The sequence below is a fragment of the Mesocricetus auratus genome, unplaced genomic scaffold (genome assembly GCF_017639785.1).
Source record: "Mesocricetus auratus isolate SY011 unplaced genomic scaffold, BCM_Maur_2.0 Super-Scaffold_100014, whole genome shotgun sequence".
In the NCBI taxonomy this organism is placed as follows: domain Eukaryota; kingdom Metazoa; phylum Chordata; class Mammalia; order Rodentia; family Cricetidae; genus Mesocricetus; species Mesocricetus auratus.
Window position 1 is genome coordinate 12,505,864 of NW_024429197.1, and position 117,246 is coordinate 12,623,109.

General features: G+C 42.8%; 1 protein-coding gene and 3 non-coding genes across 28 annotated transcripts; all 4 read right to left on the reverse strand.

Annotated features, from left to right (window-relative positions):
- Nucleotides 1–8,885: 8,885 nt before the first annotated feature.
- Nucleotides 8,886–116,434, reverse strand: Pum1 (pumilio RNA binding family member 1). 25 transcript variants are annotated; one of them, XM_040756497.1, is made up of 22 exons: nt 116,303–116,434; nt 110,889–111,262; nt 91,133–91,201; nt 73,432–73,537; nt 72,412–72,590; nt 63,275–63,441; nt 60,999–61,269; nt 48,663–48,756; nt 45,803–45,919; nt 42,425–42,573; nt 38,862–39,000; nt 38,071–38,214; nt 36,793–37,089; nt 35,517–35,753; nt 28,746–29,013; nt 27,365–27,494; nt 25,398–25,532; nt 22,279–22,416; nt 19,010–19,135; nt 18,151–18,272; nt 15,712–15,904; nt 8,886–10,677 (listed from the first exon to the last, which is right to left on the reverse strand). In XM_040756497.1, the coding sequence occupies exons 2-22, from the start codon at nt 111,249–111,251 to the stop codon at nt 10,546–10,548; spliced, it is 3,576 nt and encodes a 1,191-aa protein (XP_040612431.1). In that variant the 5' UTR covers nt 111,252–111,262; nt 116,303–116,434; the 3' UTR covers nt 8,886–10,545. The 25 variants fall into 25 exon arrangements, with proteins under 25 accessions (XP_040612431.1, XP_040612439.1, XP_040612438.1 ...); XM_040756505.1 differs by having other exon boundaries at nt 25,404–25,532; nt 36,796–37,089; nt 45,803–45,904; nt 73,432–73,540; XM_040756504.1 differs by having other exon boundaries at nt 36,796–37,089; nt 45,803–45,904; nt 73,432–73,540.
- On the reverse strand, nt 14,409–14,491 carry LOC121144178. The gene has a single exon (XR_005881501.1). It is a non-coding gene; the product is annotated as a small nucleolar RNA SNORD103/SNORD85 (small nucleolar RNA).
- On the reverse strand, nt 24,601–24,683 carry LOC121144179. Its single transcript, XR_005881502.1, has one exon. It is a non-coding gene; the product is annotated as a small nucleolar RNA SNORD103/SNORD85 (small nucleolar RNA).
- Nucleotides 38,686–38,758, reverse strand: LOC121144180. Its single transcript, XR_005881503.1, has one exon. It is a non-coding gene; the product is annotated as a small nucleolar RNA SNORD103/SNORD85 (small nucleolar RNA).
- Nucleotides 116,435–117,246: the final 812 nt, after the last annotated feature.

Here is a 117,246-nt window from a genome sequence, read left to right on the forward strand (position 1 = left end):
GCCGGAGAACCTGTTCCTCCAGACAGCACCCGGGGTTCCTCTGCCTCCCGCAGGGTGGTGTCAGAGGACAGTCCGACCCCAATCTAGGGCCCCCCCCCCGGCCCTCCTGAGCGTCTCTTTTGCCTGTCTCTGTCTGAGAGACACTAACTACAGCCTTGGCACCCCGAGTCCATGGAGCAGAGACTTGGGTCAACTACAGTCAGTCGTGGGGAGCCACGCATCCGGCTCCACTGAAGTCACCGGCGTTTCCCATTCACAGGGAATCAGTTGCACTAAGGACCTCTGGAGAATTAGCAAGGGTAGCCATTGGTTAGGTGGCACATGAACCGACTAGGACCCCCTTGAGATCATGCAGTCAGCATTATCCCTTTGATGGACATGGGTTCTTGTCTTGCATGGGTCCTTGGAAAGAAATCCTGAGCATGAAGCTCAGCACCATATAAGGCAGAGCGTGTGATGGGTTCCCCAGAAGGAGTGAGAAGCTGCGGCGTCACAGGTATGCAAGTCCTGCCTGGCTGCCCTCAGCAGACATCCTGAGTGGAGGGAAGGGGCTGTTCACTCCGTGGTTTACAGATCCTTAGGAAACAGCCAAGCCTGGGTAGTGAATGCCAGTAACCCCAGCACTCAGCACTTAGGCTGAGGCAGAGGAATCTCAAGTTCAAGGCCAGCTAGGCTACATACCAAGTCCCTGTTTTACAAAATTAAAAGGGAAGCGGAAGCTGGAGAGATGGGTCAGCAGTTAAGAGGGCACATTACTCAAGGATATAAATTCAGTTCCCAGCACCCACATGGGGCAGGTCACAACTGCTTGTAACTCTAGCTTCAAGGGATCCAAAACCTTTAGCCTCCAAGGACACCTGCACTCATGCTCACACACACACGATTAATAAAAATAAATCTTTTAAAAATAATAATAAAAAAATACCCCAGAGGTGGTGACGCACACCTTTAATCCCAGCACTCAGGAGGCAGAGACAGGTGGATCTCTGTGAGTTCAAGGCCAGCCAGGTCTACAGAGTGAGTTCCAGGACAGCTGTTATACAGAGAAACACTGCCTTGAAAAAATAATAATAATAATAAATATTGACACAATTTTTAGAAGATGGGGTTCTATGTAGCCCAGGCTGACTTTGAACTTGCTATGTAGCTAAGGATGACCTTGAATATCTGATCCTCCTTCCTCTGTCACATCCTATTAATGCGGTGTTAAGGATCAAAATCAGGGCTTTGTACAGAGGGAACATGTACTCCATCAACTGAGCTACATCCCCAGCCTCTCAAAAACATTCTTTTCAATCAATCCCATTTCTAAGTATTTTGGCATTTGGAGGCATGACACCCTGGAGAGTAGGACAGGAAAAGATTGGCATGCCGAGGAATCAGGAGCTGGGAGCTGAGGGACTCGCTCCCGGTTAAGCAAGTGCTTGGGTTCAAATCTTGGTTCACCTCTCTGAGTCTGTTTACAGTATTCCATGGAAGTGATGATTGTATGGGGCTCACTTATTCAATCAGCAAACAGAATTTAACACCTACAGTGTGTCGGGTCAGGGGACAGGCTGGGAAGGTTTCATGTGCTCTTCTCTTTCCTGTACTGGGAATTCAGCCAATGTGGTTGGGACACAGATATGGGCATGACACCACTATCCAGAGTGACTGAGCAGACCAAGGGGACAAGGGGACAGACTGGTTCTGAGATGCTCCCAAAGGGCCAGCAGGGATCTAGGAGACCCAAGGAGTGTCAACTGGGTGCAGAGAAGACTTTGGGACAGCTGAATCTGACTGATGGACAAAGGACTGAGCTGCCCACGCTGGGAGACAAGCAAGGCTCAAAGAGTTGCTCATAGGAGCCTTCCAGGTTGCCAGGGAGCACGGCCCAGCCTTGCCCTTTTTAGTCCACGTAACCCCTTCCCCGAGAACCTAGTAGAAAACCTTGTGGGGAATCTTTGGCTAAGCGCGCCACCTGCTGTTTGTCAAAGGCATCCTCACGGACAGAGAGGAGATGGGTGCCCTCCCGAATGGGAGTCTCCCTGGGAATCAGCTGCCCCCTAGACTGTGCACTTCCTGACTCCCAGGAGTAAGCAGTTGTGACCACACCCACCCTGCCTTCACCAGCCCTTCTGCCTTTCCTGAAACTAGGAAAAGCCAGACCCTCAATGGACAACAACTGCAGGGATCCGCCCAAACTACCTGCACCCCACACTTCTCTATCATGTGATGTCATCACCCCCGTATCTCAGAGCTAAAGAAGAACTGGTCACCTGGGAAGAAGGAGCCTCAACTGGGAAAATGCCTCCATCGGCTTAGCCCACAGGCACGTGTGGGGGCATTTCCTTGATTAATGACTGATGTGGAAGATTCCTATCCACTGTGAGTGACATGAGCCCTGGGCAGGGGGTCCTGGAGTGTGCAAGAAAGCAGGCTGGGGCTGGCAAGCGTCCTTTCTCCATGGCCTCTGCTTGAGTTCCTGCCTTGACTTCCTGTCCTGACTTCCCTCAGTAGTTGAGTGTGACTTAAGAGTTGTAAGATGAAATAAACCCTTTCCTCCCCAAGTTGCTTTTGGCCATGTTTTATTGCAGCAACAAAAAGCAAACCAGGACAGCAGTTCAGTCTGCCACCCAAGCTGACCAGTGAGAGCCAAGACCTTGGCCTCTGCCCTCAACTCCAGACTCTGTTGGGAAGTGTTTGATGAGTGAATTAAAGAGTCACTGAGGGAGTCATACTCTAAACCAAGGACATGCTCAGACACAGCCTAGCACCCAGATGACCCTATCTCTCCAGCCCTTCCCCACCCCCTGAAACTGTCTCCTAGGTAGGGGAGCCCCCAAAAAGGGTTGGAAGAGATTTCATCATAATCCCACTCAGTTCAAGGTTGCACCCCAGACTTGACTCAGGAACTGTTATCTCTCCACACGCCTTCCCCAGAGGTTAGCAAAGCAGATGGAGTCCTCAAAACTCAACAGTCCTTCGGAGTGGGGAAAGTTGAGATTGGAGGACATCTCACTGCCAAGCCCTGGCAAGGCACCTGCGCTCTGACTCCTCCCACAGACCTGGTGCTGTGAGAGCCAAGTGACTGCCCAGTACTGAGTGCCTTGTACTGAGTGCCTTGTACTGAGTGCCTTGCCTGCTGGCTCCGAGGGCCCCCACTCTTGAGTAGGAGAATCTGGGGCCACCACCGCCCAGCGACCCAACTCTTAAAGAAAAAAAAAGCCTATATTGTTTGATTATGTGCATGTGGGGAGAGTGCTTGAGTGCAGGTGCCCTCAAAATCCAGAAAAAGACTTCAGAGCCCTGGAGGTAGAGGTACAGGTAGACATGAGCCACCAAATGCAACTGCCGGGAACATAGGGTTCTCTGAAAACACAGCAAGTTCGCTTCACTGCTTAACCATCTCTCTAGCCTTAAATAAAAAGTCAGGCAGTGGTGGCGCTTGCACCTTTAATCCCAGTACTTGGAGGCAGCAGCTGACAGATCTCTAAGATCCAGGCCAGCCTGGACTACAGAGCAAGTTTTACAACAGCCAGGGCTACACAGAGAAAAACTGTCTCAAAAAATCAATAACTAGCCAGGCAGTGGTGGCACACGTCTTTAATCCCAGCACTCGGGAGGCAGAGGCAGGCAGATCTCTGTGAGTTCAAGGCCAGCCTGGTCTACAAGAGCGAGTTCCAGGAAAGCCTCCAAAGCCACAGAGAAACCTTGTCTCAAAAAACCAAAACAAAACAAAACAAAACCAATAACTAAAAAAAATTTTTTTTGAATTTTTGAGACGGGGTTTTCTCTGTATTGTCTTGGAAGCTGTCCTGGAACTCGCTTTGTAGACCAGGCTGACCTCGAACTCACATAGATCCACCTGCCTCTGCCTCCCGAGTGCTGGGATTAAAGGCGTGTGCCACCAACGCCCGGCCTAAAAAAAATTTTTTTTAAATTGAGATGGTGTCACTATGTAACCCAAGCTGACCTGGAATTCTTTAAGTAGATAGCCCAGGCTAGCCTTGAGCTAACAGAGATCTGCCTGCCTCTGCCTCTGAATGCTGGAATTAAAGGTGTACATCACTGTCGTATGACCTGACTTGTAACCTCTGTGCTGGTCACTTGGGGACTGGGGGGTGGGGGCTCACAGGCTTCTGTTTCATTTTCAGCCCCTCCCTTCTCCCACTCAAACTTCCCTTTTTTGCCCCAAGAGTTAGGATGGAGGCCAGAGTCAAGAATTGTTTTTTGGGAAAGGCTTGGTGACCCAAGGTTGGGAAGTCAGTGACCTTCCAAATACAGGAACTGAAACAGGGTCCTGGCAGGATTACACCAGACATGGAGGAACCAGATTCAACGTTGCAGAACTCTGGGTCATTCTTTGATGTGGAAATCCATCATGGTCAGCAGCTGACAGTCACGGAACCCAGCCATCCATCATGGCACATGGGAAGGGGAGGAGTTGGGGAGGTCAGTCTGGATGGACTAAGTGGCCTTTGTGTCGGGGATGGCTGTGGATGGGCCAGTAGAGGCCTCAAGACCCCAGCAGGTGCCATGGCAGCACTGAGTGGGTCAGAACTGCCAGAACAGCCTGGGCCTGCTGGAAGGCAGAGGAAACTTCAGGGCCTGCGGCAGGGAGAGAAGGGGATAGGGTGGGCCTAGCTCTGAGGAGCCTGAGCTGCCCATACTGTTTCTACAGTAATTTGCCTCTGAACAGATCCTTGGGCCCAGCCTGGTGTCAGGATGAGATGAGGCTACCCCTGAAGAAATCTAGGAAGGCTTCCTAGTAGTGACATCTGGGGGGGGTCTAGGGCAGACAAGTGATCTGAAGTCGCCTGGAGCTTCGTCCAGGTGTGAAGAGGCATGAAGCATCTATTCTGGGAGTTTCATCACCACAGCTGAGACTCCTAGACCGCGTATTTTGTTATTTTTTGTTGAGAGATGCAAAGAAGTGTATGTTTGCCCCAGATAGACTCATCGGACTGCAGAAGCAGCTCCATCAGAGCCTGGCCTGAGGTGACTCACAGCAGCACGGGTGACTCAAAAGCAGCTGTCTTCAAAAGTCCTCAATACATATGCCTCACAGAAGCTGCATCCTCCCTGCTCCCTCTGTGTCTAGAGGCAGCTACCCTACTGAGGAGGGCTACCCTACTCCAGGGAGTCGTCCCCATTTTAAATGAACTCTGACAGGGACAGGTCCATCTCCTAAGGGTGTCCTATGGCCATCGCAAGTCTGCCATGTCCAAACTGAAGAAAGCAGCCTGTCTTGCCATTTCACGCTGAGGAAGAAAGGAAGTGGGGTGACAGGTGCGATGCCAGTCTACGGCTGAGCTGGGAACTGGGGGGCTCACTCCTCACCTGGGCTCTTGCCCACACCTCGACAGCTACTGATTTTGAAACTCTTAGGTCACGGTCACCTCTGCTCAAGACCCAAGATGCTGGCTGAGGTCAGGGGAATAAGGCTGTGGGGAACCTAGTCCTAGGCTCACCTAGGCTCACACCTGTTCTTCTTCCTGTGCTGGGGTCCCAAGGACTGGGGAAAGGGAGAAGGGGGACAGGAAAGAGGAGGGCAGGGGTTGAGACTAAGGGAGAGGAAAAAAGGCAGGAAATGAGGGGAACCCAAAGAAGACAGAAGCTCCACAGGGGTCATAGAGCAAATCCAAACAATTGGATCAGAGCCATGTGTATGAGCTTAGACTTCCACCCCAGGCAGTGAAGGTCTGGACATGCACACTGGAGACTCCTAAGAGGAGAAGAAAAAACAAACTTCACTCCACTTCTTGGTCCTTAAAGTCAGACCTGGAATCCTAGAGCCCTGGGGACTCTATAGTGCTAGCTTTAGGCAGCAGCGCCCTCATGTGGTCAAAGCTGGTAACTACCAGAAGTCACAGGTTCTTGTGACTTGATAGGTGAATTTTTCTGCAACTTTTTTTTTAACCCATTTCATGTGTATGGGTCTTTTGTCTGCATGTCTGTCTGTGCACTACGTGCACATAGGGCCCAAAGAGGCCAAAAGAGGGCACCATATTCCCTAGGTCTGGAGGTACAGATGGTTCTGAGGTACCTACCATCTGAGTGCTGGGAATTAAACCCAGGTCTTCTGCAAGAAAAGCAAGAGTTCAACTTCTGAGCCACCTCTTCAATTTTGTGTGTCTTTGTTTGTACACAAGGGTTCCATGGAGTCCAGAAGGCTTCAGATCCCTCTGAGCAGGAGTTACAGGCAGATAGGAGCTTCCTCGCTTAGATACTCAGGACTAAACTCAGGTCCTCTGGAAGAGCACTATGCACCTCTCCAGCCCTTGTAACTCATTTTCTGCTTGATTGCATTTTAGGTAATTCCTTCTTACATTTTATTTGTGCGTGTTAATGTACATACGTGTGGGGGCATGCTTGTTCCACAGTATACATGTATGTCTGAGGTTCTCTTCCTCCCACCATGTAGGTCCTGGGGATCAGAGCCATCGGGGTTGGGGGCAAGCACCTTTACTCACACTTAGCCATTTCACTGGCATTTTGCAACTCGAAAAGGTAGCGATTGCCAGGCCACACAGACAATAGCAGAGCAAGATGCAATAAACAAGAGCACTGGGTCAGGGTCAGAAGACCCAGATAAACCCTGGCTTGTCTAACAAGGCACACGGAGCCTGAATTTCATCTCAGCTTTCCTGCACAAGGGCTTGGAACATCTATACTCCCTTCCTCCTGGTTGTCACAGGGATGAGGGGTGGACACAGCCTGCAGTCCAGCTGCTCTCACGCAGTGGACTCAGAGTGTCACATCAAAACATGGAACCTCAACTCAAGCTTTCAAATCCGAAGGAATGGACAAGCCAAACTACCTTGGTGATACACTGGATAGACAGACTTAAGTTTTTGTTGGTTAAGAAAGGTCTAAGGCGGGGGTGGGGGTGGAAGTGTTGCTCAGTGGCTAAAGAGCTTGCCACCACACATGTGTGAGGATGAATTCGAATCCTCTGAGTCCATGGAAAGCCAGTAGTAATTCTGCATCCCGCCGTGTAATGGGGATCAGAGACACGAGAAGCTCCTGAGGCTTGTGGGTTAGCTAGCCTATATAGCAATAAAGTAGAACCTGCCTCGGACAAGACTGGTAAGGATGGACAAGCAAAAGCTGTTTGGATTTCCACGCCTATGCCGTGGATCACGCATCACCTCCGGGCCACCCCAATCACAAAGAGGGCCCCAGCAATCACTCTGGCCTTCAGCTCCTGGACCTCTTACCTCCATGTGTCAAGTGCTGGGACTACAAATGTGCACCAGCTCAGTGGTTTTGTTTTTCTGTTTCTGAGATAATCTTGTTACTGTAGCCCAAGCTCAAACTCTCAGCCTCTTAGAGTTGAGATAATAAGCTTGAGAGCCCATAAAATAGTTCATGCTCTCTGCATAGCCACCCAGTGAATGGGGTGGAAAGGAGAGGCTCTGCATAATCTGTGTTCATAGGTTATTACAATGAAGTCTCCTGCTGTAAATAAGGGAAATGCAGATGTTGCCTGTTACGGAACACACTGGGCACTATTCAGTTACAGAATCTCCATCTACACGCTTATCAGTATTCAGATAGTTTCTCCTTTGGCAGAGAATTCGGTCTCAGGGGCATTAAACACACTTCATCCCCACTCTAGAGACTCCTCAAACATGCAAGGTTTGACATTAGGGAACATTCCAATGTTAACAGGATTCCATACACGCACTTTCACTGAGATGCTTAGGAGCCCAAACCAAGCACGGGAAGACAATGCCAGCCTTGAGCTGCCCTGCAACACAGGCCCCAGGGACTGCCCATCTCACCCAGAAGGGGTTCACAGACCCTCAGCACATTACCTGCGCTGGGAAACCGTGGTAGCAACAGGCAAGGCTAGGCTAGGCTAGGTGTGACCTAACTCCAGTTGTTCAAGCAGAATCAGACCTTCAACTGGAAACATTCCTTGCTTTCTGGTCTTAATTTGTGGCCCTGAGGGCTTGCTGGTCCCTACATGCTGGAGGGGAGCAGGTGAAATTCCAGAGGTGGTAAGGCCTTCCTGGCTAAACCAACCTTTGTCAATTTTTGCTAAAGGTGCCTTCTGAAGAACAAACAGCTAGCTGGGTAGAGGTGGGTGGGCACCCTGAGGATAGGCACTACTTCTGTGAACCCAAAGACATCAATTTGAGGGTAATCCAGGCTCAGAAAAGAGTTTCCAAGGCCCAGACTGCAGAGGCTCCTTCACTATGGTCAGCAGGACAGTCGGCCATGGACACAGGCTTGCAGAAAGGGGCACAGGGGATACCAGGGGATTTCCAAGCAAGCTAGTAACTGATGGCAGTTTTCTTCCCTTCTCTCCCTCTCAGTTTTTGGAGACAGGGTTTCCTTGTGTAGCCCTGGCTGTCCCGGAACTAGACCAGGCTAACCTCTACCCCAGAGATCTGCCTGTCTCTGCTGGGATTAAAGCCACCAGGCCTGTTTGGCAGTTTCCTCTTACTTGGAACAGTTCCTTCAGGAGAGGGGGAGGTCATGAGATTCAGGAGCAAAAGGACACATCCAGGAAAGGCCACACTAAAGATCAAGAAGGCACCCCCCTGGCTTCGCTTTGTGGAGGGGGAGCTGTTTTGGCTCGTTTGTGCTCTGGTGAGTATTCCCTCACCTACACTCTTGATAGTGCCCCCCGCCCCCGGTTAAAAAAAAAAATCCACTGGTTCATCAAGTTGGATTCTGGTGCAATCATTCCTTTGTCTGTTAGGGGTCCCTTTCTGGGGTGAACAGTCTGCACTGGCAGACTGAACTCAATTTCTCAGGTCAAGTTAATCAGCTTAATACTCCAACTCTACTCCACCCTTCCTGTCCACCCCAGGGGCAGCAGAGAAGCCCATCTGGTGGTGTGGGCTGAGCAGGTTGAGCAGGTGTGGGCAGTGAGAGTGATACACAGAAAATTCAGATTCCAAAGTTCTGTATTTTTTTCAAAATAAAGATCACACATTGTTTAGAGACAATCTACACAAGAGTTACAAAAAATAGTTGCCCAGGCATAAGCATACACAGGTTTGTTAATTATACACATATGGTTACAAGTGTGCTTGCAAAAAAGTTCATTGGAAATATACACAAGGCTCTGGAAATGTACACCGTGTAGTGTTACAGTCTATATTCAAACAAGGATTGACAGTATGTTACATTCACTTACAAGTAGACAAAATGCAAAATACAGCTCATCTGTACAAAACGGAGGGCGAATCACTTTACAAGGGGAGGCGCTGAGCAGGGGAAGGGGCAGGCGAAACTTCTGCACGTCCTTTTTTGACTGTCACAAAATAAGCAAAACATTACTTTTTTAGGATTAAAAAAAAAGAACACTAATGTGAACTGAATGGTGTGAAATAACATTTAGAAAGGCTCTCACTACCATCTTGACTAGCTGACAAATAAACCAAGCTACTTTTTTTTTCTTTTTAAACATTAACTAGGCTGTATAAAGAACATTTATTCTTTCAAAAGGAAAAAAATTTACTTCTGGTTGAAATTACAATTTACAATATACAACACTATCTGCTACTACCATAAAAGGTGGATATACACCGAGTGCACGGGCTGGCTGATTCTCTTTTCTTACCAAAAACGTGTTCATGTTGATTCAAACTTCTCCACATTTACATTACAGGTATACAAATGTACAATTGTACAATCAAAAGTATGTCCGACTACTAGGGTACAATATAGATACAGATTAGACATCAGAACAGGAAAATACTACAAATCCGCATATATGCAAAGTCTACACAAGTATACACTATGTATCTATAGAAGCAAGACCAGGAGCAGAGCTGGGTTTTCTCTCATGCTAGATAATCAGATTCTGCTTCTCAGTGTTCACAGAAAGCAAGCCCACAGGCAGCACATGGCCCTGCCCACTGGCCTTGGGCCTCTGCCCCTGGATCTGCAGCCACCACCTCAGCATGAGGTCATCTCCAAAAGAAGTGTCATGAACTCCGTGTCACAGGCTGATGCTTTAGCAACTCTGAAAGGTTCCCATTTCACATATGTATATATGTATATGTATATATATATATATATGTATATATTTTATAAACAGTGTTAAATGCCAGTTTGGGGTCATTTAACTAAAATTCAAATTTCTCAGTTTGTTTTTTTGTTTTTTGTTTTTTTTTTAATAAAATGAGGATGTGGGGAAAAGATATTTGCAAAACTTGCCACAAGGCAAATGAGTTAAAAACCTTTTTTTGTCTTTTTTTCTAAAACTTTTTTTGTTAAACCAACCACCCTGAAAGTGTCCACATGTGGAATATAGATACAACAAAGAACAAAGCATGTGGCCTCCCATGTACACTGATTACCTATGTACAAGTTCCTATACACCAGTAAACAGCAGGGCAATTAGTCAATTAACAAAAATAATTAGTACATGTGTAATAAAATGAAATTTACAAAGGCCTTTCCACAAATGATCTGATTCCTTTTAAGGAGAGAGTAATCCCGGACCAACCATTGCCCACTCTGACTCTACGCTGGGCATTCTGGTTGTTGGTTGGATCTGCCAGGGTCAGTGAGGTCAGCGGGACAGGGATGGTGCACTGCTCAGATGATACCATTAGGGGGACCACAGATGGGCCCCAAGTCCACGCCATTCTTCATGTAGTACTTCTCCAGCTTGGCCAGGATGTGCTTTCCATAGGTGTACTTTCGCAGAGTCGCGATGTGTGGCCGGATCTGGAGAGGACAGTGTGTGTTACACTGGCCAGAGAGGCCTGTGACATCACCAATACCTTCCCAGATATAGACTGTATCTGGTGCACATATTTCATCCCACAAAGATATCTTTGTCCTCTTATTGCTAGCAAGCCAGGAGCTCTTGCCCTAAGCATTGATACGACACAGGGAAGTCACCCAGGGCAGGGAAGCACATGCCAGCCTGCTGCACAGCACCTGCCCACAGGCACACAGATCACGGGCTGTCCTGGTAGTTGGGACTTCCTTTGGGGAACCATTCACTTGAATTCAGCACCTGATCCCTGCCTCTCCAGGACTAACTGTGCTGGCTAGTTTTTATGTTAGGGTTACAGAAGTTAGAGTCACTCTATTTTGGAAGAGGGAACCTCAACTGAGAAAACACCCCCACATGACTGCCTGTGGGCAAATCTGTGGTGCATGCGGAAGGGCCCACCTCATTGTGAGCACAAGCTGAGCAAATTACCAGGAGCAAGTCAACAAGCAGCACTCTTCTAGGGCCTCTGAATCAGGCCCTGCCTCCAGGTTCCTGCCCTGACTTCCCTGAATGACGGACTCTTCAGATCAAACAAATCCTTTCCTCTGTGTGTGGCTTTGGTTATAGTGTTCTACCACAGCAATAGAAACCCTAAGATAGACAGAAATTGGTGCCAGAGCAGAGGCAATGCTGTGTGCGCAGCTCAGCGGGTTTCTGCAGGAGCGTGGAAGAGAATGCCGAGCAGTGCAGGCCACGAAGGCCTGGCTGTGAAGCTTCAGAGGAAAGCACAGATTAGCAGGAACATTCAAGTGATATTGAGTTAACCACTAAAGTGAAACCTATGCTTTGTTGGTTCATTGCTACTTGGCTAGCTGGGAGGAGACCAGCATCAATGAAGCCAAATCTTCCCAGAACATTTCCTCAGGGTCAGCTGTACTCCAGAAAAGGCCAAGGGGGCATACCACATGCTGCAGCTAACTTTGGTAATGTGTAACACAGACTGAGTGGCAGTGGAAGGCCCAAGACTGAAGGAGTCATGAGAGAAGGTAAGGCTTGGCACCAATGTGGTACAGTCAAACTCCATGAAGAGTACTCAGGGAAGGTTATTGGTGAGGGTGGAGCCCAACACAGACTCCAGCATTTTGGAAACACCAGTACCATGGGATGACTGCCCAGGACAGCAGCAGCTGTGGAGTGGAGCCCGCCTGAGCCTAGGAGACAACCTGTAGGGGCTGTGGATGACCATCCAAGCCCTCTGGAGGAGCCCAAAGGATCCTGGGTGAGTCCCACAAGTCTGACACTGAGTTTTATACTACTGGACTGTGGTTTTGCTTTAATTAGAATGACCATGTCTTAGTTCTTCCCTCTTGAAATAAGGAAGTATTTAACTTATGCTGATTTACAGGAATCCAAGGTTGAGAGAATCTGGATTTTTTTAAATTAAACTTTTAAAATATTTGTAAAGAAAGACTGCATGGTTTTTAAAAGTTGAGATTTTTTTTTATGTTGTGAGGTTAGTATTAATATGAGATCCTGGGGATGAACAAGGCAGGAAAAGCTACGCTTTACAAGTACTGTGATTTTGTGTCAAAGTAACAAGGGGTCAATTGTACTAGCTACTTTTTATGTCAATTTGATAAAGCTAGAGTTATTTTAGAAGAGGGAACCTCCATTGAGAAAATATCCCCACCTGACTGGCCTGTGAGCAAGAATGTGGTGCATTTTGTTGACTGATGACTGATAAGGGAGGGCCCAACCCACTGTGGTTGGTACCGCCCCTGGGCATGTGGTCCTGGATGCTCAAAGCAATCAGGCTAAGCAAGTCAAGCCAGCAAGCAGCGCTCATTGCCCCTGTAGTTCCTGCCCTGAATTCCTTCAATAATAGAGTAGACCAAGAGTTTTTAAAGATGAAACAAACTCTTTCCTTCCCAAGTTACTTTTGGTAATTGTGTTTTATCACAAAAATAGAAATCCTAAAATACCAACAAATGAATAGATAAAATTAATAAATAAACAAGGGGAGGAAGATTGGCACTGTGCCAGTATAGCTGAGGGAAATGAAAGATACAGAGTAGCTTTGTAGTTTAGCCAAAGAAAAACCAGGGATAGGAAAAGCACAGGTGTTTCATCCAGATATTAACTCTTCCAACATCTTGTGACACATCTCTAGCACCCTTAATCCACCAACCTGAGTGCTGGTCATGCCTGTAAACAATCTCTTGAGCCACATTTCCTGGACCTGTTCCTGTGCACCCAGGTGAGAGAGGACCTTGCTTAAAGGTCAAAGGCCAGGCTACATAATTGGCAGTGCTGACTCTCTTCTGCTTGGCTATTATCTTATCACACAAGGAATAGAAGATGGGGGAGGACACTTTAATTGCGTTCCCACCCAAAACCCATACTGAACATAAACCTCAAGGAGCAAGCACCATGCCAGAGCAAGGAAGGGTCAAACAGCTCTAGAAACTACTATGAACCCACACAGAACACAGGCTAGGAAAGAAGACGCCTCTATCCTGGCATCTTCAGTGGCAGGTAAACAAAGTATTCTGGGTTCTAAGTAACAATATGCATACCTTCCCAAGGATCCAGGAGTACTGTAGCCCCAAGATGTTGTAAGGACCACGTCCTCAACAAGGGCTTCTCTTACTAGGCTCCCAGGCTTGAACACCCTTGCTTTGGATAAACACACGCACAAACCTTTTTTTTTTTTTTTTTTTTTTGAGACAGGGTTTCTCTGTATTGTTTTGGAGCCTGTCCTGGAACTTGCTTGGTAGAACAGGCTGGTCTCGAACTCACAGAGATCTGCCTGCTTCTGCCTCCCAAGTGCTGGGATTAAAGGTGTGCACTACCAATGTCAGGCTTGGCTTTCACAGTTCTTAACCTACACACTTTCCTCTCTTCTCCACTGTCCAGTCTTGCTGCACTCCATTTTTGACTTGGATTGGTGAAATGTTAATCTCTGTTCTTCTCCCACTTGCCCCAGTGGGGAATGAGGAGTCCCTGGCACTCCCTCTCCTTTTGATTCTATCTTCCTCTGACCACTTCTCTTCAATCTGAAACATGCTAGCAGTTATTGGCTCAGTTGTGCACATGGCTTCCCCTTCCTCCAAGTTACAGTGGTGGCACACCGGCAGAACAATCATTTAAAGCACAGTCCTGAACCTGAATGATTGCCACCAAGCCTGACAACTGGAGTTCCAACCGAAGTTCCATTCTATTAACCCGCATGGTGTAGAAGGAAAACACTGACTCACAAGTAGGCTGTCCTTTGACTTTCACATGCGTGCTGAAGCACACATAAAGTAAGAATGATCACAGTCTCCTCTCAGGTCCCCAAGTCTTCATTACTGTGCCCTCTTCTTGGAAAGACTTGCTCAAATGTTGCTCCTTTAAGGGATCCTATTTGTACCCACACACTTTTCACTCCATCACTCAGTTCTCTTGCCCTTCTTGGCTTTCCTGTGCCTGTCTGTGTGCCCACTTCCTCAGTGAATACCAGGACAACTCTGTTAAGAGGAGCAGCTTACAGCCACAGGCTTAGCATTTGCTTAATCAACAATTGTGCTTCCAGATCCTACATACACCAGCCCCACCTAACTCATAGCACCTTCACACACTAACAAGCTGTGAGATACAGCCTCAAGTGCCCTGGGCTCCACCAGCCTTCAACTGCCACCATCTGTACCACTGGATGGTAGTGGAATGGATTTGAGTCAGAGCTGGTGGGATTCTGCCTGGCTCAGAACGAGTCCATAACAAAGATTCTCATTATCGAACTTGGTCCTCAGTGAGGGCAAGTGGGTCATCACTGCCAGACAACAGCAATCCCTCCACAGAGAAGGCCAAGGGAACTCAGAGCACAGAGGCTGAGGGGTACAGGCCAGAGGCCTTGGCACCACCTGCCACAAACAGCTGTGGTGTGCTTCCCTACCTTTGGGCCTCTTGGGTGACTCGCCTATCATCCCATTTGCGGCAGCTATGTGTGCAGGCCTCTGTTCCCTTTTTCCTGTCTAACCCCCAGCCTTGATTCTGCATGGGTGGGGTGAGGGGATCCTCCACAGGCAGCACTGTTTTCCACTGCTCTGTCTACCACACCGTGGGCCAGTGGCAAGGACCAGGCCTTTTTGGGGAAGTATGGTAAGATCAGTGAACACAAGGAACGAGAAAAAAGGACAAAGGAAGCAGACTGGACTGATAAGCTGACCTCAGAGACCAGGGAGGGAATTTACTTCACAAAAATGTGTTCTCACAGCCAAGTGTAGCATACACCTGCGATTTCAGTACTTAAGAAGTCAAGGCAGGAGGATCATGGTTTTAAGGCCAACCTGGACTACACAATGAAGCTCTGTCAACAAACCAACCCTTCCCCCCCAAACAAATAAACAAACAGGGGTTGGGGACATGGCTTGGTGGCTGAATACTGGCTTAACATGCACCAGGCCTCGGCTCAACAGCCAAACAATATGTAAAACCAAGAAATATGCTTCTTGCCGGGCAGTGGTGGTGCACGCCTTTAATCCCAGCACTCGGGAGGCAGAGGCAGGCAAATCTCTGTGAGTTCGAGGCCGGGCTGGACCGACAGCCTCCAAAACAATACAGAAAAACCCTGTCTCGTTAAAAAAAAAAAAAAGAAAGAAAGAAAGAAAGAAATATGCTTCTTAATATGCTTACCAACAGATCCTTTAAGTGGGTAAAGGGCACTTGCCATGAAATCTGACCATATCATCATGATCTAGATATGCACCACAGCACACTAACATGCTAAACAATGTGTTAAAAACACTGCAGGCATGTAATGCACAGGGACACCCATACCCATAAAAGAAAAAGTTTCAAACAAGAATCAGGACCCTCATACTATGAGTTGAAGAGGAGTGGCAAACATGGAGAGAAAATAGTAACCCTACACAATAAGAGGGAAAACAGAACAAGCCTGGTACAGCAACACAAAGAAGCCCAACGTCTGCCATTCTCTGTATCTGAACACGTTCCATCTGGCCCTCGACTCACTCTGGGCCGGTACCCAATCTACTTACCTTGTGCATAACGATCTTTCGCTGACCTGGCTCAGCCACATCGATCATCTTCTGGACCACATAGTTGGCATACTGATCCTTCATCATGGTGTATAAGGCACTATGGGGACCATCATTCATGGTGCATACCTCATCAATGAGCACAGCACGCTCTGTACGTGAGGCATGAGTGACACACTTCTCCACAACATTGCTGTCATGAAAAAAATTAGGAAGAACCATCAGAAAAAGTCCCCTCTTAGGCTGTGCATGTCAGAATAGACAATGAGGGGAGAGACAGTACACATGAAGAACTCATTTGTCCAGAGTCTGGCTCTGTAAGATTCTTGTTTTGGTCTTAAACACTGGGGTGTCCAATAGTGAGTCACCCAAGCCCCGGTAATCCAAGAAAGAGGCCCCAACCTGCAGACAGATGCACACACAAGGCTCACAGAGTTTTCTAACGCTCAACTAGCTTACAATCACTATTTCAACCCATATTGAGACTATGATGATGCTATCCTTGCACTTGCGAGCTCAGGGGCGGCAACCAGGCTCTTTTTGTCACAACAGCTGTGATACAGACACTGGGACATAGTGGCAGTTCTGGGCTCAGTGAAGGAACCGCAGCACTTTCAGCTGGTCAGAAGCACAGAAGGCCCTGCGTTCTGCCAGTACTTGTGAACACTTCACACACCCCTTCTTGGAAAGGAGTAAAAGGCATAGCTAACACTGGCTGCCAGACTGATTGATGGCTAGTCACCACACAGAATTCCTCACACTGCCTGCCTGCCTTTATTAGAGGACATGTATCCTCACTTCAGTTTCCTGGGTTGTGTGAATCAACAACAGTGTGCTAAGCCAGGCTGATCTCTCTCTGTCAATTCTAGGACAGTCAAGGCCACACAAACAAACAGTATCCCCAAAACAAACACAAACAAAAAAGAATGTGCTGTGTGCAGTGCTGGCACCAATCAAGACCCAGCAGCAGTCAGTACATGGGAGCTGGTGAAAGCTGAGGCTTTGCCAAGGGCTCAAAGAGGAAAGAGAGTTCTAGGTTTCAAATCCTCAAGGAAAGAGAAAGACTAAAAAGAGCCCGCACTTACTTACAGACCATAAGCAATAGGCACAATCCCATGTGGGCACACTGCCTGCCTGTTAGCTTCTCTAGACTAAGTTACACATAAGTGCTTTGAGTTTAGGCCGCAGTACTCAGAGCTTATGAATTAATGGGCCAACTACAAGGAAAGGTGGATAAAGGTGCTTGCCACCACCAACCTGAGTTCATTCTCTGGAACCCACAAGATAGGAAAGAATCTAATCTACCCTACCAAGTTGTCATCCAAACTCCACATGGGCACCATAGAATATATATACTCAAGCAGAATTCTAAAACATAATTTTAAAAAAGGATTTCACGAATTAAAGTGAGTATTAATGAACATCAATTTAAACACTGATAAACAGGAGTCATGTCTTCTGTCTAGCAAATCACACAAAAAATGCAAAGGAAGAAACTCCTGGAAAACCCATCAGTACTGTATTCTATGAGCAGTGAGAAAGAATGAATCTGCTCAGAAGGGCACCTTGCTAAGACATGGAGGCCTGGACAGATCTGGTAAACTGTCCTTTTCAGGCCAAAGAGGAAGATGAGGAGAGAACATCTCACAATGCTCACCCAAGATAGGAAACATACAAGGGAACAAAGTACATCATTTTTGAAAGTCCCCAGATTTCAGTGGCTACTCCAAAGAAGTGAAGCCTTCAAGGAATGTCTTTGAAGCTATGCTTGGTATACTACTTGAATTTTTAAAGCAGGCAGTACTTAAAAAAAAAAAAAAAGGGGGTGGGGGTGGGGGGAGAAGGAATGACCATTAAAGAGAAAGGGCAAGAGAGATAGATAGCTTTATACTTAACTGTAATTGAGGCTAAAACTGACAAACTGGCTTTGATACCCAGAACCTGTAAGATGGAAAAAGAGAACCAACTCCCACAAACTGTCTTCTAACTTCCACCTGTGCACCTCGGTCCAGTGCACATGAGCACAGACACATGCAAACAAACAAATAATAAATAAATAAGCAAATGCAAAAACTTAGGGAAAAGGTGTTGTGAAATAATCTTTTTTGTACACTGTGAAGATGTGTCGTTCGTATTGGATAACAAAAAGCTGAATAGCCAATAGCTAAGCAGGATTTCCAGATACAGAGGACGCTGGGAAGAAGGAAGGAAGGAAGGAAGGAAGAAGCCAGGATGCAGAACAAGGTATGGGCATTACAAAGTAAAGGTAACTGAACTACATAAAAGAACATAGAAATGGATTGATTTAAGTTCTAAGAGCTAGTTAGAAACAAGCTAAGTTCTAAGCCAACCTTCCATAATTAGTTATTTAGGAGCTGAATGGTGGGATAGAGATCAGTCTGACAACTAAAAAGATTCCTCGATTCCCACAGCACGCACCTTGCAAATTTGTGTTGACTCAATACAAGTACATTGCCTCGGATCTCTGCTACAATTTTGCTTTTATCTTCAGGACGACCGTGCTCCAGTACATGTTGTATTACATAATTTCCATACTGATCCTATTTGAGAAGCAACAAAACAAAGAAAATATACATTAAAAAAAAAAAAAACAGTTCTGTGAGTTACTAGATCCTCCATACAGTTAAATATCTATCACTCTTGTAGCGCCAGGGTGACTTATGGAGATGTGAAGGAACCTGCAACAATTTTTTAAATGAACAGGTGGTAATAATTCTTCCCTCTCATTACAAAACAAACAATGTTACTATACTACAGACTATTTTTCTTTATGCATTTATATGCCTACTTCCTAGATAAATGCTTCACAGATTACTACACACAAAAAAAGTAAGCCTAAAATTATTTCAGAATGGGAGAGGGAAAGTTTGGGAAATAATTTTTTCTATTAGAATAGAAGCTGCAAAAAGAAAAGGTTTGCTTATATCTTGCTATAGATTTGCATCCAGCAAACCAGTCAGGATTCATTATTTTATCAGTAGTAGAAGCAAATCCCAAAAGAAGAATCAACCAGTACACTTGGTTTGTATGCCAATGGAGCAGAGACCTGGAGGTACACAGTGATTGCAGAACCCAACTCACAGGCCAGGGCTTCAAATCATTGCCCATATTCATGAAATATAAATTGGGCTATGATGAATACAAGCTCCAAAGATCTGAAGGGCACTGATGACATGGTTAATACTTTCTTCTAATAAAACACTTTCTACGCCCAGAGGGGTTGGGGTGGGGTTGAGGGGGATAATATATGCAGCTCCTTTTCTGGTAACCATAGTACCTGCACAAGCTGTTCCGTATGCTGGTGAAGCTCCTCGAGGATAGGCAGAGTCTGGTCAGGAAGACAGTGCTCTAGGATCCTCTGAATCACCCTGCATCCATAAGGGTGCGTAGACAAAGCAAACACCTGGAGCAGAAAGACCCAAGACAGTCGCTTCAGTACTATTACTTCACTACCTCACCTCTGTTTCACAGCTAAGTTTGACCCACTATGTATTAATTATCCAATTTCCTGGGTTGTTTTAGGAATTCATAGATGTATGTATTAGCTGAAATGAACTTTTCCAAGAAGACTAAATATTTAATGAAACAGAAAATGAGTCAAGGTACTAAAAAGTACACTTAGTCAAGAAGCAAGAGTGTCACCAGGCAGTAGTGGCACATACCTGCTATGGGATAACCCCTCTGCATGCTGTGAATACATTTTATTACCATTGGTTAATAAAGAAGCTGCTTTGGCCAATATTAAGTCAGCCAGATAGGGAACTCAGAGATCTAGGGAGAAGGATGGAGTCAGGGGCAGATGCCATCGAACCGCCAGAGCAACAAGATATACTACAGAACAGGCAATACAACGAGACACAGCTGTGTGGTGGTGCACACCTTTAATTCCAGCACTTGGGAGGCAGAGGCAGGCAGACCTCTGTAAGTTCAAGACCAGCCAGATCTGCAAGAGCTAGTTCCAAGACCGGCTCCAAAACTACACAGAGAGGCCCTGTCTCGAAAAACCACAAGAGGAAAACACATGGCAAACACAAATTAATTTAAGTTATAAGAGCTGGTTAGTAATTAGACTGAGCAAAGGCCAACAGTTGTAATTAATATTAAGCTTCTGAGTGACTATTTTGGGACGGAGGAGGGCAACCCATTTATGCACACCATTAAACACAGCACTCAGGAGGCAGAGGTAAGCAGACCAGTTCAAGGCCAGCCTGGTCTACAGAACAATTTCTAGGATAGCCAGGGCTACACAGAGAAACCAAATCAGGATCAATAATGTCAACCAAGTGCCTTTCCAAAACATAGGATGAAAAACATAGAGGAAGAGGAATTGGACATGGTGGCTAGTATCTTTAACCTTAGCACTCTAGAGGCAGAGACAGGGGTCTGCTTCAGGGCAGCCAGAGGTATAGATAGAGTTGAGACCCTGCCTCCAAGCAAACAGCAAAACAAAACAAAAGGAAGGCTACATACAGATGGAGTTCATTAGTGAAATGCTCCCCTGACCCAGTATGGACAAAGGCGGAAAACACCCAGCATAGAGAGGCACAATACAAAGAAGCCCACAACACAAAGAGTGTAAAATAAATCTGGACGCTTTCATACAAACACAGCTACAGACAGGCTGTCTGGGGCACTGTTAGGTTTAGAGTAATAAAAAACTGCATGGGCTTTCAATTGTCCTGTTTTGATTTGATTTTTGTGGTATGGGAATTGAACCAGGGATTCTTTCCAATGCTGGCAATTAATTATACCACCACTGAGTTGTACCCTCACTGCACATACTCAATCTTGATTCTGGTCTTTCTTAGCTGAAAGGAAGTGCCTCAGATCTCCAGTCAAAATACTACTGTGGGAACAGTAGTGAATGTCTTTAGAACTAGCACTCAGAAAATCAAGACAGGAGGATCATGAAGTTCAAGGCCAGCTTGGTCTACATAGTTGAGAGCCCGCCTCAAAACATCAAGGAAAAAAGAAATATAAAATGCTAAGAGCAGTAACATAACTCATATGTGGTGAGTTCCTGCACCCCTTCTATGTCAATTTGTGGACCAAGTACCTGCCTTCTCATTTGCTGCATGGCCATACAGTTGCACCTGCTATCTGAGGTAAGCTATAGAAAGATGCTGCTGCCTGCAGAATGTCTACCCAGCAAGACACTCTTAAACCTAGACTTTGGTCCACAGACATCTGCAATGTTTATTTGTTTTTATTCTTAATTTTTAAATTTTATATGCACTGGTATTTTGCCTGTGAGGGTATTGGATTTCCTGTAACTGAAGTTACAGACAGTTATGAGTTGCCATGTGGGTGCTGGGATTGAACCCAGCTTAATGCTGACTCACCTCTCCAGCCCTTTCATTTTTTAAATTTTTACTTCAGTGTGAATATTGCTGTTTAAAACATGCTAAGTGGGTCTTTCACCAGATACATTTACCAGTTAGACCAAAGTACTGGATCAAAGTATTACAAATTCTGAAATCTAAGAAGATATTGATTAATTTACACTGCAGTGCATGGTGGGGGTCTCTTTCTAAGCCTCATTTTGTACTTTCTAAGTAATGAAGTACTTTTTTCTATCAACTAGTAATCTGTGCTTCTGTAAATTGTTAAATCACCTTTGGTTCATTTTTCCCCACCCACCACATACTGCTTCCTTTGATTGCAGGAGTTCTTTATCTCATCTAGCTGCCAATGCTTTGACAGTTTTAATGGTTGGCATCCAACCCCTGGACTGGAGATGGAGCCCAACAATAGAGTGCTTGGTTAGCAGCTGCAACTCATGGGTTCCCCACTATCCCCTCAAAAAGCAGGACAATCATTTTCTCCTTTGATTTAATTTTGTTGTATATTCTGATTAACCTAATGTCTTTTTAAGAATTCATTATGTGCATGTGCTCACCAAAGATAGAAAGAGAACTCTGATCTCCTGGAACTAGGTACAAAAAGTGAGAGTTGTAATGAGGGTGCTGGGAACTGAATCCAGGTCCCCTGCAAAAGCAACAAGTGCTCTTAGCTACTGAGCCATCTCTCCAACTGCAAACACCTCAGTGAATGAATGTGTCTCCCTCTGCTCCATTAGCCCTGAGACTCCCGATAACCCCTGGGTTCTGTCTGAGTCTCCTTAAGCATGTGGTAAGTGAACAATCCTCATTCTGAAAAATGAAACTCTAAACCATGCTTTCATTTAAGATTGGCACAGCACTTCTTTGAGAAATATTTCCCCCCACCCACCCAGAAAGAGTTCAGATTCATATGCCCAAAGAGGAGCTTTGTTTTACCACTCTGTCCTACTAACTTTAGCAAGGTGCAAAGAGATAGACAGATGGACGATATATACAAACAGGAATAATAACTAGCCATGGAAAAATAACCCTCTGAATATTAAATTTATCTTAGCAGGTCTGCTGCCAGCTATGTAATCCCATGACAGACTCCCAGAGAGTGAAGGAAGAGACCTGGTAACATGGCCAGGTTGACACCACAGAAAACAACACTTCTGAGTGCAGTCTAAGATACATACTGATGACATGAGCCCAAGTCACTTACCTGCCCCTTGAAGGCATCAATGATAAATTGCAAAGACTGGGGCTGTACACATTCAATGCACTTCTGAACCACATGGTTGCCATTCTGGTCTTTCACACACTTCAGGACATGGCCATCTAGCTCCCGCACCATTTCATTCTATTGGAGACAAAGAAAAAAAGGCAACACCAGAATCATAGCCAGCAAATACCCAGACAATCCCCACTCCCTGTCAAGCAGCAAAGCTCGGCAGAGATCCATAACAATTAGGGCAAAATAGTCAACTATAGCTGTGCATCAACATAGCAAGCAAGTGAAAGCGGGTGTGACCTAAAAAGTCAGCAAATTTGGAAAAGACTTGTTGAGGCCGAAAACAGTGACACCAGCCAGATATAGAAGAACACACCTGTAATTCCAGGTCAGCCTATGCTACCATAGAGAAACCTATTTTAAAAACATGACAAGGGAGAGGGAACCAGGAGGATCAAGAATTCAAGGCAAGTCTTATCTACAGAAATAAGTTCAAGGCTGAAAAACTACCACAGTCATCTTCAAATGGGGGAGGGGGGAGGAGAGAAAACACCTACATGAAGTACACAGGATAGAAAAGTTCATACAATTCATTACACTCATACTGACAACCATGTAAGCCTCTGTTAAAAATATATGTAAGTGGGGTTGATCTAGAATTTACCCAGGTGAGAAAGAGAGCTGAGCCCTCTGAACAGACCACGTTAGGCAGAAAAGGGGCAGACAAATTACAAAGTTTGTTCAAAAAGACATAGACTGGGAAGCCTTAAACCCAAGCAATGGGCTGCAATGATGCAGTCTGCATTTGCTGGGAAACCACCTGTCGATTGCATGTTAGGCCCTGTAATTCTACACCTTGAGAAGCTGAGACAGGAGGATTGCCTCAAATTTGAAGCCAGACTGAGATATTCACCAAGTTGGGCCTGCAAGGGAAAACAGAGCCAGTGGTGGTATTACATTCCTAGGGAGCCTAAGAAGTTCAAGGATAACCTAGACATGGCAAGAACATGTCTCAAATGGCTCCTTCCTTTAGTAGCATCAAGGGACATGGGGACAGAAAGAAAGCAACAGAATACAAATTTCAGAAAAGACACTGTGACTTCCAGTGTCTAGTGTCCAAATAGCAAATACAGAAAATAGGCACACAGAGAGTACAAGCACTCTATGCTAGAGTGTGAGCTGCCATCAGCTGAGATTTTTGGCTGGGGACTTTCCCCGAGACACCCTGCCTCAGGACACCTAAAGTGAAATGCTGAGCCTGGACGGGCAGGCTCCCCAGTTCCCCTACTTAATCCACCTGAGCTTTAACTTCTCTATGCTCCTCTGTATTTCTGCTAAATGCCACAGCCATTTTTAACTAGGTACCATTTATGATCCCTGAGGTGACGACTCTAGAGTAACTGAAATATCACCCAACAGAACACATTTGTGATCACAAAAGAACATTCACTAACCCAACGGCAGAGAAGAGCCACTTGCCTAGGAGACATACAGAAATGATAAAATTCATCTCCTAAAATAATAAATGTGATTCTACAACAAAGTATACAGTCCACAACAGAATAATAGTCCAAACTAAGAGAGGCACCACAGAGGAACAAGCCAATGAATCCAGCTGCTCAGTACACCAACTTGGGCACAAGATTTCCAAGGTCACTGGCAGGGCACTCACCCAACCTGAAAAAAGTCCTGGTCTCAACCCCAATATTGCCACAAAAGTGGAAGAGGAAGAGGTGGGGAGAAGAACAGAGAGAGACAGAAGAACAATAGTCCTGGAAAAAAAAAAAAAAAAAAACGTGAAAACCTGGCAAAACAACTTGCCAGTGAGGTAGGGGGGAGGAGGAGAGAAATATATAAAAGGGCCAGACCTGCTACTTTCTTTAAGTAAGTAGTCATTGTGATCAAAGAAAAAGTAGCTTCCATGTGAGGAAAAAAGCCACAAAAACTCTGAGGTCATTAAAATTCATAATGACCCAGTGAAAACTAGCCTTAGGTCTTCCTGTAATTACAAATAGCATCTTTCTTGGAGGGGGGAGGGTGGGATCTTACTATCTAGCCTTCTATGACTGGCTTTAAACTTAGGGTGAGCCTCTGGCATCTGTCGCCCAAAGTGTTGGGATTCCACTGTGTACCTCCACATATGGCTAGATGGCAAAGATCTGTCTCCAATCACAGCCACCTTCACAGCATTTTCAAGTGCCTAGCTGTGAGATGCAGCCTCAAGTGCCCTGGGCTCCACCAGCCTTCAACTGCCACCATCTGTACCACTGGATGGTAGTGGAATGGATTTGAGTCAGAGCTGGTGGGATTCTGCCTGGCTCAGAACGAGTCCATAACAAAGATTCTCATTATCGAACTTGGTCCTCAGTGAGGGCAAGTGGGTCATCACTGCCAGACAACAGCAATCCCTCCACAGAGAAGGCCAAGGGAACTCAGAGCACAGAGGCTGAGGGGTACAGGCCAGAGGCCTTGGCACCACCTGCCACAAACAGCTGTGGTGTGCTTCCCTACCTTTGGGCCTCTTGGGTGACTCGCCTATCATCCCATTTGCGGCAGCTATGTGTGCAGGCCTCTGTTCCCTTTTTCCTGTCTAACCCCCAGCCTTGATTCTGCATGGGTGGGGTGAGGGGATCCTCCACAGGCAGCACTGTTTTCCACTGCTCTGTCTACCACACCGTGGGCCAGTGGCAAGGACCAGGTCTCAGTATCTCCATGCTGCCAAGCACTGACACACAGCAGGCATGAGCATGTGATCAGTGAAGAGGGAGAGTCAAGGAGATGGCAAGTGGGCTGAATCAAAATTCAGGTTTGTTGGAATGTTTGGTGCCACTTGAAGAGAATTTTAAGCAGCATTTTATGTGTCTACAACCTCCCTGTAAGTGCAGCTACCAGGCTAATGCACTAGTCAAAGAGATGAGGCTGGAAACAGTTTCACATAAAACACCTGATCCACCAGATACTTGCAAACAGACTGGGCAATTCCTGCTTGCTCTGCAAATGGGAAGTCATGAGAGCCCCATAAGGTAACTAAGAACCTCCACACTGACATTACCCGGCTCAATGCATGCACCACAGAGAAACACCAAGAGAAAAGTGAAAGGGAAACTTACAATTACCTGCTGGTCTGAGGGAATAAATTCCAAAGCTTTCTGGATAACTCGGCAGCCATACATCTGCAGTGCCAGTGACAGGACATGGCCTCGAATCCTCTCAGCCAAAGCCAGCTTCTGTTCATGGCTGCCAAACTAGACATAATGTGCGAGACACCATTACTTAAATAAAGGAGACAAACAGCAAACAAAAGTTTTCCTTAACCCATGTTGTGTTCAGCCTCGACTTCTTGCTGCCCCACTGCCTAGGACCAACCATGTCTTTTAAGGAGTCACTATTTCCTACGGCTACCATTTCTTGGTTTGTGACCTGAGGAACTTTCTTTAATGCTCAGCAATGTCTTGGCCACCTTGCAAGAAATATTTAATGTCCTAAGGAATTATGGTATTAACAATAATTTCTAAACGGAGGAAGCCATATCCTGTTATTCCAAAGCCAGCAAAACAGAGATGGAATTGTCTTCAAGGTTCAACATGCCTATGATCAGGTGATGTCTTACGTTGTATTAAGGCAGCCCACGTATAAGGGGAAGGTTACGGGCAGGTAGGCCCTTTCACCCAAGTGACTCTGTCAAGTGCAAGCCAAGTTCACACAACATTCTGATGATTTAGTGTTTTTCAAGTACTATCGCAATTAACTGGAAGCCATTGAAAGGAGAAGCTGAGCGAAGTCCAAGAGGTTACACTATAGAGTGTTCTCCCAAGGGCTGTTTTCCATCCTTGGGGTATTGTTCTCGTTTGAATAAAACCATAATGGGACTGTCCACATCTACATGGTTCCACCCATTGGCCTATGGATGTTCTTTGGCTTGCTCCAAATCACAGGACTACACTTCACATTTGTTCTGACATCACAAGCTGCCTATTCGACAGCACTATTAATGTTAGAGACAAATCAGCAGTGCAGAGATAGTAAAGAATCAGAGGCACACCCCACTGATTTCTTAGAGCTGCTGGATAACTGAGTGTTGGTGAGGAAAGTGGGCAGGTAAGGTCTGAGAAAGCCACTCTTAAACCTGCATACAAATAATAGGCCATAAGAAATTTGTGGACTTGCTTGTTAGTAGATAAGCTCAGAGTCCCAGCAACTGTCCCCATCCCTGATCCCTTCTCTCAATGTTTTTGTGTCACATAACAGCTTGAAGCTGCTGACAATGATAAACAATGGCAACAATATTACTATTAACAACATAAAAATAAAGAGTAAAAATAAATTTTAACTAGACGAAGCAGACATTATCCATTACTAATGTACTTCCAAAGAAATCTGGAGTCCATGACTCAAGTTAATGGGCAAAAGAAGGAAGCAAGGCCAAAGGAAGTCCCCATACACACAACTCCAGGTCACAACGGAAGCAATGATGCTGGTATACAGAGCGAAGTCCTTAGGTATCTTTCATTGTTTTTCACTCTCACAATGTCTTATTGCAATCTGTGAGCATCTAAAGAACTGTGCTGGAGACTACAGAGGTAGGGCTCACAGGTAAGAGCAAGTATTACTCTTCCAGAGGACCTGAGTTTGATTCCCAGCACCCACCATGCAGCTCACAACTGGCTGACACCAGTTTCAAAGAATACAATGTCTGAGGCCTCCTCAGACAACCCTCCTCCCCCATATATAAACATGATTTTTTTAAAATCCATGTTTTTTTTTTAAGGCTGGGCATGGTGGTACGTGCCTTTAATCCCAGCATGTAGATCCCAGCATGTAGAAGACAGAAGCAGAGGCAGGTGGATCTCTGTGAATTCAAGCCCAGTTTGGTCTACATACTATGTTGGGTCTCACATGAAGATTGTTGTCAACCCATAGTTTAGGAGCACATGTGTGTGGGCATTAACACTGATAAGGAACTGGAGAATTACTGAAAATCCTCAAGAAGACACTATCAATTCATTTTAAAGGCTGAAATGGGCAACTGTGCTCTGAAGATTCTCAAAGACAAAGGGCAGAAAGAACAAAGACATACTTCAAAGAACTTCTGAATGACGTAATTTCCAAACACATCCACCATAAGTTGGTACGCAGCCTGGAGGATTTCATTGAAGACAAGCTGGCGCTCAGCTGCTGTGGCACGCTCTAGTTTCAGCTGAATGAATCTGAAGAACAGAGTGAAGGGGCAATCAAACCACACACGGAGATGATTTGCAAAGGTGTGAAGGGTGTCACTTGACAGATCAAGTCCTACAACATGTGGCCCATGTGCCCTAAAAATGCCGGGGATTTTGTTTAGATAGGGCCTCACTATATAGCCTTGTCAGACCTAAAACCTACTGTGTAGACGAAACTGGCCGTGGAACCAGAGATCCTCCTACCTCTGCCACCCTAATGCTGGGCTGCTGAGCTATTTAAGTCAACCTAAAGATCCCTGAGGGAAGATCTCTGAATTTCCCTAACACGGTTGGTCCAGCTCTGAAGAATGTATTTTGTTCCAGTGTGCTGTACTACAGGGTGGCCTATATACAAAAGCACCAGCTCTGCTTGACTTGGATCTTTAGAGAACAGCCCCTCATTGGGAACTTAAAGCTCACGGTTCTTACTCTATTCTATAACTCACATCCATAAAAGGAGGCATTCTTTAGTATTTAAAATAGTGCTAGTTGTTTGACTCATTTAGGTGACTCCATAGGAAAACTTGCTCTCTCTGCACCTGGCCTCCATTCGTCAGGTGGGAAGGCTGGCAGAAGCTACAGAGGAGGAAAATCACAACAGATGAGGGAAGAAGGATGAGTGATAACATCTCACCTTGCTGGGGCCCTAAGCCCAATATGTCCCTCTGGGGGCACTTCTAGAGCTTTCCCCCTTTACAACAATGATAGGCCTGTCCTGCTCCTAAGAATGAGGGATCCACACTGCCATGTGACAGTGTGTCCTCCAGAACAGATCTTTCAGTGCTGACCACTGTAGGGCATGCACAGGGCTTCCTGGGAAGATTGTTTCTTCAAGTGTAGAGATGGGTGCAACTTTTGGTGGTGGTGTATATAAAACAGGGTCTTAGTGTAAAACAAGATGGCTTGAATTTGTGGCACTCCTCTTGCCTCTGCCTCTTAGGTACTGGAATTATTGGTATGTACCACCATGCCCAGGGGCAAACAATAGTATTTTAAGAAATTCTTGTGAACTAGAAACAGACTATTCACTCATAAATCAATGTAAAAAGTTTGCTGAAAGTCCATAGTCCCGACTGCTAAAAGATCTTTTCAAACATTTGATCATCTGATGACCCCATGCCCATATCCCTCTGAAATAAAGCACTTGGAGGCACAGCAGAGGTCCTATTATTTTTCTGGTGTGGAATCTATCTGAGGCATGGAACTTCAGTTATGCTGGGGCCAAAGCCAGGTCCTTACCTAGACCCATGCTGGTCTTGGGAAAATTCCATTATATGCCCAGCAATCTCCCGTAGTTGTAAATTAGGGTACCGGTTATTTCGAAAATCTTCCAAAAGTCTGCTCCTGCCAGAGGGCATAACATCAGACATTCCATATCTCAAGCGAGAGGAAGAAAACAGGGTGCTGCTGGGGCTGAAGAGGCTGGAGGCACTGCTTGCGCTGCGGTACTTGGCTTCGGCACCAGGAGCAGCGGAGATGTATCTTCCACTGCCATTTGTCAGTCCTCCTGTTGGTTACAGAATAGAAAAACTTGAGTGCATGCTTAGGGAGCCTCGTTTCAGAGGAAAATGCACCCCTCCTGCCCCCCTCACAAGCCTGCATCACCTCACTTCTTCCATGCCACTGTGTTACGAGCAGACCACGCTACTACTACTGTGACTTTCACAAGGCCCACTCACCAATCTGGAAGGAAACATTTGCACAAAGATTGAGAAAGAAATATTTATTTGGGGTTTTTGTTTGTTTGGTGGTTGTTTTAGCCACTGATAGCAGACTGATAGCAAAATTGGTGCTATAGTGCTGGAGAGACAGCTCAGAGATGGAGCACTTGCTAGCATGTATGAGGCCCTGGATTCAATCCCCAGCACTACCTAAAAAGGAGAAAATGAAACCGAGTAAAAAGAATGGAGCAATACTTAATTAATAAAATTGGGGCATAGCAATTGCAGTAAGGACTCAGAAAATATAAAGCACATTGAGGCCTCTGAGCTTGTATACTCAGAGCAGCACAGGGATTAACTGACTCCATTTCAAAATAACCTCAACTCCCAGCTGAAGTCCACCCTTTATAATCAGCACAAACAGGGGTGGGATACAGCTCAGGGTAGGGCACTTGCTTTCACGGTACTGCAATGAGAGAATTTATGTACAGCAAACTCTTGGAAAGCTTTCTTGAAGGAATAATTTGAAACCTAAGCAGAATTTGAAAATCTCCCATCTAAGACAGATGGGTAGTTTCCAAGGTCCTCATCAATAAGCAGCTGTTAATAATGTCCATGGAACAAAGTCTAACGTGCTGCAGCAATAAACAGCCTTCATGGTACTTCATATAAATTTGAGACCCTAAACAAGTAAGACAGAGTTATGACCAAAATTTTGACTTAACAAAGAGTAAAGCACTATTAGAGCATGGGTCAGTGGCAGAGTCTAGTTTAGCATAGGTATACCACTGGGCTCCACCTGACATCATACACACAAGCAGCAAAGTAGCATAGTAAGTACACAGGGACCAATCCATATGGTTCACATGGTTTTTCGAAGATCCGGTTTCTCTGTGTAAATCCAATTGTCCTCAGATTCAGGCAGCCACCTGCCTCTGCTTCCCAAGTGCTGGGATTAAAGGTATAGGCCACCACGCCCAGCTTGGTTCATATGATTCCCCACCCCTACCCCCGACAGCGTTTCTCTGTGTAACTAACTGCCTTGGCTATCCTGGAACTCACTTTATAGATCAGGCTGGCCTGGAACCCCAGCAGTAATATGTTGTTAACTTTTATTGCATTACAAAGAATGATATCTTTTGTTCCCTGGCATTCAAAAGGTTGCCATCAGGGCCTTGGACATGCTAGTCAAAAGCTCTACCACTGAAGTGCATCCCAGCACTGGGGTGTTTTCCTCCAATCATTGTAAATAAATCAACCCAAAATGGCTAAGTAATGAGAAGCACATTATCAACCACTGACCAGTATGCTATGACATGCAATGGCAACTACAGAAAGAGAGCTAACTCGGATCTCTCCACAAATCCCAGGACCCAGCTTCAAAAGTCTAAGGCTCAGCATTGACTGGTGCATGCCTTTAATCCCAGCACGCGGGAGGCAGAGGCAGGCGGATCTCTGTGAGTTCGAGGCCAGCCTGGTCTACAAGAGCTAGTTCCAGGACAGCCTCCAAAGCCACAGAGAAACCCTGTCTCGAAAAACCAAAAAAGTCTAGGTCTCAGTCAAAGTGATGAAACCTAAAACAACAACAGCTGCTGCTGCTGCACAAAGTTACACAGTAGAAAACAGTTTCTGAGTGTCTGTCTATACTTAGTTCTCCCATAGATGCTTCCCATGGTTCCTAATGGCGTTTACCCAAAAACGTAATACACATAGTTCTAATGGTAAGAGTGGAAAGCAAGACCCTTAGCCCTGCAGTCACAGCTCTCACAGCTGTATATGGATTGTTTTTAGGCTCAGTTACATCAATTTTCCTCATTCTTCAGGAAGTTGCATTTTCATCACATTCCATAATACTTCTGATCGCAAATGGATTTACTTAAAAATAAAAAATAGTCTAAAGATGCTCTCTATTCCAGTCAGAAACCATTCTTTCTTCTGACTGGTGAGAAGAGGACAAAGAAATGGTCACAAGGTTGGTGGGGCAGCAGGTACTGCAGATGTGTTGGTCACAATAAGCACGCCTAAGAAGGAACAGTACAAACACACACAACTTTCAAGTAATGTCAGATTCTGTGTCATCAGGTCACTGACCAAGGCAGAAGGTATACTAAAAGGAAGCCAGATCCTTGCCAACAGAGTCAAATAATGGAACAAATAATCCTCAACACTGCCCTACCTCTCAATTTCCAGTTACATACACTAAAAAATGCAGTACTGTTGAAGCTAGCATTAGATAGACTTTGTTAATGATGTGGCCAAAATTATGCTAATACTTAATTCAAACAGCTGGAGGAAATGATAGCTAATATGCTCCTAAATTACATATTTATATTCAAATTTTGATGTACTAGCTCTTTTATTAATGAGAAAAGAAGTATATACAAATCTCTGAAGGAGAAAAACTTTCTTGGTTAATTTGCAGACATTCTGCGTGTGCCAAGTATTTTCTCCATGCATTAAAGTAATACAAAACCCAACACGAGCACCCTCAAGTTCTCTGGTCTTTTTCTGATTTTCAGTATTCTCAATATTTATTGACCAAATTATTGCTCTTGGACTAGGAATGAAAACAAAAACAAACAAGCAAGCAAACAAACAAACAAACCCAAACATGTCCAGTTCCTAGCAGTCAGTCTACCTGCAGGTACCCCACTACCACCACCTGTGACATACATACCCCCACACCTTAAGTGCCCCTCTGTAGTGAAGACTGAAGCTTAGGCACTCATGCTACGCAAGAACTTGATCACCAGGCTACATCCAACATTAACTCAAAATGAGCACAATAACTTTAAGAGTTAAAAAAAATAAAACTTGGGATAAAGCACTTGCTACTCTCCCTAAGGACTGTTTGGTTCTCAGCATTCATGTCAGGTGGCTCACAATGCCAGCTCCATGGATCCAATGACTCTGGACTCACACACACGCGCACACACACAATTTCAAAACATAAAAACGAATCCTTTTTTTGTGGTTTTTGGAGACAAGGTTTCCCTGTATAACCCTGGCTGTCCTGAAATTCGCCCTGCAGACCAGGCTGGCCTTGAACTCACAGAGAAACACCTGTGTCTCCTTCCTCTCCCTCTCTCCCTCCCTCCCTCCCTCCCTCTCTCTCTCTCTCTCTCTCTCACCCCTCTCTCCCCCTCCCTCCCTCCCTCCCAAATTTTTAGAACATGGGAAGACCTTGAGTTAGGAAAAATGTTTCCTAGATAGCCAAAAGTTCAATGAAGTAACTATTATCAAAATTAAAACCTGACACACTTTAAAGACAACATTTCTAAAATAGGAAAAACAAAATACCGGGAACACAAAGACTTCTTGTAATTCCAGTAAGTCAAAGTTTTAAACGAGATAAACACATGAAGAGAGATTTCAACGATAACTCAAGATTAATAAGCACATAAAAAATGCTCTAAAGTAAGGGCATATAAAACCAGCACTTGGGCAGGCAGATCTCTGTGAGTTTGAGACCAGCCTTGTAGACAAAGCCAGTTCCAGGACAGGATCCAAAGCCAGACACAGAAACCCTATCTCGAAAAACCTAAAACACAAACAAACAAAACCAGCACTTGGGAGACTAAAGCAGGAAGATTACAAGTTTGGGCGGAGCTTGAGCTATAGGTAAAACTTTGTCTCAACCTCCTCCCAAAAATGCCCTAAAATCACAAGTCATCAGGGAAATGGAAAATAAAAACAACAATAAAATACTAAAAAGGCTGTATCAATCAGACAAAAAATGTTAATAAGGAAATTGACTTTGGAATCCTGGTATACTTCTGGTGAGAAGGGAACCCATTACACCAGCCTATAGAGCAGATGAACAATTTCTCAAAATAAAGTTGAATACAACCTAGCACCTGAGAGGCAGAGGCAGAGGCAGAGGTAGGCAGATCTGTGAGTTCCAGGCAGCCAGGGCAACATATAAGATGCTATCCCAACAAAAAGAAAAGGCTGATACACAATCTACTCCAAGGGAAACAGCACAGCTACAGAAATGCCTACATTAAAATATTCACAGCTGTATTATGTGTAACAGCCAAAGCAAGAAAAACGCCCACGAAATGTGAGTTGTAGGACAAAAGTTCCAAAAAAAACAGAAAATGGTTCAATAAGAAGGATCTACTGGCATATAATGTAACAATGACCAATCTAAATAAGAAATGAAAATAAAAATTAATTCATCATTGTTAATTTAACATCAGGATCAAGTGCAAATAGGAATGACAGACAGGATACATCTGGCTGCCACCATTTTTCTTTTTCTAAACGAGTTCAATTAGAAGACAACTAGATTGGAGAGATGGCTCGGCTGACAAGGAAGAGCACGGGCTACTCTGCTGGCTCCAGGATGGATTCCCAGTATACACACAACAGCTCACAACAGCCTCTACCTCCAGTTTCAGGGGATCTGACCTTCCCTTCCGGTCTCTTTGAACATCAGGGAAATACTAGGAGCACAAACATACATATACCCAAACACATTTTTTTAAAAATCTAAAAACCAAAATAATGACAAAACAAACCAACAATAATACCCAAACAACTCAACAAAACTTTATAGACTTAGTTATAACGCGCTGGCTCAAAAGACATTGGGCATATAACATAACAAGGATATATATTAAAAATAAAACTCTGGGCCAGGCATTGGTGGCGCACGCCTTTAATCCCAGCACTCAGGAGGCAGAGGCAGGCGGATCTCTGTGAGTTCGAGGCCAGCCTGGTCTACAGAGCGAGTTCCAGGACAGCCTCCAAAATAGTACAGAGAAACCCTGTCTCGAAAAACCAAAAACACTCTGCCAGGCAGTGGTGGCCCACACCTTTAATCCCAGCACTCGGGAGGCAGAAGCAGGAGGATCTCTGTGAGTTCGAGGCCAGGCTGGACCGACACCCTCCAAAACAATCAGCGAAACCCTGTCTCCTAAAACCAAAATAAATAAATAAATAAAAATAAAACTCTGCTCAAATCTGAGACAAACAAGGCAAGGTACTCAAGCTCTGAGAAGGCTCCCCAAATGTGGAATAAGGTACTCAACCCACGCCTGTACTTTCCAGTGGTGCAAAAAGTGAGGCAGGCAAACTGAGGCAATGAATGAATATTCAGTCCTCCATCTCTCTCAGCTTATCCCCTCCTGATCAGCAGCCAGACTTTCAGCTGCTAAGAAACACTGCTGTTCAAAATGTCCCATCCACTTATCTGTCTATGAGGACTGTCAGTAAGAAAGTTTTTTTTCACTTCAGAATATACACATTCTGATACATATTCAGGTGTGTGACACACACGTGCACATGCGCACGCATGTGCTCACACACACACACACACACACACACACACACACAGTCTCCAAACTCAACACCATTCTTGGATAATAACAACTTTATTGCAGATGTCATCAAACTTTCCTTGATGTTATAAAACCATTTTACAAATGTCTCTCTCCAAATGAAATCATGGTATTCACCATTATTCAGTTCTCACTGCCACATATCCAAAGCCACATTTAAACGAGCTCAGTAAAAGAAGAATCTTTTAGAAAACATATCCCTTGCTGATTTGTCTAGGACACACTCATTTAAAGTCACCACCACAAAATAATAGCACCCTCACCTCGCCATTTGCTCATAAAATGTGTTCTCCACTTCTCTAATTCAAATTTCCCCATCTGGAAAGTAAATTATTACCTCGATTCCATACCTGAGAAACAAGAGAGAGGGGCATGCCTTGTTTCTGGATAAGAAATCTGCATCCCTGCCCAATACTACTATAATTTTCCTATTGTTCTTAAAGCCTGCTGTTGGGAATCGTCAAAAATCTCACCCATGGGAAAAAACTAAGTTTTTTTTATGATAGGGGAAAGTATCTATATCCAGTTATAAATAGACTGTAGGCTTGGAGCAGATTTATAAATACTTAATCAGGCAAAAAAAATCGATGAAAAGCTTTATGTGAAAAAAAAAAGCTACTAACTCTTATACATGGGGAGGGAAGAAGCAACATGTTCAGGGTGTTTCATTCCAGGTGCTGCACTAGTGACTATGCTTTCCTCTCTGTGTCCTCCTGCCTCACTGTGATGAGGGTTACTGTGTTTGCCCGAGAGTAAAATGTGCACACTGAAGCTGCAGTGAATACATAGCATGTATTCAGATGCTAGGCAATCCCCAAATGTTGTGAAGCTGCAGGTACAACCTGAGCAACTTGAGGTATTTACCAAAGGCACAGTACACCAGGACACTTGTAGGATAGAGGGACCACAAAGTACTTATATTCTTTGCTTATGCAAAGTTCTTGTAATGTCATTGGTGGCAAGATTTCTAGCGTTCAAGGTGGTGTTAGAGTAATGGTTCTTACCCAGGTTTAAGCTTGAAGAGGATCCATGTGAAGAGAGGGAAGGAGGTGGTGTCTGTGAATGTCCTGGTCCCTGACTAGGGAGAGGCATGCCCACGGGTCCAGGAGAGGAGGAAAAGCTAAGGCCGTTATAAAAACTGTGTCCAATGGGGGTCAAGCTGCTCGATGTCCTCTTATAAAGGTCACTGCTGCCAGTCAGGGAGTCACGGCGGGAGCCACTGCCAGTGTTGGAGTTTGCAACTAAAATGGAATTAAAACAATGCAGATAAGAACAGCCTGTTCTCTGAAGAACAAGCCCAGTGGCCTGTTCTAACACTTTGATCCAGACTCCTTACCACTGCACATGTGTCAGCAGAGACAGCCTAACTGTTAATGTAGCAGTTCTAGGGTAATAAATAAAGAGGACATGGCTTGGGTTAACAGAGGTTTTATTCAAGCCATCACACAAATATGCCAAATTTACCTTCCTATAGTGTCACAGATATTACTGGATGGGGGCAGGTTAAAAAGTTTTGACGGCCACATGAGCTACGGGAAAGTGAAAGGAAACGAACTAGAAAGAGCCTTTCAATAGCCAAAAGATTCTGGCAGAAAAATGGAATACAGAAAAAGGATGTTTAGCAGGGCACTGCCCCACTACACACGTCTGTCTTTTGCAGGCCTATCGTCTGGGTGGGCTCCATCAGGAGCTACTGCTAGATTACAGCTCCAGTCAGTACACCTTCTCTCAGACATGCCCTTCTGTTCTGAAATCACACTGCTGATGACCACTCCAGGCATCCCACTGTCCATCAGACTACATTCTTGCATTCTTCTACTATCGAAACAGAATGTTTCAGACTAGCATCCTTCCCCCCCAATGTTCCACAGCATATCCCTTAATGCCAAGTCCCGGGGGCATAATCCTGAATGTGGAGCCCCCAGCCCTATGACCTTCAGTGATTCCTTCTCCCTCAACTTAACACCCACACTGCCCTAGTTCCCTCCACATGCTTCCTAATGCCTGGAAGAACCTCTCTTTAGTTTTCAATGCCTGAAACAAACTGACGAGGTGAGCATAAGTAAGAGTCAACATAAGAATGGACCTAAAAGAGGTCCCAGCAGCATAACTTGATTTCCATAATCCAACATCTCAAAGGTCAAGTGGGCTGACTAGATTCCCAGAAATTTGATCCAAACTGCATGTGGTATCTATTCAGGGTGTCATGCACTGTGAGTGTTCCAGAAAGATTATAAAATTTATACAAATTGATTTTTAACAGACTCTCAGTCTAACTTCTACCTGCTGTTCCAAACCCTCCAAGGGCCGATCCCAGGGTGGCACCAAGAGAGCTGCTGCTTCCGAATCCCAAGGATGTGTTGGCAGGCTGGGCAGAGCCCTGAGAGAAGAGGGAGCTGCTCTGAGAGTTGCTGCTCAGAGAGTTGTTGCCATAGAAGGAGCTAGAAGCCAGGTTGTTACTAGGCTGCTGGGGCTGGGGCTGGGGCTGCTGGGTGCCTAAAGGTCGAAATGGTCCATTTGTGGTTCCAGCAAGACCACCGGCCGCTCCATTTGCTGAAGCTGCAGCCGCTGCGACAGCTGTGAGAAAGAAAGCAAACCATTAGGCTAAGAAAAGTACTAGCCACATACCCAGACTGTACTGTATCCATTTTCAAAAAATCTTTAAATGCTATTCTCTTTTTAAGGCTGACACAGACCTTTATATAAAGAACTGTACAAATCTGTCTTTGATTCCATCATCTAAAGTTTTTACTGTCTATTCCTATTATTGACTTGAAGTGAAAATTCCACTTCTAGCAGACAAGTTCTCTACTGGAAGATTTAAATATCTCCAATTTCAAATGGCTCAAGCATTATACAGATCCATTTCATACAACTACTTCCTAAAATCTCAAATTCTATCCACACCCATGGACACTTTTTCCCCAAAACTACTTTATCTATATACCTTCAAGATCCTCTTTTTAACATAACTGCTCTTTTTATGACAGTCACTCTCGTGTGTGTGTGTGTGTGTGTGTGTGTGTGTGTGTGTGTGTGTGTGTGTGTGTGTGTGTATTCATTCAGCAACAGAGCTGCACTATGTAACCCTTACTGGAATAGAATTTTAACTCAGAGATCCATCTGCCTCTGCCTCTGCCTCCTGAGAACTGGGATTGGAAGTATGTGCTATGGACCCAACTTAAAAAAAAAAAAAAAAAACCCACCAACCCACCAACACAGAGATTAATATAGAAGATCTCACCACACTACCAATCAATGCATTATTCTGCCAGTTCTCAAGGTTACCCATGTCTGAAATACATCCCCATGCCAAAACAACACCCCCCCAAAAGCCCTCTGAAAAACAATGTGCTGCTAGCCTTGTGAATAATGCCTGAAGTACCATTCCCTGTGCATGATCTCACATCTAACCCAGGTGCCTCAGAATCAACAACAGAATCCAAATCCACCAGATTGCCTTACGACTTCTGATTCTCTTTTGAAATATTACAGGGTATATTTTCCAGTTAAATAGTGGTTGATTCCCTCTCTGGAGTCCTCCAAAATAAAGCTCACCTGCTTGTGCAGCTGAGGAGCTAATGATGACTGGTGCCGGAGCAACAAGTCGAACTGGAGCACCAAGGCCATTTCTTGCTCCTGCATTCACCACAAGGGCACCAGTTTGGTCATAGTAAGCAGCAGGTGCCAAGACTGGATAACCTGGGGATAGTGAACAACAACAAATATAGACAATGTCAGTCTCCACTGTGCAAAGTATTAAGTGGAAATTCCTGAAACACACACTTGTAAGTATTAAACCACACAGCCATTCTAAGTTCTACCCTCCTGTAAATGCCACCTGCTCATTTCCTACAGCTGTCTAGTTACAAGACCCTCTCACCCGTGCTGCCATGCTAACAACAACAGTGGGAAAGCGCCTGAGTGCTGCAGCTTCTGATGCCACAACAAAAATCTCTGTATTCAAGTTGCTAAAAATCTATAGTAACTCTAAGCTGTTGTGGTTGTTTCGGAAAAAAATGGTCTCCATAGGCTTATATATTTGAATATATAAGCATTTAAACCAAAAGGCTGTTCAATCTTCACTCTGAGGTGAAAAAGGCTGCCAAGGCAAACCTCACATTCTAATCAATGGGAAACTCACAGATCTCTCACGTGTAAGGATGACCAATGACTGGCTCAGAACAAAGCTCTCATCAATGACCTCTGGTCTAAGTGAGGGCAAGTATGTTTCATCCCCGCCAGTCCCGAATCATACAGGCCCGGACAAGCCAAAAGCATTGCCCACTCTTCTTAAGTGCACACTTTTTTGGCCCAGCGAAATGTTAGGAACATCAGCACAACTTTACCTGGCATGCCTGCAGCAAGACCCTGTCCAAAGGCAAGAGCAGAATTCACTGCTGCAGCTGCTACAAGGGGATCTGTTTGCTGTCCCTGCTGATTCTGATTTGGGGTCAAAGGACGTTGGCTAGCTCCTCCACGAAGAACCTAGGAAAGGGACAGAGAAATGCCATCTCTCAGGAAGTTTAATATTCCCTAAGTAGAGTCAGCAGTTTTTAAATGTGTGTGTGTTTGTGTGTCTGTCTTGGGAACACCCAGCAATAAAATGTTTCTTATAATGGTTTCATTCCACAGCATAGCTAGTAGGTTAAAAATTCAATTCATCTCATTATATGTGTAAAACTTCATTCTGGTATCCTTAGTTGTAAATACAACCTTTAGAAACAGTTGGAGTGTACCGGTGGAGGTGGCTAATGCCTTAAATCTCAGGACTCCGAAGGCACAGGCAGGTAAATCCCTGAGTCTGAGGACAGCCAGGGATACACAGAGAAACCTGTCTCAAGAAACAAACAACAACAACAACAAAAAACAAAAACAAAAACAAAACAAAACAAAAACCAGTGGGGGGTGGTGGTGGAGTTGGATGATGAAACAGTGAAGCACAGCAAAGAGAGACTGTTTCTTTAATAAAATAGTTAACTCTTACCATGGATCAGATGATAAAAACAGAACTATAAACAGGCTAAGTATATTTTACCCTAGGCAATATGGAAGATAATAACAGGGCTGGAAAGATAGCTCAGCTTAACATTAAGAACTCTTGGGGAGAACCCAGGTTCAATTCCCAGCACCCACACAGCAGTTCACGAATGCCTATAACTCCAGTTCCAATAGAGCCAATTCTCTCTTCTGGCCTCCCAGACACACATGCAGGCAAAACACTCATACATAAAAAAACTGGGAAGGACGGGGGAGGGATACAATGCAATGTCAGACTCCTGACAAGGGCATAAAGAATAGAAAGGAATAGAAGGGAGCAGTTCAGAGAGGTCTAACCACAGATGTGAGGTGTCTATCAATACATACACATATTACCCTTTTCCCCCCAGAGATCTTTAAAAGCAGTATGTAGTTAAGAGTAATTCTGAACTTTTAATCACTCTTCCTCCACTAGTTATATATGATGTTGGGGATGAAATCCAGAGCTTCACACATGCTAATACTCTGAGGTTAAAACAACTGGGAAAACTCCCAAACCAAAGCCCACATTCTAACCACAATATTTTCCTATTTTCCTTTTCATCTTGTATGGAGCAGTGATTCTGAATGGCCCCCACAGGTTCATGTTTGACTACTCTGTCTCCAGGAGAACTAGGAGGTGTGGCCTAGTGGGAGGAAGTATGCTAATAACAGCAAGCTTGTAGTTTGATAGGTGAGTTCTCAGCTGTTGCTACTACCATAAACTCTAAACCTTCCTTCAATGAACTGCCTTGGTCATGGTATTTTACCCCAGCAATAGAAAAGCAACTAATACACCTAACAACTTATTAAGTCAAATTTGTAGTCAGGCTTGGTGATGCACACCTTTAATCACAACACTCAGAAAGCAGAGGCAGGTGGATCTCTGTGAGTTTTGGGGCAATATGATCCACAGAGCAAGTTCCAGGACAGTCAAAGACACACAGAGAAACCAGGTCTTGAACTGGGTGGGAGTGCGGCGTGCACTGGAGAGATGGCTCACAACCACAACATCCCAACTGCAGTTTCTGATGCACTTTGCTGACCTCTGCAGGCATCAGGCACACACATACACACACAATGAGGCAAAACTTTACACATTTAAGTTAAAATGAGACTTAAGATCTCATTTAATATAGTGATTTCAAGTTCAGTCTTTAAAAACACAACTTTACTTTGGCCACCAAGCCATTAGCAAAACTCTACAATGCCCTTTAAGTGGCACTCAGCAGGCAGCTGCAGAATGGAGAAATGAAAGTATTATTTTCAGTCTCAAGAGCCATTGTGTACTGGCTAGCTAGGTAACTAACTATATAGCCCCCTAAACAACTCTCACAGGAAATTTGTATCATGCTTGGTATAGTGGCACACAACTAAAATCACAGCACTTAGAAGACTGAGTATGTAACTGTTGGAAGTTCAAAGCCTGCCTAGACTACATAATGAATACAGGCCATCTTGAGCTACATAGAATGAGGGGCTTTGACTTAAAGGGGGGCAGGGAAGAAGAGACCTGAAGAACTGGCTCAGAGGTTAAGAGCAATGACTGCTTTTCCAGAGGTTGTGAGTTCAATTCCCAGCAACCATCCTTAATGTGCTCTGGTGCCCTCTTCTGGCCTGTAGGAATACATACAGGCAGAACACTATATACATGTGTCAGGGGGCATACAGGTACCAAAAGAGCAAACAAAATTAGTGCCATTTCCTTAGTTAAATTTAAAAGCATAACTGGAATTCTGGCAGGATGTCGTGATACTTGCCTTTAATACCAGCACACAGGAGGAAGCTAAGTTAGACAGATCCTTGAGTTTCAGGAACAGCCTGGTCTGTCTACACAGTGAGTTCCAGGGCAACCAAGTCTATATAGTAGAACTCTATCTGACTGACAGAAAGGGGGAGGGTGGGGAGGCAGGCAGTTGATAGTAGATGTCATTCTGTTAATATGTCTCTCTTGCCGGGCAGTGGTGGCGCACGCCTTTAATCCCAGCACTCGGGAGGCAGAGGCAGGCGGATCTCTGTGAGTTCGAGGCCGGGCTGGACGGACAGTATCCAAAACAATACAGAGAAACCCTGTCTCGTAAAAACCAAAAAAAAAAAAAAAAAAGTCTCTCTTATTGTTGATGAATAAAACACTGTTGATCAATAGGGAAGCAAGATAGGCAGGAGAGAAGGATTCTAGAAATGTAGTGGGATGTCTCCATGTGATCCTGGCAAGAAAGGACCCATGAGTCTGCCATTCTTGGCAAGAAAAGACCTTGTGGTCATACATACATACATTACGGATTAATAAATACTTAAGACAGAACTGGCCAATGAGAAGCCCTAGACATTGTAACTAATAGAGTCTCTTGTGCGTTTTTGGGGGCTCTGAAACGGTGATGGGACCCAGATGGGAATCCCGCAAAAGTCACTAAAGTGTTTGCTGCCTGAGCATGTAAAACAGATCTCAATCCCCAGCACAAAGAACAAGAGACAGGAAGATCCCTAGGCTCAATGGCTGGACAGTCCGACCTAATTGGTGAGTGTCAGGTCTAGGTGAGAGATGCTTGTCTCAACAAAAAAAAGGTGGATGGCTCCTGACACCAGAGGATAACCTCTGGTCCCAACAACAACAATATAAACAGCTAAATGAGCAATGGAGCAAAAACAGAATGCCGGTAGGTACACATAGGCACTCAGCATTTTATGATGAGAAATGCCATCACTTGTGAGTCACACACGCCACAAACATATACAGGTGCTCAGTGTTTTAGGACCAGGATCAACAACACCTACGAGTGGCTTGAACACATGCACACATGCCCACACATTGGCCTACAATGAAAGAGAATATTGCCTGTGAATATCACACACCATGAGCTGCCCTCACAGGAGTGGTTTGTGTTGACTTTACCTGCTGTTGTCCTTGCTGGGCCTGCGGAGCACTCTGCTGAGTAGAATTTGTTGCTGCTGCAGCTGCAGCAGCTTGCTGCTGGAAAAGACTGGCAGGGTACACACCCCATGGAGTGACTCCATAATATTGGTGAGGGACCACAGCTGGACCTAAAAATAACCAGAGAAAGGAAAAAGAAGTTTACAAATAATGATTTTAGGATTATTCAGATCTTGAAAGATGAGATCTAAGAAATATTAACTTAAAGAACAAAAAAGATTCATGCTAGCTAATAATTATGACAATGGAGGGAGGGACAGATGGACTGAGGTTGATTGTATTTGATCCTCATGACAGAGTCTTCCGAAGGTGGGTCTGTACCACAGCCAGACAAAGTAAAGGAAGGGTAAGGTGGTAAAGCTATTGAAAGAAGAGAGTATGGGAAAGGACCTGAAGGGATGGGGGCTAAACAAAAGGAGAAACTGCCTGAGACAAAGTCTTGTTTGCCACACAAAGTATTACTATGTAGCCCGGTATGGTTTCAAACTAGAGATGCTCCTGCCTCAGCTTCAAGTGCTGGGATTATAGGTGTGAACAAACATAACCACCCAGAAGTTATATTTACCCCATGAGAGAGAAGAGATGCATAACAGACATTAGACAAAGTGTGCTGCTGATCTTACACAGAAAGGGAAAGAACAAATTGCAGCCGCACTCCGTCTTCACAGAGCTACAAAGGCCCTTGTGTCACTAACTCCAGATGACTCCTCCACACAATTTCAAAAACACTTGTTTTTTTTCTACTTCCATGTTTAAAATAACAAGTTATTTATCCCAACACTAAGATGTTGACATATCAAGTTTTAAATTTCAATGACTGCAATTGAAACAAAAGCATAACATACCTTAACTCTGAGTGATCAGAGCCACTGACCACAGCACTGAAATTACGCTGCTCCAAGCCAAGTGAGCAGTTCACCTTCTCAGTTCCTGAACACAGAGCAAAGCAGCAAATCTGACCATAAAATGATGGCTCAGAGAGCAACTAAGATAGAGCCTCAGCCTAGGTCAAAACTCTATGCAGAAGTTGGTGATGGTATTCACCATCAAGCAGTGGCAGGGCTCTAAGGGGAAACTGTGTGAGCATATTTTATATAAATAACTTACAGAAGAAAGAAAAAGGGACAAAATATTCAAAGACAGCTCCTGCAGTTTTCTTTCTCAGTCACAGCATGTGCAGCCTGACTCGCTGACAGTGTGTTCCAAAGAGCTGTTTCAAAAAGTACAGTTTTGCATGCAGAGGAGCTGCTTGTCATTAAACAAAAATAAACTGGTGACCACTCCCCTGTTTCTAAAGCACAAGTCAGATTGCACCACTGCCTAATGATAGGTTTTAACATTTCTAGCTGGGTGCTGTTCAGTGCCTATGGGCTTGGCATGATGGAGAATGCCCACTGTGAAACTCTACCGCTAGCTGCAAAATGAGTGTTCTTGAGGATAGCTATGTTACAATACAAACCATCTTGTTAAAATAAGCAAATGGATTAAAATGATTTGTTGACTTCTCAGAACCTAAACAGTTAGAAAGCCAATCAATCCAAACTCGTCTGAGCAGGGTCCAAATACTAGTTAGGTAGAGAAAGGCAAGGGAAGGGGCAGAAAGATACCTAAGGGAGTTCCCAGAGCATAGGTTTCCTTGCTCACACAGCAGGGATAAATAGCAGGTTAAGAGTGTTGCCCCATGGACTTAAGGTAAGTGTGGCCTACAAGGACAGCACCCTAAAAACTAAACATTCAAATCCTTCACCTGGCACTTCTATTACTCTACCTTGGTTATGTGGCAGAAATTAAGCACCCAAAGTGTTTAGTTGAAACTGGCTTATCAGAATGCCTGCTTAAGTTTCTGTGTTAACAAAATACTTCCTTTCATTGAAAACCATTTAATTACTTACAGTCTACCTCATGTGCAAACTGTTAACCACCAGTCTATCATTTCATTAACTACACATTCATCATACTGAAACGCATTCCCTTTTCACATAGCACATGTTATTATATTATTTTGTTATATTATGATGCAATAAAGGATACCACAGCTGTTCAATGTCACAAAATCAAACCTAGCTAAAACCCTGACCACACAGATTTAAACTATGTCACCTAATAGAGAGTTTTCTGAAATCCAAATTTCTCCGTTTTAAAGTCACTCCTGAACAACTCAAACAAAACAAAAGCACAAAGGACAGTGCACAGCAAACAGGTCTGAGGCAAATTTTAATGGTAGTCAGTCAAGATCACATTGCCAGACAGAGTTTTCTACTCTGCTCACAGGGAGAGCAAAGGGCAATACTAAACAGGCTGCCATCATAACCAGGCAAGCAATTCTGAAGATCAATCTAAGAAATGTCAAACTGCAATGGCATCATCACTGAAAACTACCCAACGGAGGAACATGAACCTCAGACAACACAAGTGATGAAATCTCCCACTGATAATTAGCTGAAAGGAGCAACTGAGAGGGGTGTGTGTATACATACTCAAAGGCCTCAGAGGTTGTTGTCTTTGTCCTCATTTTTAATTGAAGTCACTTTAACATTTATGGCTGTTCTGTGACAGCAACTGAGCCATGCAGAGTCAAAGGGAAAAAGGTACTTGACTTCGAAAACAAGGACAAAAACATCATGACTCCATCCACAAGGAAACAAAATTCACAGGTGTCAGCAATAGAGAAACAACAGGGAATCAAGACTAAAGGTAGATAAGCCCAGGTACAAACTATGACATGTCTGGAGACAAGGTCAAAGCTGGGACAGTAAGGAACCTGAACAGATGGGGCTGGCTGTGGTGTGTGTGTGAGCCAATGTGGCCATGCAGGAGGAAGAGGGGAGCACAGGTCTAGGTGCTACACACAAGTCACGAAGAGAGGACAATATACAAGGAGCCAGCCTCGGCCAATCTTCAGACAGAAGTTACTTTGTAATACTAATTCCAAGGCTGTGTGTGACAATAACAGCAACATACCATATTACAGAGCAGGGAGAGGAAATATAAGGGAGAAAGGTAACATTTATGTTTACAAGCTATGCAGTTTTGGAGGAGTGGAAGCCACCAGACAAGAAGGTAAGGAAATAGTCCATTCCCTGTGGGACGAGCAGAAAACAGCTGAGCAAATAACCTACAACATGAGCAAGCAATTCAGTGGATCCAAGCTACTGTGGTCAAGGATAGGTGATCACCTTGTTTTTCTAGGCAGAATGGGATGAGTAATAGCTAAGCAGAGAAGTCTGACTAGACATTGAAATTGGAAGACGATTTTGTTGGAGAGTAGTAATAAGGTATGCCTGTTTCAAAGGACTTTTCTAGCAGGTGAGCAAATCCCTCATGCAGCACATGTCTCACCGAGTGTCGCTGCTGCAGCCAATCCAGCTGTGTAGGGGTCCGTCCCGGGGGGAGCAGCACTGATGATATATGGGTTGGGGACAAATGCAGCGGGAGCTAAACCTGCTGGAAACATACCTGTCAGTAAAAACAAACGACCAAACTGCAGCCCTACAACACATCTTTCTAGTTTGGCTAACATTCCAGGTTATAGATGAAGGGAAGGAAAGGGAAGAAGAATAGGCTGAGTAGAGAGGAATTTTACAAAGATATATACCCTTCAATATTAAAAAAAAATCATAGTGACTTGTGTGTGTGTGTGTGCGTGCGTGCGTGTGTGTGTACACACAGGGAGGACAGAGGTAGACAATGGGCACAGAACTCTATAGCAGTGGTTCTCAACCTTCCTAATACCCTTTAATACAGTTCCTCATGTTATGGTAAATCCCAACAATAAAATTATATCATAGCAAAAAAAATTATATCATAGCTACTTTGTAAATATAACATTGCTATTGTCATAACGCAAATATTCATCATGCAGTGTATCTGACATTTGACATCTGTGAATGGGTCATTTGACAACCCAACACGTGCACGCGCACAGATTGAGACCCCCTTCTTGGTGGATTCCTACAGTTTTTTTTTTTGTTTTTTGTTTTTTTTTTCGAGACAGGGTTTCTCTGTGGCTTTGGAGGCTGTCCTGGAACTCGCTCTGTAGACCAGGCTGGCCTCAAACTCACAGAGATCCGCCTGCCTCTGCCTCCCGAGTGTTGGGATTAAAGGCGTGCGCCATCAACGCCCGGCTCCTACAGTATTTCTTAAGAGAATTTTTATAGCTGTAAATGAAGCAAGCTCTCCTAGGACCTCCCTGTTCCCATTCCACCCACCCCCAAGCAGAATCTACTTAGCCTGTGTGTGAATATAGAGATGTGAGCTCAGATCTTCTTGCTTTCCCAGAAAACACTCTTACCCATTAAGCACGGACCCAGTCTTGACTGGTTTTCTGAAATGGGGGGGGGGTGCCTCTCACTTTATAGCCTAACTTGGCTTTGAATTTATACTCCTGCCTCAATTTTCCAAGTGGTAGACTACCATACCCAGTTTAGACCATTTTGCAGACGCCCTCCCCATCTTTATTAAAGAAATACTGGTAACGAATCACTTACATACCATTTTTGTTTTGGTTCCATGCTAAGACCAAACCCAAAGCCTCCTGAATGTCAGGTAACCCCACTACTTCCAAAATACAAATGTCCCTGTTGGGCTGGAGATATGACTCAGAAGCTGAGAGCACTGGCTGCTCTTCCAGGGGTCCTGAGTTCAATTCCCAGCAACCACATGGTGGCTCACAACCATCTACAATTCAATCTGGTGCCCTCTTCTGGCATGTAGACAGAAAGATAGATCTTCAAAAACAGAATGTCCCTGTTACAGTTTTAAAGCCAACTAGATTCTTAGGCATTAATTTTGCTGTTTTATTTGTGGCCCTGGGAATTCAATCTAGCACCTTGAGCAGACACTGAACTCACTGTGTATACACTAAGTTTCATCTCAAAATCTTAAACTCATATTAACTTTTCAATTTTACTACTAAAATTGTTTTAAACACTTATTAAGGACTTATTCTCATCAAAAGCTTTTTTTTTTCAAAAGGATATTGGTATTAATAAAGACTACATAGTACAGTGTAGTGTTGGCCCGCTCTTGTGTCAACTAGGTTGTGGTTAAGCATTCTTCCTTGCATACCATGTGCAGGGCTGCTGTGTCCTTTAAAATGTACATAGATACGAGCTCCTATCTGTGGATTTTTTTTCCCCCAAGACAGGGTTTCTCTGTATTGCTTTGGAGGCTTTCCTGGAACTCTCCCTGTAGACCAGGCTGGCCTCGAACTCATAGAGATCTGCCTGCCTCTGCCTCCCGAGTGCTGGGATTAAAGGCGGGCGACAGCAATGCCCTGCTATGTGTACATTTTAAGTAAGAAAAAAGAAATTGCCAACCCACTTATCTGCAGTCATGGCATTTTGTTTTGAAGAGTCCTTAAGAAAGTCTGAGATGGTTGCCATCTACAGTAGTCACATCTGTAATATCAGCACTTGGGAGGTTAAGGCAGGAGAACTGACATGAGTCTGAAGACAGCTGGGACTACAGAGTGACCGTATCTCAAAAAAAAACTAGAAACAGAGGTACAAATACTAGAAAGGTCATGGTAAAGATTGAAAGGGAAGACGGGGCTGGGGAGGTGTATCTAAAGTAATAAAAGCAATGCTGCTGTAGGCTGATACAGTATCTGTATATCACCACAGCGACCCATTCATGATGAAATCTATTCATTTATTTATTTGGGGGGACAGGGTGATATTGTGTAGCCCTGGCTGGCTTGGAACTCACCATAGAGTAGGCTGGCCCCCCAACTCACAGATATCCTCCTGTCTCTGCCTCCCAAGTGCTGAGATAAATGTGTGCACCAACACACCCAGCACTGATGCCTAAATCTTACTAGAAGGTATCAGTAGACATTTCTCTAGTAAATTGTTTAAATTCTGACACACTTAAGGTACAGAAAAAACAGACACCAAAGAAATACTGAGTTCAGGTCTAGCACATCAAAAATAAAATAAATATGGGGCTAGAGACTAGTAGACACAAGAAAGAGGCCATTTACTTCTGTACAAGGGAATGCCTGAATTCCATCCACTGTTGTCTTTTCTTTTATCTGACAGAGTCTCACTGTATAAGCCAGGCTGGCCTGGAACACACACTACACTCCAAACTCTTTGTCTCCCAGGTGCTAGGATAGACTTTGTCTGATTAATTTACTGGATTCGCCCATCATCCACCTCTCCTAGATAACAAGAGAGCGATGGACTTAAGGACTTACCGATGTGAGGCTGGTGAGCTGCTGCAAGCGCATACTGCTGCTGTTGGGCAGCTGTCAACTGCTGGACAGCAAGTGCATTGGGTCTTTGGAATAGCTGAACAAGAGAAAGATGTTGTAGTTAGGGAACTGTCCTGTGAAATGACATTTTAAATGTCTTCATTTCATTAGCCTCTGTTACAAAAGATACTTTGACAAAACAGGATGTCTCCTCACACCTGCTCCACTAACTGGAGGAATAATGCTTCAGTCTGTCTTTCTTCTCTTACCATCTCAATTTGGTCTCCCCTCTTCATAGACTGTTTTATGGTCCATGTTCCCTAGACTACAGATGCACACATATGCAAAAGCCCTACTGCTACCAGCAAATGTACAGTCCTGAATGGGCCAGAATACTGCAAAATGACTTCCCTAGCATGCCAAGGGTTAGGGTCTACCTCCAGAATTTTTAAGACCCAATGAACACTAAAATATCATCTATTCATGTTTTGGAGAAGATGCGTTTACTTGATTCTCTGGGGAAGTAATTTTGCATATCTTCCTAAAGAATCAATTAGAGAAATGTCTGACTTTGGGAGTTTCAATGTCTCCTACATCTTATTCTTCATACTCAGTTAAAACAACAGAAATATAAATTTCACTCTGAACCTGCAAGATGACTCAGCAGGTTCCTGACATCACCCCCAACAACCTAAGTTTAATTCCCCAGGACCTACAAACTGTCCTCTAACATCCCATGCTGTGACACCTACATTTGCACATGAAATTTTAAAAGGATAAAATTTGGATTATAAATCATACCTAGCACACTTCTTAGTTCACAACTAAGAGGGAAATATAACCTTCCCACTAAAATTGTTTTTGTTTTTCTCTAATTGTTTTGGAGCCTGTCCTGGAACTCACTCAGTAGACTAGGCTGGCCTGCCTCTCTTTGCCTCCCAAATGCAGAGGAGTATAGGCGTGTGCCACCGATGCCCAGCTTCTTAGTGTACATATTAATAGAGTAATAGGCAAGGAACAGGGATGTAGCTGTGAGCAAATAAAAACCCTCTCCTTGCTTTCCTAGACGTAACATTTTATTGTGAATGATGAAGAAAGAGAAAACTGGCAGCCTGTCTGTAAAGGGCCTCAAAAGGTTTCCTTCCATAGACTTCTTGAGTGGCTGAGCAATTGCTAACAGCCCTATTACCAGAAAATAGCTTTCAACCACCTGTTCTTTCTACAGGACCCATCAAAAAACCCAGCTCACATCACTGGGTGACTTATAACAGATAATATAGACCTTAAACTATAGGCATATTTATCAAAAAACATGAGAAGGTACCATCCCCCCAATTCAGCTAAATTATCACTGCAAGGATATTTGCACAATAGTCATTTATTCTGTCTCAAACATAAACATAAGCTAATTTTAAACAAACAGTTAAGGGGCTGGAGAGATGGTTCAGCAAAAGTACTCTTTTGCTCCAGGTTCAATTCCCAAAATCACATGAATACTAGGTAAACATATGGTGCACATACATAAGTGTATGCATTCAGGCATACACATAAAATATATCTAAAAATAAAAATTTTTAATAAAAAGTTGCATATGTTGATCAAAGTGGCTAATTTAAACTATATCTTACTCTCTATACCTCAATCTTCCTAAAAACCAGAAAAAACTTTATCTTGCCAGTTTGCATACAAATAAGGAATATAATCTGCTGCAGATTTTTAAGATACTTTGGCTTTCCTTTCTAAAGGTTAAGGAAAAACTTCACCATGCTGATAAAAATGAAAGGCATTGCTTGTATACATCTAATAAACGCAAAGCACTGAAACAGAGGGACTGGGTGGATTTAGCAATTGGGTCTCTAGCAACTGGAGACAGTCCACATAAGAGGGGCAGGGCAGCAAAGAGGGAGGGTTTACGAGACAGGGTTTCTCTGTATTGTTTCGGAGGCTATCGGTCCAGCCCGGCCTCGAACTCACAGAGATCCACCTGCCTAAAGCGGCTGGGATACAGTTTAGCATTAGAACATTCACTTAGAATATATGAGGCCTTAGGTTCAATCTCAAGTACCAATAATAACAATTATTTTTATTATTAAAATGCAAGTAAACAAAAACCAAGGTAAAAGCCTTTTGAAACAGTCATATTCTCAACAATTGCTCCTCTTCCACCCCTCATAGCCCTACTGTGAATAAGTCTATTTCACTGAATAGCTACACTGTTGTTGGGCTTCAATATAGTGTGGAGCTGGGAGATAGATGAAGGTGATATAATATAGGATGTAACTGCAGAGGATATCCTAACTTGATGCAATCCCACTCCATCAGACTTTCCTCACTATGTACTTCATGAAGCAGCGCATAACTCATTATGTGTATACTGCAAATATGACTATCATAATCAACCCATGTAACCTATATGTACAGGCCCCACCTGCATGTGGTCACATTTTAGGTAAGGATCATTACTTTTAACTGAAAGCACATACAAGCCTTACAAGAGCCCCCATATAGCCTGTGGTAAGGACTGCTTAATAATTAGTGAATATAGGAAAAATGGGAGATTTTTCTTCTTGAGAGCAATTGTAGTAAACAATTTAAGAGAAGGTAATTACGCATCCACAGTCATCAGATTTGATTATAGTTAGATTACAGCAATTTTTGCATTCTCTTTATGTAATTGGTGCAATAGTAACTAGAAATAGAGTGCTCAAAACAAAAATTGGAAAATTGGCAAGTGACAGACTCTGAAGATCCTGAAAAGCTCACATTAATGCCATCTGGTGGGCAAGCCACTAAGTTCTGATACCACTGTCATGATTTCCACAAAGGAGCCAATGACCTGCAACTGAGCTGCTAGGAAGTGCTTTTGGAAGAAAAGTAGTGATGATCATCTAGGCTGATACTAACTTATTCAGATGGCAGAAGAAATCTAGCAAAGTCATGTAGGAATTCACAATAAATACTGAAGGCACAATCTGATGACAAACTGCTTTGACATCCTTGGTTGTCCCTCACTGTATGATTTCACAAAAAGCAGTGTTCCTATTCCAAACAGAAATGAACATCTCAAAACACACACTGCAGCACTACCATGCAGTAGGAGAGAGACAGGAAGGGAAGGGGAGGAGAGGGAGGGGGAGAGAGGGGGGGGGGGGAAGAGAGAGAGAGAGAGAGAGAGAGAGAGAGAGAGAGAGAGAGAGAGAGAGAGAGAGAGAGAGAGAGAGAGAGAGAGAGAGAGAGAGAATATGCTGCTAATATCATTACTGTTATAATCACAGTTGTCATAAAAATGCTACCATTGCCACACATGGTAGTAAACACAAACACAGCACTCTATAAGAGGATCCAGAAGTCAAGGTTAGCCTAATATGCATGCCCAGACCCTGTTTAGAAAAAAAGAAAAAAAAAAAAAAAAGGGGGGGTCCACAACTAAACAAAACCACCTCTACTAACTAGAGGTTGGGGTTCTCTTGATCTTGAAAGCAATGTAGTATCTGAACATAAATTACAAATTGCAGAAGATATGCACACTCACTCCCAAATGAAATGTTGCCTGAGGTTTGGGTTTGGTTTTTTTCCCTGTTTTCCTGGTGTTGGTGGTCAAATTCAGGGTCCTGCACAGCAAGCACACGACCACTGGGCTAAATCCTCACCACCAAACCCACAAAGATCTTTCTAATAAGAGCTTGATTTTTCACTATCTTAAAGCAATACAATGGCCTTGGTTCCTCTATAAACTTTGGACCTCACTGTGCCTTAGCTTTCTCCTCAACCAACCAGAGAAGCAAAGAAAACAAACATCTAGTTCCTAAAGTTGTTTCCAGTCCTTTATGTGACCTAAACGTACAACCCTAAGTCTGACCACCAGATGACAAATTGATCACCAGATCTCCTGCTATAGCAGGAAAAAAAGTCCTACAAGCTGCCTTGCCTATGGGGAAGGGGAAACCCTCTCCTCACATACATACATGCATGCATGCATGCACACAGAATGAGTGTACAATATTTTTAAAAGTTACAAGGACAGCAGGGCAGTGGTGGTGCACACCTTTAATCGCAGCACTTGGGAACCAAGTGATCTCGATCTCTGTGAGTTTGAGACCAGCCTGGTCTACAAGAGATAGCTAGTTCCAGGTGCCTCCAAAACCACGCCACGAATGAAATAGATGAATTAATTAATTAATTAATTAATTAATTAATTAATGTCACAAGGAAAGACGCTAAGTTATCATAGAAGGACAGTTTTCTTATACTCCTCTCAAAAAATGCTCCGGATAAAGCTGAATGAGGACAAGACAAAACTGGATATCGAGGGCTGGGGTAAAAAGCTTGACACTAGGAACCAAAGGGTCTCTCCTTTTTCTTTTGCTTTCTAGTTTCACTGTTGTTTGTATGTATGAGACAAAAGTCAGCAGTACATACACAAACATGCATACCAAACACCCATACACATTAAATAAACGAGTATTATGTTAAAAAAAGAAACAAAAAGCATTCAGTATTCCTTAGCAGATAAGAAACTAATTCCACTGCTGGAGAGATGGATAGACAGTTAAGAACAATGGCTGCTATTCCAGAGGTCCTAAATTCAATTCCCAGCAGCCACATGGTGGCTCACAATCATCTATAATGGGATCTAATGCAAGTATACATGCAGAGCACTCATACATAAAATAAGGGAATAAGGAGGGAGGGCAGACAAATACCCCAATTCCAATCAAGTATGACAGTGAGCTTTCAATTCCAGCAGAGGCCAGCCAGGTAACATAATGAGTCCAGGGCAGCCAGGGCTAGAAAAACTATCAAAACAACAAGCATCAGGTTGGGGAGGGACCTGAATTCCAAGGTAAATAATTTCTAACTGAAATCTGAGATCAAAACTAAAACCCAATTCTCTACCAAATAAATAAATGTTTCTGTGTAACTGAGCAAATTAAAACTACACTGAGGGTAACTTTCAACCATCCTGTCACTACTCAATATCACGTCTTCCTCGGAAAGAATGCATAGAATAATAATGAAATTGTTAATTGTAAATTTTAAAAATTGGTTGCATTAAAGCCAGTGTGATACAGGAGGCAGACAGATGGAAGCAGATCTCTTTGAGTTTGATATCAGCTTGATCTATATAGCAAGTACCAGGACAACCAAAGCTACAAAGAGAGACTCTGCCTCAATAACAAAACACTATCAAGTTGTGCACACATGCTCACAGTCTCTTAGGAATGATAGCTAAGCACTAATAAAGGAGAGGGAGAGAGGGGGAGGGGGGGGGGGAGAGAGAGAGAGAGAGAGAGAGAGAGAGAGAGAGAGAGAGAGAGAGAGAGAGAGAGAGAGAGAGAGAGAGAGAGAGAGAGAGAGAGAGAGTTGAGTGCATTTGGCTGATGAGAAGAGAGCATTGGGACACCGTCTCCCCCAATCTGGAGTCTTGTAAACCACATGTGGTGCACTCCTATAATCCCAGCACACAGGAGATAGAAACAGGAGGATCAGCTGAAAGCCTTCAGCTACACAATTAAGTTTTCTAGGTCAGTCCCAGTAACATGAGACCCTGTCTCATGATGTATTAGGCTATTTTCGAACTGACTGTGTTCTAAATAAAACATATCAACAATCTGACTTATCTATGCTAACACAGCATTATTAGGCAGGTGGCTCTCTGTGAGTTCGAGGCCAGCTTGATCTACAAGTGAATTCTAGGACAGCCAGGGCTATACAGAGAAGCCCTATCTCAAAAAAATAAAATAAAATAAATAAAGGCAGCAACAGGAAAAAAACAAGAAAGTGGGAAGAACACTCCAGAAGGACATCAATAAGAATATCATGCAGAGAAAATATCCTTAAACTAGAGATGCTTTTACATAAAAGGCAATCCTGTAGGCTTATTTTAATGAATGTCTTTCTGGACCTGAAATCTCTTCAGTATCTTCAATTGGGATTGTGGGGGAAAGCCTTACACCTAAAAATTATAACAAGCAAATGGAAACAACATACATTTTTCACTTGTATTGTGGACCACAAGCATTCCAAAATCCTCTTCATGTTCATTATTAGCTAATATTTCCTATGTATAAAGGAGCAAATACAGATTTAGCTTTTAAGTATCTTGACTTTTTAATGTAATGTTTCCTCCATACTCTTTCTATATACTATATATTTAAAATACATATATGCATGATCAAACACACACGCAAGCACACACCCAGCATATTTCAAACACTATGGATTGGAAAGGCAGCTCAATAGCAGAACACTTGCTGGGCCTGCACAAAAGCCTGGTTCAATTCCTCACATCATAAAATAAAGCATCCACGAAAGCAGAGAGCACCTGCTTTCTGCAACTCTTGCTCTGGTAAACAAACCTGAGGGGTCAGATTGACAATGAATGAGCCCAATGACCAGAGAGGAAACTAAACCATGCAAAGCCCACAGAATGAAACAGACTGAGACAAAAATTCACCTTTCCCCTATTCACTAGTAGTTTGTATCATGTATCCATAAACGTAAACATCACAATGGAAAGGAATAGAACAAGGAGAGTATTTATAAGTCAATGTCCACACCAGTTACTCTTTAAATATACAAATTAAACCACCCAAACATTTGAAGCAAATAAGCCAAAATAAAGGAACACGACTAACCTTTGTTCCTCATGTACAAAACTCAAAATCAAAGGGCAGAAAATACACAGTAATCATACACACAAAATAACACAGATCACTAGCTTAACCCTCAGTTGTTTGGAGTATTGTCTGAGACACACCTGGCTCAAACAAGACTTCCATGACCTGGACTCAATTTCCAATGCAATCTTGTACAATAAGCTTACACTCCAAGTATCCTGTAAATGCACATCTATCTTGCCCATCTCTGTTCTGTCACTAGTATAATACACAACCCAACCACCCCTTTAGGAATTCCTTGGTTATCACTAATCCCTCCCATCCCTGACTGGCAGCACTTAACATCAAATGATTGAATACAATTGTATCAAACAGAAACCCAGGTTCCTGAAGCACTCATGAGCCAACAATTAACTAATAGATTAACATAAGAGTACCTAAACCTGTTTCTAAACAAACATCACAAAACCACAAAAGCTAAGGCATTCCTCCTAAAATTCCAAGCACAGCACACCTTCAATCTCAGTGCTTGAAAGATAGAAACAGGGGCTTTAAGAAAAAAAAGTTCCTAAGAAATGTCTTGTCATTGTTAGGAAAATGCACAGTATCTATTCACAGTCTACCCAAACTACCAGCCAGGTTGGACAAACCTCTGATCTTTTTGCATTTTAGGCTTTGGTCATACTATTTACTCAATGAGTATTTTCAATTCTCAGTTACTTCATGCAGTCCACCAGTTTTTCTGAACTCTGGAGACCAGAGAAATCTTTCTCCCAGTAAAGTCCTATGGTGTGGATATGAATGGTCTCATCTATTTTTGTTATTATTTTTGAGTTTATGTATGTGTGTTAACAAGTATGTGGGCACAACTGTTATTGAAGTCAGGAGGGCATTAAATGGCACGCACTGTTAATCCCAGCACTGGCAAACAGAATTGGAGGCCTGGCTAGTCTATACAGGGAATTTATAGACAGTCAGAGCTACACAGTGGAAATAGGGATAGGAGGGAAGGGGGAGTGTGTTTACCAGCAGATAGTTGTGGTAGTTTCAATAGGCATAGCCCCCAGAGACTCACGTGTTGACTATTGGAAGGTGTGTCACTGTGGGAGCCAGCTTTGAGCTCTTACATGCCCAAGCCATGCTCAGAGTGAAACACAGTTCACTTCCTGCTGCCTAGGGAATAAAATATAGAACTCTCGGTCTTTATCCTGTCATGAGGATAACGGGCTAAATCTCTGAAAGTGTAAGACATTCCCAATTAAATGGTTTTCTTTTTATAAGAGTTGTCATGGTTAGCTCAGAGGTTAAGAGCACTGACTGATTGATCATCTAGAGGTCCTGAGTTCAACCCCCAGCAACCACATGGTGGCTCACAACCATTTTGTAATGAGATCTGGTGCCTTCTTCCGGCGTGCAGGGATACATGCAGACAGAACAATGTATAATAAATAAATAAATCTTCAAAAAACTATCATCATTTTAAAAACCTGCTATGGTTGTGGTGTCTCCTCACAGCAACAGAAACTTTAAGACACTACCCTACATGGATACTGGGAACCCAACTCAGATCCTCTGCAAGAGCAGCTAGTGTGCTTTAACATCCTGAGCCATCTCTCCAGCCCCATCCCATCTCTTTTTAATAACATATATAATAATTTATATATAATAAATGATGAAATGCATCCTAATGACTAAACAGAGAACTAGGAAGGAGAGAACCAAAAGATATACTTGGCTACAGATAAAAAGGGTACAAACTAAATGTTATTATACATAGCTAACAAATCTATAATCTCCCTGAGTCAATCCACAAAGCAGGTGCCAAAAGAAAGTTATCTGGATGTGAAGAGCTATGGTTTTTGATCAGATGACAACACAGTGACACTAAATAGTTCGTCTGATCCAAGAAATAACTTTCCTGTCCATTATACAGCAATAATATATTACTAGGTCTTGTATAACAAACCTTTCAACAATATTCAAAATCTTTCCCAGGTATTATACAATGTCGAATTTTACTTTGGGAAAGTATATCAAATGCAAAGAGCATCAGGGAGGCATAGGAGGAATGGTTCCCTAAAGACTCATTTGGCTGAAGGAAATCAGAGGACAGCTCTTGCTCTCACACAGCTTTCTAGCTGGCAAAGACAACACAGAAAGCCTGTGGAACTTGTGCTCTTCCATGAACCACCTCATACAATGGACTTCAAAGGAGATGGAAATTTCATATGAACAAAGCTGAGTGGCCCAGCTGACCCTTGGAGAAAGAGAATAAAAATGAGTAAAATGTGATGAAAAGTGTGGTGGTTTGACTGAACCATCCCCCATAGGCTCAGATATTTGAACACTTGAAACCTAGGTGATGGTGTTGTTAGGAAAGTGTGAATTTGGTGTAGGAAATACATTTTTAAGGGGTGAGTTTAGAGGCCCTTGCCACTTCTGGTTCTCTCTCTTGTGTTTGTAGTAACCCTCAGCTTCCTGTAGTCATGCCTATCAGTTGCTGCCTTGTCTGCTTGCAATGACTCTCATCCCTCTAGAACCAAAAATTCAAATGTCCCCTCCTCTCCTTTGCTAAGTTGCCTTGGTCACTGTGTTTTATCACAGCAGCAGCAATGAAACTAACATTGAATGGAAAAAAGTAAGAAAAGTTAGAGTAAGGTAACACCTAACAAGCAATGGTGGTGCACATCTTTAATCCCAGCACTCAGGAAGCAGAGGCCAGCCTGGTCTACAGAGTTCCAGGACAGGCTCCAAAGCTACAGAGAGACCCTGTCTCGAAGAAAAAAAAAAAAAAAAAAAAGGGGGGGGGGATAACACCTACCAACTGATAAATGATCCGCCTTAACAATTCTGACTTCTCTATAGGCAACCCTGGGAAAGTAAGGTTGGAGAGACACTTGGAAATAGGATATGAAATAGCAAATTAGGATAATGACAACCAGATGTTATTTGGATGCCCAGGACAAGAGTTTTTAAAAACTCAGGGGAGGGGGTAGTTAATTTGAGGCTGCCAATACAGTTCAGGAGTTGAGTATGTCATTGGTATGGGGGAGAAGCAATAATTAGGCTAGTTTCTGTCAACTTTGTAAAAGCTGTAGTAATCTGAGAGGAGAGAATCTCAATTAAAAAATATTCCCATGAGATCAGACTGTAAAAGCATTTTCCTTATTAGTGATTGATGTGGAAGGGTTCAGTCCATTGTGGTGGGGCCATCCTTGGCCTGGTGGTCCTGAGTTCTGCAAGAAAGCTGCATGCCAGTAAGCAACACCAGACTATAGCCTTTGCATCAGTTCCTAACTACAGGCTTCCTTCAATAATAGAATGCAATGTGGAAGTATAAGCCAAATAACTTTCCTTTCCAAGTTGTTTTTGATCAATGTTTCATCATAGCAACAGTAACACTAACAAAGACATAAGATAAAACAATGCCCACATCACATTCTATGAACACAGCAATAACCTATGCTGCAAACAATTAAAAGAGATCTACCAAAAGCCATTAACTCAACAGGTTCCAAAGGGCAATCTGTTTAAATTAGGCAGTGGAAAATCCACCCATGATATTGTACAACTATAGAACTATTATCTCTGATATATACAAGTTAATATGTATTTAATTCTAACAATTAGCTAGCTCCCAAATTCCTGGTAACATGAAACCATAGACTAATAAACCAAAAGACTCCTTGACTATGAGGTAAAGGACAGTTATACGAAAGAGAATCAAATTTTGTTAGCAAAATACTAGAGACAAATTCTTATTTAAAGTGTTCAATTAAGATAGAAAATGAATACATTGAGCCATTAAGGAGCAAGGAGAGAAAAAGGAGAGACAGTTTTTATGGAGCTGGACATAGCTACTGGGAGCTACAGAGAGAACAATGTCCAATTATACTTTTCTTTCTATGGAAAAAGTTTGCTAACTAAATCTCATGTAGGCTGGGATATGGCTCAACCTTATGCACCTGTACAACCATGTTCCACCCCAGTACCACCAAAAGCAACAAAAACTTAACAACCATATATACTCACAGCATACTTCAAAGGGATTTCTTCCTAAGATTGGTTAATTACCAATAAAAATTCATCTGTTAAAAGTTAAATGACAGCACAGTACAACTAATCTCCAAAGACAATACATAAAGTTTTGAAAACTACAAAAGGATTGTATCCCAGTCCAAACTTAAGAAGTAACACAAAGGTACAGACTGTGGATTGTGAAGCTGCCTGGTCCCATGGGTAGCTGTCTCCTTTCTAATAAATTAGTCCTACTATGCCTTCCAAAATGGCTGCCATAGTTTTGGGGCATGGTGGCTCACACCTGTGATCTCGGTACTACCAAAGAGGCTGAAATGGACTGAAGAGGTGACTGCTTCCAGGTTCAATTTCAGCACTCAAATGGCAGCTCACAAACAGTCTCTTCTTTCCTCTTTTGGGCCCTGCATGCACACAGTACACAGACATACAGTACTCATATACAGAAAATAAAACAAAAAACTTAAATTGAAAAAAGAGGCTAGCTAAGACAAGAAGGTAAATTCAAGGTTATACTGTACTATGCAGCAGGTTCCAAGCCAGCCTTGGATTCACAGTAAGACACTATCCAAACAACAACAACAAAAAAACCACAATTTTTCCCAAAAACTTGTCAACAGAAGACACTTAAGCCTAAGAGATGGCTTAGTAGGTAAGAGGACTTACTGTACAAGTGTGAGCACAGTGACTCCAGCACTGGATGTGGGGGCGAGAAAACTGGCAAGGTGCTGAGTTTCAGACTCAGTGAGAGACCCTGTTTCAGGGAATTAGGGAAAGCAATAGAGGAAAGCATCCAATATCTCCCACTGGCCTCTGCATGCACAGGTCTCGGTCTCAGTCTCTCTCTCTCTCATCAAACACACAAACCAGCAAAAAATAATAATTGTAGACCTTATGGAGTGTTTTACACGTTTAATCGTGTGTGTTATAGACTATAATAACTAATATAAACAAAAGACATGAATGATAAGAATGGGTTGGTATTATACTGAAGTAAAGGACAAGAGAGCTCACGATCTTATTTATTTCCCTTTTTGGATATGCACACTTGAGAATGGATACATGTGCCTCTCTGCGCACATATGAATAAATACTAGGGAAGGACACTAAATGTCTTCCTTTATTGCTCTCCACCTTTTTTTAACCACCTTATTTTTTGATTCAGGGTCTCACATTGAATCTGATATTCACTGTTTTTGCTAGGTTGTCAGGCTGACCATCAAGCTCCAGGATGTGCCAATTTCTGACCTCCCATACTAGGCATGCACAGCTTTGTCCAGCTAGACATTTGGACTTGATCATCTTGTTTTCAAAGCAAATACTTTTACCCATTGAGACATCTCTCTAGCCCTTCGTTATTTTTAATACAAAACAAACCAGCAAAAGCATACAACAGATCTTATAAGTGTAATTTAACATCTGGGAGAATGCTCATTCAATCCCCAGAGGTGGGGAAAGAATAGCCAAACACGATACATGTAGAGCAGGGTACTCTCTTCCCAACAACTTTGGCCTAAGAACTAGCTTCCCGAGGAGAAAGGTGAGCTTTGTAAACTTATTTCATTGCTGGACCAAAACAGCTGGCTGATGGCATTCTAAAATGGTAACATCCTTGCTCACACACAACCCCATTAATGTGCTGGCTAGAGAGAAAGGAGAAGGGTGACAAAGACACACACTGTACCTGTTGTTGAGAATTGTAGTCAAAAAGTCCCACAGTTGCTGCTGCTGAGTCCACAGGTACCTGCGTGCCTGAATAATCAAACTGCAGAGGCTCCATGCCCACATGTTCCATGGGGTCCAAGGGGACACTCTGGGACTCCATGTTGGAGAAATCCTCCACAGGCTTGGCACCATTGGTGCTGGTCAGCTGCGCTAAGCCCTCAGAACCATTCTGGTTTGGACCCAGAAGATCCACTTCATTAGCAGAGTTCTGGCAATTACCAGGGGTACGGCTAAACAGAGAAAGTAAAGGGCATTAAACCTTATTTTGATCTAGGAGGGACACTAGAGCAACCCCCAATTTATGTCCTTGACATAATTCATTAACAGTCCTGAAAGTTAGTTCAATGACTTGACTCTTCAATTGTTTGCCTACCCTCCTGGAGGCCTCTTGAATCTGTATCATCAGCTATTAACATACAATACCTTTACCATGGACTCTAAATTGAAGAAACACACAAAAAGCTAAAAAACAAATGCCCCCTCCCCCTAAACACAGGGGTAAAAACACACTCCACCAGAGCAGTAGCTCCTCTTGAAACACAGAGCACAATGAAAAGGTGGGTGTCTGGGCCAGGCAGAGTGGCACACCTATGATCCCTGCCGCATTCAGTGCAAGTTTCAAACCCATGCTCCAGTACCCACAAGACTTTGTTTCAAAATAAAGCATAACACCTAAAGTTGGTTCCTAGTGGAAATTCCAATTCTTCGAATGATTCTAATTGAAAGGTTTTCGTGTATTATTTGCATTATTACCAGTGCTGAACACTACCCCTATCTGCCAAAGACATGGAAGAAGTAAATCAGTTCAAAAATGTGTAAAGCTTCATCCCTGACCACAAGCTCCTACTCCAAAGACAATGCTAAACTAAAGCTAGTGTATTTATGTTCCATCCTCCATGTCACGATACTCCAAAGAGCAAAGAGGGCACCAATGGTCATTACCTGGGCCACACACGAATTTAAATGAGTACTGTGCTGGGACTTGAGATATACCACAACCCTATGTTAAATGTCTGTATCCTCCAAACCCATTACATTCAATCGCTTTATCTTTTAAAAAGAAGAAGAAGAAGAAAAAAAAGAATACAACTGGTACAAGTTAAAAGTATTGTCATGTTCTTTCACATACACCATCACCTCTACCACCTCCTGCCCCAGTCAGATATCACAAAGCATTGCTCCAGGGTGCTTGTGATACAGGGAGGTGAGGCCAGCTGAACATATTCCAAGAACACAGATAAGCATTTATTGCCCTTTGCCTCAAATTGCAAAGACTCATAATTCTGTATGTATTCAATACGTACAAAATTAATTTATTAAACAACTGATACTTGTTCTGCAAATGATACAAACTACATTTTTTTACTAGTGGGTATTAGGAGGGTGTAAAATACATTTTTGTATGTGCATTCAAATAAACGTCCATGAGGTTTAGATTGGCATTAAATTATTTGTATGTGTATCACAGAACAAAGATTTTTATAGACTTTTTGAAATTAGACACCATAATTAAAGCTTGTCTATATAAACAAGAATGACTCCAACTGTGGAAGACAAATGTGTAATACCATACACGTTCTATTACAGAGTACAATGTGCAACTCAGGCATGACCAGAGATAGGATAAGAGGTATCCATGGGAAGTATTATTACAAACAAACCACTTGCTGGGTGTGGCAGTATACATTTGAAATCCCAGCACTTAAAGGGCAAGGCAGGAGGGTTGCCAGTTCAAAGCCAGCCTGGGTTACTTAGTGAGCCCCTCTTACTTTGCCTTTGAACTTCTACTTCTTCAACCTGAAGTAACTGTAGGCCTACCTATGTGGAATGGAATTGCTGAACACAAATGAAATGGGAGAAGGCACACAAGTTCTCAGTTATTTCTCCATCCAACGTGAGAGAGAGGCACTAGTGTATAGTGGTACAGGAGAAACTCAGGGAAGTCTCAAAACATCTACACCAAAGTTTGAGTATTCTACTAAAATCTCCTCTGTGGAATAACTCTGCGAACCCAGCTCCCTACAAATGCAAATTCTACCACTTGGGCAAAGCATCAAACATGGACAGCTGTTAAAATGCCACCTTACCAGTTAGTTTACACCTCTATGGCATCATCTATACTAGATTCTTTTTTTTTTTTTTTTTTTTTTAAGAGAAAGAGGAAGGAAGGGACTAAAATGAAAACAAAAAACCCACAGCCCACATCCAAAAATCAGAAGTGTAAAATATACAAACCTAAAATCTTTGACGTCTGCATCAATCCCATTCTGCACTGGTAAACCATTGGTCTTGTCCATCACATCACCCTCCTCCTTCAAATCTCCTAGCTTATCTCCATCAAACGTACCCTTGTTCTTCTTTTCACCTTTGTCGTTTTCATCACTGTCTGCATCCCTTGGGCCCTGTTTAAAAAATAGCTTCAGCTTCACTAATCATCATCAACTAATTGTGGATACCCACTGTGGACACCAGACTACACTAAATGCTAACTGAAACAAGACTGTGCCCACTTCTGACGTTACAGTCTAGTTTACAAACAACACAAAGGCAGGGACACTGCAGAAATTTTTGCCAAATGGGGAAGACAGACAGACAGGTATGTTACAGAACTGAGGACATCTTACCATACCAAGTACTCCCACTTCTGCCCAACCCCCTCTTCTGCCCAAAGCCCAGTAAAAGCTGTATAGCTCTCAACTTCTCTCAAATCCGTCTAGCATGACTCCTACAGGGAAAGCATTACGCCTGTTAAAAAATTAAAACAAACAAAAAAATTCTGTAACTTCCCACTCTTCTAAATAAAAATTCAATGTGATCTGAAACCATTCTCACTCAATTAGTCTCTACTTGATCTGGGAATATATGCACTGCCAACTTGTACTGCCACCCCAGTTTCACCCTGTTGCACCAAATCCTTAACATTCTTGTATTTTGTCTGTGTGGTTTGTTTTTTATTTTGTGTTGTTTGTTTTGTTTTTGTGTTTGTTTGTTCTGAGTCAGGTTCTTGCTGCCCCTTACTAGTTTGGAACACACTACATACAAATCTCAGGTTGGCCTTTCATTTTGGCAACCCTCTTGCCTCAGCCTTCTAAATGCTGAGATTACAAATGTGCACCAGACACCCAGCTAACATTGATTTCTTTAAAAAGATGCCTCAAAATAAATCTTTCTTTTCAGTAGCATACTCTAAAAACTCATATCTTCCATTACCTGCATAATTCAATGCAAATTAGCTGATGATATAATAGCGGAATTTTATACAAGAGAATTTACTTCTGAAATGTTTCACACTTTCAAACACTGGACCTACTATAATGGCTGTGGTACCAGATATACTCAGGTCCTGACTCTTAAAGAAATGTAAATAAGTCTCTTCTTACTAACATCCAGTATGAGTCATGGATATAGGAGGGGGAAATCCTTTATTTCCAAAAGGAAAGCAACTATCTGTGAACTTTTCAGGGTGAGGAGTTTTGCAGACCCTGGCACTGTAGGCCACTAATTAACTTCCATTTTTATAAAATGAGAGAAACAATCTTGTTATTCCTACCACTGCTTCTTGCTTTATGGAGGAAGAAACAAGTGCATACAGCTCAAATTAAAGTTCCTGTTACAAGGCAAGCCCAGTGGACAAAAGACATGCACTTCTACACCAAACATCTGATCACCAACTAAACTCCAGTGTTACTTAGGAGAGCACAGAGCAGCAAACAGTTAGCTGTGAGCAGACCAACTGAAAAAGGTGACAGGTTGCACAGAGAAAACAGAAGCTCCCCAAGACTTAAGAAATCAGTAGACCAGAAACCACAGTGCAGGAGCCTGTGGAATACTGCTTCAGAGCTCATTTTTCCTTTTAAAGGCATTCTTTGTTCAAATACACACAGAAAAGAAAGTGTTCACAGATAATATGAAAATAGGAATACTTGTGACCAAAAGACACACAGCATAGCCTCAAGTGGCATCAAGACAACGAAGCCTAACAGTGGCCACAGCAGGATGTGCTTTGAAGACTTGTACCTCTATAATATGCGGCTGAGAACAGAGGCGTTCAAGGAGTACCCTGAGGCCTCAAGGCAGATATGGGAAGGCAAGGCTCTGAAGGCCAAGAGAGTATACACGATAACTAGACACAGCAGCAGCCTCCACAGTACAGAAAGTACGAGAGTTTTCATTTTTATAGCTACAACTATAAAGATGAATACACTGTCTAGCAGAAGTTCAATAAATATGACCCAAAAAGTGCTTTGATGGTGAGGGTCAAAACCTCCTGTGAAACCAAAATGTCAAAATAAACGTCATCTTGTCTTTATCATCATTAAACCAGTCAAGATGGTGAGAATATCGATGCAATGGCAAAAAGAAACCATTAATGTCAATGGCCTGTAAGTATCACATGAAGCATCTCCACAAGTCTATAAATCAAACCTATGGCTCAAAAGTAACAGTTCAGCTCTAATATTCTCCCAAAGAGTACAAAAGACCTGCCCATAAAACTGCACAGGAACCAGGAGAAAGGAGCAGCAGGAAGACCCTACAGCAAACAAGATACTGTTGGAAACATAATCACTGCACAGCTCACTTTCAGCATTCTCATTCCTTGACAACCTTCACAGGGGCTTCCTACAAAACCTGCTCAGCCCATTTATTTGTTCATTAGCCTACACTGAAAACATAACCAAGATCATATTATTAATATCACAACCAAGGGCTATATTTTCAAATTATTCCCTGAGGTGGGCTAGTTTTTACCTATAAAACTTATTCCTACAATTTGCTGCCTGACTTTCTTCCCTATCAAAACATCAAATCTTTGACAGAGCACTGGCAACTCTTTCTACTGGAAAGTAAGGCACCTAAGGGATGGTCCTACCTGTTGATTTTCATGGTGAGTCTCCACTTGTAGAAACGGTGTGTATAGACCAATAGGTATATACATACAGATCCATTTTGCTCAAAATTTTAAAAGCTCATTAAATAAACAATGACACACAACAAAAATGGCTGGCAATCAAATCTGCCTTATGCCAAGATCATAATGAGAAAGCAACTGCTACCTAAAGACTATACTGGTTCAGGATCATAAAAATGTTCCCCACCCCCCCTTTTATAGTCACAGCACTCGGGAGGCAGAACCATCAAGTTATCAGCTAGTCAGGACAAAAACAACAAAAAGCTGTCTTAGAAATATGAGGGACCAGCTGGGCTGGGGGTCAAATTTGTAATTCCAGCATTCGGGTCATAAAACAGGAAGATTACCAAGAACTCAGAGGTACTTTGGCTACACAGTGAGTTCCAGGTTGGCCTGTGCGCTATTGGACTCCGTTTTGTTTTGCTTTGTTTTGTTTCAAAGGAAAGGAAAAAAAAAAAAAAAGAAGGGGGAGGGGAGGAAAGTGGGAGATGAAAGGGGAAATGAGGGAGAGAGGGAGAGGGAGAGGAAAACAGCTTGTGAAGAGCTTAACAGAAAAGTGGAGCTGGAAAGATGGCTCAGCAGTAATGAGCGCTAGCTGCTCTTGAAAAAGATCTGGGTTCAAGCCCAGCACCTGCATGGCAGGTCAAAACAGTTCCTAGGGATCCAACGCCCTCTTCCGGCCGCCAGGGAGATTGCATGCAAGTATAAATTAAACATTCAGGCAAATCACCTATATGTGTAAAAATAAAAATAATTTAGGGGAAAATTAAAAAGGAGCATAAAAGTGTTAATTTTTGACATCTTTGTGGCTTTTAATAATATCAAGGTGAGGTGTTTGCTGTTATATGTGGTCTTTCAGAAAAATATTGGCACAGATCCACTGAATCTATTCTGTGTTCTATCTACAACACTTACTGGCCATTAAGACTTTGGTCATTTAATGTCTTATCTCTAAAACAAGGATAATTTTATTTAATAAATAGTCATGAACAGCAATGAAATGCTGCATGTGAGAAGTTTAAGAATGTTGCTTTAGGGCTGGAGAGATGGCTCAGAGGTTAAGAGCACTGGTTGCTCTTCCAGAGGTTCTGAGTTCGATTCCCAGTAACCACATGGTGGCTCACGACCATCTATAATGAGATCTGATGCCTGTTTCTCACATAAAGTTGTATACGCAGATAGAGTACTCATATATATACAATAAACAAATCTTTAAAAAAAAGAAAGTTGCTTTATATACATGTAAAAATATAGCAGAACAGATGCACTTAACACTATATACATTAGCAAAGACTGGTCCTCCTAGACAGTCGCTTGAAAGTGGTTCTACAGTCCAAGTTGATGACCATAATCTCAAAATTTAAAGGTGCCTGGGGTCAACCCACACACATTCTGATTTAGTTGGTCTAAAATAATGTTCCTACATGCAGCACTTTTAAGAAACCTTTCCCCTGCCTGACAGTAGTGGCACATGCCTTTAATCCAAGCAGAGTTGGGCGGATCTTTGTGAGTTTGAGGCCAGCCTGGTCTAACAGAGGGGGGGAAAAAACCCAAAGCTTTCCCCTAAAAGCCCCCTTAGTATCAACATTTCAGAAACAATATAACTAAATTCCAACAGAAAAATTAAAAAGACAAGGAAAATATGTGTCCTCGGTTTTTTCCTGTTGTTTAGTACACAATATCACTTTTTTTAAAAACTACCAGCTTAATAAACATATGAATGGATGAATGAATGACAAAACAAGCAAAGATCGCTGGACTCATTTCTTAGCATGGGTTCCTTTAAAGTGAAGATAACCCTAAATGGTAATGTTCAAAAACAAAAGCAGTAGTGTAGACAACACAAAAGCATTCAGGCTCTATCAAATTCTCCACAGTGGGAACAAAAGGGTTCTGAGAGACAGGAGCCAAGGAGCCAAGCAGACATTGATAAAAACCAGGAGGCACAGAGGTGGCCTGTGCACTGCTGGCTGCCTCCTCCGGTCAACTATAAAGGAGCCAGAGATCCTCCTACTGAAGGTGGAAAGTCGATTCAGGAAGACCAGAGCCTCTCCTCCATCTGTACCACATAAGCAGTATTCCATGCCTACTTACAGTAAACTAGGTCTTATGCACACTTGTTCCCCCCAAAATTCCCAATTTTCTTTTAAATTAAGTATTTATTTATGTGCAATTGGTGTTTTTGCTTGTATAAATGTCTGTGTGAGTGTCAGATCCCCTGGAACTGGAGTTACAGACAGATGTGAGATATCATGTGGATGATGGGAATTGAACCCAAGTCCTCTGGAAGAGAAGCTAGTATTTTTCAACCACTGAGCCATCTCTCCAGCCCCCAACCCAAATTTTTTGTATTAAACTTTCACTATCAATAAAATGAGTAAAACTGCAGCTGTAGTCTTGTGGAACAACTTGATGAGAACCCAACTCAAAAGTCATACCTGGCAAACCTGAAATGAAAGCAAAGCTTGAATCCAGGACTCCTACTTTGCCTCTGAGCCTCATTTTCCTCATCTATAAGTTAATCTACCATATGGGTTATTCCAAAGATTAAATAAGCAATCCTTAAGCAAGACAACTTGTTGTTTTAAGATTAGTATCAAAAATGCAGCCATTACATTTCACTGACTGAGATACTATCTACACCACTAAAAAAGTCACAATAGTTCAAGTATGACATGGACCCATTTGAAATATGCACTAATTTCAGAAGGAACAAAAGCTTAAAAAAGTGCATTGTGGAGCATAACCTACCCAGTTCCTGGTGTGCAGAAAGTAAGAGACACCACTATGATATCCAATAGGCAAAAAGAAACCTTTCAGGCAAAAAAAAAGTTTGATTTTATTAGAAAACAATAAAAAGGTTTGGTTTTGTATGTTTTATAAGTTTGACATTGCAAACTACAATATGTGATTTCAGTTGTGGAACTAGCCAAAACCTAAAGGCATTATTCCATCCTAATGAAAAAATCTTCCAAGGAGAGATTCTAACAGTGAGTGTGTTTCAGCTTTAGTATACATGGAGGGGAGGCTGTATTATTTAAAAACACAAGTATGATGGCACATTCCTGCAAGCCTACCACTCAGGGTACTAAGGCAGGAAGACTGCGTTTGAGGCCAGCTTGGGTTATACAGTGACTCCTTGTCCCCAAAAGAAAAGTGGATTTCAGTTCAGTAACCCTAGGGTAGAGGCCTAGGAATCATAAGCTGTGGGATGATGCTAGTGTTATTGATGCACACTAACTTTGAGTATCAATATAATCTGTTACATTAGTATGAGACTTCCTTGAAGGCTAATAATCCCTGTTAAACAGATGAAACGTCCAGTTGAAACTCGAACCCCTGGCTTCTATATGCAATACACAAAAATTAATTTTACTATACTAGCCTCCCAAGCCAATTGTGACACAGATGAATAGGTACAAGTACAAGTACGTAATCTCCAGGTCAGAAAGTAGGAGCTTGACATAACATGGGGAGACCTTCCCACATCTCTTCAAAAGTTAAAGAGTAGTTGTCACTAATCCAATAATTGCAGGGGATAGACCACAAGAAAACACTCATGTGTTTTGTTTTGTTTTGTTTTGGAAGGGGTGGGTCGGTAGAGACAGGGTTTCTGTATAAGCATCCTGGTTGTCCTGGAACTAGCTATTTGTAGACCAGGTTTGGTTCAAACTTACAGAGATCCTCCTTCCTGCTTTTGCCTCCCAAGTACTGGGATTAAAAGCGTGCGGCACCACTGCCCGGCTCATGTTCTTAATAACTAGACTTCAACCTACTAGAAGAAAACCAGGAGACCAATATCGCACTTTTGAAATGAGTGACTCCTATGATTTTGTAACTACTTCTGAACCCAGGAAATGGGGAGGGAAAACCATATTCCAGGAACAAATAAAATAAAAACTAAAATGTGAAAAAGATTTGGCTAGTGCATTCAAGATTCTCATTATTCCAAAATCTGTGACCCTAAAAGTGGCGTGCTAGCTAACATCCACAGTAAGTGTGAGAACAATGCAGAGGTTCTTCTGCTGAACCACAAAGTAAGTGAGGTAGTTTGTATGCTTGCTTGTGGCAGGTTCTGTATAGCCCTGCTGGACTGGAACTCACTATGTAGACCAGGCTGGCCTCACATTCACAGGATCCTTTAGCTGCCTTCTAAAAGCATTCCTTGTCTTAGAACAAAAACTACTGGATTAAGAGCCTTCACAACCAAAATCAACTCAAGGAAGTACAGGGAAGCGAAGGGAATACAAAGAACTAAATTCTTTTAGTCAAGCTGTGATAAGGAAATCCATGAAAATGGAACTACTGCAAAGTTAAGCAAGCTCTCCTGGTGGGCCATTCAGGGCCAAAACTCCCTATCTGCTCTGACCAGGAGGTAAGTATTCTATAGACAATGCTCCTAGATGTAGATGGCTTATTGTCCTTGCACTACAAACTTAAGACTTAAGTACTTTTAAGAAAGAGTGGGACACCCCCCCTTTTCAAAGATGTTATATGCATATCATGAGAACTAGAAAGTGATTCAGATTTCCCATGAGCAGTTTTCCCTAGGTGTCATTCTATAAAAAGAGCAGAGTGAACCCAGGATAGGGAAAGCATTGGCAGAATGCAACACCAATGCTGACCAGCCATTCTCTGGCCTGATACCCATCAGTCTCCCTCTATCAATCTACACATGGCACAGAAGTCAAAATACTGGATAACATTTTACTCCCCACAACTGTCCTAAGAAAAGAGAACACAGATTTGCACAGTTATTATTATCTTGGATGCTTGTCTCAGAAGCTTAGGAAATTACCTGACTGGAAAGAGTCCTCTCCCGTATGGACTGCTGTTTTCAATTAGAGGTGGGGCAGTTATCAGATCTCATTTAATTTCATCTAGGCACAACAGTATGAAAGAGATAAAAATCACCAGTTTCTCAAAACCACTAAATATGGGACCCTCCTTTATCCTAAAACTGCCTTAAAAAGTATTCCATTACTATTATTACTAATTCCATTCCACCATTTTATCTACGTTTTTAATTCAAGTGATTTTTCTCCCTCCTACAAACTTCACAGCAATCCAGGTGTGTGCCTGTTACTAATCTTCACAAACCAGAATCTGGTCAGACAATCCACAGGCATTGTTATCAAGACTCCTGATCACCTCACCAACAACTGATGAGTGTCCCATACTCATTTCTCTCCAGCAAATAACTCAAAGCAGCAGGTCATATTTACAAGGCAACACTTTCTCTAGAGTTTAAGGTGGGTATTAAGTGTAAACAAAGTTCCAGTCTTCTCTTGAGAAGATAGGCAAATGAGCATTTGGCTGGATGCCATTCCTCATGTCCAAAGTGTAGATCTTGTTCTCCCTCAAGGAGTCCCTTGAGAAGGAACATAGAAGCAGTTCCCTGTCAGATTTGTAAGTCACACTACGTCTGAACCAAGTCAAAAGATCCAGAAGCATTCAGGTCAGCTTTGAAAAGGGTAGTACTCAAGAATGTACTTGGTATACAGAGTAGACTACCAAACACCAACAACTACTACTCCAGACTTTTAAGCAACAGAAGGGAAACAGGACCAGCAAAAAAGTACTCTAGATAGCAAATGCAACACATGAAGAAATACACGTATGGATGAAATCAAAATCATGATGCTATGGGGGAAAGGAATCTCAAACAGTTGCCACTCGGTAGCATTAGACCACAACAACTTTCCAAGAAAAGGGCTGAAAAGAAACACAACAGAGCAAATTAGGAGGTAAAGAAGGAAGCATTCAGGAATCTCTAGTGGTCTAGCTGCACCATAACATCAGCCAGTGAGGACAAAATAAGGAAACTCAAGTAGATCTATTTCTTAAGAGTTGTCAATCTACAAAGCTGATCATATAGATACTGTGCTTTAAGAAAGTAATCACAATGCTTCAGAAAGAATGCTAAAATTTAACAGGAAGTGGCAGGAGGCACAGGCTTCTGTGGCTGCCATTCAGCCAGGATAAATGGAGTTAGTGGCAATGAATTTTTAAAAAACGAACCAGAAAACAAAGAAACTTCAAACTCCCCGCAAAAGGATAGGCATAGTAAACAATAAAATTAAAATCTAGCCTGCAAAACAAGGATGACCACATAAGGTTCTTGCGTAGTGGCCAATCATTCCCCTCAAACAAGTACTTCCTGCTTCTACTTTCTTTGAAAAGAAAGTCCTTCTCTCTTATGCTTTTGGTTGTAATAAAGATAGACCAATTAACTGAGACTTTGATTTTAGCACATATCTCACCTCACAATGTGCCCCATCCCTTTTCCATCTTTGAAGTGTAGTTTACCTCTCCTGCTATACTTGCTGAGCTCTGTGGTGCAATGGAAGTGTTTTAAAACACCCTGTAATGAATGCTGTGAGTACCTAGGACACTCAAAAGGCACATTTTGCTTTGAGGGAAGGGGAAGAAAGACAGGAACAAGTTCCTCAAGCCAACTTACAAATCCTCCTTTTCTTAGACAGGAATCGCCCGGGGATGAGCTCAACACATACTCCACCATGCTAACGCCTAGTCCCCCACTCTCCGATCGTGGGGACAGTACAGAATTGACCTCACTGTTCACATGGAAATTCTGACCAGGTCTTCTCTGCACCATGATTGGCTGGGAAACTGAATGATCTACAAAAAAGATACACAAGTATGACACAGTGCAGCCAGAGGCCCAAACAAATTATGAGTGATGTCTCGTGGATAAAGCAACGTCTGGGAATCAGGAGACCCGCCACTGTAGGCTGAGCCAAGGTTTCCTCTTGGATCTTTCAATAAGCACTGATATTCTGCATAACCTAATGACACAGAACACACCCCTCCTCTATCTAAGATATCAGAGTACATCAGTTCACATAGCTGGGTAGATAAGCCAATGTTCACTTCTATCAAGTTGAAGAATTTTCTTTAACATTGTTTACTGGCAACAAATCTTTCTGAGGACTCCATCTTGTACTGTCTTGAACACAGCTTGTCCAGGGCTGAGTTTTCTATCTTTTCCTCCCTAGAAGCTGTGGCATCTATCTGCTTTTGCTGTTTCTGCCTCTATCAGCTCTCCCCAGCCCTCTTCAGGGGAAGTCTATCACAAGAATCTGTGCCTAGTGATTTCATTTGGCCCCACACACATTTAAAGATTACTATCCCATATATGGCACAGATCATCAAGGGAAAAAAATCATGGAGTTCAAAGTACAGGTTTGGATTTTCCAATTCCAGACAAGCTGACAGCAGCACAAATGAAAATTCAGAGCTAAAATTATTCTGTGATTAGCACTTCAGAAAATATTGAAGATTTGATTTTGTGTTAATTATTTTTAATACATTACATCATCTAAGCTACTTAGTGGCAATTATACTACTGGACAGGACACTTGCTTTTGCCACTAATATGAAACCCATGACTTGCCAAGTGCTGAGGGAGGGCGCTCTAAGACAGGCATAAATCACAGTAGAGACGCTAGAGCTAGATTACCTGATGTTCCCCAGGCACTGTCTCGCCATTGATCACCCAGGAATATTCCTTTTGGTCCATCTTTGCTGGATTCATCTGTTTCCCAAAACTTTTTACCTGGCAAGAGCTGCTGCAAATTAAAAATAATAGATGCTTTTAAGGAATTCATAAAGAATGAAAGTACAGCAGTCAACACTTTCTTTAGACAAGGGTACTGAAGATGTTCATGGGCCCTGGAGGTCTCAATCAAAGTGTTTTGGCTACACAGCTGTGATCAGTTCTGTTATTATTTTGTAAAAGACACTGAAAGGTCTAAATCAAGGGGATACTAATCATAAATATCTAGAATCATTAACTTACTTTGTCTATTTGAAGATTTTTGAGGAGGAGTTAAGGGTACAAACATTGCCCTATTAGCTAACTGCTTGCTAAGAGGGCTGGCTCTAACTGCAAAAGAATGTACCTACAACTGCTAATATACTATCTGCACATGTACTGCCCAACCATACAAAGTTACTCAAAGCAAGAGCATGAACCCAGCTCTAAAACCCAGCTATAGAATGCTAGATTAAACTTCTACTAATCAACACTTCCCTACCACAACCACCTGTTCTAAGATTTTAGAAAGAGAGAAAAGCCATTTATCTACTTCCAGAAGGGATATAAAATTTCTTAACCTCTGTTAGGTTTAATACTTGATATTACCACTTCTTTGAAGTGACTTCAAAGAAACAGTGGTCATAGTTACAAAGGAAGATTTCCTTAAGACTGCTATCATTCTTGGTCTGTTCACCAGCTTTACTTAATAAACTCTTACTTGCTCTAATTACATTTTCTTTTCAAGTGCTATTCTTCAGACAGGATCCAAGAAGCTTGAGATAACATGTAATCTGAGCATAAAAGGGCTCACTTATGTGAACTGACTTATATGTGATGTCAGAAATGGAATGCTGACTTTCAAAAATAAAGCACCAGGAAGCCCAAGAGTTCTGCTCTCCTCCTGGACAGGTTGAACTTTCCAACTTATTAGCCACACCCGAGTATAATAAAGAAAGCGAAATTGCCCACAAAAACAAACCCCAGCTGGCTTTCCAGCCTCACTTCTGTTTTCTCAGTACAATGTTACCCACCCTCCAAAAGTTCCATTAAACTAAACATGAACCCAAGCAGTTTGGCACTTTTTTCAAACAGAAAGAACCCAAACAAAAAGACTTCTGGCCTGGCATTTAACTGTCCAAATGCTCTAAGCAGCCTCAAAGATGGATGGTTAAATTACAAGCACCAGTCAATCCTTCATCATGCTTTTGGGGTCTCTTCACAAGAGTTGGTTGGGACAGAAAGAGGGAGAAGCAGGTGTCCACATAAAGATAAGTAGGAGCCAGTAATCCCTGAACTAAATAGTCTGATGTGCCCTGAGAACTACTATTAAACTGTCCTCGGAAGCCTCCTCCTTTTTCTGATGCCAAACCTGTTTTTCAGAGGCTGTGACAATCAAAAACATCATCAGCAAGTACCAAACAGCTTCTTGGGAAATGTGTCCTTGGCATCAGACATAAGGAAAATCACGGTCAAATTCCAGAAGAGACACAGAAAATACAAGGGACAATTTGAAAGAATTTCTGCTCTTACGTTCTTTTTATCCTTTCCATCTTATAAATAGTCAATCCAAAGAACCCATAAATTTTCTTTACTCCATGGCTGTATCCCTTCCACCACACACACCTTTAAGGCTGACCAAAAAACTCTTAGTTTGAAGGGGGTGAGACCAAACAGGAGTCCCAATTTAGCATCCTCTTTGTTTAGCACCCTCTTTGTATACTAAAAGAAGCAATAAAATCAACACAAGAGGCCACATCTCATGTTGGTTAATTTTATGCTTTGTGGAAAAGAGCAAAAGTGATTGAAAACAGTCCTATGCTGCCATTTTTTTTAATCTTTATAGTCCTTCTACATATAAGTTCAAGAATAGCTTTGACAAGTACCGGGCTCAACATATTAAACAGTCTTGCTATGACTTATCAAGTTGGTAACTAAAAGCAGCAATCTTTGAGCTCAAGACATCAAAGGGGACTTGTGGGATTCTGATGTTGCTTACTATAGTCTAGTCTATTAGGCTGTCACAACATGCGTTGTAGTGAGTACAGGTAGGCAGATGAGAGCAAAGTGTTTCTAGGCTCTACTCTTTAAGAGAAATGGTACAGCAAGCACAATGTACAGTGCTAAAAAGTGGAGATTTTTTAGGGCTGGTGAGATGGCTCAGAGGATAAAGATGCTTGCCTCCAAACCTGATGACTTCAGTTCAATCCCTGGAAAACATGTTACAAGAGAACCAACTCCACATGGCCTCCACACACGAAGTATGGCACACTTGAGTCCACAAACATATACATATGCACACAAATCAACAATGAAACAAAAAAATTAAGAGTCTGCTTCCTATTTAGTAACAGATGCAACAAGGTTCAACAGACTATACATCAAAAAACTGTTCATAGCTCACTGAGTCAACCAGTTCTCCTACTACTAAAAGTAGAAAACACTAAATAGATGTTAGAGGTAAGCCCAACAGTACTAGAGCTCCTTGTGAGGTGGAGATCAGTTATCAGTGAGAACAGCAGACACTATTTGGGCAACTTCCCAAGAGATAAAGAGAGAGAAAGGAGGAGAACAGAGTGCATCATGCTGATTGGGGCCACGCAGGGTAAAAAGGGTGAGTTGCATGGGTGCTCAGCAAACAGGAAAGGAATCCCTGAACCAAGTGATAGGAGTGAAGTTAAAAGCAAGATTAGTTAAACCCTTTAATATCTCTAAGTTCTACACAGAACCTAGAATTTCTCCCTTTATTGTAAAACCTGCTGTTTGTACTCAATTGTGGTAAGCAAAAGAGCTGACTACAAATGACCTAGTCCCTTTGTACTTAAACAGGACCTAATGATGGGATGTTGTGAGGTCACAAGTCTATAGTGCCCCCAACCACTTCAATTTCTTCCTACACCACCACTGACCAGCTTGCTCGCTTTTAGACACCAGAGAGTGGCCCACTTGGCAAGAAACTAAAAGAGATTTCTACCCAACAGTTCACTAGGAACTAAAGCTCTCATTCTAGGAGTCCATGAAGATCAGGATCCTGACATCAACCACATGAATCTGGAAGATCCTTCTCTGATAAGCTGAACAAACATTCAGATCTGGTAGACATTGTACCTGCAGCTCATAAGAGATCTTAGGAAGTCGTAAGGTTTAAACAATGACCTTCTAAGCTGCCTGGGAACTGTTGTAATACAATCATGACTGTGTAGAACTGTGTACTTCAAACACCTCTTGATGGCCTGGCAGTGGTGGTACACACCTTTAATCCCAACACTGGAGGAAGAAGCAGGAAGATATCAGTTTGAAGACAGTCAGAGCTGTTACACTGACAAACCTGAGGGGGGTGGGGCGAGGGAGCTCTCATACCATTTCTTATAGCTAAATCCCAGGCCCGAAAGTACTATGGTTTGGTTTTTTTTTTTCTTTAAGATTTATTTATTATGAATGCAACATCCTGCCTCCATGTATGTCTGCACTCCAGAAGAAGGCACCAGATCTCATTGTGGATGGTTGTGAGCCACCATGTGGTTGCTGGAAATTGAACTCAGGACCTCTGGAAGAGCAGTCAGTGCTCTTAACTTCTGAGGCCCCAGTACAATGGTATATTATGAAGCAAAATCAAGATCCAAGAGCTACTTAAATTCAGCAACCACCCCTCTGGAGAGAATTCTATCCACCATAAGCTACAGCCTCCCCACAAACCAACTCACTGCAAAAACAAGTAGTCACCCAACTTTCACTTCAGCCAGACTTAGCTTTAATCACTACAAATTGAAATGCAATCAGCATAAATTTACTAACAATCTACACAAAGCTCAAATGCTCTGCACACTCTGCTGCTGAGCAACATTCCCAGCCAGCAGATCTTGTCTTTTGTGGAGCAGGTAATCCCAGGCAGGTTTGGAACTAAGTAAACCAAGCTGATTTACAGCTCTAGGCAAGCTTGCATCCATTTCCTGATGCAGAGATTACAGCCAATAAATAAATAAATAGATGAAAATCAACAAATCACAGTACAGGGTTACAAAATTCTCTTTAAGAGAAAACTAGTCTGTAAAGGATTAAGACCTACCTGACGATTCTTTTTTTGGGGGTGGGGGTGGGGGGGGTTCAACATAGTGTTTCTCTGTGTGGCCCTGGCTGGCTTGGAACTCTCTCATTATAGACCAGACTGGCCTCAGATCACAGGTCTGCTTAAATTAAAAGTATGTACCACCACCAACCAGCAAGATCTGACAATTTTAAAGGAAGGTGATGGGAATTAGGAATTGATCCAACAAAAACTAAGGAGACAGATGCAATCAGACTATTAACCCAGTTAGCATGTTGAAAAGAGCAGATGATATCCAAGTCCACACTTATGAAAGTCAGTTGAGTACAGTAAATATTGCCATCATGAACCTAGCAACTTCCCTGGTTCCAATGCTTAATAGCAAGCAGCTTCTTAGAACTGACTTCCTGAGCCAAGGACACTACTGATCACTGATCACAGTGACCCTGTCCATTGAGAGCTACAGTTTCTCCTCAGAAATTAATAGATTCCAATTAGGCTTTTATACATTAGTCTCTTGTAGTTTTGATTAGAGTGGGTCAATGTCATAATCCAATTCCTCTGAATGAGCAATAAAGGCCTACTTAAAATCTACAAACCAGCTGTGCAGTTTGCACATGCCTTTAACCCCAGCACTCAGGAGGCAGAGGCAGATGGATCTCTGTGACAGTCAAGGATACACAGAGAAACCCTGTCTCGAAAAGCAAAAACAAAAAAGAAAGAAGACTCAGCGACAGCTACTTCCTCAATGCAAGGTTCCCAGTGTACTCAGACATTAGATAAAACTATCACACTGCCACCTAGGCCACTGCAGTAACAATTATTAGCCAAACAAAGCCCACAGGAACCTCTACAGAAGCCAAAGAGGCTAGCTATTACAAAGGATTAGCATATGTATGACCACACCCATAGCAATATCTGCCTGAAGTTCTATGTGGGCCTTAAAAGCATTGAGCATTCCTTCTGTTAGCCTATGCTCTAAAGTTTTAACTGCTTAGACTATAAACCCATGTTGCAAATATCTACCCACTTCTCTCCCCCTCCTCTACCTCCCCGCTCTTCCTTACCACCACTCTTTTCCTCTCACCCCTCTTCCCCCAAATACAGTACTCCCAGCATAATTTGGTTTGTAAGACACAGGGGTGCTTACAAACTCACAGGCATGATTAGGTCTCATGTTATCTGACTACTCAAATTTCCAAACCTAGATTCACTTCAAATGAATTTAACCACTTAGTAAGATTTAAAATAGAAGAATCCTTGAAGACTCTTAGTATCTATTCTCATCACCCTCATTATGTCAGAAAAAGGATCTTCTGAGACTGAAATGTGAGCTATGAAAACAGCATTTCCAGAAATCCCATCTCAAAACCTTAATTCCATCAGATTTAGCTAGTTCCTCCATACCAGAATGTTGTGATGCCAAAGAAAACAACATAGAAAATGTTCACAAATGCAAGAACCTATACTGATGCTAAGTCATTATTCTGAAAGTTTTGGGGGGTTTTATGTGTTTTGCTTTTGAGGTTGGTGGTGTGTGTCCTGGAACTCACTTTGTGGACCAGGGTGACCTGGTACTCAGAGATTCACTTGCCTCTACCTCCGTAGTGCTGGGAATTAAAGGTGTGCAGCACCACAACACCTGGTTCTTTTTTTTTTTTTTTTTGAAGTTTTATTCAACCATAAAGCCAACATGGGTTATAGAGTGAGCTAGTGTCTCAAAACACAATGAAATAAAAGTATAAATAGATTAATTCACAAAACTTTAAAATAAACACTGACTCATTCATTAACTATTACCATAATTCTTTGATGGGTTCTGGGGGTGGAGGGTGTTATCTATCAGGGTCGGGGAAAGAACCAAAATGAAAAAAAGGCCATCTGAATTCCCAAGAATTTATCTGAACATCAAAAAACAAATCTTCAATCTGCCGTGGTATTACATAAGCTTATAATACTAACACCCCAAGACTAATGGAGAATTACCACAAGCCTAGGTTACAAGCAAAATCCTCTCTAAATACATACATACGCTTTCACTCCCTCTCTCCTTCCCCACTCCCTCTAAAATGTAATGAGGATTTTTAAAGACAAAGACTGCTTCTCTTTGTGCACTGTTCCCTTTTGGATCAAGACAACAAGATGGACCTGTAAAACAAATCAACAGGTAAAGGCACTTGCCCAGTGGCCTAAGATCGATCTCCAGAACCTATATTGAGGAAGGAGTAAGCTAATTGCCCCTAAAATTGTTCTCTAACCTACATGTAAAATTATTTTAGTATCAGAGCCGGGCGGTGGTGGCGCACGCCTTTAATCCCAGCACTCGGGAGGCAGAGGCAGGCGGATCTTTGTGCGTTCGAGGCCAGGCTGGACCGATAGCCTCCGAAACAATACAGAGAAACCCTGTCTCGTAAAAACAAAACAAAACAAAAAATTTTAGTATCAGAAAGATAGAGGTATAATGACATACATTTGTAATCCCAGCAGTTGAGAGGCAGAAGGAGTATGAGTTTGAGGATAGCCTGAACTATTACATAATAAGAGCCTGTCTTTAAAATAAAAATCAGTGCTTAGTGACGTCACAAGATTGTGGCTTCCTAAATTCAATCCCTAAGACCCACATAGTGTACTTTGACCTAAACATACACAGTGATACACACACAATTTTAACATTTTAAAATATTCATATCGGTTTATAACTCATAGTCTAATAAATAGAACCTGATATTAACTGATATGGAATTCACTACAAATAACCATTTTCTTTTAAGAAAATGTGCTTCAACATGAATTCAAAATGACAAATTTGGGACTAATTTAGGAGATTATATTGTATTACTTAACATAATTTGAACACTAAAGTTGCAAACAAATTTACAAATGGTGGCTTAACTAAGGAGCAGTAAATATCACTGGCTTCATCACAAAGCCAGTTATTTTATTAAAATAAGCAGATGACAGGGCTGGGGTTGTGGCTAAGTTGCTGGCATGCCCAGCAATATATGAATCCTTGGTGTGGGAAGGAATTTTTTAAAGACTATTATTTTATCATCATCATCATCATCATCATCATCATCGCACACTCGCACATGCAAGCCCGAGTGCTCTGATGGCCAAAGGAACTCTACTGGATCACAGGCATCTCTGGGTTAGCAGCAAATACCCTGAGCCATCTCTCCAGCTCCTGAAACTAACAATTTCATGTTGCCTAGCTTAGTGCCATTCAACATCAGTTCTACCACTACAATGAAACCCACTCATCACTTAGCTGGTCAAGATAAAGTCACTGAGTCTTCCCTCCTGGCTCCTAAAAACCCAATGTTGTTTTTTTCTGTCTATGGAAAAGATAAGTTTTACCAGCAGCAAATGCAGGTCTGCAATCCCAGCACCCAGGATGCTAGGCTGTAGAGTGATGTAGGCCTGTGTTCTATGTCAGCCTGGGTCAAGAAACCCAGTTTTGGTGGGGTCTTTTTTTGGAGGGGATCACGACACCAGGGTTTCTCTGTGTAGCCCTGACTGTCCTGGGACTCTGAAGACAGGCTGGCCACAAACTCACAAAGATCTGCCTGCCTCTGCTGCCAAATATACCTGTATACACATGATTCACAACACACATAATGCAACAGTAACTAATGAAATCAGCTGGATGCTAGTGGCACATGCCTTTAATCCCAGCACTCAGGAGGCAGAGGCAGGCAGATCTCTGTGAGTTCGAGGCCAGCCTGGTCTACAAAGTAACTTCAAATGGGGTGAAAGCATAGTCTATAGTACCTCAGATGTGAAGCCCTGTAAGATGTCTTTGCCACTGCTTTACTTGACTCAGTGTATTTACTGTACTACAGAGAGGCAGGGACTTGTGCATGTTAGACTGTCCTCTATCCATGAGCTGTTATATCCCTAGCCCTCAGAGAATGTTTAGGGTTTTTCTTTTTAAACTGTAATTTCTTTTAATATTTATTCATTTTATGTGAAGGTGTTTTGCATGTGTACCACATGAGTGCCTGGTTCCTTCGGAGGTCATTAGATCTGGAAATGCAGTTATGATGGTTGTGAACCACCATGTAGCTACTGGGAATCAAACCCAGGTCCTTTGTAAGAACATGTGGTCTTAACCACTGAGTCATCGCTCCTGCTCTTGTAGCTGTAATCACAAATTAAGAATCAAGGTCTATTATAATGAACAAGAATGCAATCACTGAAGGAAATTTATTACTTAAGTTGTCTTAAGTGGGAATCTATTCTGTAGAGTCAACTGAGGCACAAAGGGCAAATGTGGAGAGCTTGTTTCATCCATCCAGAGTTATTAAGGTGCCGTGAAAATCCACTAAACTGCTGAGAAATCAAGAGGGGGCTGGAGATATGAAGAACTGATGCCCTTTAGGGCCCCATCAGTCAGAGCTACAGGCTGGCTCTTAGACAACCCCTACACAGCCATTGGGAGTTACTTGTCCCGAAATGGTCTGCAAAAAAACATGCTGCTTTCATGAAGCAAGTCCTTCAAAGATATCCAGAACACTGATAGCACATTAGCATTCTGTCACTTGTGATGCATTCACCTGGAGACAATTCGCACACTGACATCTCTCCACTTGAGCACCCAAGTCCACTAAAGCTTTCTTTACAAGCTCCAACTTCAAGTTACTGTAACAGTGAGGACAAAGGAAACTTTTCCCCTATCTCCTTAACACCTGACAAATTGACAACCAGTCCAGAAAAATGCTAGGAAGAAACACAATAAAATGGAACAGTGTTGTCTTTCAAATTACCTACAGACTGATGAAGTAACGTACTTTTATTCATACATAAATACTGGTCTACATAGTAAGTTCTAGGACAGCCAGAGCTATAGAGAAACCCTGTTAGAAGAGAAAACAAATAAAATAAGCCAATAAATAAATATAAAAAGAAAAATAACTGCACACATCATAGTTTTAATACATATCTAAGCAAGCAACAAAGCACAAGTTAACCCAGCTCCCTAGACACCACTATGCCTGGCTATGCATCACTATGTGTGTTTATGCCTTAATAGATGATACAGAAAAAGCAGCCTATTGATCTGGTTCAACTTCAAGGTCCTGGTAACCAAAGCCTTAACAGGATATGGTGGAGCATGCCTACTACCCACCCCCTAGTACTCATGACACAGAGGCAAGATCACTGCAGATTTCAGGCTAGCCAGGGCTACACAGTGGGACTCTGGCTCAAAGACAGAAGACCTCCATATTAGACTCAACTTGAAGGACATCTGTATAAGTAGTCATCAATGCTTCTAAAGTAACTATTTGCAGAAGAGGATCAGGGCCTTTCAGTTTTGTTGTTACTCATTCTCTTCACCACATCTTCACAATCCTAGGGCAGGTAAGGCATCTAAGTGATGCAACTGTTTATTGAATTGAACTGGAGTTCTGGGTGGTCAAGTGTGGGGTCGCCTTAAGAACAGGAGGAATCCCCTGCAACCTGACTCACTCTACAGCTTCTAGCTGATGAGTGAGCAGGAGAGCTTAATGTAGGAGCACAAACTAGCAGCTGAGCTTTGAAAGAGTAAAACTCAATACATGATGGCCTGGGAGTAATGTATCTAGGTCCAAACAGCTGAAGCATGATCACATCACAGTCTCTTGCTGCCTATCTATAAAAATTGCATTCTAACATCCAAGGACTATCGTGAAAATCATGCCTATAAATCATAGCCAAAAAGAAAAAACTGGCCGGGCGTTGGTGGCGCACGCCTTTAATTCCAGCACTCGGGAGGCAGAGGCAGGTGGATCTCTGTGAGTTCGAGACCAGCCTGGACTACCAAGTGAGTTCCAGGACAGCCTCCAAAGCCACAGAGAAACCCTGTCTCGAAAAACCAAAAAAAAAAAAAAAAAAAAAAAAAAAAAAACTGTATTTATTCAACATATTTGCAGCTATTCTTTTTCTGTGCCCAACAAAATGGAATCAGTCTATTCACCTTTGACACTTAAAGCCTTACCTGGTGTTTCTTTCCTTATCTAAAAAAAAAAGTGGAGGGATGGGGCACAAGTCAGGCAAAATGGCACATACCTATAATCCCAGCATTTTCCAAGCAAAAACAGAGTACAAGTTCAAAACCAGCCTTGGCTACATAGTGAAGACGTAGTTCAAGCAACAAAGCAAAACAAAATGGAGATTCACAGATGATGTTATTGATGGTATCGTACAAATACGGTATTGGAAGCGGACATTTACTGTTGTTTTAGTTGCTTTACTCTCAAATCAAGTATATAAACACCATCAAAAAGACACTGACAGCCATGATGGCACACACATTTTATCCCAGAACAAAGACAAGTAGATCACTGTAATAGGTCAGCCTAGAAGACTGGAGAGATGGCTCAGCGGTTAAGAGCACTGGCTGTTCTTCCAGAGGGCCTGGGTCCAATTCCCAGCATTACATGGCAGCTCCCAGCCTTCCTAATCCAGGGGGTCCAACATCCTCGTAAAACATACATGCAGGCAAAATACCAATGGACATAAAATAAAAATAAATAATAAAAAGGCCAGCCTAAGCTACATGGGAAGCCCTTGCCCCTTTGGGACAGGGTCTCTCTACATAGCCCTGGCTGTCCTAGAACTCACTATGTAGACAAGGCAGGTCTCCTGATCACTGGAATTAAAGACACATTGACACTATATCCAGCCTCTTTTCTTTTAATCTGACATTCAAGCCAAAAGAGAAACATGAAAGAGTAGAAGTACATTAGCACAAAGAAAGCAAGGATCCTACTATGCTTACTGCGCTTTCAAATTCCAAGACAGCCCGATGCACATAGAAGGTCTGCCCAGCCTTCTCAGTACAAGTGATAAAGCAGATGTAGGACAGAGGTTGAACACATGTCTGGAAGTGATAAGACCGGGTGGGACCAAGTATCCAAATATCAGATATTTCACCCACTCTTCAATTTAAGAAGCCCGCAAAACACCAAATCTCAAGACTTATTACAAGGCTTCAGGAATATCCCCAAATAATGCAGAAAAGTCACTTCACATCCAAAACACAGTAAGTTAGTCATTTACTAAGAGTGTGTCCCTTTGGACCATGTGGCCTGGCTACATTTCAGTCTAACAGCAAGATGTAGGAAATGCTCTAAACCAATAGTTTTAATAAAGAGTTAATAGGATTGGGGCCTTCACCATTGCTGTCTATGATCAACAGCCAGAGTTTGGAGAACAGATGTTAGTTATATGTGCTGACAAGACATTTTGTAGTAATATATCTAGAAAGGCCTGCCTTCAGTCAGTTCACACCTTGAATCCCAGCACTTTGAAGGCACAGGCAAGAGGATCTCAGTGAGTTCCAGGCCAGCCTGGTCTACAAAGTGAATTGCAGGACAGTCAGGACACAGAGAAACCAAAAAACAAAAAACAAAAAGCAACAACAAAGAAGACCTGCTTTCTGAGTCAACAATATGTCTCCTTTCCAACAATCAATTTTGTAATCAACTGAATGAACAATTTTTACATGCCAGTGCTTAAACAGCAGTCCCATTCAGAAATGTAATTCACAAATCATTTTAGCTGATCAAAGTTTTCTAATTCTAGGAAACTATGTCAACCATAATGGAAAATAATTTAACATTTTGAGCCACCACATCAAACCCCCACATGGCCCTGCTTCAAACCATGTATCCTGATGGGCATTTCCAATCAGCTGTAGAAAAGTGAATGGGTCACTGAAAAGAGCTCAAGGAGAGCTGGGAATACAACTCAGTTGGCAGTTACATGCACTAGCATGTGTGAGACACAGCATCAAATAAACAGAGTATGGTAGTACAAACCTATCGTTTTCCCACTCTGGAGACGAAAGCAGTAGGATTGGAGGTTGGGTCTGGAGAGGATGATTCAGCAATATTCTGACAGAGGACCTGGGTTTGGTTCCCACCATTTATGTGATAGCTCACACCCACCTGTAACTCCCTTCAGAAGATCTAACACCCTCTTCTGACTCCCACAAGGTCCTGCAGGGATATATATATATATATATGCACATAAAAACAATTTTTTGTTGAAGTCAACATGAGGTAAGAAGCCCTATTGTAGGCCAGGGAAGTGTGTATGGTGGGAGAAACCCAATGAAAAGTTCTAGGATAACAAATCACTCTAAAAGGACATCACAGTTAGATGCCCCTTGGCATATTTTCCTCTCTTCTCCAAAAAGGCTGGACTATTCTTCTACACAAGGTCAAACTCCAGCAATCTCTGATCTGTGAGAGTCCTAGAAACTAAGCTCTCTTACTCAACAACTCTTAGCTATAGGAAGAAGCAAAGTCCAAAGATAAATGTTTGAACCACAGATAGGAGCACTGGTTAAGGCCCTGCCTGCTCTACACTGGCTCTATCCCACAAAGTTTTACTTTCTCTGAATAGCTTCCCAGATCACTATCCAGTCACTGCCTCCTCTAAATCTACACGGTGGTACATGCTTTTAATCCCAGCACTGGTGAGGTAGAGCATTCCTGGCCAGCCAAAGCTTCATAGTAAGAGACACCACCCCAAATTAATTAGTTAAAAAAATTAAAGACTGCCAGGCAGTGGTTGTGTACTCCATAGGCAGAGGCAGGCAGATCTCTGTGAATTTGAGACCAGCCTGGTCTACAAGAGCTAGTTCCAGGACAGGCTCCAAAGCCACAGAGAAACCCTGTCTGGGGGGGGGATTTAAAGACTATCTTATATTCCAGGACACTATTCTTTTCTAATTTCTGGTATCTCCAATTATCATTTTAAGTCTACTAGTGAATATGGAAGTAGTATTTTACTAAATGATGAAAGGCTAATTATCTAAATACATTCAGTTTAACCCAGAAATGACATGGTGGCCTACACTATTAAACTATACTAGCTATAAAACATTATGTAATCTTAGCTCATTGTGATGGTAAATTACAAGTGGAGGCAGGAGAATGAGTTCAAGGTCACCTGTATGTCAAGATTGAGGCCAGTCTGAGAACATGAGACCCTATGATGATCATCACCAACATCTTAAAAAGAAAAAATAGTCAATTGTTCTATAAAGAACAATTAGAAAACTTCAGCTACCTCATGCCAGTAAAATCCCAGCCCTTGGGAGGCTGAGGTAACAGAACTGTTATAATTTCAAAGCCAGCCTGAGAAATAAAGTGAGTTTCAACAGAGTAAGACTATCTCAGGCCCATTGCATCCATATGCCTTTAATCTCAGTGGTCAGGTATATCTCTCTGAGAGTTTGAGGTCAGCCTCATCGCCAAATCGAGCTCCAAGCTAAGGATGCACAGTGATAAACCGGTAGGCGAATGCCTTTGATCCCAGCACTCAGGAGGCAGAAGCGGGTGGATCTCTTGTAAGTTTGAGGCTAGTCTAGTCTACAGAAAGAGTTCCAGGACAGCCTGTTACACAGAGAAATCCTGACTCAAAAAAGGTCCTGTGTAAAAATAAAAAATGTTTTTAGACAATCACAAATAAACAACAGGGTAAACAAAGGTCAATTACATAATAAGAGATCTTTTGCCAATGATTCTCACAATACTTCTTTCCTTTCCACAAATCCATCCTTTTTTGGACGTCATCAGTTACGCCCTACCTACCCTTCTACATAGAAGGAAAGGATCATACAAGAAAGCAATGTAGCAAGTTTAAAAACTCAAAGTGAACATGATAGTTAACTGTGATTGTCAAGCTGTTTGGATTCAGAATGGACTAAGAACCAAATGCAGCGCATTCTGGATACAATAAGGCATCTCCAGTGACTCTTATATCATGAATGATCGACCCCCTGGTGGAGTCTCAAAGATGATATTACTGGGAGATGGAGAAAGGTAGAATGCAGGGACTAGGTAGAGTCCCTGGAAGTAGATCCCTACAGGGGTATATGTTGCCATGGTCTCTTCCTGCATGCCAGTTTCACTACTTGTTTCTTGTCTGCCATAAAGAAGCCCTTCTGTTACATGTTCCCAAACTCTGAAATAGCTAAAAGAAACAATCCTGGGCTGGAGAGACATATATGCAGGCAAAACACCACACACATACACATAAAAATAAAAATACATTTTGAAGGGGATTTATCTCTCATAAAATAAAAAAGAATTCCTCTATTATTTTGTTGTTGTAAGTTATTTGGTTTTGGTGATCACAAAAGAACAGTCCATAAGCCTTCCTAACTATACAAAAATACTCTCCTCAATCCACACCAACTCAGCTGCTCAGGTATATGTCCTTAAACTTTTGAGGACTTCTAAGTTGAATGAAAGAGCAAGTAAGGTACATGGGAGCTAGTTTAACTTATCATCCAAATCCCAAGACATTGCCCATTATTCCTTTTTTACACCCTATACAGCTAAAAACAGCTGGATTAAGCCGGGCGTTGGTGGCGCACGCCTTTAATCCCAGCACTCGGGAGGCAGAGGCAGGTGGATCTCTGTGAGTTCCAGACCAGCCTGGACTACCAAGCGAGTTCCAGGACAGCCTCCAAAGCCACTGTCTTGAAAAACCAAAAAAAAAAAAAAAAAAAAAAAAAAAACAGCTGTTTAGGGACTAGAAATTAGGTTCAGTAGTTAAGAGCAGTGGTTGCTCTTCCAGAAGATCCAGGTTCAAATCCCAGCACCTACAAGCCCAAAGCAGGCTGTAATAACAACTTCAGTTCTAGGGGATCTAACATCCTCTTTCAGCTTCTGCAGGCACCAAGCAAAACACACTCAAGCAAAACAACAACAACAACAACACACACAGTAAAAGTAACTAAATCTTAGGCTGGGCGAGATGGCACATGCCTTTAAACCCAGCACTTGGTAGGCAGAAGCAGTCTGATCTCTGTGAGTTCAAAGACAGTCAAAGCTGCACAGAGAAACCCTGCTACAGGAAAAATAAATAAATAAATCTTTTTAAAAGTTTTTCAAATAAAAACAGCTGCACTTCAGACAACCAACAAAGAGTGATGGGTATTTTAAGTAACAACTTTTTAGAAAAACTTCTACTATGAAAACTCAAAGTCTTCCTATGCCAAGAGGTATGGCAAAGGTTTTGAAAGAGTAAGTCAGCACAAACACTACTAGAAATCAATTTCTTTCAAAGGAAATAACATTCTTTGAAGTTTTAAAGACCCATATATTAATGTAAGTATTCTTTCTCTCCCTCCCTCTTCCCCTCCCATACACACCACTGTATCTAGCTTGAAAGTCCATCCATCCAATCCTTTTAAATTTAGTGTTTGCATTTAGTAAATATATTATTTCCTTCAAGAGATGTTTTATTGATAAGTAGAAAGAAAAATCAAGCAATTAGAAATTGAAATTGGTCGGGTGGTGATGGCACACGCCTTTAATCCCAGCACTCAGGAGGCAGAGGCAGGCGGATCTCTTTGAGTTTGAGGCCAGCCTGGTCTACAGAGCAAGTTTCAGGACAACCAGAGCTACATAGACACTACACAAATTTAAAAAAGGGGGGGGGAAAAAGCATATTGCTATGCTTCTGGTGTGATACTCTCCCTTGCATTGAAGGGGGGAAATCTTTCCCAATCTGCATGTAACGGAGTACTCATTTGACCAAAAGATGCTTGTTAGTCTGGTACTTCCTCATGATACTGATGTGCTTTCAAAGCCCTTCTTCTCTAAGTTTCAACTATAGAAGACACTTGTTTTTCTTTCCATGTAGACCCAATGTTTCCTTCACTCTGTATTTCACTGCCCTTTCTGTGTTTTGGAGAGTAATCTGAGTTTAATGAAGGAGCAATCTTTTAAACTTCAGTTGGCAGTGGGTTCTGATAAGTTAATGTATGCAAAGTACTTTACATCTGCCTAGAAGGTAGTTAACAAATGGTACTTACCACTGTTGCTTTGTGAATGTGTTTTGTGTTCTGGTAATTTGAATGAGAACTGTCCCTGCAGGCTCAGGCATTAAAAAACAGTTGTTCCAACTAGTAACACTGTTATAGAGATTTGGAGGAGGTACAACCTTGCCAGAGAGGCAGCTTTTAGAGCTTAAAGCTCTCATACCACTTCAAATTCTCTGTGTTTTATGTTGAAACAAAAGATGTGTTCTCTGCTCGTGGCCTGTGATCATACCTCTCCCACTATTATGAACGTTTCCTCTGGACCAAAAGATCAAATAAACTTTCTTTTTTCCTTAAGTGACCCTTCTTCATTTTATCATTACAACAAAAAACTAGTATTACACTCTACCATGATGCCCAGGCTGACCTTGAACTCACTCTTCAAGTCTCGGTCTCACACTGCTGGGATTAAAGGCATGAGCCAACAATACTTAGCTTTAGAATTGGATTTTTAACAAAGAAAGGTTAGAATCACAGGAATAGAAGATAAACATAGTGTATCCTTCCACATTCAATACCTAACAAATCGGTTGTTTCTCTTCAAAACATACTCTAGAAATTAAGTAACTAAGTCTTTTATCCAATAACTAACAAGGTTTATTAAAACATGCTACTGCAATCAATGACAGTAAGCAGACAGAGTTAACACAACGACACCTATCAAATCATTTCCTAAAATTCAGAACCCAAGATGGCAAGGCAGAAGAAACTGACCCCTCTGACCACAAGAAAATTCAGAAAAAAAGAAAACATTCAAAGCAAAATCTTGCAACAAGATGAGCAAGAACTCCAGGACAAAACAGCAGGAGCCTGTGACTACTCAATGTTGCCACAGAAGCAGTCCGGAAGTGCTCAGTGCCAACCCAGGAAAAGGGACAGCATTTTTCTTGACCTTCCAAACCCAGCACAATGACTGAACCCAAATAGCATTCACTAAAGCAAATAAACGTTATCTAGTGACTAGTCCACTGGAAAAAAACTGAAATATAGCCATTCTCCCTCCTTCAAAACATTAAAGTAGATAGGAGAGCTTTAAAGTACAGAACAAAACAGACAAGCCCAGAGTTACTGCCCAGAATGACAGCCACAAGCAAATGGCCTATATGCAGTCTTCAGCAATACACTTGAACAGTCGATTCCTGTCAACAAGCAGAACCTTCAGAGGTTGTGTGTTCTTTAACTACACTCCCCTTTTAAGCAATGGCAACTCTACTTACCAAACTAATAAACAAAATAAATAAATAAAAACTAAAAAGAAACCAAAGTTTTTGTTTCTGAATTCTCACTTGTTTCTGGATGGCTATGATGACAAACCTAAGAAGCACCCTGCATTTGCAATACAGCCCTAAGTAATATCCTTTAAAAAGGCACTAGTCTAAACAGGTTACTGACATCCTCTGATTATCAGCACATTTAAAACTCCTTTTCCAAGTGTCAAAGCACCTAGCCACTGATAATGAGGTAAAGCTGAGAATACTTGATGAACATAAAATTAAATGTTAGAACACCTCAGATTACATCTAACATTTATAATGTGTGCCCATACTTTGGTGCTTTGTTGTTTACGTAACTGGACTAATCGTCATCCTGTACCAGTAGTTTTGGCACAGCTCTCCAGCATCCTATTCCTACTGTGAGGATGGCAACAAGGAAAAGCAAGCACATATTTCTAGAGACTAGATTCAGACACATCTGATGAAAGACAACTCAAACTCCCCTAAGAACACCCACTTGTTCAACCACACCAGCTCACTTACCTCACCCATAGCTCTTCCCTCCAGAGCAAGTGCTTGAAAATCATGATTTAATTCATCCATAGAGCGTACCTAGTGTTCAGAATAGAGGGGAAAGCTTCACGTCAGCATTATGAATATTACATACCTATCATGCACAAATGAAAAATCTTTCAGTATTTACTTTGAGAAACCAACAGGCACCGTACCAAAACTCAAGGGATTAAACATTCACTTACCTTTAACTATCAGGACTCAGAAATGATCCCTGCTTTAACCTACCCACTCCCTTCTATTTCCAAAGCATGAAAATATCACATGACAATGTTAGTTACTTTACTAAGCAGAGGCCAATATGCTGAACAGCAGTGGTGTTTCAGTGGTGGGTCTCTGACCAAAAGCCAGCAATGCTGCACCACAGCCTTCAGCAGTCAAGTATAAGTGAGGTCAGTCTAAACAATAGCATTCTTCATCACTCCAAGATATCAGGCTATAAACTTTACAGAGTATCTGAATCTATCCACAGGAGGCAGTCTCTGGAAGCCCCCAAATCTCAAACAACGGAGAAAAGAAATGGTATATATCATAAGAAACCTTCCTCACAGTTCACTAAAGCATATCTATAAACAACTTCTGTAAGCTTCCACTTAATCAGCTCCAAAGTTATTAGTGGTAAGGTAACAGTGGATCAAGGGACTTATTACTGAGTCTGATGACCTGAGTACCATCCCCAGGACCCACATGGTACAAGGAAATAATTGGCTTCCACAGGGTGTTTTCATATTCACATGCACACATGCATGCACACGGATAAAACAACAATAATAATCTTTTTTTTTTAATTCTCTGTGTTTTGAAGCCTGTCCTGGAACTCACTTGTAGACCAAGCTGGTCTGCCTCTGCCTCCCAAGTGCTGGGATTAAAGGCACATGCCACCACATCTGGCAAAATTCTTTAAGATAACATTAACAATGAATATGAAATATGAGAACAAGTATTCAAAGCTGTCATCTTTACCCATAATTCAAAATGGTGCTAAGTTTTAGGTCACTGTGAGTTTCACAGAAAAATGTGGTTCAAATCAGATTTGCCATCTGTTGGTCTTCTCAGTTATGACCAACAATCCATCTCTGTTTTCTGAGGCTGAGTGTCCACCACCTGAGAAAAGATATTCGTGAAAGAAGGCATTTCTAGACACCTGAAAACAAGACTTCTAAAGCAGGAGCCTCCTAACCTGCTGTCCTGTTGGCTACCACCTTCCCAAGTTTCTAGGTTGAGGTAATGAATGCAAAGGCTGAGCTAGGGCAAGATAAGAGAAAGGTAGCACTTAAAACCCAACTGAAATCAGGCGGTGGTGGCCCACGCCTTTAGACCCAGCACTCAAGAAGCAGGGATGGAGGAAGACCCATCTCTGTGAGTTTGAGACCAGCCTGGTCATCAGAGTAAGTTCCAGGACAGCATAGGGCTACAGAGAAACCCTTAAAAAAAATAAAATAAAAACTTAAGACTTAGAATGTTTGTCTGAATAGTCATTTGTAAAATTACGGTAATACTACTGCTTTCTGTCACATACTTTAAAACCCACAGGTAACAACAAACTATGCAACTAATGATAATGTGTTTTAAGCTGTAACAACTTTGGAGTGTTTGCTAAAAACATAAATTTATACAATTCAAGCTGGATATGATAACCTAAGTGATCCCAACACTTAAAAGACTGTGGTAGGAAGATCACAAATCCAATGCCAGCTTGAACTTTACCAAACTGTACATAACAGGGGCTGGAGAGGTGGCTCAGAGGTTAAGAGCAGTTGTTGCTCTTGTAAAGGACCTGGGTTTGATTCCCAGCATTGACATGGCAGAGCTCACAATCATTCATAACTCCAGTTCCAGATATTCAATGCCCTCTCCAGACTTCCACGGGCACCAAACACACATAAAACAAAATACTCATACAATTTTTAAATAAACTTAACAAAACAAAACACAGGAAGAATTTGGAAAACACACAGGTCTATCTCTTACTGTGTAATCCATGCTATACTAAAGAGAACTAAACAATTCTTGGATACCAAAAAAAAAAAAACTACAAACTGTTTCAAGCAGAAACACTAAAAATCCTGTTCATATTTCCCTAGGAAACTAGATAAGGTGGGAAACACACCCTTACACATATGTTTAGAGTCAGCGCGCCAAACAAACAAGAGATCCACACTGCACTTCAAAAAATCACTTTTCTTTTTTTTTTTTTTTTGGTTTTACGAGACAGGGTTTCTCTGTTTTGGAGGCTGTCGGTCCAGCCTGGCCTCGAACTCACAGAGATCCGCCTGCCTCTGCCTCCCGAGTGCTGGGATTAAAGGCGTGCGCCACCAACGCCCGGCCAAAAAATCACTTTTCTAATCATGTCTTAGTACAAGAGGGAACCAAGGCTCAAAGAGAACACCTGTCAGCAATACAAGATCTTAATGTCTTTCCTGTTTCCCAGCCTTCTGGAGACCAAACTGCCTTCCCTGTCTGCTATGGACTCAGGTGACTGAGCCTCTGCTCTCTACTTCATCTTCTGTCCTTCAGCAGTGCCCAGCCCAGCCCTGCAGTACTTGACAGTCTTTATGCTTCCATCCCATCATTCTTCTTCTCCCTCTGCTATTTGCCCTCCATCTCCCCAGGTCTGCTCTTACACCCACTCTTCTCTTGCTCTATCTCTCCTCCAGGCCTCCCTGTTTCCCAGTGACACACTTCACCTACACTACAAACTACTTTTATTCTTTCTGTGTGTATAGCCTTCTGCCTCCTATACTGAGAAAGAAAGGGCCTCACTCCCTAAAACTTTCTTTGCTGGCACACCACAAACTCCACTTAAAATTACACCTACAGGCCAGGCGGTGGTGGCACACACCTTTAATCCCAGCACTCGGGAGGCAGAAGCAGGCAGATCTCTGTGAGTTCGAGGCTGGGCTAGACCAACAGCCTCCAAAACAATACAGAGAAACCCTGTCTCGTTTAAAAAAAATTTTTATACCTACAGTTAACCAAAGCAAATAAAACAAACCCTTCTCACTGGATGTATATTCAACTATTCAAGAAACCGTTTGTTTTTAGGGGAACAGCACAGTTTACTATGAAACAAGAATAGCCCATCTGTGGTTGGAAAGAAGCTACGGTGACATAGAAAATCAGTATTGAATCAGTAACAACAACATAAAAATGGTCATTGAGTTTGAGGCCACCCTTGACTACATAGTAAGACCCTGCATCAAAAAAAGAAGAAAAGGGGGAAAGGGTATTACCAGTGAAAAAGATCAGTTATAAAAACAGGTTCACAGGAGAAATTACTACCCACCAACCAGGCAAGCCCACACTTGACTGAAGATGGCCACTGCAGAACTGTCTCTACTTCTCCAGCTGAAATATGCTCCCTCTTCTTCAAGTCTGGAAGTCTGAGAACTGAGAGCCATGGTATACCTCTCTCTCTTCATTCCTGAAGTAACACTCACCATGGCTCCATGCTGACATGACTGGAAATGTCATGAAAATGGCTCAGATTTCCCTAGAAGTGACCTCTGAATTAAAAGGTGAACCATTTACATAAATACCTGTACCTTCAAAAATTACACTCAATCTTACTATGACTGATTGCCAAGAGAGCAAATGGGAGTGGCAAGAAAGCAGGAATTATATCCCTAAAGGCAGCTTCCATCACTGCCTCACAGGAAACCAGCAAGCTTACTGGCTTTTCTAGGAATCTGACAACGAACCTTGTGAGTTTTATTAAAATCCAAGCTCTCTGCCCTGGTAAACTGACTTTCAGGAATTTAAAGCCTAAGTAAATAATCAGAAATATGGGTAAAGATTTATTGACAAGATCTCAAACATAATAGTAGCAAACAGCTACAAAACAGGAATTTATTAAATACAACATGTGGCCTCAAACTCAATGACCATTTTTATGTTGTTGTTACTGATTTTCTATGTCACCGTAGCTTCTTTCCAACCACAGATGGGCTATTCTTGTTTCAGCCTCGAACTCACAGAGATCCGCCTGCCTCTGCCTCCCGAGTGCTGGGATTAAAGGTGTGTGCCACCACCGCCCGGCCTGTAGGTGTAATTTTAAGTGGAGTTTGTGTAGCTCTGGCTGTCTTGGAACTCACTCAGCAGACCAAACTGGCCTACCTCTGCCTCCCAAATGTCTAAAAATTGTTATGTGTATGAGCATTTGACCTGCATGTGTATGTGTGTCTGTGCATCATGTGTGTGCCTGCTGCCAGGAAGCCAGAGAAGGGTGTCAGATTCCCTGAAACTGGAGTTTCCCCCCACATGGGTGCTGGGAACTGAACCTGGGTCCTCTAGAAGTGCACTTAAAAGCTCTGAGCCACTCCTCTAGCACCCTAAAGCATGTCTAAATTCTTAAAGAGCAACATACATGTACATAAAAAGACACAAAGTGGGACAATACAAAGTGCCACACCAGTGAGTTCCAGGAGAATCAATAAATAAATATAAAAATGTAAAGCCTCTTAATCAAACCCGGGTAGCCTAGCATGGTAGCATACACATGCACTCCCAGCTCAAAAAACAAATGTAGGGGCTCAGTGATTAAGACCACATAATGATTGTTCTTCCAGAGGGCCAGCACAAATGTTAGGAGGCACTTATAACCTCAGCTCCAGGAAAGTTCAACACCTCTAGCCTTTGCAGGCACCTGCACATATGTACACATAAATTCAAACAATTACAAAAAGTAACAAAAGTCACCATGTGATGGCACATGCAGGTGGATCTCAGAGTTCAGAGCCAGCCTGGTCTACAGAGCAAGTTCCAGAACAGCCAGAGATACACATCTCAAAACAAAAAGAGAGAGGGGGGGAGCGAGGGAGGGAGGGAGGGAGGGAGGGAGGGAGGGGGAGGGAGGGAGGGAGGGAGGGAGGGAGGGAGGGGGAGGGAGGGAGGGAGGGAGGGAGGGAGGGAGGGAGGGAGGGAGGGAGGGAAGGAAGGAAGGAAGGAAGGAAGGAAGGAAGGAAGGAAGGAAGGAAGGAAGGAAAAGTTCTGGCCAGTGTGAGCTACAGAGTGTGTTGCTGTCTCAGTCAATGCTCCATGCTGTGAAGACACAAAATTGGAGGCCTGTTTACAGCTTCAGAAAATTAGTCCGTGGTCATCAATCATGTCAGCATGGAAACATGGCAGCAGGCACAGTAATAGAGAAGTAACTAAAGGCTTCACCTCCTGATCCACGGGGTGCAGGCACACACTGGGCTTGACATTAGCTTTTGGAACCTCTAGGCACACACCAGTGACCTCCTCCAATAAAGGCACACCTCCTAATCCTTACAAACTGGTCACCAACTGGGGTCCAGGCGTGCAAATATGAGCCTATGGGGGTCATCCTCATTCAAACCACTACAGTTATAGACCAGCACTGAATACACAGCAAGGCTCTTTTGTTAAGGGAGGAAGGGACTGGAGAGATGCAGAGAACCAGGTTAATTTCTAGCACCCACACGGCAACTCAAAACGATCTATAGCTTCAGTTCCAGGCAATCTGATGCCCTGTCTTCTGATTTGTGGGCACCAGCACACATGTGATCCCCATACATACTTGCAGGCAAAACACTGATACACATAAAATAAAATCAACTAAATAAATATAAAAATATTTCTTCTAGAAAACCCTTCAGGAGCAAGTGTGGTGGTATACACATATGAGCTCAGCACTTGGGAAGCTGAGACAGAAGATCACTTGAACTTGAGGTTAAATGAGGAGTTCAAGACCAATCTGAGCTAAATAGGAAAATCTCTCTCTCTACTCAAATCATCTTTCTAGAAACAGATCATTAAAAGCCAAAATTAATGAATAAGCTTTCTTGGGGCTAGAGGATTCAGTGATTAGACTGCTTGCTGCCCAGCTGATTTTTTTTTTTTTTTGAGACAGGGTTTTTCTGTATTGTTTTGGAGGCTGTCCTGGAACTAGCTTTTTTGTAGACCAGGCTGGCCTCGAACTCACAGAGATCCTCTTGCCTCTGCCTCCCAAGTGCTGGGACTAAAGGCATGCGCCACCAATGCCTGGCTCACCTCATTTGAGAAAAGGATATACTATGTGGTCCAGACTAATCTGGTATTATAATTCTCCTGCTTTAGCCTTCTGATGTACAGAATTGCAGGTGTGCCCGCATGTCCACCTTTTACTCCATTTTTAAAATTAAAGTGGCACTTTTTTTTAATTTGTTTATTTATAGAGGCAGGGTTTTACTATGCAATGCTGGTGTCACTTTGTAAAAAAGGCTGGCCTTGAACTCAAGAGACCTGTTTGCCTGTCTCCCAACTGCTGGGAATAACTTCTCCCATCATGCCCTGCAAGGTGGCATATTTATGACAAACAAGTCTACTTTAGTTTATTTATTGATTGATACAGCATCTCACTGTGCTAAAGATTTTTCACTCTTAGCCTCTTAAATAACTGTGACCACAGCTGGACACCACTGCATCCCACTAGACAGACACCACTGCATCCACTAGACACCACTGCATCCACTAGACACCACTGCATCCACTAGATACCACTGCATCCCACTAGACAGACACCACTGCATCCACTAGACACCACTGCATCCACTAGACACCACTGCATCCCACTAGACACCACTGCATCCACTAGACGCCACTGCATCCCACTAGACAGACACCACTGCATCCACTAGACACCACTGCATCCACTAGACACCACTGCATCCACTAGACACCACTGCATCCCACTAGACGCCACTGCATCCCACTAGACAGACACCACTGCATCCACTAGACACCACTGCATCCACTAGACACCACTGCATCCACTAGACACCACTGTATCCCACTAGACACCACTGTATCCCACTAGACACCACTGCATCCACTAGACACTACTGCATCCACTAGACACCACTACATCCCACTAGACACCACTGAATCCCACTAGACAGACACCACTGCATCCCACTAGACAGACACCACTGCATCCCACTAGACAGACACCACTGCATCCCACTAGACAGACACCACTGCATCCACTAGACACCACTGCCTCCACTAGACACCACTGCATCCCACTAGACAGACACCACTGCATCCCACTAGACAGACACCACTGCATCCACTAGACACCACTGCATCCACTAGATACCACTGCATCCCACTAGACAGACACCACTGCATCCCACTAGACAGACACCACTGCATCCCACTAGACACCACTGCATCCACTAGACGCCACTGCATCCCACTAGACAGACACCACTGCATCCACTAGACACCACTGCATCCCACTAGACACCACTGCATCCACTAGACACCACTGCATCCACTAGACACTACTGCATCCCACTAGACAGACACCACTGCATCCCACTAGACAGACACCACTGCATCCCACTAGACAGACACCACTGCATCCCACTAGATGTCACTGCATCCCACTAGACAGACACCACTGCATCCCACTAGATGTCACTGCATCCCACTAGACAGACACCACTGCATCCCACTAGACGCCACTGCATCCCACTAGACGCCACTGCATCCACTAGATGCCACTGCATCCCACTAGCATGTAGTTGTGAAGTTTGTGAAATGTACGATTCTATCACAATCTAGTCATGGAACAATCTAGTTGTGTATTGTCTTTAGTAATCCACTCCTACCTGTCTCCTAGCTATTGCTGTTTGCAATTTTACCTTTTCTGAGATGTCATATGCTAGGCACATTCGAATTTTTATTACATTCTGATTTATTTATTTTGTGTGCACTGGGCAGAGGGTTCACACATGCCACAGCACAAGTGTGGTGGTCAGAGGACAACTTTCAGGAGTGTGGGTGCCAGGGATGGAATTCAGATTGTCAAGCTTGGAGACTAGCACCTTTACCACCCAGCCACCTCACAGGCCTGGAGAGACTTAAGATTTTTAAAAGCCATAATCACAACATCAGAACCTTTTAAGGTTCATCAATACAGTCTTTCAGCATATGCTCACTGTTCTTCAAGTTTAAACCATCTCAGTATTCAAGACTCTATGCCAAGTTTAGCAATTCAAAATAACATCTTAATACTCTTCAAAATAAAGCACTCCACTCAATACATCTCCTCAATGTGTCCTGATGACATGATGTCTACATTCATCACTTACATACTTCTTTGCCAGGTGCTAGCAATAAGAGGCTTTAAAAGACTTTCTGTGAGGAAGCATACAAGTGGTCTTTAACTAATGGATACACAAGGATCATCAGAGAAGCCTCAAAAATATACATTAATGACAACTCAGCACTGGAGCATCTGATTCACTAGGTCTGGACCAGAGACCATCACTTGTTTACTGCAACGACATGGTAACACCCAATGGAGACACAGGAAATACTCAACTCTAAGACTGTCATTGCTTAAAAAAAGACTTGCGAAATGTTTTAACCAAGTACACCACAGGCACAAGAGTGTCCAACTCAGGAAAAAAGGGGGTGGTAGCAATGGCTACCAGAAATAAAGGTACTTTAACAGAAGCTTGAAGAAAATGTGGCCCCTAATTGGTAGCACTGTTTGGGGAAGCCTAGGAGGTGCCTTCTGGAGGAAGAAGGTCCCTGAGGGCTGGTTTTGTAGTTTCAAATCTAAAGGCATTCCCACTGCTTGTTCATTCTGGTTAAGGTTAGGCCACCAAGCCTGCCTGCCTGCCTGCCTGCCTGCCTGCCTGCCTGCCTGCCTGCCATCATGACAATGTACTCTCATCCCTCTGGAACCATAAGCTCAAATAAACCTTCACTCCTATTCAGTTGCCTTGGTGGTGGTTACAGAAAGTAACTAATACAGGTTCTTAAGACAACATAGCAGAAAGATCCTTACATATCCATGTTTACTGTTGTACTTTTCACAATAGCCAAGACTTAACCTAGAAGTAAACTGACAAATGAATGGAGAAGGAACATATGGCACAAGCTAGGTGTGACTCTGCATAGCTGTGATCTCAGAAGGATCAGGTTAAGGTCATGCTTGGTTACATACCTAGTTTGAGGGTAGCCTAGCCAGCGGGGAAGGAGGGGAGGAAAGAAGTTGTTACATATACATAACTATCTTATCAGTTGAAAGGATGAAATTAACATCGTCAGAAAGACAGAAGTCAGAATAATGTTAAAAACCAGGCACAGGTCAGCCTGGTCAACTTCCTGGGCAGCTAGGGTTATTAGACAGAGAAGTGCTGTCTCAAAAAGAAAAAAGGGGGGAGGCACAGAAAGATGAAGGTTACATGTTTTCCTCACAAGCAGTATCTATATTTAAACACCCCTGCAAGGCCCAGTTTGGTTTTTGTTGTCTTTTTTTCTTGTGACTGTTTCTCTGTGTAGCCCTGGCTGTCCTAGAACTCACTCTGTAGCCCAGGTTAACCTCAGAGATCTGTCTGTCTCTTCCTCCCTGGGATTAAAAGTCTGCCGCACCACTGACTGGCTGAATTTTTTTGTTTTGTTTTCTTATTCAAGCCAGGATTTCCCTGTATAGCCCTGGCTGTCCTGGGACTCAATCTGTAGATTAGGCTAGCCTCAAACTCAGAGATCCACCTGACTCTGCCTCCCAAGTGCTGAGATTAAAGGTGTATACCTGGCTGAATCTTTATGTACACACATATGTATAGGACCTTAAAATAGAGAACATTTCTCTGTGTCTGGCTGGTCAGTTTTTTGTCCTACCTGGAGCTTTTTGTAGCCAGAAGCTTTTTGTTCCACCTACCAGTCCCTCAGTCACTTATAAAATAATCACTCAGAGCCTTAATACTAATTATAATAGTTTGGCCAATGGCTCAGGCTCATTACTGGCTAGCTCTTACATTTGACTGAACCCATGTCTATTAGCTTATATTTTACCATGAGGCTCATGGCTTGTTACTGCACATCTTGTTTCTCCTTTGGCAACTGGTATCTCCTCCAACTCTACCCTTCTCTCTATATCTGTGCTTGAATTCCCAGCATGGCTCTATTCTGCCTGGCTACTGGCCTCTACTTTATTAATCAATAGTAATATAACATATATACAGTATACAAAGGGACATCCCATATCATTTCCCCTTTTCTGTCTAATTAAAAAGGAAGGTTATGGACCAGGTGGTGGTGGCACACACCTTTAATCCCAGCACTTCAGAGGCAGAGGCAGGCAGATCTCTGTGAATTCGAGACCAGCAGGAAATGACATAGCAGGGCAGAATCAGTATATAAGCAGGGACAAGCAGGAAATAGCTCTTCTCTCTCTTCTCTGCGGAAACGCTGAACAGATACGATGTAAACCCCAATGGAGTAAGGTGCCCCTGGACCTTTTCTCCAGGTAAGATAAGGCCATGAGGAAATACATAGATTAGTAATTATGGTTTAAGAATAAGAAGCCCAAGTAGCCAGCCAACAGCTTATAACTAAATAGTGTCTTATAACTAAATAGTGTCTGCATGTATCTTTGGGGCAGAGAAGGGCAGTGGGACCTAGCCAGGCCAGAGAAAACTCATGTTACAGAAGCTATTGATTCCTTCCAGGCTAGTAAGACCTGGAGAAGTCTCTGATGAGAGCAATTGCCCAGGTAATCCAACATCCAAAAAAGCTTCATGGCAACTCACTGAGATGATTCAGCCTCACAGACTACTACAGCCAAGATTTAACCATAATTTAAAATTTTTCTCAGGGACCTAAAGATACTTACTTCATCCACAGACAGCAGAAAGCAGTTTGGAGAAAACAATGCCAAGAGTTGAGGGGGTAGTATGGATGGTCTTAGGTTATTTGGTAGGTTATGGATGTTGGTTATATTTAGGAGAATATGGGAATACGGATAAAAAGACAACTATTTATCACAGACATTTTGAATTATCATGGATTTTGGTATAGTGATACAAACTTAAAAGTTCATTTGTTGCACTGTATATGTTTCTATCTTGTTTTAAAGATTTTTGTATACTGATACAAATTTAAGATCAATTTTGTTATACCGTATGTTAAAAAATAGAAATTAAGAGTAATGTAAGTTAGATTTTCTTCATATTCAGAGATATATTTCAGGTGGATAGGGTAATCTTCAAACACTTCAAAGACCTGCAGAACAAGGCATTTAAAATGTTTTAAGAACTTAGACAGTGAGACATGTCTACTCCTAGCAGCACCAATTACTTCAAGAGGATGATGAGCATCGAAGAAGCTCCTTATGGAGACTGCTTTCAATATGGGAAGGCTAGCCATTTGGGCAAGAAACTGCTTGTCTGAACTGTTTCACTGCATGTTGTATAAACTGGACATGCAGGACTCATAGAAAAATATTGCTGAACTTGCAAAAACAAGATGGGATAGTCATTCAGGATTCCTGCTTCATGGAAGATACTGCCAAACATTCTACAGGACACAGAGAAAAATGATTGATAAATTGCCAACACAGGCAGGACAGTCCCAAACCTCCTGCTTCACTGAGAAGTCTACTAGATACTCTAGACCTGTGGGCTGAAAATGGATGCCCCAAGGTTACAGAAGACCTTTGGGTGACTGTAGGGGCAACCAGTTATCTGTTGTTTCTAGAGTTTTACAAGTTGCTCACAATACACTTCCTAAACGTTTACTTAGGTAAGATTACATCCTTCTGGGGTCTTTAATGGAGGTGAAGACTAAATAGTTATAGTTTTCCTTACTTATGATAGGAAATATTAGATATAAAATACTCACATGCCGGGCATTGTTGGTGGCACTCACCTTTAATCCCAGCACTTGGGAGGCAGAGGTAAGTGGATCTCTGTGAGTTCAAGGCCAGCCTGGTCTACAGAGTGAGTGCCAGGATAGGCTCCAAAACCAAAACCCTATCTTGAAAAAACAAAAACAAAAACAAAAAAAAACTCACAAATTTTGCCAAATACAGACTAAATATTATAACTAATTCTTATTTGATAGCTGTTTTGTTATATGTAATTTTACAATGTTAAAGTTAAAACCTTCCTTTTTGACAGAAAAGAGGAAATGATATGGGATATCTCTCTGTATGCTGGGAATATGTTTTATTACCGTTGGTTAATAAAGAAGCTGATTTGGCCAGCAACCACACAAAATAGAACCAGTCAGGAAATCCAGGGGTGGGGTCTTAGATGTACTAGAGGTACCAGCAGCTATCAGGGAAACAAGATGTGAGATAAAATATAGGCTAATAGAAATGGGTCAATTTGCCGGGCATTGGTGGCGCACACCTTTAGTCCCAGCACTCGGGAGGCAGAGGCAAGAGGATCTCTGTGAGTTTGAGGCCAGCCTGGTCTACAGAGAGAGTTCCAGGACAGCCTCCAAAACAATAGAGAAACCCTGTCTCGAAAACAAAAACAAAAACAAAAAAAAAAAAAAGAAAGAAAGAGGTCAATTTAGTTGCAAGAGCTAGTTTAAGCCTGAGTTAACAGACCAAACAGTTTGTAATTAATATTAAGCCTGTGAGTGGTTATTCCGGAACTGGCAGGCAGGAGAGTAACATTTGGCTACAGAGGATTATGAAAGAAACGTTAAGGAAGTTCTAGATACAAGGAGAGGATAACAATAACGGAAATCTATATCACAAGAAAGTGGAGGGGGGAGGGGGACAGGGACAGGGACAGGGGAAGAGAGACAGCAAACAAAGTATAATGATACATATTCTGTGAAAATAAAACCCATTACTCTCTTTGCTAGCTAAAAAGAAATAATAGGGCTGGAGAAATGGCTGAGCAGTTAAAAGCATCAGCTGCTCTTCCAGAGGTCCTGAGTTCAATTCCCAGCAACCACATGATTGCTCTCAACCATCTGTAATGAGATCTGGTGCCCTCTTCTGGCCCGCAGGCATACATGCAGACAGAACTACAAAAATACAAAGGCATTGTGAATCCAGTGTCACTAAGCACTGACAGGGGATACAGGCAGAGGTAGCCAGGGTTACAGTTAGTCTCAAAAAATAGCTATTCATTAAAACCTCCCATGTGCAGCACTCAGGAGGCAGAGGCAGGAGGATCTCTGTGAGTTTGAGACCAGCCTGGTCTACAAGATCTAGTTCCAGGGCAACCTCCAAAACCAAAGAGAAACCCTGTCTCGAAGGGAAAAAAAAAGTTCCATGTGAAAGCATTGCACAAACTATTAAAAAATGTGTATTTTTGACAAAGAGATGAAGGAAGTGTGGGTCACATTCAACTACATTAACTATGAGATTTTGCTAGAGAGATGGCTCAGAGGTTAAGAACAATGGCTGCTCTTCTAGAGGTCCTAAGTTCAATTCCCAGCAAACACGTGGTGGCTCACAACCATCCACAATGAGATCTGGTGCCCTCTTCTGGCATGCAGGCATACATGGAGGCAGAGTGTTGTATGCATAATAAATAAAATCTTTTTTTAAAAATTTGTTATTTCCCTGCCCAGTTTTCTCATTCATAAAAAGTGATAAAAGAGCCAGGCAATGGTGGTGAACGACTTTAAAATCAGCACTCAAGAGGCAGAAGCAGGAAGATCTCTGTGAGTTTCAGGTCAGCAGCAAGCCTGGTTCTACAAATCAAGTTCCAGTACAAGCTCAAAAGCTACACAGAGAGCCGGGGTTGGTGGCGCACTCCTTTAATCCCAGCACTCGGGAGGCAGAGGCAGGCGGATCTCTGAGTTCGAGGCCAGCCTGGTCTACAAAGTGAGTTCCAGGACAGCCTCCAAAGCTACAGAGAAACCCTGTCTCGAAAAACCAAAAAAAAAAAAAAAAAGCTACACAGAGAAACCCTGTCTCAAAAAACAAAGTGATAAAAACTTACATACGGGGCTAGACTACTTTTCAGTGATAGCACTGGACTGAATAAATGAGCCTTCTAGGTTCTACCAATACCACCACCAATAAAATGTAAGAAATGATGTGTTACCCAGAAAGCATACACATCAAGTTCACAACATTAGGACAATATTTGACTGGACAGTCTGTGTACACATGCACATGCCAGGACCACTGAACCCATAATTCTTCAGAGTATATAATCAAAGAACTGATGATCATCCTTGTAACCAAATGCCAAAGTCTTGGAAGTTCATAACACAAAGGATGAAGAGTGTAAGAGTAAGAGGATACAAACTATGAAAGATGGATTATTTAGTCAATTGTTACTGGCCCAAATGCTGAAGAACCTAAGCAATCTACCTCAAAAGGCAACTCTAATTATAAGGTGTCAGAATTACTTTATAGCACTGGAGAGGAAACAGGCATCTGCATACACATAAGATGCCCATACCAGGGGTTGGAGAGATGACCCAGTGGTTAAGAACGTCGGGCTGTTGTTCCAGAGGACCTAGGTTCAATTCCCAGCACCCACACATGGCAGCTCACAATTGTCTGTAACTCCAGCTCCAGGGGATCTAGAATTCTGAAACAGACATGCCTCCAGAACACCAATGCACATAAAATAATTTTTTTTTTAAAAAGATGCCCACAGCCGGGCGGTGGTGGTGCACGACTTTAATCCCAGCACTCTGGAGGCAGAGGCAGGCGGATCTCTGTGAGTTCGAGGCCAGGCTGGACCAACAGCCTCCAAAACAATACAGAGAAACCCTGTCTCATGTTTAAAAAAAAAAAAAAAAAAAAAAAAGCCCACACCAGATCAAAGGAACAGCAACACAGGACCAGATATTCCATCTATGGAATTCTGTCTGCCCATCTGTAATCATCCCCTATGATGCCAATTTACAGTGAGCACCAACAATTCTAATACCAAAATCCACATGAAGTATGCTCCATGGCACTGTGACCAGGACAGAGCTACTTAGGTCTGCCTTGATAACCCAATATAAAGGTCAAAGTTCAACCATGAACCTTATGATGTCTCCCCTATTTCATCACCTACTTTTTATCTCCCAGTATTTTACAGAGAAAATAGATTTATTTCACAATGAGAGTACAATAATCACCTCAAAAATGTAATCTTTATCGAGGCCAGCCTGGTCTACAGAGTGAGTTCCAGGACAGCCTCCAAAGCTGCACAGAGAAACCCTGTCTCGAAAAACCAAAAAAAAATTTTTAATCTTTAGTTCTGCAAGATGAAATTTCCAATGTAGTAAAAAAGAAATCCTGAATCATAAAAATTACTATTAAAATATGGTTACAAGAAAAGATGGGTCTTCTAGTTCCTTTCTAGCATCCTCACATTTGTCTTCTTAATGACTTGCTATGGATGCTACAATGTGTACAACATAACTGCTACTAATGTCTGGAAGCAGTCTGTCTGTCAGTACTCTAATGAATTACTTTACAACCCATCACCAACCCAAGTTCACTTTCTCTCACTCCTCCAGAAACTTCCACTGAGTCCAAAACTAGGGGCTTTGAGGTTCCAAAATAAATCAAATATAGCAATTTTACTTATTAAATCAAATTATGGGGCTGGAGACATGGCTCAGCGGTTAAGAGCACTGACTGTTCTTCCAGAGGTCCTGAGTTCAATTCCCAGCAACCACATGGTGCCTCACATCGACCTTGAATGAGATCTGGTGCCCTCTGCTGGCATGCAGGCAGAAGGCTGTATACACAATCAATAAATAAAATATTTTTAAAAAACCTTTAAAAAATCAAATTATGAGCCGGGCGTTGGTGGCACACACCTTTAATCCCAGCACTAGGGAGGCAGAGGCAGGCGGATCTCTGTGAGTTTGAGGCCAGCCTGGTCTACAGAGCGAGTTCCAGGACAGCCTCCAAAGCTACACAGGGAAACCCTGTTTCGAAAAAACCAAAAAAAAAAAAAAAAAATCAAATTATGCAGAAAGTTTTATTGTTCATATGGGGGGCATGGGTTAATACAAGGGTTCACTACAAAGCCCAGGCTGCCCTCCAACTCACTATTCTTCTGCCTTACCCTACTCAAGAATGGGATTACAGCCTAGACTCACCATGCTCACATTACTTACTGGGGTACCTCCTATGCCTCCTTTTCCCTAAGAATGTAGCATACTACAGCCAGCTCAGACAGTGTGTAACTTGAATTCCAGCACTCAGACAGAGGCTATAGAATCCCTGGCATTTGAAGCTATCCTGGTCTACAAAGCAGGTTCCAAGCCTGTCAGAGCTACATATACTGATTCTGTCCTTAAGGAGGTCAGCATTAGAAAGTGGATAACCAAAGTGTTGTATATATAGCATGTGCTTGTAAACCCAGCTACTTGAGAAGCTAAAGCAAGAAAACCATAAGCATGTGGAGAGTCTGGGCAAAATAGCAAAACTGTCATGTCAAAAACAAAATCGATTAAAATAAAAAAAAATGGACTGGAGAGATGGCTCATCAGTTGCTACTCTTAAAAAGGACCCCAGGGGCTGGGGAGATGGCTCAGAGATTAAGAACATTGGCTGCTCTTCCAGAGGTTCTGAGTTCAATTCCCAGCAACCACATGGTGGCTCACAACCACCTTGAATGAAATCTGGTGCCCTCTGCTGGCATGCAGGCAGAAGACTGTATACACAATAAATAAATAAATAAATAAATAAATAAATAAATAAATAAATAAATAAATAAATAAATAAAATATTTGAAAAAAAAGGACCCCAGTTTGGTTCCCAGCACCTAATATGGCTGCTCACAACCTTGTGTCAATTCCAGTTCCAGAGTATCTCATGCCCTCTTCTGGCCTCTGTGGGCACTGCATGTGGTTCACTTACATGCAGGAAAAACACATAAAATAAACCTCTTTTTTTTTTTTAAGGTTGAAATGTAAAGTTTTTCACAAAAGGGGTGAACATGAATCTAAAGTACCTTGGCACAATAAGTAAAAATTCAACCATAGACTGGGAGTCTCACTGATGAAAAGAGTTTTACCAATTTGATTTCATTTTTGTCCCATTATAACTGGGCATTCCTGTACACCTTTTAATCCCAGCACTCAGGAGGTAGGCCAGATGTCTGTAAATTCAAAGCCAGGCTGATTTACACTGCCAGTTCAGGCCAGCCAGGGCTGCAGAGTAAGACTAGACTATCTCCAAAACAAAACAAATAATAATGAGATGAAAAACAAATTGATCCATTATGCTAAAGTCATTTAAAAACAAAGCCAGGCAGTGGTGGCACACACTTTTAATCCCAGCATTTGGGAGGCAGAGGCAGGCAGATCTCAGTGAGTTCAAGGCCAGCCTGGTCTACAGAGTGAGTTCCAGGACAGCCAGGGCTACACAAAGAAACCCTGTCTCATTAAAAAAAAGAGCCGGGCGTTGGTGGCGCATGCCTTTAATCCCAGCACTCGGGAGGCAGAGGCAGGCGGATCTCTGTGAGTTCGAGGCCAGCCTGGTCTACAATAGCTAGTTCCAGGACAGCCTCCAAAGCCACAGAGAAACCCTGTCTCGAAAAACCAAAAAAAAAAAAAAAGAGAGAGAGAGAGAGAGAGAGAAAAAGAAGGGAGGGAGGAAGGAAGGTAAAAAGGCTCACAAATCAGCCCCCAGCAAAAAGCCAATAACCCAATAGTGCAGTAGTAGACAATGGAGTAAGATCACTTCATATTGAGACCATATCTCTACAGAAATAACTTCCCAACATTGTGACTTAGACATTACTACCCCTCATAAAAACAGAGCACACAGAAAACACACTGTTCATGGGAAAGGAAACATTTGGACTAGACAACAGTCAACATCATTTGCATTCATCTACTATCAAGCTTATGGTCTCTATCTTTCCAGTAAAGCAATCCATTTGGCCTAAGTAAGAATGTGCTACTTTGCAGCCGGGCGTTGGTGGCGCACTCGGGAGGCAGAGGCAGTCAGATCTCTGTAAATTCGAGAACCAGCCTGGACTACCAAGCGAGTTCCAGGACAGCCTCCAAAGCCACAGAAACCCTGTCTCGGGGGGAAAAAAAATGTGCTACTTTGCTCCAACAGTTCTCTGAGATCCAGCATGTTTTTCTGGGAAGGCAGAAGTCTACCTGGAGCTTACAGACTGGACCCACACTTAACTTCAAAACTGTATCTGCTGGACATGGTGGTGGCACATTCCTGTATAGTCAGCACTAGAGTCTGCAACACAACTGAGCTTCAGTTTCCTGTCCCTCACAAAAGGCTCTTAGCCATCCCACAGAATTGTAAGGATCAAATTTAAAACTACAGAGCTCAGTGTCTAGAACTTGTCTGGCTCTCAAGAACTCTTTCACTTCAACCTACCTGAGAGATTACAAATCCTCTCACCCTCACCTGGAAGAGTGTCTGAAAAGGACTGAGTCCCTACTGAGTCATGTCCCTTTGTTATAGTGCTCCTCCAGCTCAGTGCTGGGATTAACAAGAGTTGGTCAAAAAAACAAGGTCAGGCAGCACACATCTTTAATCCCAGCACTCGGGAGGCAGAGGCAGGCTGATCTCTCTGAGTTCAAGACCAGCTTGGTCTACAAGAGCTAGTTCCAGGACAGCCTCCAAACACACAGAGAAGCCCTGCCTCGGAAAAACCAAAACAAACAAATAAGGAGAAATAGAGGTCTTGCTACTAAGTGCAAAGTCCTAGGTTCTATCTTCAGCACTGCTTTAATAGTAAACAAATGCAGTACCTTGCAGTAAGTAGAGAATAAAAACTAAAAGTAACTTTGGAGCACAAGAACTTCCTTTGCCTTATTACTAGCTTTCCTCACCTACAAATGCCTCCACTAGTAAAACAAAAATCTATAATCAACCTGCTTAATAAATTTCTTCTGAATAAGAAAATAAAACTGGCCGGGCGTTGGTGGCGCACGCCTTTAATCCCAGCACTCAGGAGGCAGAGGCAGGCGGATCTCTATAAATTCGAGACCAGCCTGGACTACCAAGGGAGTTCCAGGACAGCCTCCAAAGCCACAGAGAAACCCTGTCTCGAAAAACAAAAAAACAAAGAAAAGAAAACCGGGGCTGGAGAGATGGCTCAGTGGTTAAGAGGACTGGCTGTTCTTACAGAGGACCTGGGTTCAATGTCCAGCACCCACATGGCAGCTCACAACTGTCTTTAGCTCCAGTTCCAGGAGATCTGATACCTTCACACCAATTCACATAAAATAAAGTTAAATTATTTAAAAAAAAGAAAACAAAACCACCAGGTAGTAGTGGCATATACCTTTGTTCCCAACACTCAGGAGGCAAAGGTAAGTGGATCTCTATGAGTTTGAGGACAGCCTGGTATACAGAACAAGTTCCAGGACATTCAACATTCAGTACTACCCAGAGGAATGGGGTAACGAGACAGACAGACAGACAGACAGACAGACAGACAGACAGACACACACACACACACACACACACACATACACACACACGACCCTAAGACACAACCAATCCTTACACAGAGCACTCATCAAACAAATCTCAAGTGAACAGTGTGAACAGCAGACTTCTTAATTTCCCCTACTTTCAACCATAACATCTTTTTTATTTCAATTTGCAACATCCATCAAATTCTTCCTGGGAATTTAAACATTCTCACATTGTTTCCAAACATTAGCATCTTAAATATAAAAGTCACCCAAGCCCAACAGAGAGGCTCTGACTTAAACCCAAGCAATTCTTAGAAGCATATCAATGGTGAAAAATAGATTATTTTGTTAACAACATTCCTAGAAATGCAGTGTGAACATTCAAACAGTCTTGAGATTTCTTTAATGAAATGACTATATAACACCAGAATGGTAAATGACCCATTGGCAATTACAATGACCAACCATTCTTTAAAACAAGTAACCCTTGATTACAACAACTAAATAAGCAATCGAAGAGTGAGATAGTCATTGAAAGCAGACAGCCTAAGCGGATAGTGATTAGAAGAGTTTTAAAGCTGAAATAGGGAACTTTTTTTACCTGGTGTTCTGCATGAATGTTATCCCCTGTAGGCCATCGATGTTTGCTAGTATTATAGCCGCCTCCACCACTTCCTCCTCCCCCAAGCTGCTCACCATGCTGTCTCTGAAAGAAGTAGTCCACCATAGCGTCGTCCTGAGAACGGCCTGCAACTCCTATGGATCCTGGGACAGGGCTGGAGTGTGTCCCAGCTGCAAGAGCCTGATTGGCAGCTGGCTGTGGCTGCGCTTGCGACCCTGTTCCAGATGTCAAAACAACAGGCATGTTGGGATTAGCTGGTTCTTGAGGGTGATGTTTCAGGTGGGGGCTGAAAGAGTCCTGCCAAAGCACTGCTTTTCTCTTCAAGACACATGCAACGCTCATTCCACCAACACCTAAGAACAAACAGTTAACAGATGTTTAATGCTTGCATTTTTAAAGAGAACTCCATATACTCCAGTACAAAATGCTAAACAATTCCTTTTCTTCTGCAAGACAATCATGTATAGCCTGTCTCTACCAAGAAGACAAGTGTCTTGTAACAGTTTCCTGAACCTCTGAGCCTCCTTTGAAGCTGCTGGACCTTATGTACAGAAATAAAGGCCACTAGCAGCAGGTACTCCAATAAGCTAAGGGTCCACTACTATAACCAAGCTTTACTAAAAAGTAATGATAGAAAGACTAGAAATGTAGCTCAGTAACAAAGGACTTGTCTAACATGTAAAAGAACCTAGAGATTTGAGCCCTAGGACCACAAAAATGAACAAAATAACAATATAGAATCAGAAGATAATCAATGGCTTGCCTATTCAACTTTTTTTGGGGGGAGTGAGGTTTCAAACCAGACTGGCTTTGAAATTAATAGGTAGCCAAAACTGGCCATGATCCTACTTCCACCTCCCGGGTGCTGGGATTACAGGCATGAATCAACAGGACTGTGACCAGGAACTTTTGAAAGTATCATTAAGTTTATAGTCTGGAGCAGTACAATGAAGTAGTACAGTGCTTGCCTAGCCTAAACAGGCCCTAGATTCAATCCCCTGGACTCCCCCTACCCCTACACTCCAATTCACTTTTAAAAATTTATGGCTGCAATAAACATGTCAATAAACAAACAAAAGCCTATGGCTGGGGCTGGGCAGAAGGCTCAGCAGTTAAGAACACTGGCTCCAGAGGACCCAGGTTCAAGTCCCAGGACCCATCTGGCAGCTCACACCTGTCTAGTAACTCCAGGTCCAGGGCTTCTGACACCTTCACACAGACATACATGCAGGCAAAACACCATAAAACAAACAGTGAAAATTTAAAAAAAAAAGCCTATGTCTTAGATTATGTAACTTAAAGGAGGAACCCTTTAAAATACCTAACATTTTTGTGACAAACAAGAGTGTATATATCCTGACCAAGATCATCAGTGTTTTTATTACAAGAGGAAAAATCAACACTTTTACCAATAACTTACAAATACAATGCAATCATGTTCATTAGTGATCAACTCTTAGAATCAGGACAAGACAAACCCAACTCACTTTGCTAATACTAAACCTCACTGTAAAACCAGAGGTCTGTCTCACCACAGTAACAGGGTAGCAAATACATGGCAGACATTATCTCATCATAGAAACACCAAAAAGGGAAGCATTAGTAGCCCTATTTTTACAAGTAAAACATTACAGAACTTAGGAGGAGCCTAAGGCCATCATCTAGTTTGCAAGGAGCAGAGATCTCAAGCTATTCTGAAACCAACCCTGGTTCATTCTAGAATCCTAATAATTAATACCTTTGGTTTTTTTGAGACAGGGTCTCACCATGTAGAGACCCGACTGGCCTTGAACTCACTGAGATCTGCCTGTCTGATCTCTGGGATTAAAGACGTGGACCCCCGACTCCTGCCAGTATCTGTAGGATGTTAATTAAACTCCTCTGAAAATTCAACAGAGAAATCAAATATTACTAGGAATCATTGCTACTTAAGTTCCTCAAAACCAAATAATTATATTTGTACACACAAAGAAAACTGGTTAGAATATACAATGGAAGCCGGGCGGTGGTGGCGCACGCCTTTAATCCCAGCACTCGGGAGGCAGAGGCAGGTGGATCTCTGTGAGTTCGAGGCTGGGCTGGACCGATAGCCTCCAAAACAATACAGAGAAACCCTGTCTCATAAAAACCAAAAAAAAAAAAAAAATACAATGGGTATACACCTGTATGCAACCACTAGAATCAGTACTCCTCAAAACAAGAAACACACATGCAACTCCTAAGGGCCAGGTCCCCTAAAACTGGAGTCAGTGATGACTGTGAGCCACCATGTGGGTACTGGGAACCAAACACATGTCCTCTGCAAAAGCACTCAAGTACTTTTTTGTTTTGTTTTGTTTTTCGGGACAGAGTTTCTCTGTATAACAGCCCTGGCTGTCCTGGAATTCACCCTGTAGACCAGGCTGACCTAAAACTCAGAGATCTGCTTGCGTCTGCCTCCAGTATACTGGATGCCCTGTGCACCAAGCGCTCTTAATCACTGAATCATCATCTCTCCAGCCTCCAACCATATTCTCTCATTAGATAAGTAACTTCCTGGAAAATTCTTAAAACTAACTCATGCTCTGAAGCTAGAAGAGGTCACAATTTAGTCTGCAATCTGTTCAAAACCTAATTTGTAATCCCAGCACTCTGGGAGACTAAGGCAGAAGAACTGCTAATAGTTTGAGGCCAGCATACACTGTAATATTCTCTTTAAAAAGCAAAACAAACAAAAGACAAGGGGACTGGTTAAGAGCAGTAACTGCTCTTCCAGAGGACCCAGGTTCAGTTCCCAGCACCCACATGGCAGCTCACAACTATCAAACACCTTCACACAGAGATACATGCAGACAAAACACCAATGCACATAAAATAAAATAAATCATTCTTTAAAAGATAAAACCTCTACTGTGGAAATGCCTGGTATAAATCAACAATTCCAACAGCCTCCTCTAACCCGCTCCTATTAAACCCCATCCAACAGAACCCTATACTGAAATACTTCTAGCCTTCTATACACACATGAATAAAATGCTGTCTAGGCTTAAGCAGGAAACCAGAAATTATGGATGTTTCATAATTTCAAAATGAGAAGCCTAATGCCTTCTCACTTGATTCTCTCAAGATCAATTACCCCTCACACTGCACAGTACATTTTCTTCTACAAAAGTCTGTATCAGATACTTTAAGAGATACAAAGCCCAAATTTTGTCACTAAACTAAAAATCTCTCTCAGCCAGTTTCCAAAGGAAAAAAGTCTGTCTTTCCTCCATGCCTTAACTTTCTGGGAGCTTTCTAATCACAGTAAAACGTATAAAGGAGGTTTTAACGAATTTCAAATCACTAACTATGCTGACAATTCCACAAATTTAGTTGCCTACCAGTTAAGGCAACAGACCTCCAATCTACAAGAGAATTCTTAAAATAATAAATGGGAAAAGTTACCTACAATAAATTTCCATATTAAGAAAAAGCTGGTCCCTAGAAACAATCTCCTAAGAAATAACTGGGGAGGGTCACTTACAGAAATGTTCAAGCACAACAAGTGGCTTTTGTAAGGCTATCTGGAGGCCTGAGACATCCGGCTTCACCTAATGAGGCAGGGCAGATTCTCAGACAAGACAAAAGCTGGCAAGAGGGACAACTGAAAAGTGACAAACACCTAAACACTAACATGTGTCTGAGAGAATTTTCCCACATCTTAGGACTGGCAAAACAAAAATTAATAATCAATTACCTAAGTACCAGACAGAAAACATCAAACTGATGTTACCTGTTAGGCAACTCCCAAAGGTCACTAAAAAGTTAGGCACTGTATTTGAGGTGTGATTTTTTTCTCACAAAGTAGGTGTTTTAAGCAATATAATGAAGTATCAAGTCTTTCAAACTTTATAAAGATCAAGTTGCAGTTTGTTTTTACTTTTTAAATCACTAACAGTTTTCTTTAAACAAAGCAGCATGGTTTAATCTACCTCCTTTTATTAACACGGTCAGGTTTAAACGGTATTTTTTTTAACCACACCGAACAAACCTCCTGTGGACATAAATTATCTTAATGCCGTCATCACAGACCCAAACTAAACAAATCCAACTTCAAAAAGTTGCGGCCTTGAACAAGATGAATTCAAGCGTGGAAAAGGCAAAATATTAACTCCGAGTTCAGAACCCAGAATTTTCAAACGCCTCAGATAAAGAATCCGCAGCCCCCAGAATGTTTTAAAAAGTTACAATCAGAGAGGGGCCAAAATAGTTACTTTGTTTACTAAACTCCCAAAGGCAGCGGCTTATCTTAGCAGTAGGACATTGGTAACATTTCCACCAAAACAAAAAAACTAAAGCTACAACAAACCTATCTTTAGAAGTAACTGATTTTAAAAACAGAACGTCCAAAAGGCTTCATAACTCGTCTTAATAATAAGAGTAATTAATGGGGTGAGCAAAATGACCCAGTGTAACTTGAACAATTCTTCAAAGTTAGGGTAAGAATAAATAAAGCCTTCTCTGGTAATCTGGGTGGGAGTTCTTCGATGGGGGGGGGAATCCTTGGGGAAGGGGTGAACTACTCTGGAGAAAAGTTACAGGAGTGTTGACGTGGGAATGGTACTGACGAGTAAAACAAACGACCCGTGTTTACCAACCACGTTTGTGAGGACCGCAACTGTAGCACTGAGTAGCTACATGTTTTTCCTACTACTAAGGGCCGAAAGCCTCTTGGAGAAAAAAAAGCACACTAACAACTGGGAGGCTCAATGAGGAAGAGCACCCCCCCCCCAAAAAAAAGAAAGAAACACACAAGCTCTCACGGAAACAAAAGGCCACAAGAAACCCCAGGAGCTTAAAAAAAGATCCGAAACTTCCTGAAGGCCACCTCTCCTCATTTAAGGCTTGCAAAAATCGCCCAGTACCCACCACCATGGGGTCTCGCCCGGGGACCAAGGCCCGAGGCCGCTTTCCAAAGCGATGTATTGTTCCTCCCTCGGCACTGCCACGGAAGCTAGAGAAGTCGAAGGAACCCACGGGAGCACAGAATTTCCACTCCGCGGCCACAAGGGAGGACTCCAGGCTTCGCAAACCCATCCGAAAATAAATAAATACAAAAGCCAAGCCGAACGGCAACACCAATCTCCAGGGACTCCTAGCAGGGCCGAACGGAGGCACGGAGCCGCCGGCAGCTGCGGGCCCGGCCCCGGCCGCGGCCCGCTCCCCACCCCCTCCTCGCGGATAACAATAGGGCCTCGCTGCCGCCTCCCAAACACGTACGAGCGGAGCGAGCGCGGAGCCTCCGCCAGGCCCGGAGGCGTCTCTAAGCCCTTCTCGCCCCGCCAACCGCTGCTAAACGCCAATACAAGGGGCGCATCGGCTCGCTGGGAGCCCGGGGCACGGTTTGGGGTCACCCGGGCGCGGATACTCACGGGCGGAGCGGTAGGATGAAGATGGATTCCGGCCCCCCGATCTTCGCTCGCCGGCGCTCTCGCTCCCCCTTACCTTTCACTCCGACAACATGGCGGCCCACTGGGGACTGGGCTGGCGCGGTGCATCATGGGAGCGGCGCCGGCCCCGGCTCCGGCAGTGGCAGCGGCGTGTGCGGAGCGGGCGGGCGGGCCGCTCTGGAACAGGTTGCCCGGTTGCCATGCCAACCGCAGGGCCTGCGTGAACTCGGGGAAACTCGCAGGCCACACAACCGCTGTGCCCGCCCGCAGGGACTAGCGCGCGCCACGGCAAAGGGAACCGGGAGGAAGGCGCCAGAGCGCCGGATCCGCCGTGGGGGGAAGGGGGCGCCGCCCGCGCATGGGCTTTCGCGCAGCCTAGCCCGAGGCTGGGTTCGAACCCCTCCCAGACTTCTGGCTCGTGGCTTTATTGTGTCCTCCTGCCTCCATTTCCCCATTGTAACATACAAAAGAAAAAGACAATAGCTCCTTAACAGAACGCCCACGCGGTTGAAGAGCAGTACCTTAACCTGATTTGCTAGATCTGGCAGGAGCACAATGAGAATACTTAGACCCTTGTTCTAAAGTGATTAGAAATTTCAAGATGGAGCTGGAGCTGGATGATAGTGGCGCTCACTGTGCCTTTATTCCCAGCCGCGTGAGGCAGAGGCAGGCTGAGTTCGAGGCCAGTCTGATATATTACAAAGCCAGTTCCAGGACAGGCAGGGCTACACAGAGAAACCATGTCTTAGAAAAAGAAGGGGGTGGAGGGGAGGGAAGAGAGGTCACAGCAAATTAAACTGAGAATGAGAACATGAAGCCAAAGGTGTTGTTTGCAAGCACTCCTGTTTGTTTGCCTGGTTTTTTTTTGTTTTTGGTTTTTTTTATGAGACAGGGTCTTGTTGTAGCCCTGGGTGATCTCAAACCTA

What these genes read in the sequence shown, in the direction of transcription:
- Pum1 (XM_040756494.1), bottom strand. Translation starts at nt 111,251, where the DNA reads ATGAGCGTTGCATGTGTCTTGAAGAGAAAAGCAGTGCTTTGGCAGGAC. An exon ending in CCCAGCAAGGACAACAGCAG is followed by an intron (nt 39,001 to 42,424) that starts GTAAAGTCAACA and finishes TCCCTTTCCTAG; the next exon opens with GTTCTTCGTGGAGGAGCTAG. An exon ending in GAAAGATCGTTATGCACAAG is followed by an intron (nt 10,678 to 15,711) that starts GTAAGTAGATTG and finishes TGTCCTCTCCAG; the next exon opens with ATCCGGCCACACATCGCGAC.